The 104,917-nt window shown below is 39.0% G+C and overlaps 1 protein-coding gene across 3 annotated transcripts; it reads left to right on the top strand.

Moving 5' to 3' along the window:
- Positions 1–1,545: 1,545 nt before the first annotated feature.
- On the top strand, positions 1,546–92,135 carry PRKACB (protein kinase cAMP-activated catalytic subunit beta). 3 transcript variants are annotated; one of them, XM_060773828.2, is made up of 10 exons: positions 1,546–1,874; positions 70,423–70,484; positions 72,407–72,535; positions 75,664–75,762; positions 77,675–77,757; positions 78,158–78,284; positions 80,425–80,520; positions 81,724–81,846; positions 87,066–87,230; positions 88,988–92,135. In XM_060773828.2, exons 1-10 carry the CDS (start codon positions 1,829–1,831, stop codon positions 89,111–89,113), a joined length of 1,056 nt encoding a protein of 351 aa, XP_060629811.1. In that variant the 5' UTR covers positions 1,546–1,828; the 3' UTR covers positions 89,114–92,135. The 3 variants fall into 3 exon arrangements, with proteins under 3 accessions (XP_060629811.1, XP_060629810.2, XP_060629812.1); XM_060773827.2 differs by lacking the exon at positions 1,546–1,874 and adding an exon at positions 44,782–44,983; XM_060773829.2 differs by lacking the exon at positions 1,546–1,874 and adding an exon at positions 52,871–53,164.
- The last annotated feature ends 12,782 nt before the right edge of the window (positions 92,136–104,917 follow it).

Below are 104,917 nucleotides of genomic sequence, written 5' to 3'. Positions count from 1 at the left end.
ACCCTCCTCTGGACACATTCCAGCTTGTCAACATCTCTCTTCAATGATGGTCCTCCAAGCGCAGTATCCTGGTGGTGGGTCCATAGGTGACTATGGAGCCCTATTCTTGATCTGCATCTTCTCCTCGCTCCCTTCTTCCTTGGCTCCCCCCTTCCCTCCGTCTCGTGTCAGAAATAACTTGAGAAACTGCAAGTCGCTCCTGGTGTGAGAGAATTGGCCATCTGCAAGGACGTTGCCAAGGGGACGTCCGGATGATTTGATGTTTTTATCATTCTTGAGGGAGGCTTCTCCCAGTTCCTCGCATGAGGAGCTGGAGTTGATAGGGGTTGCTCATCCGCCTCTCCCCGGATTTGAACCTGCAACCTGTCAGTCTTCAGTTCTGCCGCACTGGGGTTTAACCCACTGCACCACCGGGGGCTCCTCCCACAGTGAGGGCATAGGTTTCCAGGTGGAAGGCGGTCCTGGTCGGGGTTGGCTTGACGCCCCTTTCTCTTGGCACCAGGCATGTAGTGGGGGGGGGGGGGTTGAGGGGCTTCAGCCCCCCCCCCCCCCCAAATTCTCATGGTGGTCCACGAGAAGGCCTTACTGGTACATTATTTAAACTGTTATGTTTATTCATATCATGATCTGATCACCATGCTCAATATATCCCATATGCATGGGGGTATTGGGGTAATGATACAAAAGGTTTGCTTGGGTCAGGCCCGTAGCCAGGACTTTGATTCGGGGGGGCTGAGTTTGATTCGGGGGGGGGGGGGGGTGAGTCTGAGTGAAAGAGGGTCTACCCTAGCAAACCTTTTGTTTCGTTACCCCAATACCCCCATGCATATGAGATATATTGAGCATGGTGATCAAATCATGATATGAATAAACATAACAGTTTAAATAATGTACCAGTAAGGCCTTTTCACAGACCACCATAAGAATTTCGGGGGGGGGGGGGGGCTGAAGCCCCCAAAGCCCCCCCCCCCCCCCCCCGCTACATGCCTGGCTAGGGTAGACGCTCTTTCACCAGGACCTAGCCCCCCTCCCCGAATCAAACTCAGCTCCCCCAGAATCAAAATCCTGGCTACGGGCCTGCTTGGCACATTTCTCTCTTTCGCCCTCCATTCGTGCCTCTTCAAATTCTGCAGCACTGCTGGTCACAGCTGACCTCCAACTGGAGCGCTCAAGGGCCAGGGCTTCCCAGTTCTCAGCGTCTATGCCACAGTGTTTAAGGTTGACTTGGAGCTTGTCTTTAAATCTCTTTTCCTGTCCTCCAACAGTCCGTTTCCCGTTCTTGAGTTCGGAACAGAGCAACTGCTTTGGGAGACGGTGGTATGGAGTATCCGCGGATGGAGACATCTATATCAGGCTTGGGCAAACTTGGTGTCTTGGACTTCAATCCCCATTACTAACAGCCTGGTGTATGTATATACACCCCTGGAGTGTGCCTGCAGGAGGGAGGGCACAGCCTTTCTGCTCAGGTGGGGAGGCTGGCGGGCTTTGGCGGTGTCAGAAGAGGAGGAGGAGGAGGAGGCGAAGGAGGAGGCGCTTGAAGCGGCCGTCATTTCCGTCGTGTGTTGTGTGCCTCTGCGAGAGGGAGAGGAGGGGGGAGCCAAGGAAGGAGGGAGCGAGGAGCAAGAGGAGGAGGAGGAGGGCAGGCGAGCCAGCAAGCCAACCCGCCCGCCAAAGCGCTCTCCTTCAGCGGAGCCGAGGAAGAAAAGAAGGCTGCGCTGCGGGGAAGGAGAGGGAGAGAGAAAGCAGGCAGGCAGGCAAGCAGGCACCTGGGCCCTCGAGGGGGGCTCTCTCCCGCCCTGCCTTCCCCGCTGGAGGGCCCGAGCCAGCCATGGGCAACGCCGCCACCGCCAAGAAGGGCAACGAGATTGAGAGCGGTAAGTGCGAGGCGGGGGCGGAGGGCAGGCCCGGGCCTAGGCAGGAGGAGAAAGAGGAGGAGGAGGAGGCCTGCGTGTCGGCTGCAGCCCTCCCCGGCTTAGGAGTAAGCGGGTTAACCGGTCTCGGCCAGGTTCAGGGCAGCCAGCCGCAGGAGAGCAGCGCCTCCTCCTCCTCCTCCCTCAGCCCTCCTTCCTCTCTCCTTCCTTCCTTCCTTCCTCACTCTCTCTGTCCTTCGGCGGAGTGCGTCCTCTGCTTAGGTCAGTCTATCCCAATGGAGAAGGGAAGGCATTCCCAAACTCGCCCCTTTCTCCCCCTTCTTTTTGTATCTCTTGGCGAACTCTTGGCCCTCTTCAGGAGGAGAAGCCTTTCTCTCCCCAACCCGCCCTGCCTAATGATGTCAACTCGGTGTTGTCCTCCAGGTGTGTTTTTTTTTAGGGGGACTTCAACTCCCAGAAGCCCCCGCCAGCTGGGCCAAGGCTCAAGCATTCTGGGAGTTGAAGTCCCAAACACTCTCAAGGCCTTTCCTTTCGACCTCATTACGCAGCGCTCTTGAGCTTCTCCCTGGACGCTGAGAAGGCTTCAAGAGTCAGTCAACAGAGAAGCAGAGGTTGGACCCATCTGCTCTGGTTGGGCTTCATCCTCAGCCTTCGTTGTGGCTACAAAACTGTTTGGATATAGTTTTCCAAACTAGAGCGATTGGAAACCGTTATTCTCCAGTTTCAGGAACTTGTGGGAAACTTTCCCCTGTTTGTGGAGCGCTTCAGTTTGTCTACATGAGGAGCGTGTGAAGAATAAACAACAAATGGCCTCATCAAACTAGGGAACGAATCCCCTTTAAATCCGGTTGCTCCCTCCTGCAGAATTCTGGAGTTTGTAGTTTAGGGAGGAGCCTTTAACAGACTCACCAAACTACAAAGCCCAGAATTCTGCAGGAGGTAAAACCGGATTTAAAGGGGATTCATTCTCTGTTGTGATGAAGTAGAAAGAGCCTTTTGGTTTATTACTACCTATTCCCCATTTCAACATTTAATTCTTTCATTGTAAGTTTACTGTTATTATTGAGCATTATTTTGTATTATTCCTGATGTTGTTTTTTACTTTGTAAGGCATTGACTGTTTGACTGTTTTTGTATTGTAAAACGCCCTGAGTTACTTTGAGAGAGAAGTGCAGTCTAGAAATAAATTATTATTATTATTATTATTATTATTATTATAATCATCATTATCGTGGCATCCATGAGCAAGTTTTATTTGCATTGTTGAAGGCTTTCATGGACAGTTTTCTGGGCTGTATGGCCATGTTCCAGAAGCATTCTCTCCTGATGTTTCACCTGCACCTATGGCAGGCATCCTCAGAGGTTGTGAAGTCTTTTGGAAACTAGATGAGTTGGGTTTATATATCTATGGAATGTCCAGGGTGGGAGAAAGAACTCTTGTCTGCTGGAGGCAAGTGTGAATGTTGCACTTGACCACGTTGATTAGCATTGAATGGCCTTGCAGCTTTAAAGCCTGGATGCTTCCTGCCTGAGAGATTCTCCCACCCTGGACATTCGACAGATATATAAACCCTACTTGCCTAGTTTCCAGCAGGCCTCACAACTGGGTTGCTGTGAGTTTTCCGGACTGTATGACTATGTTCCAGACACATTCTCTCCTGACGTTTCACCCACTTCTATGGCAGGCATCCTCAAAGGTTGAGAGGTCTGTTGGAAACTAAGCAAGTGAGGTTTATATATCTATGGAATGTCTAGGGTGGGAGAAAGAACTCTTGTCTGCTTGAGGCAAGTGTAAATGTTGCAATTGGCCACCTTGATTAGCATTGAATGGCCTTGCTGATTGCTGCCAGGGAGAATCCTTTGTTTGGAAGTGTTAGCTGGCCCTGACCTCACAATCTCTGAGGATGTCTGCCATAGAGAATGCTTCTGGAACATGCTCATACAGCCTGGAAAACTCAGCAACCCAGGTTTTATTTGGCCTCAGCTTTTGTAATAATAATAATAATAATAATAATAATAATACTTTATTTATAAACCGCCCTATCTCCCCAAGAGGACTCAGAGCGGTTGTAGGCCCCTTCCACACAGCTGAATAAAATCCCTCATCATCTGCTTTGAACTGGCTATATGGCAGTGTGGACTCAGATATTCCAGTTCAAAGCAGATATTGCGGATCATTCTGATGTGCATTTCTGTGTTATATAGTTGTGTAGAAGGGCCCGTAGACTGGAGCTCACCTTCTTGCATGTTATGGTCCAAAAGCTTATGCCAAACATAACTTGTTCATATTTAAGAATGTCAGGCAACTATCTTTAAAAATCCAAATCTTATCTAGTAACAGATTTTACAATTCAAGTAGATTAAAAGTTTGTCATGCACCATTTCCATAAGCTATAGGAGGCTGCTGGTGAAGCAGACGTGGGTATGATTCATTGTATTAGGTATTTAATCGCTGGTGTGATAATTATTTAATTTGAGTTGAGTCTGGCTTCAGAAACAAGTCTCTCATTTTCCCCGTTTGTTATTGAAGGTAACTTGCTTGTGTTTATATACCCACGTTTTGCCGCCGCGTTCCGACGCCTACATAATCATTCTATCCTCAACTTATTTAGCATTCCCAGAGTTTTGTTTTGCATTTATTTATTTATAGTGTACACACAAACAAACCATTTGTTAGATTTGCAGTGCTACGTGCCCAGTAGGACTTACTTTTGACGTTAATTTAGACAAATGCTGTACGTCATTTATAAGGTTGTGATGATTTTAGTAAATAAAAGACTTCATTTTGAGGAGAGTCATCTGTCTGTTCCAATAAAACAACTCTTTGGTTGAATAGAAGAATGAATGCTTATATCCTTCTCTGGAGGTTTTAAACAGAGACTGAAATGCCAATTGTCAAGAGAGCTTTGATTATGTGTTCCTTCATGGCAGAAGGGGTTGAAACTGGATGGCCCTTGTGGTCTCTTCCAACTCTATGGTGTAATCTTTTAAAGAAATCCAGGATGTGATGTATGCTTCAGAGCATATTCCTGTAGCATTCATTTGGCTTTACCCCTTAACTGTAAAATTTCAGCTTTATTCCTGTTCTGGAAGATGAAACCTTCACTGTGTTTGTTTGGTTTTAGTGGTTTTTAAACTGGATATAGGATACATATATGGGGACACAGTAGCATAGAGGGTTAAACCGCTAAACTGCAGAACTTGCTGACCAGAAGGTCAGTGGTTCAAATCTGCGGGATGGGGTTTGCTCCCGTTGTTAGCCCCTGATTCTGCCAACCTAGCAGTTTGAAAACATGCAAATGTAAGTATATCAATAGGTACCGCTTCGGTGGGAAGGCAACAGCACTCCCTGCAGTCATGCTGGCCACATGACTTAGGAGGCATCTAGGAGCAACACCAGCTCTTTGGCTTAGAAATTGAGATGAGCACCACCCCCCAGAGTCAGACTCGAAAAGACTTAATGTCAAGGGGAAACTTTTACCTTTACTTATAGGATATATATAGGATAGCAATATCTCCAGAAGCAGCTTGTGGAAGTGTAGTGGGAGAAAAGTACTTTGAAGAACAGGTACAAACTAATATGAAAGTGCTATGTTGCAATCCTTCTTTGAGGAGAGAACCATTATGCCAGCCTTATTTAAACTAACACTAATCATGGTGTAGTACAGGATGTTTCAAAAAGATGGATCCAATTTGAAATCACTATATCTCTGCAACCCTGAACTGCTCATGAATGAAACTCCTAGCCCTCAAAAAGGTGGGGCATAGAGTTTCAAAGGAGTACTGCTAAAAGCCTCTCCCAGTGCACAGGCAGCTCTGAGCCTTTGTCATTTGCAAGATAATGACCGTGCAACATAAGGCCTAATGAGATATTTTCTATTTGCATTTCTTTTAAAGACTTGTTTATGGCTCAAAATGGTTAGTATAACTTGATAACTCATTAAACTATTTGTAACTCTTTGTGTAATTGTAACATGTTGCCATCATTCTTTGAAAATTGGCCCATCATTTTGAAACACTCTGGGCCCTTCCACACAACCATATATCCCAGAATATCAAGGCAGAAATTCCACAATATCTGCTTTGAACTGGTTTATCTGAGTCCACACTCAGATAATGTGGGATTTTCTGACTTCATATTCTGGGATATTGTCTTTTGCTGTATGTGATGCGGGCATCGAATTGTGCCTCGCTTTTGTAAGCCGCCCTGAGTCCCGTTTCCCCTCCCCCCCCCCCCCGGGGTGAGAAGGTCGGGGTAGAAGCAACCGAAATAAATAAATAAATAGGGCTGTGTGGAAGAGCCCCCAGAATATCGAGGCAGAATAACCCACAATATCTGCTTTGAATTGGGTTATCTGAGTCCACACTGCCATATATCCCAGTTCAAAGCAGATAATGTGTGGAAGGGGCCTATATCTCCTTTTCTATCATACTGCTATTTATGTGTAGTGTTGGGTTGTTTTTTCAGGCTATATGGCCATGTTCTAGAGCAATGGTTCTCAATCTGGGGTCCCCAGATGTTTTTAGCCTTCAACTCCCAGAAATCCTAACAGCTGGTAAACTGGCTGGGATTTCTGGGAGTTGTAGGCCAAAAACATCTGGGGACCCCAGGTTGAGAACCACTGTTCTAGAGGCATTCTCCCCTGACGTTTCACCTGCATCTATGGCAAGCTTCCTCAGATCAGGGGTCCTCAAACTTTTTAAACAGAGAGCCAGGTCACAGTCCCTCAAACTGTTGGAGGGCCGGATTATAACTTGAAAAAACATGAATTAATTCCTATGCACACTGCACGTATCTTATTTGTAGTGCAAAAACATTTAAAACAATACAATAATTAAAAATGAAGAACAATTTTAACAAATATAAACTTATTAGTATTTCAGTGGAAAGTGTGGGGCTGCTTTTGGCTGATGAGATAGGATTGTTGTTGTTGTGTGCTTTCAAGTCGTTTCAGACTTAGGTTGACCCTGAGCGAGGGCCAGGTAAATGACCTTGGAGGGCCGTATCCAGCCCCCGGGCCTTAGTTTGAGGACCGCTGCTCTAGAACATGGCCATATAGCCCAAAAAAACCTACAACAACCCAGTGATTCCGGCCATGAAAGCCTTCAACAATACTTATGTGTAGTGTGTTATGTCCCTCATGAACTGTGTTTCAGTAGCCGGATAGTTGTGAGACAAGGGATGTGCTTGGGGGTATCACTGGTAGAGTCTTGCCTAGGCCACTGTGCACAGTTTTGCATCTGTTAAGAGCAGTTTTCATACTGAGAGAGAGGTCTTTTAGTTATTCTTTAAGTGAGTGGTTTCCCATCATCACAGTACTCCTGAGGCAGCTGTAGCTATGTAGAAGGTATATTTAGGTGCTGTTACGTATCCTTTTAAAAATATTGGTCTCCAGAAGAAGTTGCTTCTCACCTTGCCATCTATGCATGAAATGTACAGGATTACAGTTTCATAAAGCATTTCTAACATATGTTAATCCAATCTGGTCCCTTCTCGGTATATTTCAGGATGCATCTTGCTTTGGTCCATGCAAAACTAACCAACCAACCAAACACAATCGTGGCTATTTAGTTGCAAGACCCAGGTCAGCTTGCTAACATGTCAGGATGTGGACAACCGCAATGTATCAATATAGTTATGTGTATAAAGTATCAAATATTCAAATAAAAATTGTTTCCTTGGCAGGAAGCAATCTTATCATTTTTATAAAAGGGGTGTTAAGTAGCTTCATTGTAATTCTGCAGTTATCTTCATGACATGAATTATTTGGCCCTAGCTCCTAGTTGCCTGGGATATGCTTGTCTTTGGTGCTCCTTCTTTTCTGAGTTTCTGCTGAAAATCTCAAACACACAGTAAGGCAGTCCCAGCCATTCATTTCAAGAGTGCCCTTTTTGAAATTGTGGACTTGAAAGAGATGATGGAGATTTGAAGGGATTGAGGTGAAAACACTGGTGAAGTATTTTATGTCATTAGTAGACTTTGATACATGAGCTAATTTTTTTTTCATATCCTGAATTGTTACTTAATTGCATACTGGAATGATATAGAGCTGCTTATATTAATAGTAGGATATTACTTACTGATTTTTTGTTCTGAGCAGATACTATGTATGTTGGAAAGTATAAAAGTTTGGAAAAGTTTAGCAAAATGTGAAACTGGAATGCGGAAGCATGTGAGAATTTAAGGTTCATGGCTTTGATTCTGAGTGTTTGAGTTTTACAGATTTGATTATTTACAGATGTTATTAAAATGTTTTCAATAGCAATCTCTTAATCTTCCAGTGCAACTCTGTGGCTAATGTCTGCTGGTTGTTTATGATGGAATCATGTTGAAGGACCTAGAAGTACTAGAAAGAACACCTCTCTAGGAATCTCTTGGTACCCCAATGCAGTTCTGTGATTAGCTTCCATCAGAAGTTGATCAGAGAGTTGTGCTAGAGAACCTATATGTTTGTAGAAAGGAGTTCTTTCAGGTAGAAAAAAAAAGTTTTTTATTCATGAGTTTTCACTTAGACGGGAGTCCTGCATGCTCAATTTGTAAAGACAGCAATGGATAACCTGGTTGGTACAGTAGTCTATATTTTGTAAATATGGATTGGAGCCCCTGGTGAAGCAATTGGTTAAATCCTTGCGCTGGCAGGACTGCTGATCAAAAGGTCAGCGGTTCGAATCCGGGGAGTCAGGTAAGCCCCCATCTGTCAGCTCCAGCTTCTCATATGGGGACATGAGAAAAGCTTCCCACAAGATGGCTAGGCATCCCCTGGCCAATTCTCTCACACCAGAAGCAACTAGCAAGTTTCTCAAGTCATCCCTGATATATATGGAATATGAAAGCCCTTGCTACTACTGTGGAGATGTACAATAGGATTTTCTACATTTTAGTAATAAATACCATTTAAACATACCTTCTTCTGCTGCTAACTTTCCACAGGGCACTATTCTCTTTAAACTGTCAACACTGCATTTAGTATAGTTTAGGACAAATATTGTAATGATAGAATACTAAATAAGATGGGGAATTATGTTTGGTGTTGTGTAAGTTTATATCAGTTACATCTTGAACTTGAGCCTAGGAAAATCATTAGAATTGATTTAGAAAGGAAATGCATTGAAGATGCATCTGAACACAGTTCCAGTTAAGAGCAAGCATTATTTTGAGACTTGTCTTCTGCCTAAGTCTACTTAGGACTGCAATACCAATCCACTTTAAGTCTTCTATAATATGGCTTTTACTTTCTTACTAACAGTATTTTAGGTAAAAGAGGGATTTATCTTTTCATGTCGTTGTCTTTAAAAGAAAACCAGAGAGCAGAACACATAATTGATAATTGTATTTGAATTTAGGGCTGTCAAGAAAATAAAATATTGCTTCCTTCATGCTTGAAATGTTTTTTTAAACTGTTACAATATAGAAGTAAGATGAAAGATAATCACTGTTCATACATTTAGCTTTGGGAAATAGAGACTTCATATAAAGACAATTGAGGCCACAGAAATCATGGTGGGTGGGTAGAGGGAGTAAAATACAGGAAGGCTGCATTAACTTTCCTATGTCCTCCATGCGCTGGTAAGCTCTCTTCAAATAGATCACAGAAGGGTGGCAATTGTTGTGAGTTTTAAAATAAAATTATGTTTATTTCCCACCTTTTCCCCAGAATTGAGACTCAGGCCTGCTTACAATTTTAAACAAGAGCAATACAGTTAAACATACAAAAAGTAATGTATTCATAACATGGAAGTAATTTAATCATATAGCTAAAAAGAAAAAAAAGCAGTTAAAGCTGTTCAGTTTAAAACAATTTTGCTCCTTTTAAAAATCTATTATTTAAAAACCTTTTGTTTTTGGAATAAGAAAGTCTTTCCTAGAGTCAAAAGAACAGCAAGAAAGGGACCATTCCAGCCTCTAGGAGGAGAGTTCCAGAGTCTAGTGCAGTGGTTCCCAACCTTTAGTTCTCCAGTTGTTTTGGACTTCCGACTCCCAAAAATCCCAACCAGTTTTCCAGCTGTTAGGAACCATAGGAGCTGAAGTCCAAAATACCTGGAGGACTAAAGGTTAGGAACCACTCCTCTAGGGGAAGTCACCAATGTATTGCTGTTCGGTTCAGCCGGAATTTAAATAAAGCATTTCTGTTTTGTCTGAGTAGAACTTCAATTTGTCTGCCTTTATTCTCTCTCATTGCTGATGGGAGAGAATGATTCCCAGATACTGATTTAGAACCAAAGCAGCTTCCTTGGAGTTAAGTGAGAAGTACTAATAAAGTTGAGTGTTTTCTCTATGGTGATAGCACTGAACCCCAAATTCCTGGAGAGCTTTCTCAGTAGTTTCATGTTGATGTTGAGACCCATGAAATACAGAACGGTGGCTCCAGCACGACCTTTTGGGCCCAACCCAGAAAGGAACAGAATCACTGCAGAACATTGACTCTACCGACCTATCACAAAGGCCCATGGATTTGCCACACATCATGGTGAATCCATAGGCTCCCAGCCGGGGATGGGGGATGGCAATGGAGGAACTGCTGCTCCACACCCCGTATCACAGAACTTGCTCATCACTGGCTCCTTCACAATTCTGGTAAGGCAACATGGGAAGGCTCGCATTGCGCCATGGCGGTGGCAGCATACGCTGCTTGCTGTCCCATTTCTGGGCGGAGTCCGACTGGAAGTACACGTGCATCATGTAATGGGCTCTATCCTGAAATGGGAAAACAAGTGGCGTAGGACAGGCTAAGTAGCTTGTCTGATGAGGTCGTAGGCCCCATCCCAGTGAGGGGACTCAGAAAGATAGTCAATGGGATCAAAAGCTTCCAAGAGTTCAGACACGCTGCTAATATCTATTCTTGGCCCTACATTTGATTTATTTATTTTACCTTCAATAGGGTTGAGTTGAGTCGTGTTGATTGAGATTATTGAGTATTCTAACAAAGCCCTGGCCGACCAGTTAGTTTTTATAACATGACAGTATTGCTTTCTACTAATTTTATACTTTACATTTAGCTGTTTTGAAATTAGCAGGAAAGAAGACCTTATCAGTTGACCTAGTCTTAGGCTCATGGTTTTCATAATATGTTACTGGTAGCAAGGGAAAATATTTACGTGAAGTCATTTGATTTGTAGAACAACTGTTGAAAACCTGAACAATTCTTAAGTGGTTTTTGCAGAGAGAAGTCTAAAAACCATTGCCCTATTTGAGGAATGCTAATGAAAGGCAGTTGAGAATGACATATCAGAGAGTAGCTACTTTCTTACTAAAATTCTTCTAATTCTCATCTAGACATGATAGGACCACCCTGCCTGATTTTTCTCCCATGGAGCAAAATCGTAATAAGAGAAGGTATTCTTTGCACATGCATGCATACACATGTGAATACACACTATTTTGGTAAAATCATAAAGGTTGTACCAAAAGGTATACAGATTGGACATTTGGAGTGAAACAGTAAGGGTCCTCTTAATCTGTGTGGCATTGTCTCAGTACTTTTGGGATAATAATTGTGAATGAATGCTGATGGTACCATGAAACAGGAAGAAACCATTGGCCTGTTACTATAAACATTCTTTCCCAGGATACTTTACTGTCGGCATTTGAGATTGCAAGTATTAATTGGCTAAATAGCCAAACTAGTGACTGCATTTTATATTTGAGAAGAAAGGACATGCATAGATTGTGGAAAAACTTGCACTTGGGTAAAACATAGTTTACAAGGGAGTGAAGGCTGAAGTTGAGAAAGCAACTTAGTGTATTTACACATTGTTTTTCAAAGGCTCAATGCATTGTCTTGTTGCACTCTCCCCTTTCTCTCTAGATAAATGGTTCTCAACTGGTGGGTCCCCGAGTGTTTTGGCCTACAACTCCCAGAAATCCCAGCCAGTGTATTAGTTGTTAGGATTTCTGGGAGTTGAAGGCCAAAACACCTGGGGATCAACAGGTTGAGAACCACAGCTCTAGATTTTCTCTTCCTTTAAATCATTTTTATTGAATAAAATCTACATAAAATATCTATTAACTGCAAAATCTGAAAACTAAGTCAGGGTCCTCAAACTTTTTTAAGCAAAGGGCCCATTAATGGCCCCCCAGACTGTCGGGGAGGGGGTGATATAGTTTTTTAAAAAACATGAACAAATTCCTATGCATACTGCATATATCTTATTCGTAGTGCAAAAAATATGAAAGAACAATGCAAAATTTTAAATGAAGAACAATTTTGACCAACACAAACTTATCAGTATTTCAGTGGGAATTGTGTTCCTGCTTTTGGCTGATGGGATAGTCAAGTTAATTATGACTGTTGTTGTTGTGTGCCTTCAAGAAGTTTCAGGCTTAGAACAACCCTAAATCGAAAGTTTAGGGCATGGGCCCAGTAAATGATCTCGAAGGACAGAGTAAATTTCAAACTTTTTACCCACATTATTTCCCATAGCTTCTTTTGTATATTGTATCAAAAATTTCTAGGAAATTTTATCATGCAATCCTTGAAGTGATAAAACTAGTTAGAAATTTTGGACACAATAAGCCAATTGAGACATGGGAGAAGATGTGGTTAAAAGGTTTGAAATGGTTTCAGCACCAGAAGCTTTTTATAGAAAAGAAACAACTGGCTATCTTCCATATCTAATTTTTAATAAAAGCTTGTACTGCACATATCAATTACCTGTTCTTAATTTGTACATAGTTGAAATTTGAATTCAGATATAGACAATTCAATACCATAGTTTTTCAAACAACTGTAAATAATAAATAAGAAAATCACTGGAATCCATATCCTTCCCTCAAAAACCGTTCTTTTGTTATTTTTTATCCTCTTTGGTAAGTCTGCAACATACCTTGACATCTGAGCCACTTTTCTTTGCCATTTATTTCTTTTCTATAAAAAAGTTTCTTCTCTTGTGATCCATAATGGCATTTCTGGCATAATAACCAAGGTTTGAATCTCATCCATATTCTCAATAAGGCATATCTCTCATATGCATTCACTTTAATTTTATCATACCATTGATATCAGTGCTGTCCAGTCCTTCAATCTTGACCTTCTATTTCTCATCAGTATTTATCCCTTGAACTAAAGTAAACACTGTGCAGCAATTTATAATCTCAAATTAGATAAGATGTTGTTTTACATCTGCAATAATTTTATCTTCACTCTTGCCTTCTTATTTTGCCAAATAAATCTTGACAAATCATTCTGCCATCGGTTACAGAGTATATCTTTAGAATTCATTGATATTGTCTGGAAACAAGAACAACATCCTGAATAATGCATTCATTTTAATACTGAGATTCCCCCCCCCCCAAAAAAAAGACAGGTTTACACTCTCCCATTTCATATTCTTGATTTTATCCCACATCTTAACATTGTTTTGATATAACATACAATTGGGTTGAACTGCTAAGCTGCGGAACTTGCTGACTGAAAGGTCAGCAGTTTGAATCCGTGGGATGGGGTGAACTCCTGTTGTTAGCCCCAGCTTCTGTCAATTTAGCAGTTCGAAAACATGCAAATGTGTAAATAAATAGGCAGGAAGGTAACGGTACTCCATGCAGTCATGCTGGCCACATGATCTAGGAGGTGTCTACGGGCAACGCCAGCTCTTCGGCTTAGAAATAGAGATGAGTACCATCCCTCAGAGTCGAACTTGACTAGACTTAATGTCAAAGGAAAACCTTTACGTTATCATTTGAATTTGGCATTTAGATATTTTACTTTATTTCCAATTCTGTCATCAGTTTTTGCCATCAATTCCATTACAGCCTTTTGTAATTGTAATCTACCAAATCCCAATTTTTTAAATAAAAAAATACCATCAGTCTTTCTGTGCTTTCAAGTGAATGAAGTGGCTAACCAGCCAATGTGGTGTAATGGTTTTGCTAGACTAGGACTTCAGGCTACCTGGCTAAGGAAGCCCTGGCTAAGGAAGCCCTTTGTGTGACTGGGTAAATCATAATCTCTTACCATAGTCTCAGTGAAAGACCATGGCAAACAAACAAAGCAATAAACGTGATTTCATCCTTTTCTTTCTTAGCCTTAGGCAGATCTAATAATAATTGGTTGTCTCAATATCTTTTACAATCATCTGGCCATGTGTTTTGTACTCATCCAAGTCCAGGAACACAGAAAGGGGAGTTGGATGATTCACCATTGACCACTACTTGTCTTTTCTGCTAGGCTCATGTTCATGATCTTACCTTGTGCAGGTACTAAGCCCTTACACATTTTTTACAGTGTGCAACTGAAAGTGTTATCTTCTCATCTTGTGCCTTGTGCCAGCAGAACTGCTGACCAACAGGGCGGCAGTTTGAATCAGAGGAGAGCGGGTTGAACTCCCTCTGTCAGCTCCAGCTCCGCTTATCATGTTCTAGTTAGATTTTTTTTCCCTCTGGGCCTTCCTCCTTAAGCAAGCATACACATGCTTCTGATTGAATTATTTAATAGGCTTTGGGATTTTTTTTTTCAGGTATATCACTCCTATTTGAGACTTTAACAAAAGTTAACCTAAAGATAGGGCAGCACTACATACACATTCAAGATAACTGAACACTATGATCAACTCATAAATAACCTAACCTTTGAGGCAAAGACGAAATGATAAATAGTGTCTCAAAGCAGAAGATGACAAGAAATGGGTGTAGATTGGGGGGCGGGATTCCATTTTGCGTTGTGAGTTTTGGGTTATTTATTATCTACACTATATAATAAACTGAGAAAGTAACAGAAGTCAGAATGACCTGGGGATTAAAAATCACAGGAGAAAAAAAACAACAACTCCCTGCTGCTTTTCAAAACAAACAAACAAACATAAAACAAATGAGAATTTAGAAGTGATTTATATATGATCATAATATTGTGCTTTCAAAATTAAAAGCAAGCTCATTTGTTGACCATCTTATTGAACTGATCTTGAAAACCTTTGTGTGGTTTTAATTTGTATTTTTAAAAAAACATTTCTGCCTGAGTGGTTGCTCTTCAAAAGCAAAATAAACAGCGAGACTTTTGAAATGTGCTCTTGAAATATTTATTATAACCCCGAATTGATTTCTACATATTGGGCTGTTTTGCATAACAAGATAGCAGATGCCTATTTAAAAACCTGACCCTAATAATCTTGGATTTGTGTGGGAGGACTTTTGTGCTAACACAGAGCTTCCTAAAGTTGTATAGCCACATTAAATGGCTATATAATTTTACACACATTAACTACCAATGTATCCATTCTACACAAAATGAACAATATCTATATGTATTCGATGTATGTTATCATTTTTCTTTAATCCATACTAAATATTTTGGCATTTTTTTTATAATTGCTACATAGTGCAAGCTCTGTTTCATGAAACTGCCTAGAAATTTGCAAATGTAGTAAAGTCAACTTTATAGGTATAGGTTTGTTTGCTTGTTTTGTGTCAGGAGCAATTTGAGAAACTGCAAGTCGCTTCTGGTGTAAGAGAATTGCCGTGTGCAAGGACATTGCCCAGGGGACGTCCAGATGTTTTACCATCCTGTGGGAGGCTTCTCTCATGTCCCCACATGAAAAGCTGGAGCTGACAGATGGGAGCTTACCCTACTCCCCGGATTCAAATCACCGACCCTTTGGTCAGCAGTCCTGCTGGCACAAGGGTTTAACCCATTCCACTACTGAGGGCTCCTAGGTATAGGTTTGTTTGTTTTTTTGTCGTGTAAGGAGCGACTTGAGAAACTGCAAGTCGCTTCTGGTATGAGAGAATTGACCGTCTGCAAGGACGTTGCCCAGGGGATGCCCAGATGTTTTGATGTTTTATCATCCTTCTAGGAGGCTTTTCTCATGTCCCCGCATGGAGAGCTGGAGATGATAGGGGGAGCTCATCCACACTCTCCCCGGATTTGAACCTGCAACCTGTCGGTCTTCAGTCCTGCCGGCACAGGGGTTTAACCCACTGCGCCACCGGGGGCTCCTCTAGGTATAGGTACTAATATAGCATTTATTATATTGAGGATCTGAATAAATATTGCTGTACTAGACTTACTCAAAAGAAGTCCCGGTGGGATCATGGAAAATGGGCAACATTAGACAGCTGTGGGAAATACCACAGTCCCTCTTCACTCTCTAACTACAGTGGAGTGAACTTGATTCTGAATGCTAATGGATTAACAGAGTTACACTGTATGGCTTCATGTTATAATACGTAGTGAAACTGTATGCAGTTGTGTGGTTCAAGTCATTTCTAACTTACAGGAACTTTAAAGAGACTATCCCAGGACTTTCTTGGCACGATTTGTTTAAAAGGATTTGCCATTGCCTTCCCCTAACACTGAGATTTGCTCAAGGTCACCCTATGGGTTTCCATGGATGAGTGGAAATTTGAAGCCTGATGACCCAAACTCCTGACCCAACCTTCATACTACTATACCACACAGGATCTTGTGAAGGCCGGTAATGGGATTATTGGAGGTTTGCATCCAGTCTTCTCACTTACAGATAAATCAGCAGTTCATTTTTTTCACCATGTAGACCTGCTGCTCTAGAAATCATAAACTGTTAAATAAGGAGCTATGCACCAGTTTTAGATCCGTACATCTCAAGTCACTTCTGTGATCTACTTTTGTATTGTGAAATGACAGGGACGTGGAACCCAGTCATACTAAAGATAATATAGCTTCTCTCAGCTTTATTAACTTTATTATATCTTTAAATGCATCACATATAATAAATAAATACCTCCAAAATATCATTCTTACCATTGCACAGTTTAGAGCACAGATTGTGTATCCATTATCTGAAATGCTTGGGGGCAAGATTTGGATTTTTCAAAAATATTTTGGAATCCCTATATTTTCATATACATGCATAATGAGATATCTTGGAGATGGACCCAAGCAAAACATGAACACCATTTATGTCTTATGTACACCTTATACACAGAGATTGAAGGACATTATTGAGAGTATTTTTAATAATGATGTGCATGAAACAAAGTTTGAGTGCACTGAACCACCAGAAAACAAAGGAGTCGCTATCTCAGCCACCTAAGTGGTGCACTTTGGAGTATTTCAAATTTTGGAATTCTGGGATGCCCAGCCTGTATTTTACTTTTTCCACTACTGTAGTAAGAAGAAATAGGAAATTTACAATAAGGTCATTAAGAACATATGATATAAAATATTTAAAGATGGACAGAAGGAGTTGTAAAAAGCCATATTTTGTCCAGCAACTTACATTTCTCTTTCAGTTAAATATTTTATTCTGCACTTAGTATAAGGTTTAGAAGTTAAATTCAGAACGTTTATTAGTTCAGATGCCCATGAATGCCTTGCTAGTCATTTTGATATATTGGCAGCCCAAAAGAAAAAAGGTCCTCCTTTCTCTCTTTACTCTTCCCCCAAGCAGCACTTTCCCTAGTTGACCCAAGAATCTGTGTGTATATGTGCCTTGAAGTTTCCTGTTAACTTATGGCGGCTCCATGAATTTTATAGGTTTTCTTAGGCATAGAATGCCCAGAGATGGTGTTGCTAGTATGAAGTATTGCCTACAGCAGAGCTTCTTAGACTTTTCCCACTAGCAACTCCTTTTTACCCGAGAAATTTTTATGTGACCCCAGGTATATAAATATTTAAAATAGTTATAAAAATCAAACTTTTACTGATAATAAATCGGCATTTGCAATACTTGCTAAACAAGCTGATTTTCCTTTTTGTGGAATTACAGCTAAAACATTTTCTGCAGGGCCCTCTGTAAATACTACACATTGTTGCTAATACATTTCAGAGTTCAGAAACCTTTTACTGTTGCCAAATTTTTGTGATCCCAGCAATTTAGCCACCATTTGGGGTCAAAACCTATAGTTTAAGAAACAGTGACCTACAGCATATTCATTTATTGTCTCCCATTCATGTAATAACCAGGGAAGACCATGTTTAGCTTCTTAAACCAAACAGTATCAACATTCAGTGTATTAGATTTTCAGCACAAACAATATTGTTGGAGTGTGGCTTCCATTTCCTAATGGCATAGTCTATTTTTAAGTTATATAGACTGTTGGCATAGTCTATTTTTAAGTTATATAGACTGTTCTATAAAAAGTGCTCTCTAAATTATTGGTTTCTCTTATCAAATAACTTTTTAAATATTTCAAAATAGACTAGTTCCTAAAGGGTCATTAATTTTCTGTTGGTCTAGTATACAAATCTATATGGGCCACCTTTTACAAGCTCTGCTCCTTGTAAAGGGAAGGAAAGGAAAAGGAAAAGAAAACTGCCTATAGTCTAGTTAGAAATTTAGGAAAATATCTAATGTCTTTTGCCTTGTTGTAAAGTTGTGTACAAATTTCGCTTATTGGGCTGCGATAATTTAGCTTTTGTAATGGTTTGATGTTTTGTTCTATTTCAAGGATGAATATGTACCCAGGACCATAAGAATGGACTATGCGTACAAATAATTTTTTCTAATCATAGTGAAATTCAATTAATATAATTGTACACCTTTACTGCATCTTATTTTTTCCAGAGTAGCAATAAAATTAAAGAATGTTTAAACATTTGTTTAGTCACTGATTGAGTGCTTGTGCTATTAAGTTGAAAAAAAGTTTACATTTTCCAAAGTCTTGCGACCACTCACATGGCACTACCGTTGATAGCTTATTAAATGCACAACTCTAATTGTGGAGGAAATGGCACATATACTCCATTTGCTTAGTGGCAGCTGCAGCTTCTACAGCTGAAATGCTGAAGTTAAGTAGATCAAATTACAAGCAGCTTTTTCTCTAGACTTTGATTAACTGAAACTGTACTTTTTCCTTTCTAAAGTGCTGAATAAGATAGAGAATTCTCTGATGTTTGTACTCTGCTAAAATAATTGTGCAAAGCCTGCAGGATGGCTAACAGCATTTTATAAATCAGGGGTGGACAACCTGCTGCCTTTAGAAACCACGTACAACCCTTGGCCTAATTTCAGTAGTGATCATTTTAGAGCAAGAGCAATTATCCCCCACCAGCAGCCTTCTAAATGGGAAATAACACCAGTTGTGTGGGAGAAAAGGGTCTGGTGGATTGAGGGAAATAAAAGTAGTGCCGCAACAGTGAGAGAGAAGGGGTGGGATTTGCTTGCTTTTCACTTCTTAAGGCCTTGTCCAGTGCTTATTTCATTCCTATCTAATGCTGGTATGTATCTCCCAAGCAATTGTTTCCCCAGCCCTTGAAAGGATGACAACAATAAAGCACTACCTCTTTGAAACAGTAAACAAGCAAATCTCTGAAAGATCTGTGGCTTCTCTATCAGTCAACTTCTGAGTCCATGTTCAGCTCATTCCACCTCATCTTTTGATGGAAAGTTGCAAAACACATTTCTAGGGCCAGAAGAGTGTCATATCCAACCCATCAGTATATAGCTTCTGAGTGAAAACCACTTTTGCATCTAATCTTTCCTGAAAAAAGTACAGTTTGACTTTAGGACTGACTTTTCATATGGTTAAGTAACCCTTCTCCATCCCTGCTGAAAAGGGATACAAAATACATATTGAAAACATTTTTTAAAATTAGCTGTGCTAGCCGGTTCCGGCATAAGAACAAAGAGATCTGCAGCACCTTTATGACTAATATATTTATTTTAGCATGAACCTTTGTAGATTATAATCCATTTCCTTAGATACAGGGAGTAGACTGTTAGAGCTTCAGATATGTATGCAAATCCTACATGGTGGAGGGATGATTGGAGAAAAAAGTGATTCAGATAAAGACAGCTATATATCAACAGTGATCAATTAGAATAAACATCCTGATAATACTTTATACATTATAAGGATCTGTTATCAAGTATAAGTCTACTCAGTTGTTTATTATGTGTGAAATAGTGAAGCAATTAAAAAGTTTCTTGTTTAGTAAAACCAGAGAATCCTTTCAGAACATCTATATATATAAATCTGTTAGGTTGGTTCAACGGGACAGCAAAACTCCACAACCCCCCAACGAAACTGCACCAAAATTGCCATGCCCCAAGGACAACCCACTCAGTACAAACTAATCCATTCAAAATTGAAAACAACAAAACAACACACAGATAAATTGCCAAAACAACTGAGCATGCGCACTGCCGCAAAGTCCCCAGCGCGCGCGCACACATGGCTGAATGGCCAACGCACGCTCCGCACTTCCCTCCCTCCCTCGCCAGCACGAACACGTCGCCACCCACAAACACACACACACGCATCACAACTTCCCCCCACCCCTTCCGGCCCTGAAACACTCCTTCCCTCCTCCAACGCAGCTCCAATAAGACACGCCCCCTCCCGGTAAAACACCCCCTCCCTTCCCCACAACACAACCAAACGCCGGTAACAAACCCCCCTGCCTTCCACACAAACACACACGCCGCTAACTCACCACCCCTCCCTTCCCCGCAACACACACACACACACATCGCAACTTCCCCCCACCCCTTCCGGCCCTGAAACACTCCTTCCCTCCTCCAACGCAGCTCCGGTAAGATACGCCCCCGGTAAAACACGCCCCCTCCCTTCCCCGCAACACAACCAAACGCCGATAACAAATCCCCCTGCCTTCAACACAAACACACACGCCGCTAACACACCCCCTCCCTTCCCCGCAACACAACCAAACGCCTGTAACAAACCCCCCTCCCTTCCACACAAACACACACACCGCTAACGCACCACCCCTCCCTTCCCCGCAACACACAAACACACACGCCACAACACGCCCCAATCTTACCTCCTCCTTCTTCTTCCTCAAACTTTCCTCCTTCCCCTCCAAACCCCGCCCCCTCCAAACCCCGCCCCCTCCAAGCCCCAAGAAGGAAGAAGAGAAGGAAAGACAGGAACGAAGAAAAGAAGGAAGAAAGAGAAAGAAGGAAGAAGAAAAGGAAAGAAAAGGAAAGTTGAGTTTACCTCCCTTTCTCTTTCTTCCTTCTTTTCTTTGTTCCCGTCTTTCCTTCTCTTCTTGGGGCTTGGAGGGGGCGGGGTTTGGAGGGGGAGAAGAAAGAGGGGAGGAGGGATAGATTTGGACAGGGCGGGAAGGGGCAGGGCTTGGAGGGGGCGGGGTTTGGAGGGGGAGAAGAAAGAGGGGAGGAGGGATAGATTTGGACAGGGCGGGAAGGGGCGGGGCTTGGAGGGGGCAGGGTTTGGAGGGGGAGAAGAAAGAGGGGAGGAGGGATAGATTTGGACAGGGCAGGAAGGGGCAGGGCTTGGAGGGGGCGGGGTTTGGAGGGGGAGAAGAAAGAGGGGAGGAGGGATAGATTTGGACAGGGTGGGAAGGGGCGGGGCTTGGAGGGGGCGGGGTTTGGAGGGGGAGAAGAAAGAGGGGTTTGGAGGGCATTGACCTTGAGTATGGGAGTTGTAGTTCACCTACATCCAGACAGCACTGTGGACTCAAACAATGATGGATCCGGACCTAACTTAGCATAAGCATTCAATACGCCCAAATATGAACACAGATGGAGTTTGAGGGAAATAGACCTAGACATTTGGGAGTTGTAGTCACTGGGATTCACAGTTCACCAAGACTCAAAGAGCATCCTGAACCCCACCAACGACAGAATTAGGGCAAACATGCCACACTGAACCCCCATGACCAACAGAAAATACTCAAGTTTACACACAAGCATAAAGAAGGGGGAGGAAGGAGGGATGCCAGAGAGAGAAAGAGAGAGAGAAAGAGAGAAAGAGGGGAAAGGAAGGAGTGTGAGAGAGAGAAAGAGGGAAAGAGAGCGAGGGAAGGAAGGAAGAGAGGCCAGGCAGAGACTTCAAAACTCTTACTAAAGGCCACAGCAACGCGTGGCAGGGCACAGCTAGTAGTTTATATGCCAGTGATAGTCTGTAAAACAGTGCTTGTCTTAGTCCATGGACACCAATATAGTATTATTTTTTGGCACTTTACTTTCCACCCTTCCCCCCAAAATGCTGGTCTTCCACATTAGGTATTTTACTTCTCAAGGCTGTTATTTGGATGTACACAAAAGCTTTTGAGTTGACCAAAGTTGTAATACAGTCCATGACATTATCTCAATTCAGACTTATAGTGATGAACAAGAATGATTGAAAATGGAATCCATCTCTGTGCCAAATTTATTTGTTCTAAAACAGCCACTCTCAAATGAACTGTAGTGTGTTGTAGAAAATTAAACTTTTCCAGTTTGTATTTTTTTAGGTTTTAAAGTTGTATTTCATTTGGTTTTACTGTAAGAGCATACAACTCCCCTGTTACATGAGCTCCACTGGCTGCAAGTCAGCTACTGAGCACAAATAAAAGTGCTGGCTTTAGCCTATAAAGCCCTAAATGGTTCGGCCCAGCTCTGTCTGAACATATCTCCTTCTATGAGCCAGCTAGAAGGTCCAGATCTTCTGGGGAGGCCCTACTATTGGTCCCACCTCCCTTGCAAGTGCAGGGACAAGAGACAGGGCCTTTTCAGTGGTGGCCCCTCAGCTGTGGAACTCCCTCCCTAGTGAAATTAGATCAGCACCTTCCATCCTGACCTTCAAGAAAAAGCTAAAAACTTGGATGTGGAACCAAGCATTCAGTTAGTAATCTACCAGTGCAATAAGAGAACATAGAATAGTACAGTGACAATTTGGAATGCCCATGGATTACGATATTGGACTGCATGATTTTAAATAAGTGGTTGTTAATGTTTTATATGCGTTTAATGATTGTTTTAATTATATGTTTATTATATTGCTATATGCTTTTATGGCATTGAATCATTGCCTGCATATGTGAGCTACCCTTAGTTCCCTACAGGGTGAGAAGGCCAGGGTATAAATACGGCAAATAAATAAATAAATAAATAAATAACAATAATAATAATGTAAATATTTATTTATTTTGCATAGCCCTGCATAGAATGCAAACAGACATTGCTGACAGAGGATACAGTATGTTGTACAGGCAATCCCAAAGTTATGAAAAAAATAGGTTCTGTAGGTTTGTTCCAACATGGTAGAGGGGTGATTGGAGACATGGTAGAGGGGTGAATTTGTTTTTTAGTCAGAACAGATACTTTTTTTTTAAAGTGTAACTCCAGGTAAGAAAGCTTCAGTGAAGACCCCTTTTTCCTATCATAACTCTTTCAGGAGTTAATTTCCCTTCCTAGAGATAGACTTCTCTCACTTCCTGTTGTCTCACCCTCATTCTTAACTATGAGTCGTTAGTAAGTTGTATGTTTGTAACTTGAGGTCGGTCTGTATAATACCTTAGATTAGAGCTTTCCAAACTGTGTGTCACATCACCCGGGTGTGTCTGCACAGTGCCCTAGTGTGTCACCTGAAAAAGCTTGGAAGACAAAGTGAGGGGGCAAAAGAATGCACTGCCAAGCTACTTTCTGTCTCTGTCCCCATCCACAACCACACACATACACATGCTGCCAGGAAAAAAAAGGCTGCATGGAAAACCATGCACTATTCTAATAAGAACAGGCTGAGCCTCTTCCCTTCTTTGCTGCTTGGATCGGAGCAAAAATATTGGGACACCATTAGCTAGCTGCTGATCACATGATAAGAGAGTTGGCTGCCCACTGAAAATGGTCCTGTGCTCCCCAAGCCTCTTTCCGCCTGGGGAACTGGGTACCATTTTAATAAGAACAACCAAGCCTTCTGCCTTGCATTGGATGTTCTCATTAGGACAATTCCTTCTGTGCAACTTACAAACCTGGTTGGAATCTCTTTTTGTAAGACAGTGAATCCACCTCAAACACAGAAGAATCAGAATGCAAAAGAATTGCTATCCCAGGAAAGCTATGAGGCTGAAAGAATCCCACCACCTCTCTTGGCACAAGAAGGAATATTTGCAACTCGTTTTTCTATCAGTAAATCCTTAACATCCCAGGCTTGATTTTGAGGGTTTGTCTCAAAATGTTTATAGAATCACAGAGTTTGAAGTGGCCCCAAAGGCCATCCACTCTAATCCCCTGCCATGCAGGAAAAGCATAATCAAAGCAGTCCCAACAGAGGGCCATCCAGCCTCTAGTTAAAATCCTTCAAAAGAGGAGCCTCTCCCATACTCCAAGGCAGTGAGTTCCATGGTTGGCAGCTTTAGTGAGCTGCCTCCCCCCCCCCCCAAAGTTTAACTTACTGCTACTGACTTCCATGTCTCAATGAAAAAAAAAGGAGTGATAAATGTTTAAATTAATAAAATGGGTAGGGATTAAATGACTAGCGGTGCAATGTTTCCACAGAAGCAACTTTTAATGGAGTGTGTTGTGTCTGATAATTAATTTAAAAAACAAACAAACAAACAAACAAACATTAGCTTGTGTTTCCTAAACATAATTGTTTTGGTTTCATTGTTTTAAGCTTTTTTAAAATTAATGGTTTATCAGTTGTACTTTTATATAAAAACAGTAATAGAAGAAGCAATCCTTCATTGTTGGCTGTTCTGGACTGCCGGAAGAGATCCAACAAATAAACGGGCTGACACAATGAAAGACTTGCATTTTCAGTTTTGAAACTATGAATGATAAATTTACATATTGTTAGTATTAGTGTTTTAATATCTTTATGTATATTTTAATATATTTATTTTATTGGTATTGTGTTTTATCTGTGTGTTTAACTGTATTATACTCTGGCTCAAGCCAAGAGGACAACATGTAAATAATAATAATAATAATAATAATAATAATAATAATAATAATAGAAATAGAAATAGTTACATCTCACCTAATATCATACAGTCTTTGAGTATTATACAATCAAATCAATTTAAGCATTTTAAAATTAAAATTCAAAGAATCCAAAATCATATTAAACAATTGAATAAGTAAAATTTTGGATAATATTAAATTTGATAAGGTATTATGGCTGCCTGGTGAGAACTCCTCTATGGCTGGGTCCCCTCCCTTGGATCCAAACAATTCAGCACACTTTTCGTTTTCTCAGTACAAAGGTGGTATTAAATACTAGCCACTTTGCTGGCAGGGATTGCACTGTGAGCATCCCAAAATTACTTGATAGGATCTCCCAACTGTATGAAATAGGAGCAAAGAAATAACATTCCTCTTTGCATCCACTGGAAAGCTTATTAGCAGGTTGTTCTGTACTGGATATCAGCTGCTTTTTTACTAAGGGCTTTTATAGCCCTTTTTGAAGGTGCAAAATTATTACCTAGCCTACAGAAAGGTTGGAATTTGTTTTGATAGCAATATATAGGCTAGCAATATCCAGGATAGCGTGCTACTATTTTTAGGAGTTTTGTTTACATATTTAATATCCATTTGTGTTAAGTATTTTTTTCATTTTGCACAAATACTTTATGAAAAATTCTGAATACTCTCTCTTCTAATTTCTAATTATATGCATGAATTTCAGGTTAACAAGATGTTTATTTCCATATTCTTGACAGCATAAAATCACAATTTTCTGTAGATAGTTGCTTATGAATAGGTGATCTGGCTGCTTTAGATATGGTAGAGTCACAGTATTATAAGTGAGGAAGGTCTATGACCTGAATTGATGACCCATATTTGTGACCCAATATTTTATCCAACTGTAACTGTCATGTAGTTGCAGAAAGGAGAGGTTCTTTTGAAGCTCAAAGATAAAGGAAAGCAGTTATCAAATGCAAGAAGCAGCACTTTTCTGAGGATTTGAGGCACTATGCCGCAATATATGTGTGTGTGTGTGTATGTGTGTGTATGTATATATATATCTCAGCATATATATAGAACAAGCATAATTAATATTAATATTGCCAGCCTGTTTTTTTGAAGCTATCTTCAATGCATGGCTAAATGTGTCAATTTGGGGTTGTTGTTTTTTGGGTGTTTTTTTGTTTTGTTTTTTAACAATCTATGGAGACCCATGCCCAAACAATCTTGTACTTCTATTAAATAACTTAATAATCCAACACAAATTATTTTATCTGTCAATATTGTCATAGCTTTAGATTTGAAAGCTTGAGTTCAAAAATATGGAATATAAAAATGAAAATGCCTGAAAAATTGGCAATTAAAGACCGAAATGGCTTCAATAATCAATGGAATAGGTTTATTTTAAGTTGTTACATATAACTTTGAAATATGCAGAAATACAGGTTCACCAATCCTTATCTGCAAATCTGAAATACTCCAAAATTAGCTGAAGTAGTGATACTTTTGCTTTCTGATGTGTCAAAGAAGCAAAATCATTTTCTGTTGTACAGAAATCCATGAGAATGATCAGTTGAGAGCATTTGGGCAACAAAAAGAGAAATAAATATTGTGATCAGAGTTGACCGCACGCCACCAAAACTAAGAAGAAGTATTAGATTATGCTTTTCAGAAGCAAATCTCAAAGATGCAAGAACCAGTACTTATGGTGGGATTTCAATTACCCCTCATACTTGTTGGGAGATTAATTCTACTATGCACAGGCTCTCCAACAAATTCCTATAATTTCTTATTTCAATAGAAGGATGGATTTTGATTGAACGTTAGATCGAATTTCTTGACAGTAAGGGCAGTTTGTCAGTGGAATAAATTGCCTAGAGATGCTGGGGGGTCTTCTTCACTGGACACCTACCTTTTGGGGTTATTTGAGTTGAAGATCTTAGCCCGGGACTGAACTAAATAGCCCATGAAGTCCCATACAATTCTGTAATGCAGTACAAAGAATAATTATGGAACATGTGCAATGACAATTTGGAATGGCTATGGTATATGTTTCCTGGAGCACATGATTTTAATGTTTATATTAGGATGATTTAATGCTTTGTCTGAATGTTTAAATTTTATGTAGGACTTATGTTTAACGGTTTTAATGATTTTGAGTTCATAGTTATATGTAGTAAGTTGACATTGACTTTTTGCCATTCATATGTTGTAAACCACCTTGAGTCACCCAAGGGGTGAGAAAGGTGGTGTATAAATACAGTAAATAAAATAAATAAATATAATTCTATGACCCTTAAATTTTTGACTGGTGGTATTCGTGGTGATGGTGGTGGTGGTAATCTAAGGTTTCCTAGGAACTTCTGCAGCAGAACACATTAAAAAAGCAAAACTTATCATGAAAATATAGTCTCTTTAAGAATATACTCCACCCTTCATTTTAGTAGTTTATAAAAATCGGTTAAAAATTAAACAACTTCCAAGAGTGTGGAAGACACAGATTGGCTTTACATGCGCACTGTCTGCTGTAGTTTCTTTTGGTGCTAATTGTTAAAGCATCTATTGTAATTTTACCCTGAAGGGCAAATATTGTGCTAGCTCAGGACACAGTGATGAAAGAACAACAATCTCTACATTTCTCTTTCATCTAATAAAGTAGAGAAAGAATAACGTCAGTAGCCACAGGATCACATTTTAAATCATGACGAAAGTGTTAGTTGGCTAATCTGATTAAGGTTTCCAGGCCTGAACATTGCCTATTCAGAAGGCAGAGTCTGGTATTTTATGTGTTACAAACATGGCTTCGGTGTTTGTCATTTGGCTGTGCCTGAGCAATTAGTACATCATGTCAAACATTGCAGTTTGTAAGGAATTTGTGGAAAGTTGCTTTCTGGGTCACAGCAGTTGCAATGTTCTTATGTTTTTAACCATGGTTAATAGAACCTTTTCTGATGCCCTCTGTTTTAGTAAATAAATGCCCTCTTACCCTGGCTCAGGGATGTCACAAATTGGTTAACAGTGGTTCACACCAACCGGAATTTGTGCCAAATCTGAATTTCAAATCATGTTTGGTGAAAACTCCTCGTTAGTGTTAATCAGGTTACGTTCCAGTGCATCTGTAATTCTGAATAATTGTGTGAAGAGCCATGTTCTTCTCTTCTGCACTCCCTTTGTTCCCTAATAGTCTTCTGCAGTGGACGAGGGGGGGAAAGCCCATGGAAGGATAAGGAGAAGGAATGGAGAGGGAAAAAACCCTGCTGGACTGCCTGTAGCAACTTCAGCTTTTGCTTATTGTTGCCAAGTTTTGAAAATAGCATTTTTTTTCATGTCAGGAGCGACTTAAGAGACTGCAAGTCGCTTTTGGTGTGAGAGAATTGGCTGTCTACAAGGACATTGCCCAGGGGATACCCAGATGTTTTACCATCCTGTGGGAGGCTTCTCTCATGTCCCCACATGGGAAGTTGGCGCTGACAGACAGGAGCTCGCCCCATTCCCTGGATTCAAACCGGTCAGTAGTCCAACCAGCACAAGGGTTTAACCCAGTGATTCTCAACCTCTGGGTCTCCAGATGTTTTGGCCTTCAACTCCCAGAAATCCTAACAACTGGTAAACTGGCTGGGATTTCTGGGAGTTGAAGGGAGCAGACTCAGTGTCTTTTCAGCTTTGGGAGATTGCTGTCTGCTTTGTTCTTGTCTGCTTTTAGGAGCTTTGGGTTAGTTGATTTTGTGTGTTTGTTATTCCTGGTATGTTTGGCTTCATGAAGCGAGAGAGGGTGAGAGAGCAAGAGAGGGAGGGAGGTTGGAGTGAGTACATGAGTACAGTAAAGAAAATTATGATTCTGGCTCTTCATTTTGTGCTTCCACCATCTTTATGCTTCTACCATTCCTTTTTTTATTGTTTCCTGTGAATGTGCAGGTTTTGCTGTTATACTGGCCAACACACATTTTGTTGCCTCAAATGTGCCTCCTTGCCACCACTTTGTGCTTCTACCATGTTAAAATTGATCATTCTTTTTTTGTTCCCTGTGAATGTGCATTTACACATTATTTGTTATTTATAAAGTGAATTTTTCTTATTTAAAAACTCATAATAAAAATGTGAAGAGAGCTCAGGGGGCTGGAACAGATTAATAATAGCATTTTAATGCACTTCAGTGGGAAAATTATCTTTGAGATAAGAGAGTTTTGAGTTAAGAGCTCCATCGTGAAACAATTTCCAGTCTTAACTCAGTATATCACTGTAATGGCCTTGCATTCAAGTACCGTATTTTCCGGCATATAAGATGAATTGGCGTATAAGACGAGCCCCAACTTTTCCAGTTAAAATATAGAGTTTGGGATATACTTGCCATATAAGACTACCCCTCTTCCAACGCACACCAAATAAATTTTAAAAAGCATCAGATTTGATTTTAATATGGTGATTTTCCTATTACTGTACCTCCTCCTCTGCCTCTCAGATCTCACAAATGCGCACCTGCACCACTTCACTGCAGTCTTCAGGAGCGAGATCTGAGAGGCAGAGGAGGAGGTACGGTAATAGCATACAAGGGTGGGCCAGACAGGTAAAAGAGGTGTGTTTTTCTGGGCCTAGAGCCACTCTATCTCTTTTTTCCATACCCCGGGTGCCCCAGACACCTGCAGCTTGCTCCGCCCTTCACTTACACCTTCCCAGTGAGGCACCCCTTCACCTCACCATTGGGACCACAATAAGTCCACGAATCCTGATGAATGGATTTTCTTCTACCGTACTTGTACAGCATCTCCCTTAATGCTTTCATACAGTCACTGCATACAACAGGGACGCGACCACTGCCATTTTTGAGCTCCCCCTACCATATGCAGCAACCACAGATTCAGATTGGAAGTTTCAGCACCCGCTCTATAAGATGACTCCTGGCGTATAAGGCTACTCCCGTGTATAAGACGACTCCCACATATAAGACTATCCCTGACTTTTGAGAAGATTTTCTTGGGTTTAAAAGTAGCCTTATATGGCAGAAAATGAGGAAGGAAGTAGGTTTTCCAAGGAGCCCTTTTAGATGTGAGACAAAGAGTTTACCTGATTTGCACAGAAAGTTTGATAGCCCTTAAATTGCAATGTTTGCACTCTTGGGATTTGTAGTTTTGAGGCATATAGATTTCTTTGCTAGATAACTATAGTGATATTGATTAAGAGCGTTTTAGGGGTTTCTGGCAAAAAAAATTCTAAGAAATTCATCAAATGGCAAATCCCCAAATTTTGGACAATAGACCCACAAGAGATCAAATAGTATTAAAATGGTAGTATAGGTACATTCCAGGAGAGCAGACTGTACAAATGAGTATGGTCTGTGTCCCTTTCTGGTTTGGGATTGTTTGTGATGATAATCTTTTTTTTTTAGAGAGCCACCCTTTTAGGAAGGGATGGATCCCTATTTCTCAGGCTTTCTGATGAGAATGAATTGGCACAGTTTTCCCAGTGTGCCAGAGAAAAGCATTAAATTAATTCCACTAGACAAAATAATTTCTTTCTTTTCTGGAAACTTATCAGGTCGAGGGACAAATACAGAAATGTTATTCTAAGAGATACATTTTAAAGACTTATAGAAAATACCTGTTGTGTTGGGAAATTGATGTCAAAATTATGTGAGACATTTTAGCTAATGGTAGGGTACAGAGTGTCAACCTCTTGACATTCTCTGAGATTAAGCTACATGATCAACTAGGAAAATGCTGCTCTTTTGACTTCAAATGCTGAAAGGCAAACACAGATCCCATTTTGTGACATCTGCACTGGCTGCTAGTCTGTTTCCAAACACTAATCAAAGTACTAGTTTTGACCCATAAAGCAATATATGGCTCAGGCCCAGGTTGTTTGAAGGGTTGACTCTTTCCATATGAGCCCGCCAAAGCCCTAAGATATACAGGGGAGGGATTTCTTTGTGTCCCACCCCTTCAGAGACATGACTAATGTGATCAGGAGATAAGGCCTTCTCTGCGGCTCCCCCACACTTTGAAACTGCCTCCCTAAGGCCATTAGGATGGCACCCTCTTTGTTTTTCTCTTGGCAACAAGTAAAGACCTTTATTTTCCATTAAGCATTGGAAACTCATTTTAATTTGTCTAGAAAAAAGATGGTTTTACAGTTGTCCCTCCGCACACTTTTGTGAATTTGATTTTTCACAGATTTGATAAAATATGTTATCTCTAGGAATCTCTAGGTCCTCCAGTGCAATTTTGTGGTCATTTCCCCCTGAGAATCATGGTGGAAGAGCTAGAAATTCGTAGAAGAATGTTCTCTCAGCAAAAAAAACTAACCAGTTCTTTGCCATTTTTCAGTTTCACAGGCATCCTCTACTCCTAGCCCCAATGAATGTAGAAGGATGGCCGTAATTAGTTTTAAGTCTCCTTCTCTCTCTCGCTCTCTCTCTCTCTCTTTCTGTATATATATGTGTGTGTGTATATGTAGAGATGTGTTCATTATAAAGTGTTATTTATAATGTGTTTAAACTGTATTTATAATGTTTATTATAGAGTGTTTAATGTACTGTGTTTAAACTGCATTTATGTATTACATTTATTGCCATGGCCTAGCTGTGAGGGATAGGTTGCCATGGTGACAAGACAAGGCAGAAGAGGAGGTGGGCGGAGCTTAAGGAGAAAAAGGTTGGAGTGTGGCAGTTAAGCTCTAGTCCGGTGGAGGAGACCCGGAGAAGAGCAGAGCCAGTTAAGGGCTCTGGGAAATAGCAGAGTCAAGAAAGGACTCTGGGGAAAATAGTTTAGTCCGGTGAAAGAGACCCAGTTAGGGCTCTGTTGTGAAGCTGTGAGAATTCAGTAGTTCCTAGAATTTGTGAATATTTCTTCAGCAAGAGAGCTGAAGGTGTTACCTTGTTAGATTGCTTAGGTTAAAGAATCTAACAGAGGGGGTTTTAAGAATCGCCAGTAAGGAAAGACTGGTGATCAGTGGTTTGTTCCGAGTATAGGGCAAACAGTGTGGACATTCACAATAGGGAACTCTGGAATAGTATAAGCACTTCACTAAAGAAGGAGTTTGTAGATTTGTAACATTCAGAAGCCTGAAAGTATCTCAAACCAGCCATTTTGTAACATCAAGCCTTGTGCCAAGTTCAAACTCTCAAAACTGCAACAATTACGTTCTGTTAACAATAAAACTTGTTCTCTTTTTATTTCAAACCTGCCTCCTCCATTGCTGTTATGCTTGGTGCATTCCACACTACCAAAATCACCTCACAACCCAACTAAAGATAAACAGAGACATAAACCAGCGTCTCTAAACATATTGGTGGCAGCTTAATAGATATTTAAAAGAAGGTTCCTCACAGAATATTGGTGGCATTAAAGAAGATTGATGCTTCCTCACATAATTTTTGGTGGCATCTAGTGAGATTAGCGCTGCTTCTTTACATTTTTGTTGACAAGCGGTGGGATTAACGCTTCGTTACATTTTTGGTTGACAAGCGGTGGGATTAACGCTTCGTTACATTTTTGGTGGCAGACGACGGGATTCATGTAACAACTAATCAAGTGCCTTAAGTTTAATTTTAAAATAAGTTGTGAGGTAAAAGTTGCTGAAAAATGGCTACCAGGCGACAGAGAAAGCTGGCTGAAGAAAGAGAGGGAGACCAAGGGGAAAGTTCAAGCTCTGGGTCGGAGACAGAGCCAGTGCCTATGACAGAAATGGCTTTTAAGTACAAATTGGAGATGAAACGATTGGAAATGGAGGCAAAAGAAAGACAAAGAGAAAGAGAACTGGAGATGGAGGCAAAACAAAAAGAGAGAGAACTGGAGATGGAAGAAAGACAAAGAGTGAGAGAATTTGAACGGGAGTTAGAATTGAAGAGAATGGAGTTTGAGCTAGAAAAACAAAGATTGACTTTGTCTCAAACATCCAGTGATGTTCAGGAAGGGAGATCTGGAGGGGATACCCCAGATTTGATGAAGAAATTCCCGAAATATACCAAGGAGGATTGTCCAGAGAAATTCCTAATATCTTTTGAAAGATGTTGTCGTGATTTTGGAGTGGCTAAGGAAAAATGGATGACATACCTTAGGCCACAGATAAGTGGGAAACTTTTGCAGATTTATGGACAGATGCCGGAGGAGTCTTGTAGAGACTATGATCTGTTTAAGAAGCAGGTTCAACAGGAATATAGATTAACTCCTGAATATTATAGATTTAAGTTCAGGACGTTGAAGAAAGATAAAACTCAAAGTTTTGCTCAGGTGGCCTCTAGATTGTCTCAACTGTTTGATAGTTGGATAAAGACGTCTGAGGTAGAAGATTATAATCAGCTGAGGGAACTTTTGAAATTGGAACAATTTTTCCAATTAGTTCCTTATGAAATTCGTTGGGTGATTCAAGATCGCAAGCCATCCGCGATTGTAGAGGCAGCGGGTATGGCGGATCAAATAACAACCTTAAAAGAAGGATTTAAAAGGGAAGATCTGCCAGGGGACAAAAGAACAAACAGGCAGCCATTTTATTCACAACAAAAACGCCCACAGCAAGAAAAGGGTGCTGACTTAGAAGACACCACCTGTAGGAGGCAGAGTGTAATAAGACCAACTGCTCCTGAGGTAAAACGACGGTGCTATCTATGTGGAGAATGGAATCATTTAAAATATCAATGTCCCTTGTTAAGGAAAGAGAAAACAACCCTCTTTGTGAATAAAATGAAAGAAACACCAAGGGCAGAAGCAGATACTGTTTCAAAGGAGAGTTCAAGCTCAGAGCCTCAAGAGAAACAATGTTTGTTCATCCTGTCAGGCAGCCCATCTAAGGACTACTTAGAAACCATTTCTATTGATCACAAAGACAGGAAAGGATTCAGAGATACAGGTTCCGAAATATGCATCGCGCACCCTGAAATAATACCTCAGAAATTCCAACAGCCAACCTCTGAAATAAAGTTAAAAGGTTTAGGTCCCGCGATCCCGACACCCGTGGTGACCTTGCCAATAGAATATAAAGGATGGAAGGGTGTGTGGGATTTTGCAGTCAGTCCTGACATACCATATCAATGTTTAATTGGAAATGATTTGGCTGAAGAGATTAAATACTGTAAGATGGCGTATGGGGAGAAAGAATGTAACAATGAAAGCCCTGAACAGAAAGCCCTGTGTTTTGCCATACAACAAGATGGGGACGAGAAGCCAGAATCTAGCACTACGGTTGCTGAGCTTTTTAAGAAGACAGGAGGAGTCAAAGAAATTCAACAGGAACAAAGAGCAAAGGAACAACCCTATAGATTTATTGCTGAAGATGGTGTTCCAAATATAAAGTCAGAAGTGTACAGCCAGAAGAGACCATGCAAACGAGGAACAAGCCCTGCAGCAGAGCCGATTCCAGTGGCTGATTATTTGAGAGCCAGTGAAGGGAATATAGAAACAATAGGTCTGGAAAGACAAGTGATAAACTCTGAGGAGAAAGAGGAATCCTTGACCTTAAAAGATGCATTTCCTTCAGCTCCACATAAAGAAATTACCTCAGCCGAACTTTTTGACAAAGACAATAAATTAAAAGTAAAAGAGAAAGCTAAAGGAAAACAAACTCTGGATGTGACAGTAGAAGCTGATGCGAGTTCAGAATATCCAGGGGTCTTCTGTGAAACAAAGATCCATACATCTGAAGAGAAAGTAAACAGAAAAAGAAGATTTGGCCATGTGTCGGAAGAGAGATCTCCTTTATCCTTGAACGGAGAGGAAAGAGAGAATAAAAGCCAAGCTGATAGACTGACAAGAAAACTAATATACACAGACTATATTGGTGATGATAAAAAGAAAAAGCTGCAATTTCTAGCTTTGGAAGTTTGTCCAGATAGCAGTGATGAGCTTGCCATGAAGAAGGACAATATTCGTGTTCGTTCTTCCAAGGACAGTGAGTTCTCTTCAGTGCCAAGAAAAGATGCTCGAGGAATTCCAGATTATTCACTACAACCTGATGCTTCACGGAAGCAAGCCATTGTTCAAGCCCTGAAAATCAATGGAAACAGAACTGTTCCTGATAATTGGAAGGTCAGACAAAAGAAGAAACCTAAAAAGAAGAAACGAAGAAGTGGAAGAAAGAAGCTAAAAGATCATCATAAAGAGACATTGCTGTGGTCAGTTGGTCCAATACAACCGAGGTTGTGTTTGAACCATGGGACATTGGACACTAAGACATGTCAATGATCAAATGTGGGAGTTTAACTATTGTGTGGGCTATTAACAAAGTGGGAGCATATGTATGGAAAAAAGTTGTGGTATGGTATATAGATAAATGTCTTATAAATTGATCAGACTAGGTAGAAAGTCAATTATATATGTTAATGGGATAGAAACACATTTAGACAAGGATAGTTTTATTCAGGTAAGCTATATAGATATAGGTTTAGTGTTAGCCTGTTAGTTTCATTGGAAGGTGTTTCATCAATACTGATTCCATGGAAAAGGATTTAGCTTTTAAAATCTAATGTATGTGTAAGGTAGTGTAATATTAAAGTGTGGTAGGTATATATGTTTTACAATAGGCAATAGATATTTACGAATATATATATAAGTATAAAAATGTGAGACTTTGATACCACATCCATAGATGATACTAGAATTCCATAGGTTAAAGGTTTGTATATATGTATAGTTGAAATGTACCTAACTATGATGCGTTTCCCTTTCAGAATTGATGTATATGTATATATTGTTAAATAATATGTGAGATTATTTTTGCTATTCTAGGATTAAGAAATATACAAAAATAATATTTCTGGGGAGGAAGGTGTAGAGATGTGTTCATTATAAAGTGTTATTTATAATGTGTTTAAACTGTATTTATAATGTTTATTATAGAGTGTTTAATGTACTGTGTTTAAACTGCATTTATGTATTACATTTATTGCCATGGCCTAGCTGTGAGGGATAGGTTGCCATGGTGACAAGACAAGGCAGAAGAGGAGGTGGGCGGAGCTTAAGGAGAAAAAGGTTGGAGTGTGGCAGTTAAGCTCTAGTCCGGTGGAGGAGACCCGGAGAAGAGCAGAGCCAGTTAAGGGCTCTGGGAAATAGCAGAGTCAAGAAAGGACTCTGGGGAAAATAGTTTAGTCCGGTGAAAGAGACCCAGTTAGGGCTCTGTTGTGAAGCTGTGAGAATTCAGTAGTTCCTAGAATTTGTGAATATTTCTTCAGCAAGAGAGCTGAAGGTGTTACCTTGTTAGATTGCTTAGGTTAAAGAATCTAACAGAGGGGGTTTTAAGGATCGCCAGTAAGGAAAGACTGGTGATCAGTGGTTTGTTCCGAGTATAGGGCAAACAGTGTGGACATTCACAATAGGGAACTCTGGAATAGTATAAGCACTTCACTAAAGAAGGAGTTTGTAGATTTGTAACATTCAGAAGCCTGAAAGTATCTCAAACCAGCCATTTTGTAACATCAAGCCTTGTGCCAAGTTCAAACTCTCAAAACTGCAACAATTACGTTCTGTTAACAATAAAACTTGTTCTCTTTTTATTTCAAACCTGCCTCCTCCATTGCTGTTATGCTTGGTGCATTCCACACTACCAAAATCACCTCACAACCCAACTAAAGATAAACAGAGACATAAACCAGCGTCTCTAAACATATTGGTGGCAGCTTAATAGATATTTAAAAGAAGGTTCCTCACAGAATATTGGTGGCATTAAAGAAGATTGATGCTTCCTCACATAATTTTTGGTGGCATCTAGTGAGATTAGCGCTGCTTCTTTACATTTTTGTTGACAAGCGGTGGGATTAACGCTTCGTTACATTTTTGGTTGACAAGCGGTGGGATTAACGCTTCGTTACATTTTTGGTGGCAGACGACGGGATTCATGTAACAACTAATCAAGTGCCTTAAGTTTAATTTTAAAATAAGTTGTGAGGTAAAAGTTGCTGAAAAATGGCTACCAGGCGACAGAGAAAGCTGGCTGAAGAAAGAGAGGGAGACCAAGGGGAAAGTTCAAGCTCTGGGTCGGAGACAGAGCCAGTGCCTATGACAGAAATGGCTTTTAAGTACAAATTGGAGATGAAACGATTGGAAATGGAGGCAAAAGAAAGACAAAGAGAAAGAGAACTGGAGATGGAGGCAAAACAAAAAGAGAGAGAACTGGAGATGGAAGAAAGACAAAGAGTGAGAGAATTTGAACGGGAGTTAGAATTGAAGAGAATGGAGTTTGAGCTAGAAAAACAAAGATTGACTTTGTCTCAAACATCCAGTGATGTTCAGGAAGGGAGATCTGGAGGGGATACCCCAGATTTGATGAAGAAATTCCCGAAATATACCAAGGAGGATTGTCCAGAGAAATTCCTAATATCTTTTGAAAGATGTTGTCGTGATTTTGGAGTGGCTAAGGAAAAATGGATGACATACCTTAGGCCACAGATAAGTGGGAAACTTTTGCAGATTTATGGACAGATGCCGGAGGAGTCTTGTAGAGACTATGATCTGTTTAAGAAGCAGGTTCAACAGGAATATAGATTAACTCCTGAATATTATAGATTTAAGTTCAGGACGTTGAAGAAAGATAAAACTCAAAGTTTTGCTCAGGTGGCCTCTAGATTGTCTCAACTGTTTGATAGTTGGATAAAGACGTCTGAGGTAGAAGATTATAATCAGCTGAGGGAACTTTTGAAATTGGAACAATTTTTCCAATTAGTTCCTTATGAAATTCGTTGGGTGATTCAAGATCGCAAGCCATCCACGATTGTAGAGGCAGCGGGTATGGCGGATCAAATAACAACCTTAAAAGAAGGATTTAAAAGGGAAGATCTGCCAGGGGACAAAAGAACAAACAGGCAGCCATTTTATTCACAACAAAAACGCCCACAGCAAGAAAAGGGTGCTGACTTAGAAGACACCACCTGTAGGAGGCAGAGTGTAATAAGACCAACTGCTCCTGAGGTAAAACGACGGTGCTATCTATGTGGAGAATGGAATCATTTAAAATATCAATGTCCCTTGTTAAGGAAAGAGAAAACAACCCTCTTTGTGAATAAAATGAAAGAAACACCAAGGGCAGAAGCAGATACTGTTTCAAAGGAGAGTTCAAGCTCAGAGCCTCAAGAGAAACAATGTTTGTTCATCCTGTCAGGCAGCCCATCTAAGGACTACTTAGAAACCATTTCTATTGATCACAAAGACAGGAAAGGATTCAGAGATACAGGTTCCGAAATATGCATCGCGCACCCTGAAATAATACCTCAGAAATTCCAACAGCCAACCTCTGAAATAAAGTTAAAAGGTTTAGGTCCCGCGATCCCGACACCCGTGGTGACCTTGCCAATAGAATATAAAGGATGGAAGGGTGTGTGGGATTTTGCAGTCAGTCCTGACATACCATATCAATGTTTAATTGGAAATGATTTGGCTGAAGAGATTAAATACTGTAAGATGGCGTATGGGGAGAAAGAATGTAACAATGAAAGCCCTGAACAGAAAGCCCTGTGTTTTGCCATACAACAAGATGGGGACGAGAAGCCAGAATCTAGCACTACGGTTGCTGAGCTTTTTAAGAAGACAGGAGGAGTCAAAGAAATTCAACAGGAACAAAGAGCAAAGGAACAACCCTATAGATTTATTGCTGAAGATGGTGTTCCAAATATAAAGTCAGAAGTGTACAGCCAGAAGAGACCATGCAAACGAGGAACAAGCCCTGCAGCAGAGCCGATTCCAGTGGCTGATTATTTGAGAGCCAGTGAAGGGAATATAGAAACAATAGGTCTGGAAAGACAAGTGATAAACTCTGAGGAGAAAGAGGAATCCTTGACCTTAAAAGATGCATTTCCTTCAGCTCCACATAAAGAAATTACCTCAGCCGAACTTTTTGACAAAGACAATAAATTAAAAGTAAAAGAGAAAGCTAAAGGAAAACAAACTCTGGATGTGACAGTAGAAGCTGATGCGAGTTCAGAATATCCAGGGGTCTTCTGTGAAACAAAGATCCATACATCTGAAGAGAAAGTAAACAGAAAAAGAAGATTTGGCCATGTGTCGGAAGAGAGATCTCCTTTATCCTTGAACGGAGAGGAAAGAGAGAATAAAAGCCAAGCTGATAGACTGACAAGAAAACTAATATACACAGACTATATTGGTGATGATAAAAAGAAAAAGCTGCAATTTCTAGCTTTGGAAGTTTGTCCAGATAGCAGTGATGAGCTTGCCATGAAGAAGGACAATATTCGTGTTCGTTCTTCCAAGGACAGTGAGTTCTCTTCAGTGCCAAGAAAAGATGCTCGAGGAATTCCAGATTATTCACTACAACCTGATGCTTCACGGAAGCAAGCCATTGTTCAAGCCCTGAAAATCAATGGAAACAGAACTGTTCCTGATAATTGGAAGGTCAGACAAAAGAAGAAACCTAAAAAGAAGAAACGAAGAAGTGGAAGAAAGAAGCTAAAAGATCATCATAAAGAGACATTGCTGTGGTCAGTTGGTCCAATACAACCGAGGTTGTGTTTGAACCATGGGACATTGGACACTAAGACATGTCAATGATCAAATGTGGGAGTTTAACTATTGTGTGGGCTATTAACAAAGTGGGAGCATATGTATGGAAAAAAGTTGTGGTATGGTATATAGATAAATGTCTTATAAATTGATCAGACTAGGTAGAAAGTCAATTATATATGTTAATGGGATAGAAACACATTTAGACAAGGATAGTTTTATTCAGGTAAGCTATATAGATATAGGTTTAGTGTTAGCCTGTTAGTTTCATTGGAAGGTGTTTCATCAATACTGATTCCATGGAAAAGGATTTAGCTTTTAAAATCTAATGTATGTGTAAGGTAGTGTAATATTAAAGTGTGGTAGGTATATATGTTTTACAATAGGCAATAGATATTTACGAATATATATATAAGTATAAAAATGTGAGACTTTGATACCACATCCATAGATGATACTAGAATTCCATAGGTTAAAGGTTTGTATATATGTATAGTTGAAATGTACCTAACTATGATGCGTTTCCCTTTCAGAATTGATGTATATGTATATATTGTTAAATAATATGTGAGATTATTTTTGCTATTCTAGGATTAAGAAATATACAAAAATAATATTTCTGGGGAGGAAGGTGTAGAGATGTGTTCATTATAAAGTGTTATTTATAATGTGTTTAAACTGTATTTATAATGTTTATTATAGAGTGTTTAATGTACTGTGTTTAAACTGCATTTATGTATTACATTTATTGCCATGGCCTAGCTGTGAGGGATAGGTTGCCATGGTGACAAGACAAGGCAGAAGAGGAGGTGGGCGGAGCTTAAGGAGAAAAAGGTTGGAGTGTGGCAGTTAAGCTCTAGTCCGGTGGAGGAGACCCGGAGAAGAGCAGAGCCAGTTAAGGGCTCTGGGAAATAGCAGAGTCAAGAAAGGACTCTGGGGAAAATAGTTTAGTCCGGTGAAAGAGACCCAGTTAGGGCTCTGTTGTGAAGCTGTGAGAATTCAGTAGTTCCTAGAATTTGTGAATATTTCTTCAGCAAGAGAGCTGAAGGTGTTACCTTGTTAGATTGCTTAGGTTAAAGAATCTAACAGAGGGGGTTTTAAGGATCGCCAGTAAGGAAAGACTGGTGATCAGTGGTTTGTTCCGAGTATAGGGCAAACAGTGTGGACATTCACAATAGGGAACTCTGGAATAGTATAAGCACTTCACTAAAGAAGGAGTTTGTAGATTTGTAACATTCAGAAGCCTGAAAGTATCTCAAACCAGCCATTTTGTAACATCAAGCCTTGTGCCAAGTTCAAACTCTCAAAACTGCAACAATTACGTTCTGTTAACAATAAAACTTGTTCTCTTTTTATTTCAAACCTGCCTCCTCCATTGCTGTTATGCTTGGTGCATTCCACACTACCAAAATCACCTCACAACCCAACTAAAGATAAACAGAGACATAAACCAGCGTCTCTAAACATATTGGTGGCAGCTTAATAGATATTTAAAAGAAGGTTCCTCACAGAATATTGGTGGCATTAAAGAAGATTGATGCTTCCTCACATAATTTTTGGTGGCATCTAGTGAGATTAGCGCTGCTTCTTTACATTTTTGTTGACAAGCGGTGGGATTAACGCTTCGTTACATTTTTGGTTGACAAGCGGTGGGATTAACGCTTCGTTACAGTATAAATTTTACGTAATATTTTAAACACTATAATAAAAAGAAACACTATGGGTTAGGGGTACGTAAGGTGAAGGTATTGTTGGGTTCTGGGGAGGAAGGGAAATGGAAATATAGGGGGAAACAAGGAAAGAAAGGAAAAGGGTAGATGCAGGGAAAAGGGGATGGGAGTGGAGAGTCTATTGACTTCCGATCTTCTTCGTAGTGGTTATATTTATTCTCAGTCTCCCCCCCCCCCCCCCCCAATTTGCTTCTCCTTTTTATTCCATCCTTTCCAGGAAAATTCCTGTCAAACATTAGATTGTTTTATATTTTCAAACTTTTTTTCTCTTGAGTCATATAATCTTTAAACAATTGCTAATCCATTCTTTGCTTTGGACTTCCTTGGTATTTTGACAATAATTGCATCAATTTATCCATATTCATAATTTCCATCACTTTTATTAGTCAATGTTGTACTGAGGGTATTTCTTTTATTCTCCAACAACTTGCGTAGACTATTCTTGCTGCTGCTGTTAAATTGTTGAATAGTCCATCCTTGTTTTCATCTATATTTATGTCCATTATTCCTGGTGAAATATATTCTAATTTCATTTCTATTTTTATATTTAGGATTTTTTGAGATGTTTCTTGAATCTCTTTCCAATATTTTTTTGCTTTGCTACACATCCACCACATGTGGTAGAAAGTGCTCTCTTGAGTTTCACTTTTCCAACATTTATTTTGCATGTTTTTGTACATTTTCCCCAATTTTTATGGAGTTATGGACCATTTCGTTTTAATTATGTTAATATTCAGTATTGTTTTAAGATTTTTTTTAACTATATGGATTTAGTGTGTCTTTTTTGCAAGTTGCCTTGAGTCCCCGCCTAGGGGAAACACAGGATATAACTAAAAGGATGGATGGATATTTAATCAGTTGATACTGCTGGAATCCTAGATGCACTGATGCACCCGAAACTTTGGGAAACCTAAAAACTGGTTAATATGGTAGTAGTAGATCTCTTTAGGGGATTTTATTCAATATTATGGTGCAGCTACATCTGCACATAGCTGAAAGATCTTGCACTTGTTAAAAGTTTTTGCTGGGACTGGATATGGTTAAATGTTTGCACTGACCTTTGTTTGACTGCTGCTTTTCTATATACATTGAGCCTTTTGCTGAAGTTTCTGTGTTAATTGCACTGTGACTCATACTGTATTTTTCATTTTTTATCATGAAAAAAAAACACCCCAGTTTCCATTCCTTGAACATAACGTTCCTTTCATGGAAAAAAGCTTTCCTGCTTCTTCCTTCTCTCACACCCCCTGAAAATGTCTCTCTTTGAGGATTGAAGGACTCTCTGGTATCCCTTACTATGCCTTCCAATTCTGTATCCAATTTTGGATCCCAGCCCAAGTGCCTAGTACATTGTATTTTTTAAAAAATTCTTTCCTCTAGCACAAATTACTTTTGAGGATAACTTTGTATACTGAATAGGATAACTTTGTATACTGCATTTTTACCTTTTGAACAGCAGATGCCAGCAGATATCTTCTGAATTTAAAATAGAAATGTGGCCAGCGCTGCCATAGCAACAACTTCCTCTGGGCGTTGTTATTTATAGAAACATTGCTGCCTCATCTTTACATTGCTCTCTTGCTAAAGAAAGACTTCCTCAATGGCTTTAAAAAGCTCTGTTGGCGAGATACAGGGTATGGTTAGTCCTGAATTGATTTTAGCATTCTTTTGCATTAATTGTGTTTTTAATGTTTTATTTGATTTTAGTAATAAGCAGGGATTGAAAGAGCTACTTTAGACACTCCTAAGACCTTAAGGAGCATACACACTTTAAAAAAACTTTGTTTTTTTTCTTTAAACAGCAGTTGTCCCTCTCCACTTCATCTAACAACATTTCTAAAACACACAATCATCTAAAAACATTCTACAAAATACACATATAAAATATATTTCTACAAAATACGTATTAAAATATACAGAACAAAGATTAAACATAACATGCAAGCTTAAAAATTATGAATTAAACTGGTTGGGTCAGCCTGCTGGAAGAGAGGTCTTCAAGTGTATTTTAAATTGTGACAGCTAATCTCTCTGTCAGAGCTGTTCTGGCAGGTTGTTCCACAGTTGTGGGGTGGCCGATGAAAGGATCCTCTGGGTGATGGTCGCCAGTCAGGTTCTGGCAGGCTGAGTAGCCGCCCCTTAGAGGACCTGAGTGTTTAGGGTGGATTGTACGGAAGAAGGCGATCCTTTAGGTAATCTGGGCTTTAAAGATTAAAAACAACCCTTTGTACTTTGCCTGGAAACTAATTGGCAGTCAGTGGAGTGACTTTAGGATAGGTATAATATGCTCACTCCTGGATGTTCCTGGCTGCTGTATTGTGAACTAATTGGAGTTTCCGAATTTGGTACAAGGGTAGTCCAATGTAAAGCGCATTGCAGAAGTCCAACCTTGAGGTTACCGGCGCATACACTACCATCTTTAGGTCCTCCAAATCTAGGAAGGGGTGCAGCTGGAGGATCAGACAAAGTTGATAGTACTCCTGATATTTGAAGACACTGATTCAGAAGCACTCTCAAGCTGCGGGCAGAGTCTTTCAAGGGGAGTGTAACCCCATCCAGAACTGGTTAACATACCCCCACCCCAGATTAAGGTCCTTGATTGCAAACACCTCTGTTTTGTCTAGATTCAGTTTCAATTGTGTTTTCCTCATCCAGCCCATTACCTCCTCCAGGCATTCATTAGGCGATATCTGTTTAGTGTTCTCTGCTGATAACTATGCTAGGTATTTGCACTATTGACCATTTGTTGTTGTTGTTGCTGTTGTTGTGCGCCATGATGTTGTGTCTAATCTATGTTGTTTCCAACTTATGGTGGGGTTTTCTTGGCAAGATTTATTCAGAGGGGATTTGTTTTGCCTCCTTCTGAGACTGAGAGTGTGTGACTTGCCCAAGATCACCAGTGGGATTCCATGGCTGAGCAGGAATACAAACACTTGTCTCCAGAGTTGTACTCTAATGTGCAATTACTACACCATGCTGGTTCTAAATCCATGCAAAATTACAAGATTAGAACAAATTTACTTACAGTGCAATCTTGTACATGTCTGCTCAGATATCATCTTCACTGTGTATGCCCAGTGAAATTATGCAGTTTTGAGTACATAGAAAGCTCCTAAAATTCTTTCAGTAACTTATATAAAATTCTACTATTTGTTCAATATTTATCACATCTGAAAAGATGAATACATGTATTCTGTAAGTTGAAATATGAATATGTGCTATAGTAAAGAGAGAGTTGCAAACTATGGTACTTTATCTTGATTGTTGCTATATGAGAAATAGGAGGAAATAGAAACCACATATTATGTAATGAAATAAAGTGAATTATTTGGAGAGAAACAGGCTCATACATTAACACTTTTTGAAATGGACTTGTAATATGCTGAAAGTCATAAGCTCTTCAGAAGTGTATACAGTTAGCTCTCTGTGTCTACAGGTTCTGTATCCGTAGGTTCTTCATCCATAGATTTAATCGCCCATGGATTAAAAACATTACTATACCATTGTATGTAGTGGAATTTGAGAACCCCCAATTTTTGGTATCCATATGGGGTTTGGAACCAAACCCAGTGGATACCAAGTGTCCATTGTATCATCACAAATATGGGCTTCTCAGATCTGAATGATGTACATGGAGGAGTCTAAAGATTATTTTACATAAAATCTTCATACTATACAGTTTGTAGCCTTTTGAGTAAGTTGACATAAAAGCATTCCATTCATTCCCCAGATTGTTCAAAATATATTTCTCCTTCTTACACTATATGTAGCAGAAGCCCATTGTATGATTTAATATGGATAATAACTTTTTCCAAAAGTTAAAATTCAACACAAACTCTTTTAGGTATATAATATCCGTTTATGCATATAGATGTCTGCATAATCAGTTTTCTAGTGCCCTTTTTGAATTTAACAAGTGTGTTTGTTCTCAACATCATGTGGCTTGTTTGGGAAAGAGGGAAAGCACGCAAACAAGTCATGTTGCCCCCCCCCCCCCCCGTCACCACACTGAGCTGATATCGAGAGCCTGAGAATAGCTCTTGAAGTTGGTTTTATATTAACAGGAAGCAGAACAACAGTTGTGGCTAACGCACTGCATACAGGAAGTCTGACACATGCACAGCACTTGGCTTTGAAGTTGAATTCTTAAGTTTGGAGTTATTTCTTTCTTTTAACACACAAACTAAATGTGTATAGATGGCTGCTCAGAAGGAGTTACAGGGCAACCCAAGCACAGGGACTGCAAATGCTTTGCAGAGACTGGAAGGATTTGCCAACAGGCTTTTTCACAGGCACTCCAAGGGTTCCTCCAACGAACTGAAAGCAGCTCAGGAAAATGAGTCTCCGCACTTCTCTGAACTCGCTGCACTGTGGGAGAGATCAAGTAAGTGTGTGGAGGTTACTTGGTTTGTAATGGCAAGTTTTAAACTGTGGCATACTAAATATAGAAAAATGTTGACAGCCAAACTGGCCTGTTAAATGATCAGCAGGTGGATCCAAGTCTGTAGTTCTGTTTCTTGAAACACTTGCTGGTGGTGGAGTAAAATTAATGATCAGACTTCCTTTTGTCAATTTATTCTTTTACATGATTTTACCTTGACGTTTAAATGCACATTTCTTTCAAGTTGTCTTTCTAAAGCAATACGATCCTGGCCTTTCATTGTTCACTTACCTTATATTATAACTTTCAGAGGAGGGAGCATGATCTAACAAATGGACATTCAGTCCAACAAGGATGGCAAATGTACTGAAGCAGGTCACATAGAAATCACTTTTTCCATTTAGGGCCCCAAATGGGCAATACTGGTACAGTGTGGAAAATGGGGTAACCAGGGTTGTAGCCAGTAAATTTCCTCTTGTTCTATACAGCCAGCCAATCTACCTTTAATTTTTTAGAAGACCTTAGTTATATTTTCTGCTATTACACTTTAAAAAATCTATAGATTGAACCAAGTCTCTTAATGACATCTGACTGGTTTGGATATTTGTTTTCCTTTTACATTCGCTGATATTTTAAAACCACAACTGCTTCATAATAACACATTAAAATATAAGTAAAAGCAGGATTTGGCAGCATGTAGTTCAAATTAATTAGTTATTTGTAACTCAGCCCCCTTCCACACAGCTCAATAAAATCTCACATTTTCTGCTTTGAACTGGAATATATGGCAGTGTAGACTCAGATAACCCAGTTCAAAGCAGATCTTGTGGGATTTTCTGCCTTGATATTCTGTCTGTGTGGAAGGGTCCCAAGTTTCCGATTATAGTAACAGAATTATAGCTAAACTACACTTGCAACTTACTAGCATCACTCCTTTTGCAGCATTACTTTATAGTCAAAAGATTGTATCTACTAAATGGCCAGATAGTTTCAACGCTGGGTCATGTTGTACTTTTGCAGCTACCTTTTGTTGTATTACGGCTCTTAAGAAAGCAAGAAGCTCCCAGGGAAAATGGTGTTTTGCACTACAGACCAGAGGTTTTAAATATTTGTGTGTTTGTATTTTTAAAGTATTTTCTGCTGTTGTTTTTGAAAATTCAAAAAGTACAATGAATACTTTTTGTCTTTTAATCATATAATTGTTACTAATTACGTTGAAATTATAAAGACTACTCTTAAAAAAGTAGTTTTCCAAGCTAACTAAAATGCATTAACTTTCCAAAACAAAGTGCTGCTGTTTACCAGATTATTTTGTTCTAAATTTAGTTTGCTACAATTACTATATCATTCCTCAAAGGAGTACAATGTCACTTTAGCTTTACTCTAATCATGAGATATAAATTAGCTTGAGAGAGGGAGAGAAAGAGTGAAAGGCAGTGAAAGCTCTTCACAGAAGTGGTTCTTAATGTAATATTTTATATTCAAATTTTAAACCACAGTGTCACGGAAAGTACTTTATACAATATTGATAATCCAGCCTCACATAGCAGTTTGAACATTGAACAGGGCTATAGGAAGACCTGGGTCTGAATTCCCAATTGGCCATGTAAGGAAGTCCATGTAAACCATCCCTGAACAAACTTCACCAAGAAAACCCCCTTGATAGGGTCACCACAAGTCAGAAATGCCTTGAAGGCATACAGCAACATTATTGACTATAATATTGACAATACGCAACCATAATATTTTCATTACAGATTTGAGAATGTAAACACTTACACCTATTTATTTATAGATGTAGGTATATTGATACCTTTCATTTTTTTGCTTTAATTTTATATACCAAAATAAAGAAGATTCTGCTTTGGTCAAACTCTGTTACAGAGAATTGAGAGTTTGTTTGGTTTTCGTTCTGGGTTTGGAACAACTTAGTCAGCCTTCCTTATCGATGGATTCAGTATCCATGGATTCAACCAACTGTGGCTCAAAAATATTCCTAAAAATAATAAAATTTCCAAAAGCAAACCCCAATTTTGCCATTTTACAATGCCACTGTACATAATAAGAAATGAACATCTATAAATATTGGTGTCCATGTGGAGTCCTGGAACCAAACCTCTGCCCAATATGTTTACATTTACATTAAAATTAGTTATGAACAATAAGGGTAATGCTTTTACATATACACATTTGTCAATGTTATTTTAAAATAACCAATTGATTATATAGTAGACTTGCAGTTATCCAACATCCATGGGGATGGTCAATGCCAGATAAGCATAGTTTCTGGTTGCTTGAGAATTACTAATAAAGGTAGGTTTAACTAATACTATACTCAATGCCATACCCTACCATAAACTCTATATTGACTTGGTAATAGGTTGGGGCATTTGGGGGTCTGAAAATGAAAAGCTGTTTCTTTCGGCGATGCAGAAGATTGGGCCATGTTAATCTTACCTTATTAGCTGCATACCAACACAACAGCATTGGAATTTTGGAATTTATTGCCATTTCTGGAGATTTTACATGCTTCCTTCTTTTCTCCATTGCTTTGTCAGAAATTGATGTTCGTGAGAAATAGCTTAACAAGAAAATTACAGATGTTTTCCTGGGAGAAATCCCGGTGTATATATATCCACCAAAATAATGTAAAAATGGGTAAAAATCACAATCTTCTAAATTTTTCAGGACAAAATTTAAAAATCACAAAGGAGAAGGCTGGGCTCTTGTGTCTAATTTAATGTATTTGCCACTGAAATATTTCTGTTTATCTGGGGCTGCCAGGATTAAATGATGTCAATGTTGTGGCCTGTTGTTTTTTTAGAGGAAAATGGGCACTCAAAATGAAAAAAAAAGCATTCGAGGAAAGCATTTCACAGATATTTTGGATTCTTGCAGGGGTTTTTTTTTTTTTTAACTTCTGCCTAGAACTCCAACAGACTGGGTAAAACGTGCTTATGTTCAAGATTAGTGCCCTTGATGGCTCCTGCCAGGAATATAAACATGCAGGTATGGAGTGAGAGAAGGAAAGTGAGAGAGTTGCCACTAGTTTCAGAGCTAGCCTTTTAAGGATTATGAATGTGAACAAGATTGTGAGCTTTTGAGCTAATTGAAGTTCATTTTATGTTTAAATGGTGGAGAGACCTTCCCTATTTTAAGCCATGCTGTCTGACTTGTTCGACAAGGAAACAGGTAGTGAATAAACACAGAGGATATGATCTTTTGAATTGCATTTCTAACTAACAGTGTGCACTGTGATTACCCATAGATTAGCCAAAGAATGTAATTTATAGATAGAGTTCAGCTGGAATGTAAACAGACAGTAATGAGCATGCCTTTGAAATGTGTTTTTATAAGGGCTTAATACATTTTACTGTTTTCTGCAGCTCTGCAATGCTGTTTCAACTTTAAAATTTGCTACTGTGGAGTTCAATATAAATAGAATTCTTTCTTGTTTCTGATGGGAAATATGTGTACATTCAAAACTCATTTATCGGTTTTGTTTTCCCAAACTGGGATGAAGATAGAAGTAGAATTGTGTACATGCTTCCACAGTTGTGAAAGTAATTTCATCTGCTACTAAGAGCCACATACCAGAATCTGCATCATTTTAACGAAATTGTGCCAACTAAGTCTAGGCTTTACAAATTTCACCATTAAGAACTTAATATTTAGACAATTGCCAGTCATTAAAAGTCCACAGGTGGACAGAGAACACATACTTTTCTGGGAAACGTAAAATATGCACTGGATAATATAATAAGAATCCTGTAACCACGGAACTAATATCTATGGTTTCACTTACCTGCAAAAAAACCCCAGTATCTCTAGGAATTTGATTACCCTACTGTGCACTTTTATCGTATGCTTCTCTTGGAAGTTACCATAATGTCGTGATGGATTGGGGACCTAGCAAATTGGTAGACAGGGTACTTTTCTAGAAATCTCTAGGTCCTCCAGTGCAACTCTGTGGTGTGCTAAGCTCAGAAGTCAGGTAACCTAATGGTGTTTGATCACATCTGCAGTTTCAGGTAAACAAGGTCTGTCTGAAAATGTATCTCCAGCAGTATTTCAGGGGTGGCAATTGTGGAATGAGCTTGATGCTGTATCTTAACAAATCAATGCTGATAGTTTTGAATGGTTCTTCCCCAAATAAATGTTTTAGGTGTATTGTTAAATCATAATGTTAAGGGATAAACAAACTCAAATTCTCTAATGATGATTTTTTTTCTGATATATTGTCCACAAGTCCAATCAAAAAGGCTACTTCTAGGGCTTTGTTTATCATTTGGAATTTGGATTTAAAGCTGGGTTGTGAGTGCTCTTATACCTCACTGAGAATTTGCTAGTTGAAACACTGTGTATTACTCCAGGAGAGTGTCCCATTGAGTTATATGAGATTTACTTTCTATTCCCCTGTAGGCTTTACAATTGTGTGTAGCATATACAACAGGCATGGGCAAACCAGCTGCTAGGCTGTTAGGAATTGTGGGAATTGAAGTCCAAGACACTGTGAGAGCTGAAGTTTGCCCATGCCTGATATACAAGCTGTGAAGAGTACATTTTTGGAGTTTGGTATGCATTATAGCACAGGACATCTTGAAAAGAAAATACTAAAGTCATATCTTTTTTGAGAAGAGAAAGAAAGGGGTCTATTTTCAGCTGGTTTGGCAGAAAATACATTGCAGAATCCTATGCTGAATTGACATATCCTTTTTGCAAAACATCTTGTGCTTCAGTTAATAGTACTCTCAAAGGGGAAGCTTTTTCTATGTGGGTTGTTAGTTTCTTGTGGTTTAGTAATGCAGCAGAAGGATTGGAGCAAATTCTCTCTCTTCTCTAAGTTGATTTCCTTATAATACATTTTACTTGTTCTGAAACAGGCTGACAATTTGACATTTGGAAAGTACTATTACCTCCATTTGTTCTGTTTTTAGTTTGAAGGATTTCTAAGAGTTACACAGGCTGCTCTTTGCAGGTTGTGGTTTACAATCTGAACTGTTTATGGTGGCATATTAATACTGAAATGATAGCAAGGATTATTATTTAGTTTCCAAGTTTGAAAAAAGTAGCTGTTTTACACAGCATACTTGAATTAACAGAACCCTAGTAAAACCCTTGTTACATTTATGCATATCACAGAGACATTATGTTTCAGTATTAATAGACCTAGGCAAACCATGTTTAATCATACTCATTGCTGTTATCATGTGTTCCTGAATAACATATGATTGAAGAAGGTGTTCGGTTCCCTCCCAATAGCCGTTCGTTAGCTTATGCCATGTTTTTGTTTGAGTTCATAATCAGAGTTAAGGTACGAAATGATACAGGATCAGGTCTTTATTCTGAGACTCTCAGGGGCTCAGTTTGTCCCATTGGGGTCCTTCAGAAAAATACCCTATTTTCTGGCATATAAGATGACTGGGCGTATAAGACAACACCCAACTTTTCCAGTTAATATATAACCTTTGAGATATACTTGCCGTATAAGACTACCCCCCTTCCAATGTGCACCAAATAAAAAATTAAAAAACATCAGATATGATTTCAATATGGTAATTTTCCTATTACCGTACCGCCTTCTCTGCCTCTCAGATCTTGCACATGTGTGTCTACGCCGCTTCACTGCAGTCCTCAGGAGCGAGATCTGAGAGGCAGAGAAGGAGGTATGGTAATAGGATACAAGGGTTAGCCAGATGGGTGAAAGAGGTGTGTTTTCTATGTACAGTGCCACTCTATCTCTTTTTTCCATACCCCGGGCAGGCCAGATGCCTGCAGCTTGCTCTGTCCTTCGTTTAAACCTTCCCGGTGAGGTGCCCCCTCACCTCGTCATTGGGACCACGTTAAGTCACTTCTTTCCATGAATCCTGGTTAGTGGATTTTCTTCTACCATACTTGCTGCTTTCATATGGTCACTGTATACAGCAGGAATGTGGCCGTGGCTATTTTTGAGCTCCCCTCACCATATGCGGCGACTACAGATTCTCCAGTCCAGCTCAGAAGTTTCAGCACCCACCCTATAAGACGACACCTAGTGAATAAGACGACCATTGACTTTTGAGAAAGTTTTCCTGGGTTAAAAAGTAGTCTTATATGCCAGAAAATACGAAACTCTCCCTTTTGATTTACTCCATCTTTTGGTGAGTTCCCAGTTTTTATACAGTTGTTCTTGTGTGCCTTCAAGACACTTCAGATATATAGGCACCTTGGGTGAACCTATCATGGAATTTTCTTGACAGAATATGTTTAGAGGGGTTTGCCCTTGCCTTTCTGGAGGGATGAGAGCAGTGGTTCTTAACCTGTGGGCCACAAACCACCAGTAGGCCACAAGGATGAAAATCTGCTCCATGAGCCTCCTTCCTCTTTACTTATTTATTAAATTTTATTTATTTTATGTCCTTTCATGCCGCCTGCCACTCCTTCCCTACCACTGACTATGGCATAGGTTCTGTATCAGAAACCAGACCTGATGTGGTCTGTCCATTGCAATTTTCTGAATCAGCACCCCAAAATGAATCTAAAGTTGACCAAAAACTGATTCATAACCCTTTTGGTGCTAATGTTGGACAGTGGTCTCTGGTTAAAGTGATACCTGGTCAAGTGGTCCCTGATCAAAGTGGTCCCTGGTCAAAAAAGGTCAGGAACCATTGGATGAGAGAGTATGACTTGTCCAAAAGCATACTTGTCCAAGCAGGAACTCCAATCAAGGGCTTCATCACACTTGAGCATTTTCCCACTCCAGTCTACTTTAAATGCTGTGACTGTCTTCTGCAGAATTCCAGACTTGTAGTTTAGGGAGTCCCAGGGTTTCTCTGGATGAACAGTTTAAAGGCACCTTCCCAAACTACAAACCCCAGAATTATGCTGTGACTGCCTCCTGGAGAATTCTGGAATTTGTAGTTTACACTGGACACTGCTCATCCAGAGAAGCCCTGAGCCTTCCTAAACCACAATCCCCAGGATTCAGCAGGAGGCAGTCACAGCATTTAAAGTGGACTGAAGCCGAGAAATGCTCAGGTGTGATGAGGCCCCTAGTCCAATATTCAGACCATCATGTGGGCTCGTTTTTACCCATTCTGAAAAGGGTAAAATCAGTTATCCATTCTCAAAGGTTGAAATGTCTCTGTCTTAATTACTGCCAGTATGTATGGCTTCAAGCTATATCTATCTCACTATATATGCTGTCCTTTGACCTCATGGACCAGAACTGCCCCATCCCCAGGAAAAAAAATAAAATTCAGGCCTTGTAATGAAAGGGATTCTCCATCCTGGGTGTAGTTGTAAGTCTGCACCAGGCCTTGATTTTGCTTAACACCGTGACAGGTTTAGGGCTTATGCTCCTCCTCATCATCTGTGGTTTCTTTTCTGGTGATTTTCAGGAAATCATTAACAGTTTCAGGCTCTTCCTGTAAAATAAGCATAGCATGTATTTACAGGTTCATTCATTAAATTATCTTCCAGCGTTGGGACTGGCTGCTCGGGAGTCACGAAGTAAGCAGCTCATACACAAACTGTTGTGTCTGGCGTGAGAAATACCATTGGGAATGATTGGTTACACTTGTATGCTTACCATGGTAGTAAATAATAAAGGAAAAAGTTCTGCATCCAATAAATTTATACAGGATATTTGAAGTGTTTCTATTTGCAAACACTGAGTTGTTTACCTCTGGAGAAATATCAATTTAAAAAAAAATCATAAATAGGTATATATATGTGTGTGTAGACAGATATAGAGAGAGATGTTTTCTGTGTGAATAGATTAAAGCTTTAGCAAAAAAAAAATATGCTGGTAGGGTACAAGCAGACCGATAATTCTCCTCTAAGGTTGCTATGGAAACAAGCAGTGCGTGATATAATTGAGAACATCTTAAAAACATCCTAGCGTTTTCGTTTCCCTCTGCCATTTTGCATTGCTGTCGATGTGTACAGGTGATGCTGGCTCCAAACCAAATGGTTAATGAGTATCGCTATTTGAATATTGATTTGAGATTTACTGTTGATATTTGTATTGGATTGCTTTCATATCTCCGGAATGAAGGCAAGCTCTCTGGGTTTGTTTGCCTTCTCATCCTAGTGGCTGTGTGTGAAAGCAGTAGTGCTTCTACTCTAGAGATTAAACAACTCATTTACTGGACGTGTATTACTAGCAATATGTTTCTACAACTGAACCTTTCAATATGAATGGTAAGCTATTTCTGTTGTTATTATTACAGTGTTGTTTCAGTCATGGATTTGCCTGCTTTTATAAAATGTGATCTATCAAATTGTTTTCTTTATTATATTAAATTTCTCATGCACCTTTTACATTTTCAAAATTTAGGTATTACAGAGTTGTTGATTTTAAGATAAATATTAAATTATTGAGTACTCATCATTGAGTATATCATCAGGATGCAGCCTTTGCTGCTGTGCTGTATTCAAATAGGATGTAAATTATAATACAATGCTTTATTTTCAAGAAATCAACAATTCTAACAAAAAAAAAACTTCATAGAAATATCCTAGATTTCCATTGGCATCCTTTACATAATTCTCTTGTAAATTTTCAAAATTGGCATTTAGACTCAGAAATTGTCTTAAAACCCTCGACAACACGATTTCTCATAATTTGCACAGTGTAATTGTTATTGTCCCCTTTATACAACTGATTTTGAAACAGATATATTAATAATGTGAAGGCATGGACATTTAAATTATGGCACTGGCATTTAAAATTGAGGCTGATCTGACAAGGTAATGAATCAGACTGTGATCAGGTTTCCGAACTGATTTTTGATTGCATTTCCAAAGAGCAAGCTTGGATTTTGGAATCATTCAATAATGTTGACTAGGAAGTGAACACCACATACTCTTCCCCAGTGTGAATGAAATAGACTCAAATAACCTATGATATAAACCATGTTGTTTTTTATTTGATCTTATTTCCATGAAAAATATGCACCAAAAGGCATAATGATCCCCAAACTTTGAGGGGGGAAAAGTATTTGTCCTAATTTTATATATAAAATCATGAACACTTCACCTGCGTTGAAGTGTAATTTATAAAGCAAAGCATCTTTCAGATAATCCAGATGGCCATTTGTAACGATCCTAGGTATAGAAGATTATTGATGTGAAATATCCTTATTTGCAGGGTTAGATTTTAAAGAACATATACATTGTCTTGTTAATGCTCTAGTCTCATAATCATGAAACAAACATGAATGTGATTTGCATTTTGGGGAAAGTGGTGCACATGGGGAGGGGGGAAATCTGATTCTAACAACTGCTTGATTTAGTCATGGTAACTGCATGTGCAGCTGCCAGCACAGATTGTAAAAATCTGGCCCATAAGGAATGTAGGCTGACGAATTTATCATCTTTTGATTCTCCGAACCTCTTTACAGAGAATGGTGGAAAAAATCTATTCTGTGTTCTCTTACATTTTGATGTTATCTCAAACAGAGTTTAGATACTAAATCAAGAAGAGACACCTTGCAGAATCAGGTTCCACTCAGTGATTCCTGTGCTGAATCGTGTCTCTTGGAAATACAAGGATTCCTAAGTGGTTTTAAAATTGCACTCTGTTTGCAAGCATATTCACAGGATGAACTGTTTTCATTAGTAAACAGGAGTGTAGCTCTAATGGATAGGCAGTTGGTAGATTCAGCTTTAAGGGAAAGCCAGATCAGAGTAAATGCATACCAGATTGCATGAGGAGGCAAAGAGCAAGCTTGTTCTATCCCCACCCAGTTATCCACGTGTGTGTATCATCTTTAATATGGCGTACATATATAAAAATCCAACATGCTTAGGCTTGAAATGCATGGTGAATAATCCTAGATAAAAACCAAAAATGGCAATATAGCATTGGTCTGTGTATGTTTCATTTTATATGTATATTTTCTGTTGCACTGTTTGGACATCAGGAGTATTAGAAACTGAAAAGGGAGGCTTAGCTATCTGGGCAATTGGGATATTGGGACTGTTGGATAGGCAAAGCACATCTGGCCCAGAGTCAGTTTTCTTTGAGAAAGAGTGTTTGGATCTCATCTCAATCCTTGATGCCTCATCAATCAATGTGATCAAACCATTCAGAGGATTTGTGTGCCCAGATCTGTGAATCAGAAGCCAAAATGAGAAGAATTAACCTCACTTGAGTCTTTCTATATTTGCTGTAGGGGATGAGTATCCCTTATCTTGAATTCAGAAATCTGAAATACTCCTAAATCCAAAATTGTCCCCATGGGTGGCTGACATTAGTGACACTCTTGCTTTCTGTTGATTAAGTTTCTATGAATTTTCTTTCATGAAAATTATTTAAAACATTGTACAAATTTACATTCAGTTTATGTACATGAAACATAAATGTGTGTAAACTGTGGTCCCAACTTCAAGATATCTCATTACGTACTTGTATGCAAATACAAATAGGCCCATAGCTGGGGGGGGGGGGGGGAATTGCTCACACACACGCCCAAAAAAAAGGGTTCAAGTTTTTAAAAACCTGGTTTACTCGTGAATTGGTTAACCTGTTGAAATTCATGAGTAATCCAGGTTTTTTTTTTTACCTGAAACATTTCAGGGGGAGGGGATTGAACCCTTAAATCCCCCTCTCCTCCCCGTTACAGGCCTGAATATGGGTACTCCAAATCCCACCCACCCACCCCCCCCCCCCCCACACACACACACACACAGAAAAGTAAAATCCAAATCATAAGCATTTTGAATATGGAATACTCAACTTGTACAAGGAATCTTAAGCCTATTCTTTTGAAGAGCCTTATTTTCCTTGCTTTCACTAACAATATTGATGTCATTTTTTAAGGCATATTTTAACAGAATAGGTCAAATAACTTACGTGAAAGGATAAAAATAAAACACTTGATGTTAACTAGTGAGTGAGCACATATTTGCCTACAGTTGTTTGACTCTTTCCATGGTATGTGTGTTTATTCAAGTGGTTTCTCTCTGCTAAATTCACATCATATTTCTGATCCTACAAATCATGATTTTAGAGTATTTGGTATGAGCTGCTTCCCAGTAACTGGGAAGTAAAGTGATAAGAGGAAAATGGTGCTGTTTAAGCATATAGCTACTTCCTACTACTCTTAACACTCCAAGTGGATATTTTGAAGAGCACTATTTCAGTTCAACAATGCTATTCTCTTACGTTAATGTGTGACTTCTGGTCACTTCTGACCTACAGTGACCCTAGGAAAAACTATCATGAAGTTTTCTTGTCAATAATTGTTCATAGGGGCCTTTGTCTTCCTCTAAGACCCAAAGTCATCCCAGTGAGCAGGGTTCCAAACCTCCAAAGTCATAGTCCACTGTACTTTTAACATAGTTCTTCATTCCTTTAACATGGAATGAAGCTGATATTTTAGCTAGATCCATCCACAATGCCTTGCTCATCATTCTTTGTATGTTATTTTACACTAGAATTAGTGTTGCTATTAGTATTGAAAAACTCAGTAGAAGAAAAGCTCTGCTGTTGTGATCTGTGGTAGAAATTATAGTCTGCTGAAAATAATGCAGTGTTGAAAATGTGACAGCCCATACATAACACTTTTATTTTTAGATTCTATACTGATTTGCCTCCAGAGAAATACAAGCCATGTCCATTTCATGCAACAGGGCATTTCTGGCCTCTTTTCTCCATCAAAGACCCCCAAAACATCACTTGTGAGATGATGAACAGGGGACCCTCTGGTATGGCATGACATGGAGCTGCCTAGTATAAATGGGAGTACATTTTTGTGCATCTAAAACAGCTCTCTTGATCTAAGCCAATAATACAAGAAGAGGTCAGGATCCACTAAGGTTGTTCCATGGACAAACCTACTTCTACCTGAAAAATTAAGGATAGTAAACCACCCACACACATACATATCATAGAATCATAGAATCATAGAATCATAGAATCAAAGAGTTGGAAGAGACCTCATGGGCCATCCAGTCCAACCCCCTGCCAAGAAGCAGGAATATTGCATTCAAATCACCCCTGACAAATGGCCATCCAGCCTCTGTTTAAAAGCTTCCAAAGAAGGAGCCTCCACCACACTCCGGGGCAGAGAGTTCCACTGCTGAACGGCTCTCACAGTCAGGAAGTTCTTCCTAATGTTCAGATGGAATCTCCTCTCTTGTAGTTTCAAGCCATTGTTCCGCGTCCTAGTCTCCAAGGAAGCAGAAAACAAGCTTGCTCCCTCCTCCCTGTGGCTTCCTCTCACATATTTATACATGGCTATCATATCTCCTCTCAGCCTTCTCTTCTTCAGGCTAAACATGCCCAGTTCCCTAAGCCGCTCCTCATAGGGCTTGTTCTCCAGACCCTTGATCATTTTAGTCGCCCTTCTCTGGACACATTCCAGCTTGTCAATATCTCTCTTGAATTGTGGCGCCCAGAATTGGACACAATATTCCAGGTGTGTTTCAGTAAACCATTAAAACTTGCTTAGGAGTTCTGATGAACCATCCGTAGTAGGTTTCTAGGCAGTACGGAGAGCTGCAGTGGGGAGGAGAATGGAGATGGTTCTGTCACATTGGTAGTTAACGTTTAGTGTGATGTTGGATGTAGGCCAAAGAATTCATGTAATGTGTGTGTCCAGAAGTTAAAAGAATTCACCCCAAAAAGGCAATGCATGTTGTAAAATAGTGTCCCATGTAAACTTAGAAATTTACCTGAAGACCATTGCAGAGTTGTCTTCTCTCACCATTTTGGACTGTTTGGTAGGGAGAAGAATGTGGGACTTCACCTGGTACAGCAGCATTGGAATTAACTTTACTGACTCGTTCTGATTTTCACACCCATAGCATTTGAGTATGACGGTTGAGGAATATATATTTAGATACAAGTTCACAGTTAAATATCAAGATGTGTTAAAAGCTTAGAAATGTAACATACTGACCTCTCTTGTATCTTTTCCTGATGGGGAGAAAAAAATCATTTATTTTTAGACTGCTCTGGGGAGTTTTTAACAGGTATTTTAGTATGTTTTTAAATAGGTTTATATTTGTATTTTTTAAGTTGATAGTTATTTGTCCCTTCTTTTGGGAGCCTTTGTAAGGCAAGACAGCAATACTAATACTACTAATAATATATATTTCATTTACATCTAACCGTTTGCTTGTGTTTTATTGTGTGTGTTTGTTTAAAAAGGAAACTGTTTTAATTGCACATCTTTTAGCCTGTATGACTTTCATTAATTGATATGTATTTCTTCACATTTAGTACAGAAACAAAGGCTGATCCCCAGAGTGGTTTGTTTTCAGTACTACTTTGAAAAAAAAAATCTAATAGCATGTGAACAGAAGGTTTCCCTTTATCTGAAACGTAACTAATAACTTCCTTTATGAAAGACCCTGGGTCATTAATTGAAATGTTTGATTTCAAGGCACCTGATAATTCTTAAACTAAACAGATGCTACTTAGTAATGGGATAATTAGGAGCACAATTTATCTTCCTTGGCTTTTAAAAAAACGTTTCAGTTTCCACTTTTTGAAATGTAAATATCAACTTTCATTTCCCTGCGTTCCTCAATGCTGGTGGACATGGAGATAAACATTCTTCCTCTTTAAAAGGGTGTAGGTTTTTTGTAAGAGTGATTTATGCCAGGCAAGCAGTTTGTTTCCCCCAAGCATTTTTTGGACCTATATTGATTATTGGCCCATTTAATGTTCAGATACAACCAAATTAATGCTGTTTTGAAAAGTGTAGCCTTTCTCCTTACTCCTGGAATTATACTCATATTTGTAATTGAATGGTGCGAGTCTGTGTTTCTTCAAAACTTGGTTTTGATGGTTTTAGCTTCTATGCACTCATAATCAGTGTTATAATTTACACTTGAAATACTGTTCTATTTAGTTATGTAGGAGCGTCTATCTGCACCAGTGTATTTTAAGTTTGGTAAAGCTCAGTAGTCAGTATTATGAGCAAGTATTTGGTTTTGTTTTTTTTTTTTTTTTTTGAAAGGTGCATCCACAGTACAATTATTTTGGTACTCCTGAAAGATATGTACTCCAAGAAAGACTTGGCCACGGTACTCCATGCTCTAGTTACATCCCAAATAGACTACTGCAACACACTCTACATGGGATTGCCTTTGAAGACTGTATGGAATCTCCAAATGGTCCAATGGGCGACAGCCAGATTGTTCACTGGAGAGGGGCACAGGGAACACACAACCCCCCTGATATGCCAGCTCCACTGGCTGCCAGTCTGCTACCGAGCACAATTCAAAGTGTTGGCTTTAGCTATAAAGTTCTAAACAGTTCCGGCACAGCTTATCTGTCCCAGCATGTCTCCCTCTATGGACCATCTCAGAGGTTAAGCTCATCCAAGAGGCCCTGCTCTCAGTTCCGCCTCCTTCACAGGCGCAACTAATGGGGATGAGAGAGAGGCTTTCTCAGTGGTGGCCCCTAGTCTATGGAACACTCTCCCCAACGAAATTAGATCAGCATCCTCCCTCTTAGCCTTCAGAAAAAAGTTAAACCATGGCTATGGAACCAATAATTTGGGCAATAAGCAGGACAAGAAACAAGCACGGATTATGTGCAATTATTATTTGATACTGGAACAGCCTGGACCATGCTTTTGGATCATGTGATTTTAGTGTTTATGTTAATATGTTTTTAATCCCTAGTTTTAATGTAGTTACGTTTTATGATGTAATTGATAGTTTAATGTTACTGTTGTTTTATGTTAGGTTTTCATGTTTTGTAACACATTGAATTTTGCTGTGAATATGTTGGAAACAGCTTTGAGTCCCCCCAGAGGTGAGAAAAGTGGTATATAAATGAAGTACATAAATAAATAAAATGTCGGCTCTCAATAAATGTTTTTACTGCCAGCATAAGGACTTGTGAATACAGTCACAAGAAAAGTGTGCCTCCTTGACAATCTTTATTGAAAGATACCATTGTGTCCCATCCCCCACACACACATACCCACACACTTCCTTTCTTCTTTTCCCCACTTACGAGTATGGCTCTTCTGTGACTGTGACCGAGCCTTTAATTTAGAGGCTCACAGATCAAAGCCTTATGCAGACTGCTAAGAGCAAGGATTACTTTCCTATCTTTGTTCTTTCCCTTCATACCTGTCGTAGAATCTCTCTGTGTGACTATTGGTCCTTAACACATCTGTACCAATGCTTCAGAAATACACCACAGCGCCATGTGCTGCTTTGTCTCTCTTTAAAGAGCTAGTAGCTGACCTGAGCTTTAGGGATTGTCAGAAACCAATTGGGGCTCAGCACTACAGAAAATAAACTGCCTGGCTAGCTTGAAATGAGCAATTAGAAAAGGTCAAAAAAGCATCAAAGAAAGGGGTGTCTTTAATTTGTAGATAGAATCTCAAAGCATTTCCATTATGCTTTAACTGCTCTTCCAGAATTTGAGCAAACTATTCGGTTTATGAATTTTAAATGCTCATGACACACAAAGATTGAAAACATGTCTGCCAGCCTTCAGTCTTGAAGCAGTTCCCCAACCCCCACTCCCATATCTTGAGTGACATTTGAACATTAGTTTTCATGGTAGTAAATAGTGATGTGAGGGGGTTTTTTTTAAAAAAGAAAAGAAAGAATTTGGAAATAGTTTTCTAGTGTTCTCAATAATGTTGTATGATTTGGCATAATTGGTTTACATTTTATATTTAAGCACATATCAAGGTGTTTGTAGAACTTATATTTTTGGAATATTTGTATTAATATGAACAGAATAGGATATAGTTCCCATACATCTTTCAAAAATGGTTATGCATAAAGAATTTTTTTACACGACACACTACAGGGGAGCTGTACTTATTTATTTTATATTTACAGATTAGTTTTCTTTTGTAGTGGTATACCTGTAGTACCTTCAGCATCACTCACTCACTCTCTCTCTCTCTCTCTCTCTCTCTCTCTCTATATATATATATATATTGCACTCCTTATCAGTTCTATTTCAGATTGAGAAAAATCTGGTTGAGGACACCAAATTGAATGTTTAATTTCACTAAAAACGGATATCAAATTTTTCCTTGACTATTTGTACTTGTGATAGATTGAAAAGGAAGAGATTTTGTGAAATACAAACTAACTTAGCAGTGTGTTGATTTGTTATCCTGTTCTCTAGGGCTTGCCAATGATTACAAGAATAACTACATGTTCATAGCTTGTTTGTAGCCTGTCTAATATCACTGATTGCTGTACAGCCAAGCAACTATAGATAAATGTGGACGTATAAGGTGCGGAAAATAATCCAGAAAAAGATAAAGCATCTGAAAATGTTCCATTTCACACCTCTGGTAGGAAAGTTTGTATATGACAACTGGAGTCCCTCATTTTCCTATTTACTGCTCTGAAGCCTATAACTCACCATAGTTTACACAAGATTTATGTGTAGAGAAAAAGGCTGGACAATGACTAAAGTGCAGGTAGAGTGAGTATGATCAAAGATCTATGGAAACTTGTTGAATCTACAACAACCACAACAACAACAACCTTTATTTGTATACCACCCTATCTCCCCACAGGGACTCAGTTTCCAACATGTAAGTCAAAGCATTCAAGTTCTGGAAAGAAACCATACAGACAATTACATCAAAATAAACACATTTAATAATATAACAAACCTAATTAAACTTAACAGACAAAGTAACAAGAACTGAACATCATAAAATACAAAACACATTAAAGTTAAATTAAAAACCCGTTTCATTGTAGCTTCATCAGTAGAGGTTCAACAAAACCAAGAAACAGAGAAACTTGCACTTGGGCACTTTGCAGCTTTCTACAACAAATGTTAGGTCTTTTGAGGAGAAAATTGAATTTATTCAGAAATGGATGCCACATGAGGGGAGGTATCAAGTGTCTCATCTGGTCAATGTTATTGTGATCACCAACCTGTCCCCAATCTTTTCTGTATGCCATATATTTCAATATGCTAGGGAAGACTGTGGCAAGTCTCTTCTCAATGAATCTTGCCAGGGAAATCCTGTATTGGGTTCCTATAAATTGGAGTCACCTTAAAGTCACATAGCAGTCCTTCATATAAACCTTTCAAATGGAGAATATATTCATGGACTGCGCTATATCTGTTGTTAATCTGCCCGTATGGGAAGCACCTCAATTATATCCAGAGCTGTGAGTTTATTTTATGCTAATAGGTGTTTTTATAATCTTGTGAGTTCTTTTGTCTAGATTTTATTTCTGAAATATATGTGCTGCAACGTGGTGGGAGAAGGACAAGAGATTGCTGTTACTATAAAAAGATATACAGCCCTAGTTGGAACACACAGTTAGCAATATCCAAACATGTCGTGAAAGTGTAACTGTAGGTACGGATAGTTGCCACACCTGTAATAAATTTTTGAGGACTGTATTGTGTTTGTGTATAAATAAAATGTAATAGGGCGTTCTCAATTCAGAAATGACCTCTGTTTAGATGGCTTGCTTTCAGTTTCTGCCCAGGCTTGTTTCAATGATCATGCATAGATAGTTACTATGGAAAATGATGTTATGAAAAAAAAATAGCATAATTGTGATGAAATAGTGCCAGTTTTGCAAACTATGTGTGAGAGGTGTAAAAGCAGTTGGGTAGTAGATGTTTGCAATGGATATTTGACCATTGCTGCTGTCCTTTAAGCTTTTTGGATGCTTATTCATAGCCCCTTCTGGTCTAAATTCTTTCTTCTTGTTGTTGTTGCTCAAGCCATTTCCAAATTATGTGACTCAAAGGTGATAAAATGGTTCATCACATTTTCTTGTCAAGATTTGTTCAGAGAGAGTTTGTGCATTTGCCTTCATCTGAGGCTGAGAGAGTATGATGTACATGAGGTCACCCAATGGCTTTCTTGGCCGAGTCATAATTCGAAACGTGATTTCCAGAGTTCATAGTTCATAGTTTTCATAGTTCAGCATTCAAACCACTACACTGTGCAGACTCTCTGTGTTGTGCTTGTGGCTGACTGGATCAGTTACTGTTCATCCTTTCTGACAATACTTCATCCTAAAATTCGAAAATGTGGGTAGAGGAAGTATTACAGCTGGCTTCAAATAGATACCAAGAACTAGAAGTTTTGAGTAACAGCTCTTATTCTTCTAGTTTAGTAATGAACAAAGTGTGGGTAGTAAGCAGAGTAGATTCCTTTCAAAGACAGGTGCTTTCTCTGCTGTTGTTCTGTCCTAGCTGAATAAATTGCATTATCTGTTCTTTTTTTTTTTCTTGCTTCCTGTGCGGAGCTGGAACAGAGATGCCTGCTTTATATGGAATGTTAAGGATATCTCTGTGTCTTCAGTCTGTGTGTGTGTCTTACTCCTGGAGTCAGCAAGCATAACTTGTTGTAAAGCTTATGCTTTACATGGCATTGCTTGAGGAGGAATAGAAAGTACAGAGTTTTCGAATAGAAAGGAATTCGTAGTTTGTATTGTCGAAGGCTTTCATGGCTGGAATCACTAGGTTCTTGTGGGTTTTTTCGGGCTATAGAGCCATGTTCTAGAGGCATTTCTCCTGACGTTTCGCCTGCATCTATGGCAAGCATCCTCAGAGGTTGAGAAAGTTTGTTGGAAGTAGGAAAAATGGGTTTATATATCTGTGGAATGGCTGGGGTGGGGCAAAGAGCTCTTCCCTGCTGCAGTTAGGTGTGAATGTTTAGCTGATCACCTTCATTAGCATTTGAAGGCCTGCCTGAGTCTGGGAAAATCTGTTGCTGGGAGGTGTTAATCTGTGCCTGTTTTTTTCCTCTCTGTTGTTTAGCTGTTATAATTTTAGAGTTTTTTAATACTGGTAGCCAGATTTTGTTCATTTTCATGGTCTCTTCCTTTCTGTTGAAATTGTCCACATGCTTGTGGATTTCAATGGCTTCTCTGTGTAGTCTGACATTTATTTATTTTATTTATTTATTTATTTAGTACACTTGTATACCGCTAATATCTCAGCCTAAAACGGCGACTCATTGCGGTTTACAACATTTAAAAGCAACAATAATTCCAATTAAAAATATAAAACACATACATATACAATACACAGTATTGGGCCACCAATACAGACCAATGCATCTCTTAATTAAAATCATAATCCAATTTCGTTGTCTATGATTGCCAGTCCTTGATCAAAAACTTCATCGCATCGGATTAGCCGAATGCTTGCTCAAACATCCATGTTTTCAGTTTTTTCCGAAATGCCATCAGCGAGGTGGCTGATCTTATCTCTATAGGGAGGGCATTCCAAAGCCGCGGGGCCACCACAGAAAAGGCCCTGTCTCTCGTTCCCGCGAGCCGCACCTGTGACATGGTGGTTGTTGGTGTGGTCCAGCATTTCTGTGTTCTCAAATAATATGCTGTGTCCAGGCTGGTTCATCAGGTGCTCTGCTATGGCTGACTTCTCTGGTTGAAGTAGTCTACAGTGCCTTTCATGTTCCTTGATGCGTGTCTGGGCGCTGCGTTTGGTGGTTCCTATGTAGACTTGTCCACAGCTGCATGGTATACGGTAGACTCCTGCAGAGGTGAGAGGATCCCTCTTGTCCTTTGCTGAACGTAGCATTTGTTGGATTTTCTTGGTGAGTTTGTAGATTGTTTGTATGTTGTGTTTCCTCATCAGCTTCCCTATGCGATCAGTGGTTCCCTTGATGTATGGCAGGAACACTTTTCCTCTGGGTGGATCTTCATCTTTACTCTCGTGGCTTGTTCTTGGTCTTGCAGCTCTTCTGATGTCTGAGGTGGAGTATCCATTGGCCTGGAGAGCCCAGTTGAGGTGGTTCAGTTCATCTTGGAGGAGGTGGGGTTCGCAGATTCTTTTGGCACGGTCTGCCAAGGCTTTAATGGTGCTTCTTTTTTGACTTGGGTGATGGTTGGAGTTTTTATGTAGATATCTATCTGTGTGTGTGGGTTTTCTGTAGACGGTGTGACCCAATTGTTGATCTGGTTTGCGGATGACTAGGACATCTAGAAAAGGCAGTCTTCCTTCATTTTCTTTTTCCATGGTGAACTGGATGTTTGGGTGGATGCTGTTAAGATGGTCCAGGAACCTGTTGAGTTCTTCTTCTCCATGGCTCCAAATGGTGAAGGTGTCATCCACATATCTGAACCATATCGTGGGCTTTTTGGTTGCTGTTTCCAGGGCTTGTTCTTCAAAGTGTTCCATGTAGAAGTTAGCTATGACCGGGCTGAGAGGGCTCCCCATAGCTACTCCCCATAGCTAATTCGTAGTTTGATGAAGGCCATTCTTACAAACTAGATCATGGTATTCAACCAGAGCAGGTATAGTTTGTTTAGACTCAAAACAGTTTGTGCTCTTGCCACTTTTGTTTTTAAACCACAGTTAATGCTGCACAAAGCAAGTTTTGCTTTGGGCCTCTGTCATGTGGACACTTCCTGTAAGCACGTGGGTAATCTGTGTGTGTGTGTGTGTGTGTGTATTTCCTAAGCAGTTCAAGCATAATTGATGTTAATAATATAATGTTGCAAGTCTAATATACCCATTAACACTAATTTCAATATTTTAAACATAATGCTTCTACATGTTGTAATTAAAACACTTATACATTTCAGTTAGATTCACCATGCTTAATGATAAAGATGGCAGAAGTGTTGAGAAAACAAAATATCACTTTCATCAAATCGTTACATTGTAAGTCATAATGGCTACATATGACTTAAATCCTTGTTAGATAATCATATATCCAGCATCTACTATAGTTTTCTTTAAAAGTCTAAATGGAAATTTTGACTTGTTGTAAATGGAAATAACTTGCCTTCTGTTTAGAATTATGAAAAACTACGGTACTGTTCTATTATTTGGGCAGACTCCAAAAGGGGGTCTAGACCGAGAAGGATAGTTCATTTTATGCCAGGATGATGGGTAGGGGAGTTGAAGGATGAATACCATTTTCCCCATTACCACTGGTTATCCCCCTCCCCCCTCCATATCATAAATGGTGGTTGCTTCCACAATGGCAACATGGGTGGGGGGAATAACAGGAAAACAGGGGGGAATGGTTTAACTCATTCAATTTCCCCCTCACCCCCCTCTTAAATGGACTATCCATCTCTATTTAGTACCCCCCTGTGGCCTCTACCCAAACTACATTTTCACATGTTGGCTATAATTATTGACAGTTATGGTGACAGGTAAGCTTCCATACATTGTTTGGAGGTTTTATACTATAACCATCTTCCCTTGTTGTCTTGTTTGGACTTGCTAAACAAATCTGTTACATTAGAGGACTAATAGTTCTTTTGAGTTCCAAAGGAAGGAGGTCTACTTTAAAGGGGACAGTGAACATGTAACCCAAAACTGAGTGTTTGAATTCTACAAAAGAGTTCTACAAAACTGTGTGTGCTCCTAATCTGAATAATATGCTAATCTGAAGAACATATTCAGTAGTTGTCTGGGCAGAAACATACTCTAAATACACATCACAGCAGTGCCATTATCAATCCAACCAGCAGGCATGAAATATATATTACACTACTTTTAGAAGCTCACTGGCTACTATAGCTTCTGATACCGGAGAGAATGCAAAGTCATCCTGACTCATGGGCACGGAGAGCCTTGGGCTCCTGTTCAGTCCTCCATTCCACATGAGTGATGGAGAGTGAACTCAGAGACCTATAGTTCATTTTGATACTAAGTTAAGAAACCAGTTAGCTAGGACTTTAGATGGATATCTAAAGAGGGATAAGCACATATTTTATCTGAACTATATTTTCCCTTATCAGATGTTTGAATCAATAGAACAGTAAATACACACTTTAGAGTCGTCAGTATAACTATTTGCAGTAATTAATATTGTACAAGAAGTGGTGAACTGTATGTAACATCCATAGTAATTCTGCATGTTTTCAATAGGTTCATGTTCTGGTTTTGTGTAAGCCAGTGACTTCCTAGTGATGGCATGTGAAAGTAAAGTAAAGTATAAGGCGTTTGGGGGGCAACTGTATATGGGCCATTTAATTCCTCCCAATGGCAAGTTACCATCAATACTTGTTTATACAAGTCATCCTCATGCATAAGTTGAGGGCAGGTTTGGGGACCAAATTATGGATTCTGATATGACCTGTGGATTTATCGAGGGTCATTTTATGGAGAAGGGAAAGTGTCAGTGCTCTTTGGGGGTTAGCTGTCCCTGGCTTTTGCCACCACCATTTCCCCACCCAGGCATTGAAAAAGAGCCTTAGACATTCTACTCAAAGCAGAAGATAGTTCCTTTTTTGATAATTAAGAAACAGTGTTAACTCTTATAAACAAGGGACCCATCCCCTTCTCTGAGTAGAGTGGGGAAAGGCAAGAGCTTCATCTGTCCCAGGAGAACCTGAACCTCTTCTGCTCTCTCTGCATTCTGTTGAGAAGTGTCAGAGAGCTGCCACCACCGCTGCTGTTTTCCTGTCCAGGTATTTTAAAATGGCCAGAATTGGTGCCATCATGGGGATATTTGTGTTGGTAGTTCCTTCAAGTTCTCCCAAGATGGGCAAAGCTCTCACCTTTCAGTACTCGGCTCAGAGAAAGGAATCGTTTCTTTTGTGATCAGAGATAAGGTCCACTATTTATATCAGGCATGTGCAGAGTTTTACACTCCCAATCTTTTGGACTCCCACAATTCCTAACAGCTGGTAAACTGGCTGGGATTTCTGGTATTTGAAGTCCAAAATACAAGGAGAGCCAAATTTTGCCCATGCCTGATTTACACTGATCCATGTATAAGTCAGCTCAGATTTTGAGTTGAATTTTTAGTAAAATTTCTAGTCTTATAACCAGGTGTATATAGTGATTTTTCAGTTAATACTAGAAGTTGACTACACCAAAATGTTGTGATTTCTGAAGAAATGCCAGATCGGAGGCTGCATGTGCAGTTCTTTACCATTTCCCAGATGTTTTAATGCAGCATAATTGCTTAGTATGCCCATTCAATTTCATATAACATATGGTTACTGAATAACTGGGAGTGGGATTGATAAGTGTATTCACAGTCAGTGCAACCGATCTGTAAATGATACCCTATAGCACACTTCTGAAATTGTAGAACATCACTGTTTTATGTGTCCATATGTTTGGGTGCCTAAATTCTTAACAACCAATTTCTTTCATAAATTCTGTAATGTTTTCAGTGTACTGTTCTTCACAGTCTTTACATATTTGTTCTTTGTGTAAAACTTAGTGGTTTTCTAATTGCTTTTTACAGGTGTATTTTAATGCAAGCTGAGCCATTGTCTGAGCTTGTGAGATGTCTGGTCTATTCTGATGTCCATTTTTTATTGGGGAGAAAGATGGAAAGGGAGCTGAATTGGGATGAATTTTATTTCTGTGTACCATATGGAAAATGCGTAAACCTTTTTTCTCTTTCTTTCTTCTTTCCATCACATCTGTGTGGGTGAATGTTCCTGAAAATCCTTGGTGAAAACTTTAGAAACCTTTGGTATGCTCATTCTTTCATTAGAGCCCAGAGTCATTGACTAGACTAAAAAACTACAAAAAAGGGGAAGCAACAATCATAAAACTAGTAACTAAAATGTGCACTGATGGGTGGAAGTTCAGTAGTTGGGTCCATTTACATTGAAAATATTTCATAGATTTTATGTAAAAAAAAATCCAGTTTAAAAAATTGGAACGTTTACGTTTTCCCTGATAACAAGTATCCATTATTGAATAAAATAAAATACTGTATATATATGCCAGTTTCCATAGGATTATTTATGTGTAAGTATACATAAAGACAGTAGAGTTTCTGATATGACCCAGAGCTCAATTTATTTTTATTGCTGCTTTGACAATACGGGCACTCACAATGGCTAGCAACACTTAAATGCATTATGAAAAACATTTGTTTTGTTACCTTCCTTCCAATCAAGTCTAACTTATGGCAAACCTATCACAGACTTTTCTAACAAGATTTATTCAGAGGATGTTTACTATCTTAAGCTGGGAGATTGTAATTTGCCCAAGGTCGTGCAATAGGCTCCCAAGGCTGAGCAGGGGTTTGAACCTTGGTCTCCTGAAGTCCTAGTCCATGTAAACCTCTTTGCCAGCCTTAGAAATATAAATAAAATTACTCCAATCAGTTAAAAGTGCAATCTGTTATAATCCATTTTGGAGCTGGTTTGAAAGGAGCTGGTTTGCTATGTGGGTGATTAGGTTAAAAGGTGTGGAATCAGTTTGAAGCCAGAAAGGCGATTACATTAAGCACATAGCCTGGCCTCAAACCACTGTGCAGACTCACTCCCCCAATTTTTCAGAGAAATGCGCATCAGTGCACCAGAGGCGTCCGGGATTTTTTAAAAAGGGAAACTAAAATCAGTAAAGGTAATCAGTTTCCTCTCCAGTTTCCTCTCGATTGGCCCCTGCTGCCCAGCTGTGCCCTTGGGGTGCTGTTTGGGAACCCCCATTACTGCACTTCAGAGTGGACAGGGATGACAGGGATGATTTCTCTATAGATCTGGCTTATAATTGGATCAGCTGCAGCACATTATATAGTTTACATCAGCTTTTCTTGTGACTTTTTAAATGCATTGCTTCCCGTTTTATCTGTGCTGAAGTACACATTGCTGGTGTGCGATTCGTGGTCACCGAGTTGGCTTCAAACTGCATTATATGGTCATGGTAGCAGGACCATAAGAAAATTCAGCATCCAACTAGAAAAAATGCTTCAAATAATAAACAGAGGCAAATGAATAACAATGCCTTTGCCTGCCAGATGCACAATTATGGAGTGTGTGGTAGAGCAAGCTACCTCAGCAGACAGTACATTTACATTCTCACAAATGTGATTATAATGGCAACATGACAGAAAATGAAAGAATGGAATTAACTCTGCTCTGGTCATCTTAAACAGGATTTCCAACCTGTTTTCCTAACAGATAAGTTCCCTTCATCCATAATAAAATGATCATATAAAATAATCATGTATACATTAAAAGTTAAAACAAATACACATTGCTTTATGTTATAGTGCACATTTTACACAGCGATGTAGAATGATATTGCGTGAAATGCAAAATTAGCACTTTGTGGTAGTCTCTGACTGTGGGCATCTCTGATGTGCTATTTTGTAACCCTATGTTTTGCCTTTGCTTGCAGTAATGCTGTGCACTTGATTCTTTGGCTTGCAAACAGCCTTTAAGCAAAAGTGATGCACTGGAGCAAGACCAGTTTGCTCTCTGAATACCAACAAGAAATACTTTTTTACATTCTGCCTTCAGTCCAAGAGGGATTTGCATCACCTTAAAGCCTGCTTGCCTGTACAGTGGTGTGGCCTATTAGATTTAAACTAGTTTAAGCAAGTTATGCTGGAATATATGTTGTCATTCATGAGCTTTACAAAGCTGTTAGAACTACTGTAGAACTCTTGCTTCTTATTTAGAGTGTGAGTTGAAGAGTACAAGTTTACAAGCAGTTCTTAAAACAGCCTTGAAATAGTTTTGCTAAGCCTTATTTCTTGAATGAATTATATTAAACTATGCATTTTAATTTCTGTTTTCAGTGAAAGAGTTCCTAGCTAAAGCCAAAGAAGATTTTTTAAGAAAATGGGAAAGCCCCCCTCAGGTAATGAAACCATTTCAGTCTTGTCTATTGTGTTTGTAATAATGCAATGCACATTTGTATACCCTATAATTAATAATTAGAACTTCTAGAAAAACACTTGATATTGGTCAGGAAACTTTTAATGATGTTTCCATCCTGTGATTCTGTTTTGTATGACTCTACTTTGAGAAGAAATGTGTTTGTTCACAGTCAGTATTTACTGACTGCTCAAACTTTGGAAAATGTATAAAAACAAATATTTTGAGTAGCTTAGTTTTCTGTGGAGGAAATTTGCAGTGAGATTTGAAATCGTGTTTATAGCATAAATACTATATATACTGCTGTCTTATTCTTGCTTTTTAGAAGATTTGTGAGAGTTATTGTTCAAACTAGGTCTCTGTGCTCCTGAATACTTTATGCTTCCTAACTCTACATAGCTACATTGCTTGGGTTTCTGGGATCTATATAGAACAACATCAACATGTTTACAACTTCTAATTGTAGCTAAAATATTTTATAATTTGTGTACAAGATATTATGGGGGAAAGGGTTGGTGGAGTAGCATCTAAAACCAAGTACCTTCCCAAATATGTGAATCCTGTTAATACCAATATCACACCACACTGTTATAATGCTTGGATTACACAGTAGGCAGCCACAAGCAGTGAAAGTGGAGCAATAGTACTGTAACAGTAAAGTGTGATATGGACCTAAGTTCATAGAATCACAGAATTGGAAAGGACGGCAAGGACTATCTAGTCCATTTCCCTTCCATGCACAAATTCATTGCCAAAGCATTCATGAGAGATAGATATTCAACCTCTATTTTAAAACTGGTTTTTTTAATAAAAAAAACAAAAAAACAAAAACAAAACCCAGTTGAGGATTTTTGGTGCTAATGACAATAGCCTGGGCTTCTGAAATAAGGATCACAGATAATGGAGAATGCAAAATTGCATATCCACAGTGTCGGGAACCAGCTTCCTTTTTCCAGGAAAAGTGAAAGGCTATAACTGATTTGCTTGGAAAATGTATGAATCTTTTCCTCATAAATACTGCTGAAGGGAACTAGAACAATATCCTTATTCCAAGAGAAGAGGACAGCTCTACCTGCCCTAGACACTTCAACCTTCAGTTCTAGGCTTCACACACATAACAGTTTCTAGATTGCAGTCTCTTTCCATGTCCTTTACGTAGTTATATCTATAGACTTCTACTGGAGGAAAACATGGTAGGTAAAGGGGAATAGTACTGGGTGGCAATCATCTAGTCTACCTCTGTAACCTCAGTACCTCCACGAGAAGCTTCCTATCAGTAATAATGTGTATGTAAGAAAGCATGGGTAGATTCATGTTTGAATTACAGTCAGTCTGCCACATTTGCAGTTTAAATTTTTGCAGATTATTCAGGGTTTTAATTAATATGTTTCCTCTAAGAATCTCTCAATCCTCATGATGACTCTGTGATACACTTGATACACTTGAACTTGAACTTCTAGCGATCATATAATTGCCCTGGAGGACCTAGCAATTCTTACAGAGGCGTTCTCTCAGATTTTAAAAAATGTTTTTTACGTCAATGTTTTTCTTTTATTGTGGGTTTTTTGCTTTCCTTAATCCTGCAAAAGCAGACAGCCTACTATTTGGATGAATGTAGAATGCTATGCAACTCACTTTTGATTGTTCATATTAAGAATTAAACTTCCCAGCTTGTGTACTTTTCAAAGTACGCATTCATGCCTTGAATGACTGTTGTTAACCTTTTGAATATATTAAAATTGGTAGCAGATTGTTTCTAATTTCTATTATCTGCCATAGAGTTTACTGTCACCCTCCTTAATGAAATACTACATTTGATAACTATGATTATATTTTTAATAGAACTTAAATACTAGTTATTTTAGACTTTGAATATTTTATATATTTTTTCTTCTGTTTATATAGAATACTGCTGGTTTAGAAGACTTTGAGAGGCTAAAAACTCTTGGAACTGGGTCATTTGGCAGAGTTATGTTGGTGAAGCATAAAGCGACAGAACAGTATTATGCCATGAAGATACTGGATAAACAAAAAGTTAGTACATTTTTATTATAATTTACTTCTTTTAAATACCGTTCTTTACACAGAAAAATATCATTTAGGTAGGCTTTTCTGTGTTGTTCTTGTTTAGTTACTCCTTCATTTGAATTGAGTTTTCCTCAGTTCTTCAACCCAGGGAAACATATTTATTTTACTCCATTGTGGGAGAATAGTACACCAGCTCTGTTAAGGAGACATGAAATGCAAGATGAGGGTTCTTTGTTAAAATTGTGTGTTACCTAAAGAGTACGGTCAAGTGCCTTTCCCAGCCGTGCTTCAAGTGCTTAAATCACTTCTGGGTGAAGAAGGAGCGTTTGACATAAATCTGAACAACAGATGAGAATATGGTGTTTCTATGACCAGAAAAGATACAGAAATAGGGAATGCTATATTGTTTATCTAAAAAAAAGTGCTTCATAGCTCATCAGGTTGTGCTTAGCATCTGCCTATTATCTTCTTTTCTTTCTTACTTACATGCAAGTGTGGAGAAGAGCAAACCACAGACCTCCTATTACAATGCAGTCTTGAGTCCTGCCACATACACAGTGGAGGACCTTCTTATAGCAACTGCAAGCGGCCAGCTCCTTGTCAAAGGACATTTAATATAATGCCAAGTTTAAACTTTGTGTTTTCTTAATACATTACAACTGTACCCTCGGTTCACTTCTATTACGATAAATAAATAAATGTATTACTTACAGCATCTAGTAATATATTTATAATGAGCCTAGTGAAAGCATCCGTGGTTTTTCTATCCATAACCTTCCTTGATATTTGCTATATAAATAATATTGCCTAGCAGTGATAGCCTATTGGATTCCTTTTTTACCATGTTGAAATAATTGTTTTGTACATTCAATACCTTGATGGTGCAGCTGAATACAAAAATATTATATCTAATACAAGACGGTAGGGGTATTAGCAAATCCAGTTGTGCATATCATTGTGTTATTCAGGCAGATTATTTCCCTGTAGCTGGATATAATTCATATTGTATCACTCCATTAAATATTTTGTGCTATTTAAATAACTCTGTCTCAAATATAAAGTGACCAGTAATATTTTGGAACATTGAACAAGGAAGTATATCTGTGCTGCTAATGTTTCAATGAGTTTTTTTAAAAAAAAAATAGTTTCCCTTCTTTTAAACTAGTGTGGATATCTAAAAAAAAGGAAGGGGTTTAAAGAAGTGTATGATAGAAAATAGTAAGCTATATATTTGTTCTCTCACTTTTTTCCACAAACATCCTGCAGTTTAGGGAGGGACACTTTTTAATTCTCAGCTACAGGGGGAAGGACTAGGGAGAGGCATTGGATTTTTAATATAATGCAGCAGCTATAAATCAGAAAGTGAGGTGATGTTACAAATCATGCCAATTTCATTATTCAAGTCTGCATGCTATATACAGATATACTGCTGCATTTATACTGAAATTACTTGAAATGTCATGATGGTAATGTTCTGTGTCTTCAATTCCAGAATTTAATTGTCTTGCTGTATTACAAAAATTCCTCCCTTTGCTTGAGTTTCATTTTACACAAAGTGAGGTATTGGCGTCTCAGAATTAAAAACCAAGGAAACCACAGCCTTGAGTCTACAAAACCTGAGCAGGGTTGTAAAAGTTAGGGTGACTTGGAAGTTTTGCAGTCGTGGGGTCTCCCAAGAATTACAAAAGCAAAGTAAAATACACACAACAGACAATAACATCAAATAAAATTCTAAACAATAGCAAAATAATACAATAACATAATAAAAATATCATGACACAAAATATGAAGTGATAAAAGAATTAAAACACATTCAGCTGGGCCAATGCAAAAGATAAAAATCCAAGTTAGAACTACCTCACTGGGATGAAAAGAACACTAGTTAGATGATACCAGCATTTTGCAGCATAAACAGTGCCCTATTTAAACATTTGCAGATCTGTAGAGAAATCATTGTTAAGTTATTCCAAATGTAAGATTATATGCTTAATGATAAATGAATGATGTGGTAGGGTACGCATTGAAAATTTAGAGCATTGGAAGAGTCCTTTTCATCTCCTATTAGGCTCTCCGTGCTATACTTGCTTCACAGTTACCGGGATCATGGTGGGAATAACATGTGCCAAAAAGGAACTCAGTGTATAATCTGTCACACTCACAGTTAGATAAACTGGCCTGCCAGTCTCTAGGAAAGTCCAGAGCCTTGGGCATTTTGAGGAGTCATTTCAACCATGGTATGAATACCAATCATAATATTCCTTTGACAGAGGTTAAAGACAGAATAGACATACAGCATGCACCACACTTTTCCTGATAAATATCTTCTAAAAGGCAAAAGAGAGTAGTAGTTTTGGTGTTCAGACTGAGTATTTGTTATCCAAAACCCCTGAGAACAGAAGAGTTTTGATTTTCAAATATCTGCATATGCATATATAGGCAGTCCCCAACTTACAAACAAGGTAGGTTCTGTAGGTTTGTTCTTAAGTTGAATTTATATGTAAGTCAGAACAGGTACATTTTTGAATGTAACCTATGTGGTGTTTGTTTTGCTGTCTGTGCCCCTGTTCAGAAGATTTCACCTTACTTTGTGTCCCTGTGATAATTTTTTTCCCATGATAACTCTTTCAGGAGTTAATTTCCCTTTCTAGGAAAATTCCTTCACTTCCCTCACTTCCCTCACTTCATGCCCCCATTCTTAACTATGAGTCATATGTGAGTTGAATGTTTGTAACTCAGGGACTGCCTGTATCTTGGGGATGGGACTTTATACAAAAAAAATCATTTCTGTTTTTGTATAGGTTATGCACATCGTTTGGAGGTAGTACACAATATTTGCAGTAATTTTGTGCGTGAACTATCAGAAAACAAGGGGTCACTATCTCAACCATCTATGTGGAGAATTTTGAATTTTGGAGCATTTCAGATTTTGGAATTCTAGATAAGGGATGCTCAACTTGTATATACATTCACTGTTAAAAATGAGTACAGTTTTATGTGGTTTTATAGTCTTTTGTGGAAATTGCCATTCCCCTTTTGAATTGTTGCTTTTATTTTTCTTCTGTACCACAAAAACATACTGTGACTAGTTTGATTTAATTTTAAGAGTAAAAAATTAAACTGTACTTTGTCCCAAGGTCGTTAAACTGAAGCAAATAGAACACACGCTGAATGAAAAAAGAATATTACAAGCAGTGAACTTTCCTTTTCTTGTAAGACTGGAGTATTCTTTTAAGGTAAATATTGAACGAGAAAGTATTTTTGGTGCAATTTTCTGTCTTGTAAAGTCCAATGGTCATTACTTTTTTCATGGCAAACTTCATCAAGTAAAAATTGATTTTGGGCTCCTCAATTGTTAAAATCAATTGTGAAATCCAAATGTCCAGTGATCACTACTTATATTTTGTATCAAACTTAATCAAGAAAAAAAAAGATTTTTGAATCCTCAGTTGTTAAAATCAGAGATGAAATACTTAGGGATCCTGTTCCCAAGCATAGCATGCAGTCCCAAATCAGACTTTAAGAACTGGATGAGTTATTCTGTTAAAACGAAAAGTTCTCAATTTTAGCTTATGTTCAATGTCACTTTATGCCAAATGTCATATTTAATTGCATAACAGTTACACTTCCCCGGTTTTCCCCTTAAAAGGGATTTGTGACTGTTATGTGGTGTAAATTAGAAGGACTATAGGGCCCCTCTCACCTCACCTGAGCACCAGTGGGTGACTATTATGCAAGGAAGACATAAATGCTAAAATTGTGATCCCCAACTATTATGAAATGGCAACTAATGGGATAAAATACAGTATTGTGGCTTCATAAACAAAGATGTAAACAAACAAAAACAGAATACCTCCCTGGGAGTTGAACTTATGATTATCTTTAAATGCACCAAAACAAGTCAGAATTTGTAACAACATCAATACATTTTTTCCAGGGTTGCTTTCAGCCCTGGTTATGAGTGTGCACTTTGTGAAACTGAATATCCCACTTTCTGGTTGGTTTAATTAAAAACAGAGAGAACAGCGAAGCAAGATTGAATGGGCTTTAGCACCAGCACATTGTTTCTTCACATTGCAGTTCATTAAGTGTTTATTAATATATTTATAAGTTAGATTGGATGGGTTACATTTTCAAGAGATATTATTCTGCTTTCAATTATTGCTACACAAGAAAAGAAAGAAAAGCAACATCAAAACTTTTCTTCCCCAAGATACATATAAAAGGAGTTTGCAAGCCTTTGTAATCTATTTCAGTTAACCACAATTCAGCACACCATTTTAATTAGAAATGGTGGTAAAAATGCTCAATAGTTTGTTCAAAGAAGTCAAAACTTAGATTGTTTGCAACAAACCATAATTTGATGGGTTCATCTATGGAAACAAAACCTTCCTAATTCCTTCTTATGTCCACTGTGGAAGATGAGAAAGAGAGTAACACATGAACCTCCATTTTGATTAATTTAACTCAATGAAATTAGGATGGTCATTTTTATTTATCAATGCAATGTTTCCTGGCTGACCATGCTACTTATTCATTTTGTGTACAGTATTCAAGAATGGGATTGCTTAAGTAATCTGCATTGAGGGTGTCAGAAATAGAATATTTCCAATCGCATCTCCTTTTAGGAGCCAGCTAGAACGTTAAGATCTGCCAGGGAGGTCCTGCTCTCCGTTCCGCCGACTTTGCAGGTGTGATTGGTGGGGACAAGAGATAGGACCTTCTTGGTGGTGGCCCCTCGACTGTGGAACTCCCTCCCCAGTGAGATTAGATTGCCCCCTCACTCAGAAACAACTTAAGACCTGGCTATTCAAGCAGGCATTCAGTAAATGACGGAAATATGGAAGTAGTTAAAGATAACCTCGAGATTGATGCAAGGTCTAAATGTTTTATGCTGTGTCTGTGATAGTTGTTTTGTAGTTTTATAATTTTAATGCTTTTAATCTATTGTTGTATGTTGTTGATTTGATATATAATGTTTTTATACATGTGAGGCATTGAATTTTGCCATTGATTATATTGTGAACCACTTTGAGTCCCCCCAGGGCTGATAAAAGTGGTATATAAATGTAATAAATAAATGCAAAATAAAATTTTGGATTTTGTAAATACATATTTCCAAATCAACATTTTTTTTCTCTCTTTTAGGACAATTCTAATTTATACATGGTTATGGAATATGTTCCTGGGGGTGAAATGTTCTCACATTTAAGAAGAATTGGGAGGTTCAGGTAAGAAGACATTGAAAAATTAGAGTTTTCAAATATGCGTCCTACTTGTCATAAGGCATAGGAGGAGACAGAAATGTCAGGCCTCAGCTTTCTTGAAATCTTGGAGATAAAAGGATTTTTACTTTGCATAAGCATGTACGTTTTCTCAAATGACTTTCAAAACACAACTTTTCATTTAACATCTTTAGATTTCTAAAATGGTTTTACATGATTAAACATTTACAAAAATATCATTGAATTTGTTTTTGTACTTTTGAATGAACGAACATGAAGTTCTTGAAGTCATTCTAGAAAACCCACAGACCTCTCAGCACAGTTCATGACATTATTAATATATTGGATTTGCTATGTTTGTGATATACAAGTAAAACTTGAAAATGTATTTTTTTATTTATTACAGTGAACCACATGCAAGATTTTATGCAGCCCAGATAGTCCTAACTTTTGAGTACCTCCACTCACTAGACCTCATTTACAGAGATCTAAAACCTGAAAACCTTTTAATTGACCAACAAGGATATATCCAGGTACAGTGCAGAGAAATACCTTCTTTCCTTGTAACAAGAAAAATAAATGTTTCCAATCTAAGTAAATTGATGATGACCATGAATTAAATCTCTGTTTGATTACCTGCAAACTGATCATTCAAAAGCAATGGTACAATGTGATTCAAAATGGTTTATATTTTCAGCTGATCTAATCAAAGCTTATTATGAATTGGCCAAAAAAAGTGTAATGGATACCACTGAAATGTAGGTTTTCAGTTTCCTTTTTATCACCTTTTATCATTTTAGAGATTACATACATACAGTATGTAATCTCTAAAATATAATACGGATTGAGTATGGATTTTGTAATGTACGTATTTGCATATAAATATACATTTCTCACAATTTCACAGATACTTAGCCTCTCTCCAGCCTTGTGCTTCTTTCATATTTGAGACAAGGCTGGAAAGACAGAGTATCAGTGAGCATTGACAAGGATTGCCCCCAAGCATTACACTTGGCTTCATGCCATTTCAAAGAACTTCCGTCTCTCTCCATCCTTGTGCCTCATTCAGGTATGAGACATAAGGCTAGAGAGACACAGAGAAGCTGAAAAACAATAGCCATTGCCTCAAAGGCTGATAATGAAAGTTTCAGGTTTTTGGAGGTTTGGGAATTTTCCGAAGCTCAACCAGTACCTACTATTGTTGCTGTTGCTGCTGCTGCTATTAATATCCTGCTTTTATCATATACAATTATACATCTTTAAAATGTTTATTTTGTGTGCCTTCAAGTAATTTCCAAGTTATGGTGATCCTAAGATGAAACTATTATGTGGTTTTCTGAAGCAAGGTTTGTTCAGAGAGATTTTTTCATTATCTTCCTCAGGTTGAGGGAGTGTAACTTGCCCAAGGTTACCCAGTAGATTTCAATGACTAAACAGGGATTTGAGCCCTAGTATCCTAAGAGTCCAGTACTCAAACTACTAGACCACATAGGTGACGTAGAACGTACAGATGATAAAATATAGCTACACTATAAATAGAAATAATGACAATGTAAAAAATGCCTGTTTAAAAATAACAAATGCATACAATAGAATACATGCTTAAAATTGCTTCACTCATGAGCAGTTAGTCCTGAAGGAAATGTGAATAATAAAACAGTATTTGCCTACTTCTGGAAGGACACCATAAAAGGCACCAGTCTAACCTCTTTAGGCAGGTGGCATTAGAGCTGAGAAGTAACCACTAAGAAGGCTCTCTGCCTTGTTCCTTATACATCACATGTATCAAACTCAAGGTCCGCGGGCCAAGTCTGGCCCATCATGTTGTTTTACATTGCCCTCCAGGTGTTGGACTCCAACTCCTGTATTCCTCATCATTAAACATCATGACTAAAGGGGATAGGAATTCTGATACAGTAATATCTAGAAGGCTGCAGTTTGTTTGGTTTAGACAGAATAGTAGGGTATGAGGAGCCACAAATGCTGTTAGGTTGCAATTCACATTATCCTCAGTCTGTATGACAGATATAATCACAAGTGATGGGAGTTGTTGTTCAGTAACATCTGGGGACCCAAATTGGGTACAAACTAAAGAGCATCAACCACTATGTAAACAAATTAAAGTTTGCCCTCTGTATCTATGGATTCTCCATGGGCCCCACTGAAAATGAGTTTGATATCTCTGTTATTAGATGTATCTCATAGGATGTTAGGATGGAGGAAAGGACCTTCCCTGAACATCTCAAGACAGGGGCAGATTTATATGGGGCAATACATGGACACAAGCCATGTAGAGATTTATAGGCTATAACTTAACATTTTGAATTGTGCCTGAAAACTAGACTGGCAGTCAGTGGAGTTGTAATGAGAGAGTTGTGTGCTCCCTATAATTTGATCCAGGCAGTAGTCAGACCACTGCTCTTAGACCAGCTGAAGTCGCCAGAAACTCTTCAAAGGCAGGTACATGTGCATTGTGTTGCAATGTTCCAAAAAGGATGTAACAAATGAAAGTATAATTACAGCCAAAATTTATAGACCCTTTGAATCATTCATAAAATATAAATCCACTTCTGTGGCTAGAAGTGTGTACATAATGTTCTTGCTGCTTTAAAAGAAAACATTAACACGTCATGGTTGGAGAATGTAGTGACTTCTCTTTCTGTATCCTATTAGGTCACAGACTTCGGGTTTGCAAAAAGAGTAAAAGGGAGGACCTGGACGTTATGTGGGACTCCAGAATATTTGGCTCCTGAAATAATTCTCAGCAAGGTACCTCAAAATATTTTGGAGAGTAATTAAACAGAGATGAAAGTGAAACACTACAATTCTGAACAATTCTGTGCTTGCGTGAAACTTGAAGCTAGTAGGGCATAAGTTTTAAGTCAATGCACTGATGATTGAGGTGGTATACTTGGTTGCAACAGAAATTTTGTGGCATTTCTCACAATAATTGGAGTTGTGTGGAGTTTCTTACAATAATTAAGTTCTGAAAGCTACAAAAGGGCATCTGTTGCCAAGTGTTGTGGATTGGACAATCTCTCATATTCAAGAAATATCAGGAAGTAAGATTTTATTGGTATAGACTTTGACTAGACCGAACCTCTAACCTAAAATTTAACAGCCTGTTATTAAATAGTTAAAATAAATTGAGAGAAATATAGAAATAAGTTCAATGTTTTGAAATAGTTTAACAATTATTTTGAAGATGGAGCATGTGTTGTTTTACCCTCAAAGGAACATTTTATTGTATTAAACTTCAGTTTGGATGTGCCCCAGAATAATATCCTAGTTGTTTCAAACACTGATTAACCTATTGAAGACAAGATCATTTTCATTAATAAAAAGCCGAATCTAGTACTTAAGATACTTGCAATTGTTTCAGAATGGGCATACATGCCCAAGTCATACTCACTTCATACTAAAATAAAGTGGCACATACTTTTGAACATATATACAGTTCAGTGGTATATGGGTTACTGTATATCTCTTTTTCAAAAAATACTGAGTTTTGAAAGATTTTGAATTCAGTACTGAATGAGACCAACTAACATTTTAGCCAGCTATTGATTAGCAGTGAGTATTTTCTTTAGCTTTAGCTGAAAAGTCTCAAAATTATCTATTAAACATAAGACGTTGTTTTTGTGATGTCATAGTTTTTCATGGCCAGCGTCACTCGGTTGCTGTGAGTTTTCCATAAACCCCACTTGCCTAGTTTCCAACAGACCTCACAACCTCTGAGGGTGCCTGCCATAAATGTGAGCAAAATATCATGAGAGAATGCTTCTGGAACATGGCCATACAGCCCAGAAAACTCACAGCAACCCAGACTTTGTTTTTATTTTTAATTTTTATTTAGAATAAAATTTTAAAGACTACTACTAGAACATTAAGTACATTTATTATACAAGTATTTAAGGTAAGATTTATTTTCCTTTCCAAGCAATGCTGCTAATAGTATTTTATTTTTACCAGGGCTACAACAAGGCAGTAGATTGGTGGGCCTTAGGAGTGTTAATTTATGAAATGGCAGCTGGATATCCCCCATTCTTTGCAGATCAGCCAATTCAGATATATGAAAAAATTGTTTCTGGAAAGGTAAGCAGTGATTTCTTCACTACTGGACATAATTCAAAGCATACATGCTAATTTGTACAGTGTTTATATGTTCTCTTTATCTCAGCTTTATTGACCAGTTCATTCCATCATAAGAAAACCAGTGTAAAGGGTTGTATGAGGTTTATTCTTATTTGCAATACATTATCAGAGAGATGTTAGTAACTGGATGTATGGATTTTTTAAAAGCGTGGCACTGTTTTCAGCCTCAAATGGGAATGGATTTTGGAGTTGGCTTATTTGGCTTTAGAATAAGGTTCAAATACATTCTAATGTCAAATATATACTCATCACTGTATGATTAAGAGCATCTGACATGTGTATCCTGCTTATTACACAGAAAACTATTCATTAGGATAACAGCAGCAGGTAGTTTGAGAATGAAAATGGAACTGAAATGAAGGCACAATTTTGCCATAGCACTTCTATTGTAATTACATTTCAATTACAGAGAGAATTGTTGATGAAATGGATTTAGAATTACACTTGCTTCTAAGTATTCTGACAAACTGCAAATTCATATTACATCTCTCATCCTTTTGTGTCAATTACTGTAAAACCATTTTGTGTGCCATAGAATTCTCATGTTTATTAAGGGGTGTGATTGCTCATGTTGTTATTACATTTATATCCACTCTTCTTCCATAAAACACAGAGGGACACATATAGTATTCCTTGCCAGTATCAGTAAAATGCCTTTTAGGAAATTATGGGGCATTTCCACCATGTTTGGGGCCCATACTAGACCCCACGAAGAGGCCTTTTTTTCAAACAGGAAGTGACATTTGCTCATTTTCTGTTGCTTAAAAAAGGTTTCTAGTACAGAGTTAAAGAACCCCCTTTTCTCCAGAGAACAACAAATCCCGTGATGGGCTATCCTTCCATATTGCTCACCCATGCCTTAGGCCAAGATATAAAGAAGTACTATGATTAAGCTGAGCCCCTGGTGGTGCACTGGGTTAAAGTGCTGAGCTTGTTGACCGAAAGGTCACAGTTTCGATTCTGGGGAGCGGCGTGAGCTTCTGCTGTCAGCCCTAGCTTCTGCCAACCTAGCAGTTCGAAAACATGCAAATATGAGTAGATCAATAGGTACCGCTCCGCCGGGAAGGTAACGGCGCTCCATGCAGTCATGCCGGCCACATGACCTTGGAGGTGTCTACGGACAACGCCGGCTCTTTGGTTTAGAAATGGAGATGAGCACCACACCCCAGAGTCAGACATGACTGGACTTAATGTCAGGGAACAACCTTTACCTTTTATGATTAAGCTAATACAATTCTGCCCTTTCATTAGAATGTGTGACTACCTGAAATGCAGGTTGTGGTTGTAGGACATTACAAACAAAACATACGATGCCTATATTTATTGCAGTTTCCAACACTTTTTGTTGAAAAGTCTCCAATTTATTGTTAGTTCATTTGGATGAAGATTTCATGCACGTAAGAAACAAATGGCATATTTGGCAATTTCCTAGAGTGCACACTTTTATCAAACTTCCTATTTGGGGACAAGACACTTTGGTAACTTTGTTGCTTCCCTGGCTTTCCTTGTTTTGTTATTTCTCTTTTGACAGCAAAGGCTTATTAAGCTGCTTCAGGCCATCATGAAGCGTGAATTAATATCCACAAAAGCATATGCTATAACAAACCAGCTAGTTTCATAGCTGCTGCTGGATTCTTCCTCTACCCCTTTCTGTTTTACAGTGTTTGGAAAAAAAAACTGTTTCCCATTGAAAACAAAACTATTTCTATAAGTCACCTCAAAATTTTAACATATAGATTGGGAAACTAAGTAAAGAAGAAGACTGAAAAGAACTTCATTTAAGACAGATTGCAAAATCACCATTTTGCCCTTTTCATAACCTGCTACATTCACTAAATAGCTTCTCTGTAAAATAAGGGAGCTTTTATGAAGCTGCAGGGATAGAAAAGAATTGCTGCAAGTGCCTTGCTTCCCTCCTAAAGCCACATCTGCGGCTTTATACCAAGACACTGACAGCATGCCTTTGTGTAAGTTCAATTCAGCACAAATTTTAAGCATTCTTCAGCCGGTTGAAACAGAAAATCTTATCAAAATTCCTCTAAACATCTACGTGACAGTTCAGAAGCATTCCTTTACATTTTGTAAATTTAAAGAAAATGAAAGCTGTTGATGTTCTAATTTTAGCACACTCAAAGCCTATGCAGTAGATATGTAGATTCTTTCCTAAAAAAATCCTGTCCTTATGTTCTGTCTGTGTATACAGTCAACATGTAGGATGTTTACAGCCACCGATCTATATCTGCATATTTACTGGATTTGCCCTGACCACTCTATGTTCAGTACAGTCTTCACAAAATGAACATATCGACAGGCCATTTTTGTCTTTCTCTCTTTATGTGGAAGACAGGAAAAATTCAAGTTAGGGAAACTATAACCCCACTTGGGCCTCACATATGGAATAAATGCACGGATCCCATGTGAAAAGAGGGTGGTTAGTGTATGGGGATTGATTTCAACTTTGGTGGATCTACACTGTAGAATTAATGCCATTTAACACCACTTTAACTGACATGGTTTGAGTTAATGATTAACAAAATCAACGCATTTGTAATATATAGTCAAATCCCATTTTAAGGAACTGGGGTTGTTTTTCATGGAAAACATAAGATTGAAAAAACTTTCTGCCTCACTTTTCCTATCATACACAGCTAAGAAGAGCATAAATGCAGCAAAATTAATCACAGAGTGATGGCAGTTCCCAGTACAGTGATATATTACTCTGCAGTTATACTACATAGTCACTGAGTGCCAGTGGGTGAGGCCCTGGATATACAGCAACTGTGTATAGACTTGCAGTAATAGCCTGACTGGGAATAGGGAAACGACCTTATATTAAACCAAGGGGAAGAATGACAGCTATAGTACTATAATTAAAGTAGGAGGTAAATAGCAACTAACATACAAACAGCTTTCATGTTATATAGTATTTTTGAAGGGCAAGGGGATCATTTTGACATATTAGATTTATGGACTGCTTTATACAGGTTGGATTTATTATGTACCATAAGATAAATCACAAGCTGAAAAGTAGTAATTTTTCTTTCTTTCGAGATTTGCATATCAAAAGACTCACATTACATATATAATAATGTTAATATGGCATAGAATTTGAGAAACTGGAGATCTTTACATTATGAGGAATGCATAAAGGGAAAACTTAAGAAGCAATAAGGGGTAGTGGATCAATATTTGTAAAGATATAGCAAATTTGTCTTTGCAGAATAAGACCAAAGAATTATATAAATCTGCAAAGAAAATTCTCCCAGAAACATAGGGTGTTCATACCTGACTATGTTGTGAGGATAAAAAGGTTCTGTTCTGAGATGACCCCATAATAGCAGTAGGGCACATTTTGTTTATATGGTGGGACTGGAAAACAAGATTTTGGAGGGGGAAAAAACTTCACTTTTGGAAAAAAATGGTTGATTTCAGAATACCATTAACATCTAGAGCAGGGATTTTCAACTGTGGGTCCCCAGGTGTTTTGGCCTACAGCTCCCAGAAATCCTAGCCAGTTTACCAGCTATTAGGATTTCTGGGAGTTGAAGGCCAAAACATCTGGGGACCCACAGGTTGAGAACCACTGGGCTAGGGAAACCAGATGTTTGCAAGCCAAATGCTTCTGCATGCTACCTGATTGTTAAACCACAAACATTTCATTGTGTTCTGTTTTTAACCTGGAAATGTGTACTCTGCTTGTTCCTCCCTTGGCAAGGCTTGTGACACAGCCTTTTGGGGAGGAAGAGAAATCAGCATTCAGGATTTGCACTTCACAATAAAGAAATCACAGGTGGAGAAACTTCAACACCCCCCCCCCCCCCCCCATGGAATCAAATGCTTGTTCACCACTATTGTGCTGTACAAAACAGTGACAATCTTGATCAGAAATTGTTGGCCCAGAACCACTGCCTACAGTTGAAGTTTGGAGGAGAAAATTATATTTGAGGAATTGGGCTTTTCCTGCTCAAACACTGGTTTATTTTGCAGAGAATCAGGAAGCAGTGAAAACCTGCCATAGAAAGTACCACTTATAGTTTTAAATGGTTTACATATGTAGTCACAGACAAGATTCAAGAGGCCATGTGTTGCATCATAAGCTAGTGTCCATTTACAAGGAAGCCCTGTTTGTACCTTTGCAATGGAGCAGAAAGGAGAACAAAACCTCTTCAACTTGCAGCCCTCCAGATGTTTGTACCTCTGACTCCCACACCCATGCAGGGCTACAGTATGAAGAGGCCTGTTCTATGACATGGCTGGCACCTGGGTTGCAGCATCACTAGCTGCCTGAATGTTTTTGGAAGCTAGAGCTGATGGAGTTTGGATTGGAGGTGGCAGAACTTACAAAAGGAATCCTCTTCCCCATCTGTGCCATAGCTATGTGCCTACATTATGCCTTGGTAAACTTTAGCCCTCTAAATGTTTTGGACTTCAACCCTCACAATCCTACTGTAACAGTCAGTAGGCTGGCTGGAATTTCTGGGAGTTGAAGGCAGTAGTTTTCTCATGCATGGCCTACAGTCATTTTTTTTCCATACCATCTTGATCCATCTTAAATTACATACATACAACTAAATTCTTCCCCAGTGTCACACTAATGCAGGGATGAACAGCAATCAAAGGCTAGACCAGTGGTTCTCAAACTTGTGGGTCCCCAGATACTTTGGCCTTCAAGTCCCTGAAACCCTAACAGCTGGTAAACTGGCTGGAATTTCTGGGAGTTGTAGGCCAAAACACCTGGGTTGAAAACCACTGGTTGAGAACCAGTCCTTCTTACACAAACTAGTTTTTCTAGCAGAATCATTCTACTTAGTAATGGCACCAAACTCAGTGTAGCAGCAAACCTATGACCTTGCATTTCGTATGCCATCTGAACTTTTGGATGCCAATTGACATTAAATTAATGTGATGACATTAACTTAATCAAGTGTTCTCATATTTTAAATATTATTGAGAGTGGAGGGGGGAAGAATTTGACACTGAAACTTTGGGAGGCAACCAAATATAATATCATGGTTTCTGTGCTTGATTATAGCAGTTTTTCAAAATGTGTAGTTGGGAATTTACACTTCTGAAACTTAACACAACTTATTTATGCCCCCTCCCCCGAGAATTAAACAGAGTTCGCATTGCAGTATTAACATATAGCTCATATTTTGCAGGTACGGTTCCCATCGCACTTCAGTTCAGATCTTAAGGATCTACTAAGAAATTTACTCCAAGTAGATTTGACCAAACGATATGGTAATCTCAAGAATGGAGTCAACGATATTAAAAATCACAAATGGTTTGCTACTACAGATTGGATTGCCATTTATCAGAGAAAGGTAAGATTGTGCTACATTTATTCTTAGAAAGAAAAACAACAGAGGATTTGGAACAAGGGAGGCTGTGTGGCTTGAATGTTTGGAGATTGCATTGAGTACTTACCTGTCCACACTCTTCTACCTGCCATGCAGCCACTCTTGCATTTTTAATATATATATATCAAAATGCTCTACACCCTAGGGGGCAATATCATCATGGTTAGAGGGGCTGAGGCTGTTTCAGGCTCAGAGCAAGTCTTTGCTTAATAAATGCTAAGAGGCCCTTAGTGGTTTCAAAAATGCCCTGGAGGATGCGTGAAAACCATCAGATTTAAAGCCTCTAGATTGGTTTCCTGAACACTATTTTGACTCCTTCTAAAGCAATAGTTCTCAACCTGTGTCATACAGCTCTCAAAAATCCCAGTCAATCTACCAGCTGTTGGGATCTCTAGGAGTTGAAGGCCAAAACATCTGGGGACCCATAGGTTGAGAACCACTGTTTTAAAGCATTGGTAGGGTGCTCATTGGTATTTACTGCGATGGAATAAATGCCAACAAATTATGCCTTCCTGTAATCTTACTGAAACCACGAAGACTTTTAATGCAAACACATTCATGGCCATACAGTGAGAGTTTTTAAAAATACCTTTATTTTATAACTGCATAGTTATATTCCCATGCAAAAAAAGAGCAGCTAAATCTCAAACCGAACAATAGTTTATGAAAGGAAACTGGTTGTTTAGCTTCACAGTGTGACATACAGTAGCAGTTATAATCAGTAATGTATTAATTAGCACAAGACAGGCTACGATTAAGCTCACTATATTCATGTATTTTGAAGACTGATTTCTTAAGCAAAATGTTCACCAAAGAATTGTAGCTTCTTCATCTGCATTCCAAATATGCATTTAGTATGCCGCTTGTAGGAAGAGAGACTTTCTGCCTTTAAACCTAAAAATTTCCAGGGTCCTACAAGTATTATTGCTACCCCCAGACTCTCTCATATATACACCTTGGTAGCCCTTTGTCCTCTTTCTGTTGAATGGGCCATAACACGTTTTCCTTTAGTTCTGTTATCCTAGAGCAAGTTGCATCTGGAGCCAAATGTGTGAGTTTCTTTTCTAGCAGGCAAAGAGAAAGGAAAGTCACTGTAGTTAATTATTTGGATGGTCAAGGTTGACCTCCCTCTTGTCAGGATGCCCTTCTTGGGAAGAAGTGGTCTTTGTTTTGAGGGCCCTTGACTTCCAACTGCTGTAAAACCCAGAGAGTACCTCTGTTGTTCTCTCTCATCCCAAGACAAATAATAAGTGTGTTATGAATTGGTACATCTTGCTTTGGAGCAAGTATATTGGTCACCAAAACTTTATCAGAAAATTGTATTGGATAGATCGCATTAGTTCTTGTTTCTTAGAAATGGTTTTGATGGTTTTCTGTGGGCGAGCAGATGGCAACTGGTAGATGGCATATGTTCTGTAACTCAAAAATTAGAGCTGATAGGGAAAAACTGGTGTCATTTTTGGAATCAGAAGGCCAAATATATCAAGAAACAGGTCTAACATTGAGGCACAAAAATGTGTGTTGGCCACTGATTAATATCTCGATCCTTAACTAACAAATTCCACATTTAAGATGTTTGCTTGGGGTGTACCAGACACACATATTTCTATGAGTTCACTGCCAAGAAGTTGTTTTTTGTTTTTTGTTTTTTTGCTGATTACTGTTGATTAAATCTTTCAGATTTGCAACCACAACTTTCTATATTTCTATTTCACATGTAGGTAGAAGCCCCTTTCATACCAAAATGTAGAGGTCCTGGAGATACCAGCAATTTTGATGACTATGAGGAGGAAGATATCCGCGTGTCTCTAACAGAAAAATGTGCAAAGGAATTTGCTGATTTTTAGTACTTGCTGGAGGATAAGAGGACATCAGGGCTCATGTTGGGATCTTTGCACTCTGTAAACTCATGAGGCAGAGCTGAGACCATCATATGTCGAAACAATTACCTAGTTACTTCATTCCACAAAGTTGACTGAGGTCTTTATTGCCATCTTCCATGTGTGCAGTTTGCACCAACCCTTATAACTAGGCACAATTAAGCAAGCACGGTTTGTGCTGTAACACAGAATATAGACCACTTTTCCTAATTACCTTTTTTCTGTCATTTTGTTTAATTTCTGTGTATTGTTGATTTCCCCCTCTCTTCCCCCCTCCTTTTAAAAATGAAGCAGCCTTTTACCTAAGAATGCTCCATTTTATTTCGAATAATGTATTTGTGTGAATAATGAAATTGAAGGTATTTTGGCTAGTATGACTTTAGACTGAAGTGAAAGATAAATGTTGCTTCTAGTCTTTGCCAGCCAGTCCTCCCACGTCTGTCTTTATGTCTGAAGCTACAGTTCATAGGTTTGTATTTTTTTTTGTTCGTAGCTCAGACTAAACCTAGCCAACATCATTAGCATTTTTGAAGGTAGTATTTATCACCATATGAGTGTATGCTAATTGATTTCAACACATCTTCCTGGAGACTGACCAAACTTAGTATCAAAATTGGGCAGTTGTGTAGGGTACAGTAGCTAGACCCCGTGCCTTGGTTTTCTACATGCTGGCAGTTCTTCCTGCCTCATATTTCTTTTTCCTTCCTGGGCAGTAGGCAAGTGCACCATAAGCATATTCTTGTGCCACGAGAAGCACAGTCTCAGTAAGCAGGAACAATTCCATCCAGCCTAGATTTTGGACCATGTTTAACCATGCTTAAGTACCTGCATTGCAGTAAGTAGCTGTTTAGATGGGTTTTTGAAACACCTGAAAGCCCGAAAGACATAGATTAAAAAAAAAGATTTGGTCAGTATTGTCAGAGACTAGGACTGGTTTTTAATAATGTTGGGGCTCCTGAAGTATTTCACATTTCAACCCTTTTTTATTAAAGGGGAGGAAAGCTCTTTTTGTGTTTTTTTTAATCAATCTCTTTAGTGATAAGAATAAATGGTTTTGCGAATTGAAAATGTAGTGTTTAAAGTATTGATGCGTTGCTAGATAAACCTGGTATTTCTGTTAGCTGTGAAGAATAAAAGAAGTAAATGCCAAGTTTTTTTTATCCTGGTATACTATATTAGTAAATCAAGGATGGAGTGCTGCTCCAATCATGGTTATCAGCAGTGCTTCATTTGCATGGAAAAGAGACAAAAGTTTGAAACTGCCGCCATCCATATCTGTGCGGTGGGAGTCTTCATTTCTAACCTACTAGTGAAATGGGTTGTATGGTCATACAGGGAATTGTTCAGGTTGCATTCAGTTTCATATTATCTAACCGACTGACTTAAAGGGGTATTGCTGCCATGTGTTTGCTTCCAGCACTTTCCTTACACACTTATTTCAGTGTTTAACAATCAGTGGCTTAGCACACTTTCTTGTGCTTTTAAATTTATCCATACAACTCTTTATGGGCACTCCATTTCTGCTTTCTCTCAAGATGGCTTGTCTTAAGAGGGCACATCAGTATGTTTGAAATAAAGTTGGCTCATGTTTAATATGTTGTCAAAGGCTTTCATGGCCGGAATCACTGGGTTGTTGTGTGTGTTTTTGGGCTATATGGCCATGTTCCAGAAGCATTATCTCCTGACATTTCACCTGCATCTATGGCAGGCATCCTCACAACCTCTGAGGATGCTTGCCACAGATGCAGGCAAAACGTCAGGAGAGAATGCTTCTGGAACATGGCCATTCAGCCCGAAAAACTCACACCAATCCTGGCTCATGTTTGGCTATCAATTTACCTGCATACAAGAATGAAATGTGTTTTTTTTAATTAACTAACCTAGATTTCTGTGTAGTCATGGTGTTCTGTGGAATGCCATTGCAGACGAGACCATTGGCATTACTTCTTTTTAATCTCTACAACACTCCTTTAACAAAACCAACAGACAGACGACATGTTTTTCAGTCTGGAATAGGATGTATCATGTAACATTACGTATGTCTTTTTAAGTTGTCGAGCCATTTTCGCACATCATCCTTTAGGAGTCTTGTTTTGCCATTTGTGTGTGTGTGTGTCGTCTCCCTCCCCCGGCAATGTATGTATAAGACAAACATACAATACTTTTGCAGTAGCAAATTTTATGTAATAAATATCTTGTCACATGAATAAATTTAAAGAAATTATTTGTATGAAAAAATGTTAGTCTTTTGTATTTCATCTAGATTGAGGACGCACTGTTGTATGCTAGCGCTCTATGCGATAAATTCTACAGTAATTTTATTGTTTATAGATTTTAACAATTTTAACAAATGCTGGAGATCACCTTTTTGATTCTGGTATGAATTTTAGCCAATTCTTAGATTGGATAACATACAGGACAGGCGTCTGCTGTAAAACCTGCTGTGAGACGTTACTCTGAATGTCTGTGTAGGAGTCCAGAGGATGGAGTCCAGAATGTCCGAGATCCGAATCCTCGGTGGACATTTCTTTCAAAAAAGCATCTTGTTTCCTTATTATTTCTGCTTATTTAACGTTTCAGAAATGGAAGGTAAAAATAAATCTTAAATTGGGGTACTAGACTGGAAAAATAAAAAGCATTGGGCCAAAAGCTGTGGAGGTTGCCTTTTCAAGGCATTAAGAGTATAAACTTGGCAATAGTTACATGACCCTATGATTTTGATCATACAAAAGCCACGTGACGACAATGCTGCCTGTATTTAATTTCAGAATCCTTCATGATCATATGAAATACTGTATATTTGACAGTAGAGACTTGTTAATTTTACACAATTTGAGGAATTAAGTGTTGGACTGTATAGTATCTTTTAGCTGTATTCTCGTTGTATGTAACTCTCATTTTCAACATAAAGGATTGTATCCCATTAAGTAAATTGCTTCCTTTATTTTCTTGTCAGCTCCATTAAAACCCTTATTTTTAAATCCTTTAAGTATTTTTCCTGATTTTTTTTGCAAATAGTTTGCTAAATTAGCGTGCAATACAGTAGAAGTTTATATACAAAACTGTAAATTAAATTATGTACAACACTGCATAAGGCCTATGATGCTTTTTTTCTGATTCAGGATACACACTCATTCAATCAAGGAAGCCACAGCCCTGAGTTTGCAAGACTCGAACAGGGCTATCTTGGAAGAGTCTCATTCATAGAGTTCCCATAAATCAGAGTTGAGTTGTGAGCAAAAAAACAATAACACTAGACTTGGGCCCAAATCAGTTTGACCGATAGTGATTTGTAATATTTGGTGGCCCGTTCTGAGTAATCCCCCAAAAACGGAATGGGAAGGAAGGAACCAAAAAGCTCAGCAAAATAGATCAAGAGAGTCAGATTTATCTACTACTGGAGAGGATGGAGTTCAGTCTGCATTATACCTGAGGCAGGGGTCTGCCACGGGGTTCCTGGAGAAGATCCTGTGGCGTCTTTTTTCCCTTCTCGGCAGTGAAATGTCCTATTTCTTTTTGGAAAAGTTCCCTAGGCTCCTTCTCCAGAGAGGGCCCTGCTGGGAACTCGCTTTCCTAGCAGCACTTGCATGGGGCTGGCATTGAAAAGTCTCTGAGTTCCTTTCGGAGCATGATGTTCAGACAATCCCCACCATAGCCAGATATGGGATTTCAACCATGTAATCCATCAAATGTAAAGATTTCCACGGTATTCACTACAATTATGAAGAGATGGGGGCTTTCCCTGATCCCCACTCTGCCATAGTGTAAGAACTTCTCGTGTTCCATCTGTGTGGCACCAACTGTAGGAACCCTCTAAATATCCATAACATACCTATGAGAATTTATGCCACTTCTATTCACAATGAATAACACCCCTCTATAGTATTTCCGGAGATCAAAAATGGATTAAGGACAGGAAAAATCACCAATCTTTATTTACAGAAGTAGATAAATACTATTTATTTGAGAAACTGGATCCAGATATTTACAGAAGTAGGAGCCCCTGGTGGCACAGTGGGTTAAACTCCTGTGCTGACAGGACTGAAGACTGACAGGTCGCAGCTTCGAATCTGGGGGGAGCACGGATGAGCTCCCTTTATCAGCTCCAGCTCCTTATGCGGGGACATAAGAGAAGCCTCCCACAAGGATGATAAAACATCAAAACATCCAGGCATCCCCTGGGCAATGTCATTGCAGACGGCTAATTCTCTCACACCAGAAGTGACTTGCAGTTTTTCAAGTCGCTCCTCACATGACCATTTATTTTTTTTCAGAAGTTAAACATAACCAAGCAGATTAAATACTTGTTACATTTAAATCACAAACTTCTCAACCTAACTCTGGCCAACCATACCAGACCCCCACCAAAAATAGTAAACTCAATCTAAAGCCCTTGTCTAACTGAACTCCAAAATGTTATTAGCAAACTTTATGCCAATCTCAAACATTCCACCAATCAGCTTTCTCTCCCACAGCACATTGTTTAGTCCTTCCCAACAGCCCCTTACTTATTATTCAGTTACCCAACTAATAAACATGTTTTTTCAGTACAAGTCCATGACATCATAATGCATCTTTCACCATTTTCACAATCTGTAAAATAGTGCTCACAATCATAATAAAGCCCATGGATCTTCATCTCTTTGAGCATGTGTGATGTAATAGTTTGGGCATCAAACTGGGCATATCTACACCAACCTCTTATCCTAAAAGGTGAGTGAATCAGCTCCGTTACGGCTAAATAATGCACGGAGGGCATTTGGGTTAATGCGGGCCAAGGCTGTCTTAACACAGCCTTGAAGCCATGAGTTGTTATGAATTCTGCCCAAGATAGCAGAGCAAACGGACTTTGGACCCATGTAATCAGTTGGGCTGCAACTGTTTGACATGTAAATAGTCTCATATCCCCCAAGCTCGGGTAGCCCCAAGAACATGGGATGTCAGTCACCACCCCAACCCCGTTATAATAAATGCAGTGGCCAGGAGGCACATTATGTTGATCACTCTTTGCCTGAAGTAACACTGGCTTGAGTGACAAGGTGATCAGTTGGGGAGAGCGGGTGAAAAGGGGGAAAATCCTCCTCTCCCTCTCCTATCACTCTGGCTTTCTGTCCGATGTCACTCCAGGCAATCAACACAAGCCATGTCGTACCCGTTAGTTGGCACAACAGTGGAAAAGTCAAAACTGCCTCCACAATATCGGATCATTCAAAACAGCATTATTGGACATATTTTTGCAGAGGCAGCAATGGAAGAAAATAATAATTTACACAGTAGGTCTTCAAAGAGGCTCTTGTCTCTGGTCTGGCTTGCTCCAATTCTCCCACTTGCATCACTCTACTCTCTGTCTTACTCTCTTTTTCTCCCTGAAAAAAAATATGGGGTTACTTTGGCTTCACTCTGCTTTATAGTGTCTTAACAGAATTCCTGTTCTATTGCAGACACCCACCTTTAAATATACACAATCAAACCCAGCATTTTGTAGGATAGGGCACTGGTTAGGGAGACTGGAGCACAATAGACAATTGCAATTCTCTCTTCCTGCCTCCACATCTCACCTCATGCTGCACAGAGAAACCTCATGGGAAAAGAAGACTGACGTCAACCCACCAACGCTCCTGATTCACCCAGCCAAATTTTTTGATATAAGCCTGGTCAGTGTGCTCATCCATCATGAAGTCCTGAATAGCTGCTAATTTCCCACTCAAAGACATGATATTCATTCATGGCATTTTCAAACTTGGAGGGCTACTACCATTTGATCTGGGGGAGAGTTTGGCAGTGACCACTACACTATTGCTTTCCTTCCCTTTTGTATTAACCAACTTCCCTCCCTCTGGTTTTCCCCCCCTACTTTCCCCTCCAACATGTTATAATATTATTATATAGAACCATCATAATGTAGCAGTTTATATTTTGGGTGGTAACTCTTAAGATCAGGGTTCAGTTCACTGTTTAGACATGGAAACACACTGAGGCTAGATCTACACTGCCCTATATCCCAGAATCTGATCCCAGATTATCTGCTTTGATCTGGATTATATGAGTCTATACTGTCAGAAAATCTGGGATAAGAAGATAATCTGGGATCAGATCCTGGGATATAGAGCAGTGTAGATCCAGCCTGAGTGACCATAGACCACAGCCTCAGAAAACTCTGTGATGGGTTCATCTTAGGGTCACCATAAGTCAAAAGAGCACGAAGGCAAACAACAATGGCCAAGTCGTTAAAAGTCTGGCCTTTGGATACCTAGTACAAAAACTTCCACCATCATCACCATTGGTTCCCTGATGCTAGCCTCCCTTCAAAGCAGACTCTCCTAGGTGTACTTCCTCATGGAAGCTTTTAGATCTCCATGGATCAACCAGTAAGCCTTTCATAGATATTGTGCATGCATGTGTATTTTAAGGATAGCTACAGCAGCTGGCACTTCTGCAGTAGCAATGTGAAACATTTATGAACAGTTAAGACTGAATGTAATAAACCATGTGCCATTATGCTTGTGTGATTTACTTCTTATCATTCCTAATGCACTTGACGCATTGCTCACAGCATGACACACATAATGAGTCTATTATGCATTACTGTTTTCTAAATTAATAAAAATAAAGCTATTTTTATTAATACACCCTCTTAAATGTTGCAAACTACTCCACTGAGTTGTAATTAACATAATTTAATGATCAAAATGTGCATCATCATCCCAGAACGCTGAAGAACTGTCAAGGAGAACTTTATTTAAATCAGTGACAAAGTGGGTGTTTCCCTCTTGGTGATTTAAATAACCTTGATTTCAGTCAACCCAGTGTGACCAGTGGTTCATATTCATAAGGATCATCTTCTAGCTAATTCCAGCTTCTCATTTTTGTATGGAACACCATCTTAACTCCCTCCTGGACAAAATGTCTGAGAAAATACATCTTCTCTTTGCTTCCTTCTAAAACCAATTCCTAAATGGAAACGGTATATACCATCTTCTCTAGTCAGAGTCTCATACAAATTGGTAAATGGGGAGCTGGTGGATAGATAGATAGATAGATAGATAGATAGATAGATAGATAGCTTTGGACATTTTCAGATATCAGAATGCTAGATAAAGAATGCTCAACCCACACCTGCTTATTTGATATTATTGATAATCTCTCCATTCACAATGGTGTTCAGTGTTTCCAGCTTCGCTAAAATCGCAGGTTCGGGGCCCAGCATGTCTACTACAAAGACCAAATAAGGGCCTTTCCACACAGCCCTATATCCCTCGTTATCAAGGCAGAAACTCCCACAAGATCTGTTTTGAACTAGGTTATCTGAGTCCACACTCAGGTAATATGGAATTTTCCACCTTGATATTCTGGGATATAGGACTGTGTGGAAGGGCCCTCTGACATAGATGGGTTCAAAGCAAAAGATATTATTTATTTATTTATTTGCAATATTTGTATACCGTCCTTCTCAACCCCGAAGGGGACTCAGGGTGGTTCACAGTGATATAAGCCTTAACCAAAGTGGATGCCATCAAAGTCTGCACTCCAAAGACTGACATACAATATGCAAACATACAGAAATATTTATAGCTCTCTTCCGAGTGTTTGAGAGTTGTGAAACTTGTTTGTTCAGGCTAAAAATCATTTGTGGAGCTTAGCCCCAACTGGGTTTCTGGGTGAAAGATCGCCTTGGACTTCGCTATTAAGACCTTTCTATGGCTGTGGGTTTTGAGGCCCTCTTTGGGGTCCAGGGGTTTTGACAACAATGGTATTATCTTTTTAATCAGAAAGTGCTTCTTTGCAGATGTGTTAACAAAAGAAGTTTTAAAAAGGAGTGATCAGAATATACATCAAAGATAGACACTGTATAGTCCTTCAGATATCCCAGGGTTCATTGTTAGTCTTTTTTTTTTTCCATATCAGGGGCAACTTGATTAACTGCAAGTTGCTTCTGGTGTGAGAAAATTGGCCATTTGCAAGGACATTGCCCAGGTCACATCCGACTGTTTTGATGTTTTACCATCCTTGTGGAAGGCTTATCTCATGTCCCCGCATAGGAAGCTGGAGCTGACAGAGGGAGCCCACGCGTGCTGTTCTCGGATTTGAACCTGCGACCTGTCGGTCTTCAGTCCTGCCAACACAAGGGTTTAACTCATTGCACCACTGGGGGGTTGTTTATCCTTTGTCATGTTATCTTCAGCTTTCACTAGTTTTGTTGCCAGTTCAGGTTGCCAATTATACACATTTATCTTGACCCAACCTTCATTTATCAACAAGTCAATGTACTATGGTGTACTATGGTGTAATTCATCAAAAGGTTTCTTTTAGCCAAGTTCTCATCACAGCATCCCTCCTTAAGGACATAGAACAGTACTGCCTAAACACTCTACTGAATCCAAAGTATGTGTCATGTGTCCCTTATTCATATTTCTTGTAAATCCTACCATATATTACAATGAAGAAACTCTTAAGAAAATGACATATTAACCCTATTATTCTGTAGTAAAGAAACCTTTGGGGCATTGTAATGTCAAACAGCAAAAATTCAGCAATGACCTCAGTTCTGGAGACTTGATTGAAAAGATTATGTTAAAAAAATCAAAATCTCTTCTTTTAACTGCACTATTTCTAAGGAATGAATGGTCAATTTCAGCTGCTGTGCTGGTACGGCTGTACCAGGAGCTTCAGCTTCATTTTCTTTCTATTGAGTGTTTGCATATATTCCAAGGTTCCATGCATTTTGCAGTAAGGTGGCTTCTCTTGGTTTGCAATTATAGGGCCAATGACCTGTCTATCATTGTTAAGTTTTGGTTCCGCCCCTTTTTCCAGGGCTCTGGGAGGGAAAGGGAACTATTTTTAGTTCAGTCTTATAGTGGAAAGCTTAGCTACAGGACGTGGATCAGCTCCATCTGTAGACAAGCTTCGTTTCTCACAACATCCGGGAGAAACAGAAGCATCCGGGGGAAACAGCTCCACATCTTTCATGGAAAAGATCCAAAAGGACTCCAGCTGGAGAATCTACAAGCCTTGGCTGGTAGGTCTACTCAGGTAACCAGAAGCAATTGGAGCCGGGAGTAGAGCCCACACCAGCAAGCACAGAAAGTAGATTGCCTGGGAGGGGTTAAATAGGGTTTCCTTTCAAAGAAAAGCAACAGTTCACAAAGCCAGTTACCTGTCCATTTGGGCAAGTTAAGAAGCATTTGTTTGACTTGCTGAAGATCTGAGAAGTGTTTGTTTAAATTGTTGAAGATCTAAGCAATAACAAAGGACTTTGTTAAACTTTTCAAGCATCTAAAGACTTTTGTATAGGAAAATCCTTAGGGCCTCTCAGCCAAGGCAACCCGGCTTCCCACTGGGCACAAAGAGCACGTCCTGTTCAAAAGACAATTATTATAGGCCCAGTGTGTGACAGCACAGCTGCTTTGCCATATTTTAATAGTCACAGTGCATTTCAAATTGCCATTTTCTGTACTTCTGGTGCAGCATCCACTTTAGTAGACTAAATTCTGGCTTATTATCTTGAAATACCTCTTGAATGTAACCAATCTACACTGCAAGATTAACCTGGAGAGAGAGAGAAAAAGAAATTCGGCATGAGCATATTAACCATTCACAAAATCCACAGTTAAAATTGTTACTTGGTGGTCTTTCATTCATAGGGTCTCTGTAACTTAAAATTGATTAGGAACGGGCAAAAACAATAAAAAAACCTATAAAAGATATGGGGTAGGACATAATAATATTGTCCGCATTTGGAATGATAATCCAAGGGATTATTTGAGGGAGTTCTTGAGGAGAAAGAAATGGTCTTGGTTCTGCATGCAACCAGCATGTACACTTCCTCCCATTTATCCAATATAAATCTATTTTGGGTTGTTGTATGTTTTTTGGGCTGTATGGCCATGTTCTAGAAGCATTTTCTCCTGACATTTCCCCTGCATCTATGGCAGGCATCCTCAGCCTTCGACAATACATTAAATCTATCTTATCTAACTAAGAACAAGGCTGCCCAGATGAGAATTTAGCTATTAGACTTGACCTAAAGAAATTTCAGCAGTATTCAGAAGGGAAAGAAATCATATTCATAACAACAAAGGACTATTTAAGGACCATGCTGATGCTCAATTGAAGAACAATGCAAGGAACTAATCTGGTTGTTGGAATATCTGAAGTAAAACCTCAGTGAAGACTTCTCAAGCACCTTCCACACAGCTGTAAAAAATTCATATTGAACTGGATTATATGACAGTTTGGACTCAGATAATCCACTTCAAAGCAGGTATTTTGGACCATCTGCCTTGATTTTCTGGATTATATTGCTGCATGGAAGGATCCTCAGATAAAAATGTAGACTGGGATCCTACCTAGTCCTTATCTAAGAACATGAACGCAAATTACCAGCTTTGGTGCCTAATTTCTTCTTTCAATGCAGGACTGTTTTGATACTGTCCAGGCTCTGTGTAGTAGCTAGAATGAGCTTGGTCATAACAAACTTGGGTTTGTTTGTTTGTTTTTTTGGGGGGGGGTGTTGCCCATTTATAAAGCTTTGCAACGCCTTGGGCAGGTTCAGCTTGGAAGTCCCTGAACAGACTCAGAAGTGGAGTGGGCAGATCAAAAGACAACGTAACAAAATGGAACTACCTAAAAGAACCCTCCACCTTGTGCGACTGTAGAGCAGAACAAACAACTCCACACTTGTATGCTTGTCCACAATATCCTGCCTCCTGTACAGGGAGCTCTGGCGTGGGCTGGTCCATGAGGTCATTAGGAATCAGAAGCAACTGAACGAATAAACAACAAACAACAGGAACAAGCACCTTGAAAACTGAGACGTGCATAACATTAAATGCCACATTATACACGAGTAAATACAGGTAACTTTTTTCCAACTTAAACAACACTTTGTGCTACTTTGGTTTTATCTACACTATAGAACTAATGCAGTTTGATACTCCTTTAATCACCATGGTTCAATATTATAGAATCATGGGAATTGTAGTTTCATCATGTTTTTAGCCTTCTCTGACAAAATAATGCTGGTGTCTCACAAGACCACAAATCTGAGGATTCCATAGAATTAATCCATAGCAGTTAAAGTGGTGTCAAACTGCATTATATATATAATATAGTTTTTGATCTCACAGTGAAATTGTGGACAGTATTTGTACTAAAGATGCCAGGAAGTCAAATGCTATCACTTCAAGGTCAACCTGGAACTTGTGGGCATTGTTGCAAAGTGTGAATTTAATCGCTTTGTAAAAGGCTATAATTAGATGCACACTATCATTGGCGTCTTTGGCACTTGACTCTGGGATTGGGATTTGGCTGTTAGACTGCTGGCACTCCAAATCTAAATGCATCATCTTAGAAATATCAAAAATACTACTTAAATACTGAACGAAGCTATGTCTACTTCTGTGTAAATGGGATTCTGGCCTCATCCCTCTATCCTCTACACATTCTTCATAGAATAAAGTGCATACGATTATATAGTTTCAGTTGGTGATTCCAGGTCAAAGCCTCTTATAATTTAACTAACCCTGCCCTCAACCAGCATAGACTGCTGTCTAAATTTGCTTCATACTGGAATATTTTTCCCTAAAACTCTCCTCCATGTCCTGATTCTTTCTAACAACTGTTCTTAAATCTCACTGTATTTCTTGTTCCTTCCTGTATTTGTGATCTGAATATCTGATGCATGGAAGGAACTCAGCCCTGCAGTTCCACCTTGTGGCTGTTATACAACATTGATGTGCTCCTGCCCACTCCCAAAAGTTTTGATATTCATTCATATGGCATATAAAAACAAGAACAGAAATCTATGCTATTCATATATACTGTTTTGTCTTCTTTTTGCAGTTTTGCATAGAAGGTTTTTTCAAGCTTCTCCTGACTTATCTTTCCAGAAGAACAAGGATTTAGGATGTGCTATAACTGCACCCTCAGTGGCGCAGTGGGTTAAACTGCTGAACTGCTGAAGTTGCTGAACAAAAGGTCACCGGTTCAAATCCCGGGAGTGGGGTGAGATCCCACTATAAGCCCCAGATTCTGCCAACCTATCAGTTCGAAAACATGCAAATGTGAGTAGATCAATAGGTACTGCTTCTGTGGGAAGATAACGGCACTCAATACAGTCGTGCCAGCTATATGACCTTGGAGATATCTATGGACAATGCCAACTCTTCAGCTTAGAAATGGAGATGAGCACCACGCACAGAGTTGGACACGACTGGACTTAATGTCAGGAGAAAACATTTACCTTTACTATAATGTGGAAGGTTAGAAGACCAAGGAGTTTGTGAGGACCTACAATGAGGAAAAGGTATAGAAGAAGCTCAGAAGCACCAGCCCAATGCATCAAAGTTCTGTATCTACAGATAACTGTTTGGATCCTGACCAATGTTAAAAATAGAACTGGACACTAAATATGTATTATTAAACGTAATAGGCCTGAGATCTTTGAATGTGATTTCAGTTATATGAAACTGCTTTGAATCGTGCAGAAGGATTTAGCAATACCTAGAGTAGGTTTGTGTCCAGGGAAGTTCTAGGGTCATCCTCCACTGGAAGAGTTCCTGGTTATGTAAAATTGCATCATTCAAATTTATCTTGTCTTGTGTATTTATTTATTCCCTTTGTATGCTGCCTTTCTCCCAGATAGGGACTCAAGGCAGCTTCTAAAACAACTAAAGAAATTAACAATAAATATTTAAAAAATAAATGAAAAGAACAGTAAAAAGTTTTTAAACATTTTTTAAATAGACAAGATTAGAAAGAATTAAAATAGCCATGTAAAAGATATGCTATTTACATGTTAAAAGTCTTTTTGAATAAGAATGTCTTTGCCTGCCCACAAAGGAAAAGCAAGGAGAAGGCTAGCCAACCTTCGAGTGGAAGGGAGTTTCAGAAGGAGGCTTGAAGAACAGAGATCTCACAAAAAATATTTTCCTGAATTTTCAGTGGGTATAGATTGATGAATTACACTCTGTAATAAAATTTGAAATATTTTCTGTTATTTCCTATTGAATTGTGTAGTATGCACTTTGAAAGCAGTTATTATACTCCAGAAACTTCATTTTCGTGTCTGCCCCAATTTATGTGGAATTGGTTGAGACTCCATGAGATATTCATTAAAAACTACAGCAAAAATGTGTTGCAGGATGTCTCGCAAAAACAATTTTTTGTGGTTTAATAAACTTGTCCCATGTTTTTATGATGGAACCAATTTGTTGTTGTTCATTTGTTCAGTCGTCTCCGACTCTTCGTGACCTCATGGACCAGCCCACGCCAGAGCTCCCTGTCGGCCGTTACCACCCCCAGCTCCCTCAAGGTCAGTCCAGTCACTTCAAGGATGCCATCCATCCATCTTGCCCTTGGTCGGCCCCTCTTCCTTTTGCCTTCCACTTTCCCCAGCATAATTGTCTTCTCTAGGCTTTCCTGTCTCCTCATGATGTGACCAAAGTACTTCAACTTTGTCTCTAGTATCTTTCCCTCCAGTGAGCAGTCGGGCTTTATTTCCTGGAGGATGGACTGGTTGGATCTTCTCGCAGTCCAAGGCACTCTCAGAACTTTCCTCCAACACCACAGCTCAAAAGCATCGATCTTAGGAAATGATATTTATAACCCAAGAACAAATGTTGCACAGTGTAATAGAGTTGGAAAGGATTCCAAGGACCTAGTCCAACTTCTTACTACTACAAGAACCCACAGACAAATTAGCCCTCCAACCTCTGCTCAAATTTTTCCAACAAAGGATTTACAACCTTCCAATGGACTCTATTCCATAGTCAGGTAGCTCTTGTTGCCAAATACAGGTTTGTTGGGGGTGGCGTGGGGAGCTTCTAGCCATGGATCATAAACTATATTGCTGGATATGGTTTTTGCATAGCAAGCTTTTTACTTGCTTACTAGGCGATCCCTCATTGTCCGAGTAGGATTGTCTTCCAAAATGGGTGTACTGGCGGTGAGTCCGAAGGTGACTGGGGAACCCTATTCTTGATCTGCATCTTCCCCATTCGTGCCTCTCCAAAACTACAGCACTGCTGGTCACAGCGGACCTCCAGCTGGAGCTCTCAAGGGCCAGGGCTTCCCAGTTCTTAGTGTCTATGCCAGAGTTTTTAAGGTTGGCTTTGAGCCCATCTTTAAATCTCTTTTCCTGTCCTCCAACAGCAGTTCTGCGTTTGGGGCGTTTACTGCGTTAGTGCTGTGAAACCACTACAGTGCTTACAGAGTCAATGCACTATGGCCCCTTCTACACTTCCATATAAAATCCAGATTATCTGCTTTGAACTGGATTATGGTATATAGCAGTGTAGACGCATACAATCCAGTTCAAAGCAGATAACATGGATCATTTGCTTTGATAATCTGGATTATAGGGCAGTGTAGAAGGTCATTGGACATTTTAGTTAGCAGGAATTTGCCACCCCTCCTCAACATTTCTTTTTCTCTCTGCATTTAGCTAATTGGGAAAACAATCTAGCTTTACCACACATTAAAATGTGTGGCAGTTTAAAGAAATCACAGCACATTCATTTGTCCAAAGGACACTAAACAACCATAACTTTACAACATGGCAAGTTTGTTGTCTATATTCATTATCCCTTGGGTGTAGCGCTTATGGCTTCTTGTAACACATATTGTGATCTAGATTGCATAGACTGTGATACAAACATTGGCAATCATGTTCTATCTTGGCAGAATAATAAATGTCACCCTCCAGATGTTCTTAGGGCACTTCCACACAGTCATATAACCCAGAATATCAAAGCAGATAATCTGCTTTGAACTGGATTATCTGAGTCCACACTGCCATATAACCCAGTTCAATGTGGGTTTTATACAGCTGTGTGGAAGGGGCCTGAGTATACACTCCCATAAAATCTAGTTCAAAGCAGATAATCTTGATTTTGCATAGTTTTGTAGAAGGGGCCTAAGGCCCCTTCGACATGGCCATATAAAATCCAGATTATCTGTTTTGAACTGGATTATATGTCAGTGTACACTCAGGCCAAATAATTACACCATGCTTTTCATGGACAACCTTCTGTCCTTTGGTGTAAACAGGTCTACAGATAACAGGGATCTTTGGGTGCTTCTACACTGCCATATAATCCAGATTATTATTATCTGCTTTGAGCTGGATTATATGAGTCTACACTAGCATATAATCCAGTTCAAATAAAATAATCTGGATTTTATATGGCAGTGTTGATCCAGCCTAAGGGTATGTCTATGCAGTAGAATTAATAAATCTCTGGTTATATAGCTGGGCCACTAATTTAATTTTTTTAATAAAATCTACATTATATTCTCACCTTCCTGCGCATGTCCTGGCTTCAGTGAGTTAGCAGTGATATATATAATAATAGTACTACCATGTATCCCTAAATTTTATTTTTGAAAGTGTTTACAATAGGTTGTTTTTCCATTAATTGAGTATTCTGACACCTGGAATATTTCAAAATCAACATTTGTCCACAGGAGTGTTTCAAGGCACACACACTGTGTTTAATGTGCATTCGTGCCTCTTTGAATTCTACAGCACTGCTGGTCACAGCTGACCTCCATCTGGAGCGCTCAAGGGCCAGGGCTTCCCAGTTCTCAGTGTCTATGCCAGAGTTTTAAAGGTTGACTTTGAGCCCATCTTTAAATCTGTGTATATACACAGAGAAAGAATTTCTACATTAATGAAATCCATCCTTCAGTTTTAAGTAGCCTAATTCTTCTTCTTCCCCCTTTGTGTGGTGCTTTTCGAAATGTATGTACATTTTTCTTTGGAATTCCTTC

The sequence above is a fragment of the Anolis sagrei genome, chromosome 4 (assembly GCF_037176765.1).
Source record: "Anolis sagrei isolate rAnoSag1 chromosome 4, rAnoSag1.mat, whole genome shotgun sequence".
NCBI classification, from domain to species: Eukaryota; Metazoa; Chordata; class Lepidosauria; order Squamata; family Dactyloidae; genus Anolis; species Anolis sagrei.
The sequence above is the reverse complement of the archived record's forward strand: the minus strand, read 5'-3'. Positions and strand labels throughout refer to the sequence as shown.

Coding starts and splice junctions, on each gene's coding strand:
- PRKACB (XM_060773827.2), top strand. CDS start 44,797: ATGGCTGCTCAGAAGGAGTTACAGGGCAACCCAAGCACAGGGACTGCA. Junction 70,485..72,406: donor AATGGGAAAGCCCCCCTCAG/GTAATGAAACCA, acceptor CTGTTTATATAG/AATACTGCTGGTTTAGAAGA. Junction 78,285..80,424: donor ACCAACAAGGATATATCCAG/GTACAGTGCAGA, acceptor GTATCCTATTAG/GTCACAGACTTCGGGTTTGC.